Genomic DNA, 144,179 nt, shown 5'->3' on the forward strand with positions numbered 1-144,179 from the left:
ACTCACGAGGACTGCAATACCAGCACATACGTCCAGAGTGCTGCACCCATGAGAATTGTACATTACCAGCACATACTTCCAGAACTCTGCTTCCACAAAGACTGTGCATTACCAACACCTACTTCCAGGGCACTGCTTCCACAAGGACTGCATTACCAGCACCTACTTCCAGATCTCTGCTTTCAGGAGGAATTAATTACCAGTACCTCATTATAGAGCTCTGTGAATTACCAAGACCTACGTCCAGAACGCTACACCCAGGAGGACTGTGCATTAAGAACACCTACTTCCAGAACGCTGCACCCAGGAGGACTGTGCATTAAGAACACCTACTTCCAGAGCTAGGCTTCCAGTCGGACTGTGCATTAGCAGCACCTACTTCCACAGCTTTGCTCCGAAGACGACTGCATTACCAGAACCTACCTCCAGAGATCTGTTCCTATGAGGATTGTGCATTACCAGCACCTACTTCCAGAGCACTGCTTCCACGAGAACTGCATTACCAGCACTTAGATCCAGAGATCTGCTTCCACGAGTGCAGTGCCAGCACCTAATTCCAGAGTTCTGCTTCCACGAGAACTGCGCTTTATCAGCACCTACTTCCAGAGCACTGCTTCCATGAGGACTGCATTACCCACACCTCATTCCACACCTATGCTTCCACGAAGACTGCATTACCAACCCCTACTTCTAGAAGTCTGCTTCCATGAGGACTGTGCCTTACCAGCACCTACTTCCAAAGCTCTGCTCCCATGAGGATGGTGCATTGCCAACACCTACTTCCAGAGCACTGCTTCCACGAGGACTGTGCATTACGAGCACCTACTTCCAGAGCACTGCTTTCACGAGGACTTCATTACCAGCACCTCATTATAGAGCTCTGCTTCCATGAGAACTGTGCATTACCAGCACCTACTTCCAGAGCTCTGCTTCCATGAGGACTGCATTGCATTACCCACCTCTACTTCCAGAGCTCTGCTTCCATGAGGACTGCATTACCAACATCTCCTTCCAGTCCTCTGCTTCCACAAGGACTGCGTTACCAGGACCTACTTCCAGAGCTCTGTTACTGTGAGGATTGTGCATTAGCAGCACCTACTTCCACAGCACTGCTTCAACGAGGACTGCATTACCAGCACCTAGATCCAGAGATCTGCTTCCATGAGTGTAGTACCAGCACCTACTTCCAGAGCTCTGTTACTGTGAGGATTGTGCATTACCAGCACCTAGATCCAGAGCACTGCTTTCAGGAGGACTGCATTACCAGCAGCTACTTCTAGAGGACTGCTTCCATGAGGACTGTGCTTTACCCTCATCTTCTTCCAGAGCTCTGGTCCCACGAGGACTGCATTACCAGCACCTACTTCCAAAGCTCTGCTTCAATGAGGACTGTGCATTACCAACATCACCCAGCTGAACAGGCATGAGGTCTGTGCATTACCAGCAGCTACTTACAGAGCTCACCAACCATGAGGACTGTGCATTACCAACACCTTGTTCCACAGCTCTACTTCCACGAAGACTGCATTACCAGCACCTACTCCCAGAGCTCTGCTCCCATGAGAATTGTACATTACCAGCACCTACTTCCAGAACTCTGCTTCCACAAAAACTGTGCATTACCAGCACCTACTTCCTAAATTAACACATGAGCATTAAAAACCCTACTGACTGCATTACCAGCACCTACTTCCAGAGTTCTGCTTTCATGAAGACTGCATTACCAGCAGCTGTTTCCAGAGCTCTGCTTCCAGGAGGACTGCATTACCCACACCTCATTCCACAGCTATGCTTGCACAAAGACTGCATTACCAGCCCCTACTTCTAGAGGTCTGCTTCCATGAGGACTGTGCCTTACCAGCACCTACTTCCAAAGCTCTGCTCCCTTAAGGATGGTGCATTGCGAACACCTACTTCCAGAGTACTGCTTTCATGAGGACTGTGCATTACGAGCACCAACTTCCAGAGCTCTGCTTTCACAAGGACTTCATTACCAGCACCTCATTATAGAGCTCTACTTCCATGAGAACTGTACATTACCAAGACCTACTTCCAGAGCTCTGCTTCCATGAGGACTGCATTACCAGCACCTACTTCCAGAACTCTACTTTCACAAGGGCTTCATTACCAGCACCTCATTATAAAGCTCTGCTTCCATGAGAACTGTGCATTACAAGACCTACTTCCAGAGATCTGCACTCACGAGGACTGTATTACCAGCACCTACTTCCAGAGCTCTCCTTTCATGAGGACTGCATTACCAACATCTCCTTCCAGTCCTCTGCTTCCACAAGGACTGCGTTACCAGGACCTACTTCCAGAGCTCTGTTACTGTGAGGATTGTGCATTAGCAGCACCTACTTCCACAGCACTGCTTCAACGAGGACTGCATTATCAGCACCTAGATCCAGAGATCTGCTTCCATGAGTGTAGTACCAGCACCTACTTCCAGAGCTCTGTTACTGTGAGGATTGTGCATTACCAGCACCTAGATCCAGAGCACTGCTTCCATGAGGACTGCATTACCAGCACCTAATTCCAGCGCTCTGCTCCCATGAGAATTGTACATTACCAGCACATACTTCCAGAGCACTGCTTCCACAAGGACTGCATTACAAGCACCTACTTCCAGAGCTCTGCTTTCAGGAGGAATTCATTACCAGTACTTCATTATAGAGCTCTGCTTCCATGAGAGTTGTGCATTACCAAGACCTACTTCCAGAATGCTGCACCCAGAAGATCTGTGCATTAAGAACACCTACTTCCAGAGCAAGGCTTCCAGTCGGACTGTGCATTACAAGCACCTAGTTCCACAGCTCTGCTCCCAAGACGACTGCATTACCAGCACCTACTTCCAGAGCTCTACTTCCACAAAGACTGCATTACCAGCACCTACCTCCAGAGATCTGTTCCTATGAGGATTGTGCATTACCAGCACCTACTTCCAGAACACTGCTTCCACGAGGACTGCATTACCAGCACCTAGATCCAGAGATCTACTTCCACGAGTGCAGTACCAGCACCTTCTTCCAGAGTTCTGCTTCCATGAGAACTGTGCTTCATCAGCACCAACTTCCAGTGCTCTGCCCCCAAGAGGATTGTGCATTACCAGCACCTACTTCAAGAACTGTGCTTTAATGAGGATTGTGCATTACCAGCATCTACTTCCAGAGCTCTTCTCCCATTAGGATTGTGCAGTAACAGAACCGACTTCCAGTATGCTGCACCCACGAGGACCGTGCATTAACAACACCTACTTCCAGAGCTAGGCTTCCACGAGGACTGTGCATTACCAGCACCTACTTCCACAGCTGTGCTCCATAAAGGATTCTGCATTACCAGCACCTACTTCCAGAGCTCTGCTTCAACGAGGAATGTGCATTACCAACATCAGCAAGCTCTGCACCCATGAGGACTGTGCATTACCAGCATCAGCAAGCTCTGCACCCACGAGGACTGTGCATTACCAGCACCTACCTCCAGAGCTCTGCTTCCACGAGGAATGCATTACCAACACCTTCTTCCAGACCTCTGGACCCACAACAACTGTGCATTACAAGCAACTGCTTCCACAGCTCTGTTCCCAAGACGACTGCATTACTAGCACCTACTTCCAGAGCTCTACTTCCACAAAGACTGCATTACCAGCACCTACCTCCAGAGATCTGTTCCGATGAGGATTGTGCATTACCAGCACCTACTTCCAGAGCACTGCTTCCATGAGGACTGCATTACCAGCACCTAGATCCAGAGATCTGCTTCCATGAGTGCAGTACCAGCACCTACTTCCAGAGTTCTGCTTCCATGAGAACTGTGCTTTATCAGCACCTACTTCCAGAGCTCTGCTCCCACGAGGATTGTGCATTACCAGCACCTACTTACAGAGCTCTGCTTCCATTAGAACTATGCATTACCAACACCTACTTCCAGAGCACTGCTTCCATGAGGACTGCATTACCCACACCTCCTTCCACACCTATGCTTCCACGAAGACTGCATTACCAACCCCTACTTCTAGAGCTCTGCTTCCACGAGGACTGTGCATTACGAGCACCTACTTCCAGAGCTCTGCTTTCACGAGGATTTCATTACCAGCACCTCATTATAGAGCTCTGCTTCCATGAGAACTGTGCATTACCAGCACCTACTTCCAGAGCTCTGCTTCCATGAGGACTGCATTACCAACATCTACTTCCAGTCCTCTGCTTCCACAAGGACTGCACTACCAGCACCTACTTCCAGAGCTCCACTTCCACAAAGACTGCATTACCAGCACCTACTTCCAGAGCTCTGTTACTGTGAGGATTGTGCATTAGCAGCACCTGCTTCCAGAGCACTGCTTGCAGGAAGACTGTGCATTACGAGCACCTACTTCCGGAGCTCTGCTTTCACAAGGACTTCATTACCAGCAACTCATTATAGAGCTCTGCTTCCATGAGAACTGTGCATTACAAGACTTACTTCCAGAGATCTGCACTCACGAGGACTGAACTACCAGCACCGACTTCCAGAGCTCTCCTTTCATGAGGACTGCATTACCAACATCTCCTTCCAGTCCTCTGCTTCCACAAGGACTGCATTACCAGCACCTGCATCCAGAACTCTGTTCCCATGACAATTGTGCATTACCAGCACCTGCTTCCATTAGGACTATGCATAACCAACACCTATTTCTGGAGCACTGCTTCCACAAGGACTGTGCATTACCAGCATATACTTCCAGAGTTCTGCTTCCATAAGGACTGTGCATTATCAGCACCTAATTCCAGAATGCTGCACCCAAGAAGACTGTGCATTAACAACACCTACTTCCACAGCTCTGCTCCCACGAGGACTGCATTACCAGCACCTACTTCCAAAGCTATGCTTCAATGAGGACTGTGCATTACGAGCACGTACTTCCGGAGCTCTGCTTTCACAAGGGCTTCATTACCAGCACCTCATTATAAAGCTCTGCTTCCATGAGAACTGTGCATTACAAGACTTACTTCCAGAGATCTGCACTCACGAGGACTGTATTACCAGCACCTACTTCCAGAGCTCTCCTTTCATGAGGACTGCATTACCAACATCTACTTCCAGTCCTCTGCTTCCACGAGGACTGCATTACCAACACCTACTTACAAACCTCTGCTTCCACGAGGACTGCAATACCAGCACCTACTTCCAGAGCTCTACTCCCACAAAGACTGCATTACCAGCACCTACTTCCAGAGCTCTACTTCCATAAAGACTGCATTACCAGCACCTACTTCCAGAGCTCTGTTTCTATGAGGATTGTGCATTACCAGCATCTACTTCCAGAGCACTGCTTCCACGAGGACTGTGCATTACGAGCACCTACTTCCAGAGCTCTGCTTTCACGAAGACTTCATTACCAGCACCTCATTATAGAGCTCTGCTTCCATGAGAACTGTGCATTACCAGCACCTACTTCCAGAGCTCTGCTTCCATGAGGACTGCATTACCAACATCTACTTCCAGTCCTCTGCTTCCAAGAGGACTGCATTAGCAACATCTCTTTCCAGTCCTCTGCTTCCAAGAGGACTGCATTACCAACATCTCCTTCCAGTCCTCTGCTTCCACAAGGACTGCGTTACCAGGACCTACTTCCAGAGCTCTGTTACTGTGAGGATTGTGCATTAGCAGCACCTACTTCCACAGCACTGCTTCAACGAGGACTGCATTACCAGCACCTAGATCCAGAGATCTGCTTCCATGAGTGTAGTACCAGCACCTACTTCCAGAGCTCTGTTACTGTGAGGATTGTGCATTACCAGCACCTAGATCCAGAGCACTGCTTCCATGAGGACTGCATTACCAGCACCTAATTCCAGCACTCTGCTCCCATGAGAATTGTACATTACCAGCACATACTTCCAGAGCACTGCTTCCACAAGGACTGCATTACAAGCACCTACTTCCAGAGCTCTGCTTTCAGGAGGAATTCATTACCAGTACTTCATTATAGAGCTCTGCTTCCATGAGAGTTGTGCATTACCAAGACCTACTTCCAGAATGCTGCACCCAGGAGATCTGTGCATTAAGAACACCTACTTCCAGAGCAAGGCTTCCAGTCGGACTGTGCATTACAAGCACCTAGTTCCACAGCTCTGCTCCCAAGACGACTGCATTACCAGCACCTACTTCCAGAGCTCTACTTCTACAAAGACTGCATTACCAGCACCTACCTCCAGAGATCTGTTCCTATGAGGATTGTGCATTACCAGCACCTACTTCCAGAACACTGCTTCCACGAGGACTGCATTACCAGCACCTGCATCCACAGCTCTGCTTCCACGACGACTGCATTACCAGCACCTACTTCCAGAGTTCTGCTTCCATGAGAACTGTGCATCACCAGCACCTACTTCAACAGCTCTGTTCCCATGAGGATTGTGCATTACCAGCACCTACTTCCAGAGCACTGCTTCCACGAACTCCATTACCAACACCTACTTCCAGAGCTCTGCGCCCACAAGGATTGTGCATTACCAGCACCTACTTCAAGAACTGTGCTTTAATGAGGATTGTGCATTACCAGCATCTACTTCCAGAGCTCTTCTCCCATTAGGATTGTGCATTACCAGCACCTACTTCCAGAGCTCTGCACCCACGAGGACCGTGCATTACCAACACCTACTTCCAGAGCTCTGCTTCCATGAGGACTGTGCATTACCAGCACCTACTTCCACAGCTCTGCTCCACGAGGATTGTGCATTACCAGCACCTACTTCCAGAGCTCTGCTTCAACGAGGAATGTGCATTACCAACATCAGCAAGCTCTGCACCCATGAGGACTGTGCATTACCAGCATCAGCAAGCTCTGCACCCACGAGGACTGTGCATTACCAGCACCTACCTCCAGAGCTCTGCTTCCACGAGGAATGCATTACCAACACCTTCTTCCAGACCTCTGGACCCACAACAACTGTGCATTACCAGCAACTGCTTCCACAGCTCTGCTCCCAAGACCTACTTCCAGAGCTCTACTTCCACAAAGACTGCATTACCAGCACCTACCTCCAGAGATCTGTTCCGATGAGGATTGTGCATTACCAGCACCTACTTCCAGAGCACTGCTTCCACGAGGACTGCATTACCAGCACCTAGATCCAGAGATCTGCTTCCATGAGTGCAGTACCAGCACCTACTTCCAGAGTTCTGCTTCCATGAGAACTGTGCTTTATCAGCACCTACTTCCAGAGCTCTGCTCCCACGAGGATTGTGCATTACCAGCACCTACTTACAGACCCACGAGGACTGCATTACCAGCACCTACTTCCAGAGCTCTGCTTCCCATGAGGACTGCATTACCAGCACCTACTTCCAGAGCTCTGCTTCCACGAGGACTGTGCATTACCAGCACCTACTTCCAGAGCTCTGCACCCACGAGGACTGTGCATTACCAGCACCTACTTCCAGAGCTCTGCTTCCACGAGGACTGCATTACCAGCACCTACTTCCAGAGCTCTGCTTCCATTGCATTAGAGCTCTGCTTCCACGAGGACTGCATTACCAGCACCTACTTCCAGAGCTCTGCTTCCACGAGGACTGTGCATTACCAGCACCTACTTCCAGAGCTCTGCTTTCATGAGGACTGTGCATTCATTACCAGCACCTACTTATAGAGCTCTGCTTCCATGAGGACTGTGCATTACCAGCACCTACTTCCAGAGCTCTGCACCCATGAGGACTGTGCATTACCAGCACCTACTTCCAGAGCTCTGCTTCCATGAGGACTGTGCATTACCAGCACCTACTTCCACAGCTCTGCTCCCACGAGGACTGCATTACCAGCACCTACTTCCAGAGCTCTGCTTCCACAAGGACTGCATTACCAGCACCTACATTACCAGCACCTACTTCCAGACTTCCATGAGAACTGTGCATTACCAGCACCTACTTCCAGAGATCTGCACTCACGAGGACTGTATTACCAGCACCATGAGGATTGGTCATTACCAGCACTCTACAGAACCTCTGCTTCCACGAGCTCTGTCCCATTACCACTCCTGCATGATTTTGTCGTGAATGAAGGTCTCATTTCCAAATCCTTACTCCTAGACACTCTGCTTATGGAACTGTGAATTTACCAGCCTCAGACGAAGTACTTCCAGAGTAATACTTCATGTGCATTACCAGCACTCTACTTCCAGAAGGTCCTCTAGACAAGTAATTGTTGTGCATGAAGGTCTCTTGAGACGTGGCTCTCCTGACGTCTGCTTCGGGGATAAAGATTGGGCATTAGTGAGCGAAGGATGTTCCAGAGCTCTGCTTCCTATGGTGATTGATGAAGGTCCAGACGTATGTACTGCTTACACGTTAAGGTTGTGGATGCAAGGTCTAAGAACCTAATCGGTGAGATCTGACACGTAATGAGTCGTGTACCAAGGCTCTACTTCGTGGGTGCTCCTGACGTAATGGTCGGATGAAGGTCTTAAGACGAGAGTGTTCCTACGCGCAACCACGAGGACTGTGCATTACCAGCACCTACTTCCAGAGCTCTGCTTCCAGAGCTCATGAGGACTGCATTACCAGCACCTACTTCCAGAGCTCTGCTTCCACGAGGACTGCATTACCAGCACCTACTTCCAGAGCTCTGCTTTCACAAGGATTGTGCATTACCAGCACCTACTTCCAGAGCTCTGCTTCCACGAGGACTGCATTACCAGCACCTACTTCCAGAGATCTGCACCCACGAGGACTGTATTACCAGCACCTACTTCCAGAGCTCTGCTTCCATGAGGATTGTGCATTACCAGCACCTACTTCCAGAGCACTGCTTCCACGAGGACTGCATTACCAGCACCTACTTCCAGAGCTCTGCTTTACCAGCACCTACTTCCAGAGCACTGCTTCCACGAGGACTGCATTACCAGCACCTACTTCCAGAGCTCTGCTTCCATGAGGACTGCATTACCAGCACTGCATTGCATTACCAGCACCTACTTCCAGAGCTCTGCGCCCACGAGGACTGCATTACCAGCACCTACTTCCAGAGCTCTGCTTCCACGAGGACTGCATTACCAGCACCTACTTCCAGAGCTCTGCTTCCATGAGGACTGTGCATTACCAGCACCTACTTCCAGAGCTCTGCTTCCACGAGGACTGCATTACCAGCACCTACTTCCAGAGCTCTGCTTCCATGACTGCTGTGCATTACCAGCACCTACTTCCAGAGCTCTGCTTCCATGAGGACTGCATTACCAGCACCTACTTCCAGAGCTCTGCTTCCACGAGGACTGCATTACCAGCACCTACTTCCAGAGCTCTCTGCACCGACCAGTACTGCATTTCTAGCACCTACTTCAGTGTCCTCACCTACAAGAACTGTGGCATTATCAGCGACCTACGCACTGAGATAACATTACCAACCATATCTTCCTGAGAGGTCTACCACACGTTGGACGTGACCCAGGTCTCGAGACGAAGGTACTCCGTTATGGTCGCGGATGCAGGTCACTAGACGAACTGTGCCTACCACACCTCGTGGATGAAGGTCTTCAAGACTCAGACCACGCCTAGATCCAGAGCTCTGCTTCATCCGTACCAGAGTCTGCTTATGTACGTGGATCAGAGGACTGTGCTCCTACCACGTAATGGTCGTGATGAAGTATCTGCTTCTGCACGATCTGCATTGTATTCCAGAGCTCTGTTCCATTGTGGATGCATGGTGCATTACCAGCACGAAGGTACTTCCAGAGCTCTGCTTCAGCACCATGAGAATTGTGCATTACCAGCACCTACTTCCAGAGCTAAAGGTTATCAGAGATGTGTTCATTACCAGCACCTGCTTGCAGAGCTCTGTTCCCAGAAGGTTGTGCATTAAACCAGCATCTACTTAGACGTAATCTGTCATGAGATGTGCATTACCAGCAGGTACTTCCATAGCTCTGCTCCATGACGAGTCCCGAGGTTGTGAATCCACGTGACCTGGGTGCAGAGAATGCACCCAGAAGGACTGCATTAACCAGATCTACTACAGGTGCTCTGCACTCATGAGGACTGGGCATTACGAACGTACTTCCATTCTGCTCTACTTCCTGAGCTATGCTCCCACGTGAACTGTGCAATACCAGCACCTACTTCCAGAGTCTCGTGCAACCATGAAGGATTGGGCATAACCAGCACCTACTTCCAAAGCTCTGCGTTCCACGAAACTGTGCATTACTACACCTACTTCCGAAGCTCTAGCACACCATGAGGATTGTGCAAAACAAGACACCTACTTCCAGAACACTGCTTTCACGAAACTGTGCATTACTAGCAGCTACTCATCTGTGATGAACTCTGCACACGGTTTGTTCCCATGACTTGTGCAGGTGCCCCATGGGACTGCATTACCAGCACCTACTTCCAGAGCGTTTATCCCTGACACTAATTGTTCTCTCCAGAGTTCTGCTTCCATGAGAACTGCATTACCAGCATCTACTTCAACAGCTCTGTTCCCATGAGGATTGTGCATTACCAGCACCTACTTCCAGAGCACTGAGGACTGCATTACCAGCACCTACTTCCAGAGCTCTGCTTCCATGAGGATTGTGCATTACCAGCACCTACTTCCAGAGCTCTGCTCCCATGAGGATTGTGCATTACCAGCACCTACTTCCAGAGCTTCCATGAGAACTGTGCACCCAGTGCATTACCAGCACCTACTTCCAGAGCTCTGCACCCACGAGGACTGTGCATTACCAGCACCTACTTCCAGAGCTCTGCTTCCACGAGGACTGTGCATTACCAGCACCTACTTCCAGAGCTCTGCACCCACGAGGACTGCATTACCAGCACCTACTTCCAGAGCTCTGCTTCAACGAGGAATGTGCATTACCAGCATCAGCGAGCTCTGCACCCACGAGGACTGCATGATAAGCAACTACTTCCAGAATTCTGCACCGATGAGGACTGCATATCCAGCCCCTATTTTTAGAGATCAGCACCTACAAGGACTGTGCATTATCAGCACCTACTTCCACAGCTCTGCACCCACGAGGACTGCATTACCAGCATCTACTTCAAGAGCTCTGTTCCCATCAGGATTGTGCATTACCAGCACCTACTTCCAGACCACTGCTTCCACGAGCTCCATTACCAAAACTTACTTCCAGAGCTCTCCGCCGCAAGGATTGTGCATTACCAGCACCTACTTCCAGAGCTCTGCTTCCATTAGGATTGTGCAGTAACTGCACCTACTTTCAGTACGCTGCACCCACGAGAACTGTACATTAACAACACCTACTTCCACAGCTCTGCTCCCACAAGGATTGTGCATTACCAGCACCTACTTTCAAAGCTGTTTCCATGAGGACTGCATTACCAGCACCTACTTCCAGAGCTCTGCTTCAATGAGGACTGTGCATTACCAGCACCTACCTCCAGAGCTCTGCTTATATAAGGACTGTGCATTACCAGCACCTACTTCCAGAGCTCTGCACCCACGAGGACTGCATTACCAGCACCCACTTCCAAAGCACTGCTTCCACGAGGACTGTGCATTACCAGCACCTACTTCCACAGCTCTGCACCCACGAGGACTGCATTACCAGCATCTACTTCAAGAGCTCTGCTTCCCCAAGGACTGCATTACCAGCACCTACTTCTGCGCCCACAAGGATTGTGCATTACCAGCACCTACTTCCAGAACTGTGCTTTAATGAGGATTGTGCATTACCAGCACCTACTTCCAGAGATCTGCTCCCACAAAGATTGTGCATTACCAGCACCTACTTCCAGAGCTCTGCTTCAACCAGGACTGTGCATTAGGTTCTGAGAGACTGACAGTTACCTCTTCAGTTACAGTCAAGCAGAGGGAGCATTGAAGAGCAGAGTTGGGATGCACCACTAATAACTTGTCCTTATTGAAGCTCAAATAAAGTGATTCAATCCGAACCACAAGATCTCTGGAAGTAAGCCTATTAAAACAGATCCATTAACCTCAGTTAATTTTAGCCCAGCTTTCAAAATCGTTGGTGGCAGTACATTTAAACAGCACTGCAGCCCATCTGTTATGCATTCCTTAAAAAGATGGAACAAATGACATTAATAACAATTTTAATTAATACGAAAGATTATGGATTTTATTCATTCACTGACGCAGAGCACTGGTTGCTGGCTGTCTTAAAATTCAAATCCCTGGCCTCCTACACGGCCTACTGTGTCGTACATGGTTGTGTTACCATGTTTTGTATCAAGTCACAGCAGCTTTGTCCTTTACCTAAGCGGTATAGCACCCATAGCCTTACTAATTAGATTAGTGAAGCTGACAAAGTGAAGCTTGTCTGCTCAAACTGGGGCAATGAGTTCTGTTAGAAAACACACCTTACACATGATGTATTAACTAATCATAAATGAGCAAATAAAGAAAATGGTACTTATGATCTACTAGTGTATATACATCTATATGTGGAAGAGCTAATGGAACTCTGACAAACCCTTAACAGCGAATTGGTGGTTTCTCTCCTTGGGTAGCAGGTTTATTTCATTCCAGAGATTGTTTTCATTGCTGTAATATGGAAGAAATTACATTTAAATATTCGTTTAAATTCTGAGACTATTCAAACATGCAGCACTGTGTTCAACCTGCACATTATTCCTACCTATTTTTTGTTTTTAGTTCTACAAATACACACATATATGTAGTTGTGGGTCCTGCCAGGCCACACTGCTCTTCCCTTTCTGTGACAGCTTGCAGTATTTCCAGACATAAAGCTTTGTCTCACAGGCGAGAAGGTATTGAGATTGCATGGTTGATACAGCACCTGTTCCTGTTAAGAGGGTTAAAGCATTACACATTATGAAGAGGATGATCCTCATCTTTGAATTATCATTCCTCTTTTCTGATAACTCAGATCCAATTAGCAGCCTTATTCTATCTGCTGCTGTCAGTTTAGCAGTATGGGCACTAGTGATGACCTATGCTTTAATTCAGTCTTAAGCCTGGTGTATATGTTACCAGCTCTTTCAATCATAACTATTGTTGACAGTGAATTGTAAAATGTGCTTGATTATAAAAGGTCCCTTATTAAGTCTTTTCAATGCTTCACATTTTTTTGATGTGCAAGTGAGGTAGCAAAATTAAGAGAAGAGCACCTTAAAGAACAAAACCCAAAGAAGAGTTCATTCAGAAATAGAAAACTTTTTTTTTTTTTTTTTGGAAAAATGTTCTGTACTGTGTATCGTTATTTGCTTCATCGTAAATCATTTTTGTTCAGTTGTTTCTGCTGCCCGCCCCGAACCCACTGCTTTTGAACAGCCATAAAGCTATCCTAGAAAACTTGGCTGAAGCCATTCATTGGCTAAGCAGTCTGTAACAACCAGGAATGGACAGATACCTGTGGCTCCCGTTACTGGCACGTGGTGTGCAGAGTGAGGCATACAGTCAAGGAAGCACAGGTTCACGGACGTGCAAAGCTGCCAGTCTTCACTAGGGATGCCACAGGGAGGCACGGCCAGTAGAACCAGTTTCTCCTCACCACGTTACAGCACAACATGCTTGCCAGGTGCCTACAGGCTGACCTTTGTAATCCAGGCTCCTGGATTTAAAGAAGCAGTCAGCTTAGCAGTGTGGTCAGAGGAAGCCCTGACCTTCCTCCTGAGCTGTCATGGGGAGCTGCTGGGGTAAGGATTTCTATTACATGAGAGTAGATATTGAACTTCATACTGACTTGAACATGCTGATATTGAACTTCATGCTGACTCTCATCAAGATAAGCACCAACTAAGACCTAGCTTTGCAGAAAACTAATGTGATCCATCTGCATCTCCATCCATTTGCATTGTTTTCCATCTGATGATGTAGATATCCTTGTGTGGTGTTGATTGCTGAAGTGTAATGCTGGCTCCAGGGATCAACTAATTTTGCCTCCCCAGTCATCAGCACACACAACGGCTGTGATACTGGCTCCGGGGATCAACCCAGTGCGGTCTCCCCAGCGCATCAGCATGACAACCACCTGGATTGAGTCAAGTAGGGTACATCTCTGCAGTCTTCAAGTGGGCACCTTCCATCCTCTGTGTTTCGTTGACTAACCCAATCTAAACTGGGGAGAATAATGGGGGTAAGATGACTGGGCACTGTTTTTTTTTTTTTTTTTTTTTTTTTTTTTTTTTAACAAAATACCAAAAAAACTAAACTGTAAACAGAAAAGAAACAAAACTTTAATACCAATTTAATTTTTTTTAATTAAATAATTTTCAAGAGCCCTAATTTGAAAATGTACATACAAAATATAATGGCACCAACACCTTGAAATATAGTGAGCCACCAATGTTAATCATTTACTGTTACACAAAGCATGAGTTTGAAGCCAGAGCCCCATAAAGAATTTAGGGAGAGCAAGATCCATCAGCAATCATAAAACCTTTCCTATGATGTTCCTACATTCCTTAAAACTATAATCATTAATTTTTCTTTTTAGTAAAAAACATGGCAGAATGTTACATTTTAGCAGAGTTGATTGATTATTCTTGCATGAGAAACACATTACAATATTTGGAACTGATGGAGAAACAGACGCTAAAAAGTAGTTCAGAGACAGAGTTGGTGAAATGAAACAGTTGTATTACTGTGGGAATGGGTGGATACAGTTGGAAAGAGATTGTTTCTTCTAAACAGTGCAGTGCATCCAGTTCAAGCTCCCTCCTGCAGCAATGCAGGTACTTTGATTGAAATGAGTGCAAGTAAGATAAATGGAATTATTCACTTAGCTACAAGCACTTTAATGAGATACCCTTCAGCGAACACAGACAAGCTGGAATACCACAATGTGTTCCTAATCACCATATCATTCTGTTATTGCTTGCTTGAACAATCTCACTGCTTCAGTGACTTGAAATTGCTCGATGCATGGAATGCATTCTCTGTATAGCAGAAACAAAAGAATGTGCATTCCTCAAAGACAATGTTTCCTATTGCTTTTCAAAACCATGCACTTAAAAAGAAACAAACATGTTAAAGGCACAACTTCGATCATATACCTTTCCAATCACTTCAATTATACCCAGTATGTGTCTAGTGTGTCTAGATCATTATTTTCAGTGCTCTTTTCTCAAGAGAAGCATAATCGTTTAGCACAGGATTCAGTGCACAATACTTCACCAATAGGCTTCAGTGCACAGCGCAACAGTAGTGTGCTTCCCCAGAAAGGAGTAGTCTGGAGATTGTTGGAATAGTGAAGTATTGAAAACAATGATCTATGCAGAGACAACAGTATGGAATCCTACTGAGCACATCTATTAGGATAATAAACAGGAAGGAAATGGCATATTAGGAATAAGTGCCCTTCCACGCAGTTAAGGAAGGCTGAATCTGCTCTGACACTAGACTGCCAATTCGGCATCAAAGCTGTTCCACCAGGTTCTGAGAACACTACTGTATCTCTTCTAAGTGCTTCGGCACAGAAGTATCTGACTTCTGGTCTCCAGCGTAACTGCTGGAGTCAGTAGGAAGAGCTTCTGGTTTTCCATCCTTCTGCAAAGACAAAACACATTTCATTATTAGGGGTGTAGATACACTAATGTCACGATCAACCACGTGCTAGTTACTTACGATGCATACAAGTAACCATTTAAATAACATACTATTTTGTTAAAAGCTTTTTATTTTTCATTCAAGAAACACCTGGTGTTCAACTTCAATGAGCTTTTGGCTTCGTATCACAACACAAACCATACATAGCCCTCTATCACAATCTGAAATATCATGTAAAGAAAGCAACAGGATTCATCGATATGCAAATTTTTGTTTATTTATTTTCATAAAAATTTTAGGAGCCGGACGCTCCGTCTGTGACATTCTACTTTTGGGGAAAAGCAGCTGGGGATCCCTAACCAGCAAGGGGCGTGTCCCAGCGGAGCATCATGTGATAAAATGGGTCAGCTGACACACCCTGGGGCTGCTGCACAGCTAAGATCCACACTACATAGACAACAAACCTTTAAAAGCTCAAATCCTCCGCTCACCACATATGTATTTTACTATCATTCTGTTAGAACAGGGCTTAGTTTAGGGATTTTAAACCCCAGCCAGTGCAGAGTGTGTGTCAGCGAGACCTCCCTGAGTAACAGGAGTAGTACTTCACTTGTTGACGGCAACCTTTTATTTTCTGTACACTTGTTGTATAGTCGTCCGTCACATACCATTGTCAGCATAGTCACACAGTTATTGTGTGACTATTTTTTTGATTTGTAAATAATAAGTGATGCGTTACAACTGCAACCTTCTGTGTCCTCGCCGTCTGTCAGAGGATTACCCACACCCCGATTCATTATGGACTTCCATTTCACAACATGCATGTCAGTTTTTTTTTAGTTGGAGCTTATTTAAACACCCCTCACTAAGACACACCACACCCCTTCGTACAGCAGACTTACAATGAAGGCTAATAGAAAAACCTGGAATGGAACTGCAATGCAATGGGAGCAAACGATTCCCATTTCTGTGCAATAACTACATGGCGCATTGACTGTCCTTATATGATACATTTTTGTTCCTTCCTTTTTCTGTGCAACACATGCTGTACTATAAAAATATATTTACAGCCTAGCCTTTTTGTCACGGACATCACTCCACAGTCAAGCATTTTATGATCATTTTTACCATATTGTCTTTAAAGTGCTATAAAAAACATATACTGAGCATCAAAAGAAAGTTATCACTTACATTTGAGCATCAAAAGAAACGTATCACTTATTTGGATAAAATTCACTCATTCATGTGATCGAAAAATGACAAACTGTTTTACAGCAGGTGCAGTGACTTTTTTTCTAAAATAAATGTGTTCTAATAGTGATACGTTTATTTTGATCCTCGATATACATTTGAAACAGCAGAATGAAAAAAATGTAATTTTTTATTTCCAGACCTTTGCCAGAACACACTACTGTGAATGTTGGTCTGTGAGAGAGTGACAGCTGCAACGCTAATCACAGCCACTATCTTCAAAGCAAGCAGCCTGCCAATCAAGCTGTGTACATAAACAGAGGCAAGTGTGGCAGGGTCACAAGGGCTTGCCTGTCTCATTACGAAGTGTGGTGCAGTATAATGATGGAATGCTGTAGTTACATATCTATGATGCACAGTGCAAAATCAAGCATGGCTGATGGCAGCCACCCAAAGACCACTAGGGGAAACGAACATTGCCGCTGGAGGCTGCAAAGGGGTTAAAAGTGCATATAGATTATACAGAATGATGACAGAGATTCTACTTGTCATATAACCCAAGTGTCCACATACATACAGACTATGGAAGATCTGAGATTGATCCGTGACTAACTCTGGGGCGATGCCTCATGTTTTACCATCGATGCATCAATCTCCTCAAAAAAAAAAAAAAAAGTCACCAAAACATTGAGCTACTGATAATATACCAAATATCTACTAAACTACTGAAACTACTGTCTATAAAACTCAACTAAATGTCATCAGATAACACATAACTCTGCCAAAACAATGTCTTACCTTACTTTCACCTTGATGGTGCCAAGTGGTGGTAAAAGCATGAAAATAATCCACTGAGTAACTGAACAAGCAAATACAAGTAACGCATTAACATAACTTATTACAAAAAACAGCCCTGTACCTTAGTGTTAACGTCTTAGATTTTGTTTTTGTTAAGAAGCAGGATGACATCCACATTCTTTGCTTTTAAACAGGAACGCAGCTTGTTTGCACTCTGCCCAGCCTGGCTGAAAACCCGCTCGCTGGGGGCTGGCGCTGCTGGCATGCTTAACATGCTTCTGGCCAAACTGGCTGCTTCTAGAAAGAGACCTTGGTTGTTTTTCCACCATACATTTATGTGCAATGGTATAAAACTTATACAAATACAATTACCTTATGTTGTTCTGAACAGGGTGCAAATGTGTATAGAGAAAACTCAAGCAGGCAAAGGTGTCAAAAGTAACACCAAAAATGAAAATCAAATGATACAATGGATCAATGCATCACTCCAGCCTTATACAGAAGTATTACAGAAATCTTTATGTCACATAGTTTGTATAGTTATATAGTTTGTATTGTATCACATTAAAATTATCTATACTGTGTACTTATTTTTTTATAACTTATATTATAAACTTTGTCTAGGATGCTGTGTGAGATACAAGCTGGTTTTCACAACCACTCAAGGTCACAATCGTGTCCATTTGTGGGATATAAGAATCTCCTGGCCTGGCATCAGCTATCCTGTAAGTCTTACTCTGTGTTTGAGGTAGGAGAGGTAGGTGTCCCATCCCAGTGTGATCACATTCACATAGATCACACGGAGGTTGGCAGGTAGGAAATAGAAATTAATCATCTGCGCAGGAGGCCATACACACCAGTCAGCCTGCAAAGAGAAAATAAATAGTTCAAGAGAGTTATTTGTATAATATTACAAAATAAAATCATTGTTAGTGTTCCTGCATAGATCACTATTAGCCAGGCTAACTAACCACTACTCCTTTTTGAAGCAAGGTGGGACATCTTATTACTGTAATGCTGTCCACTGAAGCCTGTGCTACGCCGACATACTTCCCCACCTCACTTGAGAAAATCAGCCTTAATCTGGCTTCTGAAAAGACTCCTATAAGCTGAATGGGTTTGAAATGAACCATGTGTGCAGGCAGCAGTCATTTCTGTCCCTTCGTTAACTACATTTCCAGTTTCAGAGGTGCAGACATTACAAATGCACCACATCAAGTGGTCACGTAAAGCTCACTTCAGAATTCAAAGAGTTAGCCAGCCTACTGAATAATAATAATCCAAGCAGAGACAACAGAGAAAACAGAAACGAATTCAGATTAGAGGAAGTATCCTTAATGCTTAGCCCTAATTACAAGTACTTTGATACATGAAATTTCAGTGCTGTATAAACCACCTCTGTGATAACATGCACTGACACAATTCACTTTAACGCAATTCAATGCACTAAATTCAACAAGTACACTCGCCACTGCTTAGAGCGGGTGTGTTTGTGTTAACGTGATTCACCTGCAGTAAGCGATGGACGTTATAAACTCCCACACAATAACCTGACGATGTCCCCCAATCACCAGCACAGTAATCAAAACAAGCAAGCGTGTATGCGGTTAAATCTTTATTAAGACACTCATTACATTAATAATAAAGATGTGTTAAAACCTATAAATGTAATAAAATTTAAGTCCAAGAAAGCATTGCAAGTGCAGAAATGTACAGAACAGGTAGGCTACAATTCTGCAAATTGTTTCCAGTGAAGAACTCTTATACGTATCTGGACGTTCTATTTTTGAAAGTATGGATGGCAAATTTTGTAAGCCTTTTGTATTTAAATCTATGTGAATGGTACGTAACGAGATCCAAACAGCTGAGTTTGCCCGAAATATATGGTGTGCTTAACACTGTATAAACAATGCCTTTGTTATTGAAATCAATGGGAGAGGCAAATACCAAATGTTATTTGTCCAAAATAAAAGGCAGCCCACTATAACCCTCGACAGTGTAAGTTGTGGATACTGTAAGTAACATCTTCACCACACAGTATCAATAAATAACAATATGTGTAACAGTGTACATCCCCCCACTGTCACACTTAACACTGCAGCTGCAACTCGGTTCTTAAGCACGTCAGTCTACTACGACTGAACATTCTCTTTATTCCAGGATTCAAATGTTTTTGTTCGGAAATAATTTTAATCGTTTTCCTGTACTGTAAACAGATAACCTGGCTTGTTACAGTTAGGGCAGTTTTTTTTTTACCTTGTAAAATTCCCAAAACTTGCTCATAAATTCCTCCCAGCCTTCCTTCATAGTATGTCCTTCCAAAACTCCCATTCCTAAAAAAACAACACATGAATATATCAGCATGGCAGAACTGTGAGTTCTATTAGTGGTCCTGCAACAATAATAACAAAATGGAAAAATTGATTGAACATTTTTAGACATCAACTAGTTTGGGCTGCCAGTTGCATTTTACCCAGTTTGATGCTGAGTAGCTTAGCTTAAATTCAGTTTTTTAAAGTTAAAGTTTGTTCAGAATGTAAACTGTTTTTATTAACTATTGACTCTTGGTTCACTTTAAACCCCCAAAACAATAAATGCATAATGGACCTATTATTTACAAAAGCATCAAGTGACATGTCTTAAGAGTGGAATTAACCATTTTCTAAAAGAGTAAAGAATGGTCACATGTCCACTAAACAATACACTGCTTACCCACAAAGTACCATCCGCCCAGGGTAGGAGAGGCAACAAGCTGATCGATAAGCACCTTCTTAGTGGCTGTCTTCAGAGTCCTCCCCACATACACTCTGTCCAGCCACATGTACCAATAGTGCATGAAAGGGCCCATGGAACATCCTATAGCAAGCATACGCCCTGTTGCAAACACAAAACAGGATGGAATTAAAAGATGCAGAGTTTTCATCTGAGGAAGCTGAAAGCCAGCAAGGCGTCTAAGAGCTCTGCAGATTTCTGAAGCTTACAGATGTACTTGAGCGTACTGGATAAGCAGTTACGTCACACACAATGCAGCTAGTGTTACATTTCAAAAGGGTCATTCCACCTCAGATGGACCCCGGACTCTTATGCTATTGCATATGGAAGTACCTGTAAGGTACCTGAAAGTTATCACCTTCTCTCTAGTTACTGCAGATCATTAACTGCAGCAAACCCTATATATGCAATGTCAGTGTCACGGGGTAAATGGGTACCGAGGTACACGTTATTGCGTTATTGGACTGTGTTCTATATTTGCCCTCATCACATTAAGATGTAGTCAACTTGGTGTGGCATGTCCCAAAAGAACACAACTGTGGCAAATCAATCACAGGGATTATTCACAAAGTGACAGAAGGACATATGTGCTACTGAAAGTTCTATATTGGTCTAATAAAAAAAGAAAATAACTTTGTTCAGGCATTTTTTTTCCACTTGTTGACTTTATTGTTCTTCGTCTGCTTTCAAATGTACACTGCGGTATAATGCATACCTGGCATGTACCCGTGTTAAACATACCCGTTCTGGTCCAGTCCCACTTCGTGCCTGGATTCTTCCTCCTCTCCCGTGCCTGCTGAATCGTATCTCCCACAGCCAGCATTGTACCGCAGCTCACCGTGTTGGTGACGAGGAGAAACTTACCATTGAAAAGCGGCTTCCAATATCCAGACAAACGGACCAGGAACTCTCTACCCCGCTGGGGGAGCATGATTCACACTCGCAGTTTAAAAAAAAAAAAGTATCTATGGTACATTCACTACACATCCAGTACAAACTCGTCTCACGTATTATTGCAAATAAGTCGGAGTAAAGATTGCATTTACTCTTACTAATTTCCAAACGGGCCTACGTAGTGTAAATTTATAACATGCTAATGGTACAATCACTACTGTGTTACTAAAAAAACAAAACAAAAACACATTACAAATCAAACTACTAAGCCTAATGCAACATCCAACCAGCTGGAAAACGACACAAACGATATTCCCGTATCAACTTAACTAGTCTTAATAGAATTTAGCAGTTTCTATAACCTAGCTTACTTTCCAAGTCCTAATTAAAAATAGCTCGTTTCATAATAGAGGCATGCTATCTCTTTACGTCATTATCACAGAATACAGTTTCCATTCACCTTAGTGACTGCAATAATTTCTAACGAGCGGTAGTTTGCTTTCAGGCACCTCTCACGTGTTCTGGTGCACGGTTACTGACAGAGGAAGCATCCAATCGGCATGTGCGTCAATGACTACTTACACGGTGGGTTCTCGTAGCACAGATTTCCGCAGTTGTGCACAGAATCCCGTTCTGGGAGGGATGCTGTACGTGACGCCACGAAGCTGCACCCTCAAATACGTGCAGCTCTTAGCACAGCCCAGCGCAGCTTTGACAAGTTGCTGCGGGAGGCTGGCTGCGGCGGTGAACCGTGAGACGATGCAGAGATCACGAATGACGTGTTCTTTATTGGCATGACTATATTACAAGTACAGTACTGCCAGACAAATCTGTGATACAACAAATAAACATTACTAAACATTAAACATCTGAGCTGAACAGAACAGCCCCTTCCCCAAGAACAATACAACTGCCCCCCACCCACTGACAGTAACACAGGTCATCTGTTGTTGCAGGGTGTCTACACACCGGTTGCATTCACGGTGCTTTTCGCCGGCTGCAAAAATAAATAATAAAATAAAATAATAATAACAAAATATACATATAACTATAGCAATGTACCCTATTACATCTGCCATTGTTTTGGAAATGAATGTCTATATAGATTTTTCTCTGATCACATACAGTTCCATCATAAGAATGGAAAATAGATTATGCGAATAGTTATTTCAGTAACCTCAAGACTGTTTAAGTATGTAACAGTTTTACTAGTCCCGTTTGAAACTTTTAATGCAAAAGCATAGGATGTCATTCTCAAAACGTAGTTGTAATTTATACAAGCTCCTTTTGTGTTATTCACACCATCATCCTAGGTGGCACTACACGTTTCCTAATAACTGCATGTAGTGCTCTGCACCCCTCTTGCACTCTTAGTGCTCCTCTATTGTTTTGAAGTCCTGTAGGATGGGGACTTTAATGCAGCCCGAGAGTTTAAATTTTGTATTTAGCTCGCAAATTTATGAATATATTTCCCCCGTATTTCTATATTTTGAGCATGATAACAGGAAGTGCATCAGTTTCAACCTCCCCTCGTTCACAATGACTGTACAGCCGTTTCTTTCTGGTAACCCAGGATTTTTTATTTCTGCCCTTTTCTGTCTTGTATTTTTAATTTTTAGATAATTCCGATAATTTAATGTTTCTTTTTAGGGCCCGATAGCATTCCAGTTTATTTGTTAATTCTTCAGTTTTCCAATTTTCAGTGTATTTGTTCTTCAAGTTAAGGTCAATTTTTAAAATTATTGTTATTGGAATTTTTTTGTTAGTGGCTTTTTATCTGAGGCTCACTGGTTTGAGTGTGGCTCGGTTCTGTGAGTCTCAGAACCAGTTGGCCCAGGGGGTCCTTGTCTGGAGAGAGCTGGTTGCTCAGTAGGGCCTTGTATTTATAGGAGTCCCTGGTCTGCGTGGTTTAAGTGGAACCAGAACTTGGCTGCTGTCTTCTGAATAGGGATTAGAAGGAGGAACAGTCCCAGCTCAGCCCTGCAGGCATTAATGGGGGCATTTCTGGGAACCTGCAGGACATGTTTGCAAAATTACAATTGTAGGATTTTTGTTGGGCTTTTGTCCCAGTTTTTTTGTATTTGGAGTTTACAAGAGGTCCCCACACTTCACTGCCTATAGCAGGATTGGTTGTAGGACGGAGTTGAACATTTTGAGACATTTTTATTGGTAAGTTTTGCCAAATCGAGTCTTTATGGTATAGAAAGGCTGACATGCTTTTTTTTTTTTTTTTTTTTTTTTTTTTTTTGACAGGCTGTGCTGTGGACCCTGCTCTTTGGTTGACAGCAGAACCAGATTATCTGTGTAGAGCAGGAATTTTATCTCTGTATAGTGGAAAGTTAGGCCAGGGACTGCGGACTGCTCCAACATTGTAGCTAACTCGTTGAAATAAATATTGAACAGTGTTGGACTCAAGCTACAGCCCTGTCTCACTCCACACCCGTGAAAATAATTTTGTCCTTTTGCTGTCATAGACATGTTTATTTATTAGGGTGTGTAGGGTGTAAATATGGTTAGAAGTGGGGTGGTTTGGGAGAAATCCAATTACACTTACTCAAGCCACTGTGTTTGGTAAGGAAGACCGGTATCCAGGTATTAATGATACTGCAGAATAGCGTCCCCAGGTTACTGGTCAGTAGTTACTGAGTCCAATTTGTATCCACTTTTATAGATAGGGGTAATTAGTCCTTGATTCCAGCTCCCAGGAAAACAGCCAGCTCGCAGTACTAAATTAAAAAGTTGAAGCAGGGAGTCCTGTATTGTAGTGTTACTGTGTTTCAACATCTCATTGCTGATGTTATCTATGGCACAGGCTTTCCCAGTTTCGAGGGTCTGCATAGTTACTGGTGAGTCTAATGGGTTCTGGTTGTCTTTTATTGTTTGTTCTAGTTATTTTAAATTTTTTAGGATTGAAATTTGTTCTGAATTTAGTTTTTTATCATCTATTTTTTGGAAAAGGTTTTCAAAATAGTTTTTCCATATATTGCCATTTTGGATCGCCAAATCTTTTTTTTTTTTTTTTAGTGTTAATTTTTTTCCATAATTCCCAAAAGGAGTTTTGATCGTTTGATTGCTCAGGTTGGGTCAGTTTTGTGTTCATGCAGTCTCGTTTTTTCTTGTTCAGGTGTTTGTGCTGCTTCAGTGCAGTGCAGTCATTGAGGTGGGGCTCCCTGTGTTTTTGGTTTAACAGCCATCACAGATGTTTCTTAGCTGAGCTCCATTCACTGTCAACTCATTTCTCTTTTGGAGGGTTTTTCATTTCAGGTGTTTCCTAGCTTCGCTCCATTCACTCTCAAACCATTTCTCTTTGGGAGGGTTTTTTAATTTTTTTTTTTTGCATTGACATTTTGCAGATTTCATTTTTTTTGCCAATGTCATTTTATGTCTATGTCAGTTATGGCATAATCTACCAAACTACTACCAAGGGCTGAGGTGTAGGTGAATCTCCCCAGAGTCGTCCCCGTCCCCCCGTCCCCCCAGTCCTGCTGTTGACTATGTACAGACCCAGGCCTTTACAGAGATGCAGTAACTGTTTCCTGCTGTTATTTACCACACTATCGTGGCTGTTCCTGTGTGCTAGTATGTGCATGGTATAGATGAGTGTTTCCCTCTGTGCTGATGCAGTTGATCTCTCTTCTGCCCATCCTGGGTTTGGAAATGGGTAATTTGAGTGTGGAGATCATGGAAGCCATCCTCTTTGTAGTAGGGGGAGTCTGAGGGCAGCATGTAAACAGCACACAGGTAGATTTCCTGATCAGATTTTAAGATCTCTCCTTTGAATTCCTATTTTATCATGCTGATAAATTAGTTCATACGTAATTCATTATGAATTACAGACACTTAAAGGTGTTACTCACATAAATAAATGAATTAATCAATATAAAATAGTAAATTAAACAATGTACTAAGTAATGTATACTGTTACAATAAAGTTAATAATCAACAAATACACTAAACTCGCCAGACAACCTTTTTCAATGTACGGTGTAGCTGAACTGCAATGTCCCACGTCACATAATAAACATTTATTTCTGGGTTAGAATTAACCACATTCTTTTATGTTTTATCTTTCTCTTTACTACTTGTTTGATTTCCAGTTTTACCACTATTAGCTGAGAGAACACAACACAAAGCCATTCCAGCTTTTGGCTTGAAATCTTGTTCTCGGAGACCGGGAGGGAGACTCTCTTGGTGTGCCATACAGTGGCCTGAAACCTATATTAGTCTCAAGCCAAAGTGGCTTTGTGTTCTGTCAGGAAGTGTGTGAGTGTATGTGTGTGTGTCTGTCTGTCTCTCTCTCTCTCTGTCACACCTGTCTTTAGGGAGCTCTGAACTAAACAATGAATAAAATAATAGTGAGGCATCCAAACTTTGAATCTAGGTCAATCACTGCACAATTTTATCTAAATGGTAATAAATGTACTTGTTATAGCTTTGCCCAAGCTAAGTTTTATCGCAGATGAAAGTCCTTATGCAGTTGAAAATGTGGGTCCTATTCACAAAACAATAAAGAGTAAGTAGCTGTGAATGTCATTTAATTGTTGTTTTTTTTTACTATTTCCCTTACTTTTTATGGTGTTGGCGGTCTGCATTCTGTTGCTTCATTATTGAGCTCCAGCAGTTAAAAGGCCACATTGTCACATGATATAAATGAATGAGGAAGGCTGCTCAGTTAGGATTCTCCAGACAAGCACAAAGCAAATTCAAAGCCAGGTAAAGTGATTTAGAGAAAAGGATGAGAACTCAATATTGGAGTACCAGAACCACTCGGAATGATTGCAAACATCATACAATAGCAACACAAACAGAAGTATGTGTTTATTATGCTACAGGGGGTGGGTTCAATTAACACACTGTCTGATAGGTTGTTTTTACCCAGATGCACCATCACAATCAACAATCTTAATCAACAGATCTAAACTCTGAGCCATCACCACCTAACAGGCACTGTCTCTGGGGCAGAGTTAAACTTCATTACAGTAAAGCGTTCTGAGTAAACAGTATCAAGCAGCAGCTGTTCAGACCGGCCCTGCACTCACACACTGGAGCAGAGTGCTGATTCTCAACCTCTACATAGCACAAACACTAAAGGGATTGTCGCTAAAAAAATGAGCACCGGTACGTCAGTAGCAAACATCCTCACCACCACAGTCAATTCAAAAGATGAGCTACTGCATCAGGTGCCAATGCCATACATCAACAATATGTACAGAATAGTATAGAATAAGAACTATTTGATAAACATGAAAAATAATTCCACAAATGACAGGTCATGTCATTTACCAGCTAGCAGCTTGCCCTTTTTTCTTACTGAGTGTTTTTATTTACAGTTGCTCTGGGTGGTTCTTATTGCAATTCTTAAAGGCAGGTTTTACTTCAGGAGCTGCTCTTTAGTTCTAGTTGCTTGCTGTTCACACGTGTAATCAAGGCTTTTTCTTTACAGAAGTGAAGACTCTGCTCCATCTAATGATCTGCTACTTTGCAAAAAAGTGTTCTTTTGTTTTGCTGGCAATACTCAGTAGTGTGCTAGATGGTGCTGCCGCTCACTGATATAAAAGACACTGGATGATCTAGCCTGCCTTGCATAGGTCTATGGCAGGCAACTAGAACTGAAATGCAGCTCCAGAACTCGTAGTTACCGTATCAAAATCAGATTCGTTATAGAAGCATTTTCTCTGTTCTAAAGTGTTTTCATTGTAATGTTTTAAGTCACCTCTAGTTACTGTCATCACTTCTGTTCAGTCCCATGTGAAGTGGTATTGTTAGGATTATGAATAAGCACCGACGTAAATGGACCGTAATGAAGATGATTGACTCCCATCTTAAAATAAATTCACACTTCATCTAAATCATACAAAAAGTCACTTATTAATATATTGCAAGAGTACTACTACTACTACAAAATAAATCCACAGCCATTATGATGTTCTGAAACATACAATTCTTAATCTATTAAATAAAAGATTGCAATCTCTATTAACAGTAAACATATTAATAAATATAATACCAATGCAAAAAAAATCGTTTACATTTGAGAGAAAGGATTCAAAATGAAAACATTTACCAGAAAAATCTTCCAATATTGTCAATCAGTAATCAAAAACATGAACTGGTCAACACACTTGGCCTTTAGAGCAGCTCTCTGTGCGCAGAGCACTCTTTCTAATTTGCAATATGCATTAATGTCTTGGCATCTTCTTAAGTGGGTGGAATGATTGTACTTCCAGTATAGTCATTTCTTTGCAGCACATTAGACAAAACACGTGTGATATATCATTCTTGTTTCATTTAGATGATCCCACACTTAAGCTTCTTGTACACGCTTATCTTTGTTTTTGTTTGAAGCTTGTCCTTTCTGTTCCGCCACCTTGGCAGTGTGAACTTAATGAGTTTCTCTGATATACAGTGGCTTGCGAAAGTATTGACCCCCCCTGGCATTTTTCCTATTTTGTTGCCTTACAACCTGGAATTAAAATGGATTTTTTGGGGGTTTGTATCATTTGATTTACACAACATGCCTACCACTTTGAAGATGCAAAATATTTTTTTTTTTATTGTGAAACAAACAAGAAATAAGACAAAAAAACAGAAAACGTGAGCGTGCATAAGTTTTCACCCCCCCCCCCCCAAAGTCAATACTTTGTAGAGCCACCTTTTGCAGTAATTACAGCTGCAAGTCTCTTGGGGTATGTATCTATAAGCTTGGCACATCTAGCCACTGGGACTTTTGCCCATTCTTCAAGGCAAAACTGCTCCAGCTCCTTCAAGTTGGATGGGTTCCGCTGGTGTACAGCAATCTTTAAGTCATACCACAGATTCTCAATTGGATTGAGGCCTGGGCTTTGACTAGGCCATTCCAAGACATTTAAATGTTTCCCCTTAAACCACTTGAGTGTTTCTTTAGCAGTATGCTTAGGGTCATTGTCCTGCTGGAAGGTGAACCTCCATCCCAGTCTCACATCTCTGGAAGACCAACAGGTTTCCCTGAAGAATTTCCCTGTATTTAGCACCATTCATCATTCCTTCAATTCTGACCAGTTTTCCCAGCGTGTTTGCTTATTTTTTTCTTTAAGCAATGGCTTTTTTCTGGCCACTCTTCCATAAAGCATTATTTTTTAGAATTTTTTGAAAAGTTATTTTTTTCATTTCACTTCACCAATTTGGACTATTTTGTGTATGTCCATTACATGAAATCCAAATAAAAATCTATTTTAATTCCAGGTTGTAAGGCAACAAAATAGGAAAAATGCCAAGGAGGGGGTCAATACTTTCCCAAGCCACTGTATACAAGTGTGCGGTGGCAAGCACTGATCAAGATGAGTGTGTGATCAAGCTGAGAGAAAGAATTCTCTGAACTTGATTAGCAGTAGCCACTGTACACAAACATATTAGAAATTATTACATTTGACAAAGAGATGAAACATGATCTTAACGTAGTGAATCTGTTTTTTATTAGTGCAGCTGCTGCTGACAGGTCCCCATGCCAGGGTTTTTTTAGTTCTTACAAAGAGCGTGCTTCTGTGACACAAGCAAGATCTACCCCTGAAAAAACAAGAAGGAAAACACATCTTGCTCCCACTCAGCTTTATTTTTCAATAAACTGTATAGCCTACATTTCTGCGTTTTTGCATTCATGTTGTTTTTTTGTGGTAAATTTATGTTCTGTGAAGTTGTGAGGTCACACTTATTGACTTGACAGCACACCTGAATTATTCATAAACTAATCCTGATGTTTCCATGGATTCAACACCTATTGAACATTTAGGAATGAAATGTTTAGTAGACATATTTCAGACTATTCTATTACTTAACATTAGTAGAAATAATGGTCTATTTCAGCAGATCAGGTAAAGAATGCCCATGCCAAGTTTCATCACATATTTGAAAGCGTGCATGGAATCAGAGGGGCCTCAGCTTGCCTTGTGCTCCAGGACTCACCTTGTATGTTCTGCAGACTAGATTGAAGACAGAACTCATGGCTTTAGCCTGTATTGCATTAGTGTGCTCCTGCAAGCAACCAACACATTGCGTTAGGATATAAAGGGATGAAAGCACTTGAAGCAAACACTACCACTGCACCATTTCAACTCTTTTGACTGTTACTAGTTTTCAACATTTTGAACTGACTTTGCAGTTGAAGTCACATGCTTTACACTACCCTTCAACAATATTATACAAAAATGTATTACTCCAGTACCAAATAACTACAGACAGAATATTATCATTTTTATACTGAAAATATTTAACGAGAGACATAAGAATATGAAGTTTTAATATGAAAATGTAACAGGGCGAGGGGTGAACCAGCGACCCTGCACAACACAAAAGAGTTTCTTCACCACTATGCCAAGGAGCCGGGCTCATCTGCAATCGTGGTTTTAGAGCTTTCAACCTCATCTCATCCACAGGGGACAGAATGTGTAACGGTAGTGTAACACACAACAAATACCCATTACAGAAACAATGCTTTTGTGCAAGATAACCCCTGAAGCAAAAATCAACATTGTAGGAACTGATAAAGTGAAGAATGCAAGTGGGCTGGTCTTTAACCTGAAGGCAGGCTGACACTGTTGCCCAACACATCTGCATCATAACATTTTGTTGGCTGGTTATGTAAACAGCGTTGCCCAACCAAATCTGCTCAGGGTTTTCCTGATTATTTAGGCTGCCTTGTTAATGCTCTTACCCCATTGACAGTTTCCCAGGGCACATACTGGTGGGCTGGTTTCAGAGCGTCAGTCAGCTGTGCGTTGGCGTGCATCAGTTTGTTTCCCTGGTCTCCTTTAGCGCATGTTATAATGGATTCCCAATGCACGGTGGGTTCATACAGTTTCAGGCACTGAGAAAGTTCAACCAATAGAACAGGACGGAAATGCAGGCTTTAATACAAAATCCATATATATTATGTTTGTTAAGAAAACCAGAAACAAAAAAGTTAATTTAAAAAGGACTCAAAGTGGTTGTTTTGTTTCCTTTAACAAAACAATTGTGCATCTCACACTTTTAGAAATCTGGCCCTTGCGTCTTTCTATTCAATACATGATTTCATGATAAATTAATATACAATGGACCAATTGATCTGCATTTCTAGCTTGAACACTTGATATGCATCTACTTATAAAATGCATAATTGTTATTAAAGATGTAGCTCATAATAGAAACAATATTGCATTTACTTGTGTAGGACAGGGGTTTTCATCTTTGGATATTCTTTCAAAATTCAAACAAAGATTTGAATACTCTTTAATTTTGAATTAGCTAATTAGCTGGAAACAAAAGTATTATTTGTACCAGTAATACAGTAATAAAATATAGCTGGTACATCATTAAATAACCTTTTAAAGAAAGGAGAGAAACACTTCTGTACAGTAGAATGTGTGTGTTATTTCAGACGGCAGTTATGCAAGGATTTCCGTCTATTACATGAATGAATATGAACACAGTTTGTTGCAACCGAATCATGCCAAGCAGTGTTTGTTTAAATAGCCCAATATCTGTCCCTGCACCAATAGAAATGTAAAGAAACTATTACTTTTTAATTAGAAAGGTTTCTCAGATGCCTTGGAAAAGACTAAAAATCATTAGAGGCTATTTGATATGTTAAGCATATTTGTCTTTAAAATAAAGTTATTTGAAATTATGCAGTTAATAATCTGCATCTGGGTAAATAAGACAAATAAATCTATGTGAGGTAGGTCCATGTGGGGCAAACCTGCTCTGCAGAAATAGTCTAAAGCAAGTTAGATGGCACTTACAGCTTCTCCTGACTTGATGACATCTTGAGAGGAGTGCATGCAGATGATGATGGGGAAGTATTTATGAATATGACCCAGACTGTTCATTATGCATGCCTGAGACGGAAAAAGGCTGTTCAGTGACTACTGACAAGACAGTTGAGAACAAAGACCTTTGAGTAGCAAAGGAGAGAAGACAATGAATTAGCCTGAAACAGTCAGACTTGATGAAGCTTTGATTTCAGGGATATTGTGGAGCGCTGTGGATTGGAAAGCCTTGGCTAGTAGTGGTGATGTGAGTTACTGACCTCAATCATGTTCCCAAGACACTCCTCTTCACCGTGCTGGCATATAAACTGCCACGGCTTACCGTCAAACTTCTGGAAAGAGATGCCTTCCACATTCTCTTCAAATCATGTGACAACATTTCAAATAGGACTAGGATTGTTCAGACAGAACTAGGACTAAGAGACCAACATGCACGGTTAGCTGTTTGATTTTCATAAACTTGGCCCAACTTGAACGGATCCCAATGAGACAGAAATGGCTCTGCATCTCGTCTCATTTAAATTGAACAGAGTTAAGGGCTGGACGTGAACCACTGATCTCCACAACGACAATACTCTAGGGCACCAGTGTAACATTCATGATGTCCAGCAGCAAAGTCCATGTGGGAAACAGCTTCATGACAAGGAAGCCTTTGCAGGCAGGACACAGACTCTCGTAGTACAGGCTGACCTGCACTGCAGCCTCACTCAGCACATTGCTTCTCAACCTGATAAGACAAATACACAACGATTTAAACAAGCCGGATCATTGTAGGGTTTGATTTCAGCCCCAAGACACTGACAAATAATACAATTAACCTGCACTGCTGCTGTGCTCTTCTGCCCTGCTGTCATAGAAAATGTATCACTCAACCCTTAATCGGCATAATTTACAGACAGACGGAAGAATATATACAATTGTTAATGGCTATGTGCTTTTTTTGATAATCAGTTCCATGTTTCTTGGTTATTGTAAGAGCACTGAGACGAATCAGTGACTTTATATGTACAAAATTATTAATAGTTGCGTCAAAATATGGAATACAGGGGGGTTTCCAGTGTAACAATAACAAACATCTACAGGTTAAGAAGAAAGTAAAAGAAAATAATAATTCATGTTTAACCTGAGGATCAGATGTAATTTGATAATATAAACACTATGGTTGGATTATAGAGGTCAACTTGCACTACTAATTGGCCAAAGGCACTACATTACTACATTTTGTAAAGCAACAGCGGACTGTCCCTATACCCACCATACAAATGAATCTGTAAGTCAGAAGTTGTATTTTGCATCTTAAAAAATCCCCTCTAAAAATTATTATGTACAGCAACAAAACTCACTTCCGTTTCTAAATGTGAACCAGCAAATGGCAGGCATTCGGTTATTCAGTCCTGTGCAGGATGCAATGCCAGTAAAACTCTTACACACACAACAATATGCCTGTAGGCAGATGTAATATTGATGAAATTCAAATAGAACTGTAAAGCTTTTTCAACCCTTTTATTCTATTCTGGGACTTTATCGTCCATGTTGGTCTGCAAGTATTGGATTCCCCGATGCGCTCTGTGATGCACACAGTGTAGTCAGGTTAGAGTTCATGGAGTTCAATAATCTTTATATTTCTACATAAGAACATAAGAACATAAGAAAGTTTACAAACGAGAGGAGGCCAATCGGCCCATCTTGCTCGTTTGGTTGTTAGTAGCTTATTGATCCCAAAATCTCATCAAGCAGCTTCTTGAAGGATCCCAGGGTGTCAGCTTCAACAACATTACTGGGGAGTTGATTCCAGACCCTCACAATTCTCTGTGTAAAAAAGTGTCTCCTATTTTCTGTTCTGAATGCCCCTTTTTCTAAACTCCATTTGTGACCCCTGGTCTCTTTTTTCTTTTTTCAGGCTGAAAAAGTCCCTTGGGTCGACACTGTCAATACCTTTTAGAATTTTGAATGCTTGAATTAGGTCGCCACGTAGTCTTCTTTGTTCAAGACTGAACAGATTCAATTATTTTAGCCTGTCTGCATATGACATGCCTTTTAAGCCCGGAATAATTCTGGTCTCTCTTCTTTGCACTCTTTCTAGAGCAGCAATATCTTTTTTATAGCGAGGTGACCAGAACTGAACACAATATTCAAGATGAGGTCTTACTAGTGCATTGTACAGTTTTAACATTACTTCCCTTGATTTAAATTCAACACTTTTCACAACGTATCCGAGCATCTTGTTAGCCTTTTTTATAGCTTCCCCACATTGTCTAGATGAAGACATTTCTGAGTCAACAAAAACTCCTAGGTCTTTTTCATAGATTCCTTCTCCAATTTCAATATCTCCCATATGATATTTATAATGTACATTTTTATTTCCTGCGTGCAGTACCTTACACTTTTCTCTATTAAATGTCATTTGCCATGTGTCTGCCCAGTTCTGAATCTTGTCTAGATCATTTTGAATGACCTTTGCTGCTGCAACAGTGTTTGCCACTCCTCCTACTTTTGTGTCGTCTGCAAATTTAACAAGTTTGCTTACTATACCAGAATCTAAATCATTAATGTAGATTAGGAATAGCAGAGGACCTAATACTGATCCCTGTGGTACACCGCTGGTTACCACACTCCATTCTGAGGTTTTTCCTCTAATCAGTACTTTCTGTTTTCTACATGTTAACCACTCCCTAATCCATGTACATGTGTTTCCTTGAATCCCAACTGCGTTCAGTTTGAGAATTAATCTTTTGTGCGGGACTTTGTCAAAAGCTTTCTGGAAATCTAAATAAACCATGTCATATGCTTTGCAATTATCCATTATCGATGTTGCATCCTCAAAAAAATCAAGCAAGTTAGTTAGGCACGATCTCCCTTTCCTAAAACCATGTTGACTGTCTCCCAGTACCCTGTTACCATATAGGTAATTTTCCATTTTGGATCTTATTATAGTTTCCATAAGTTTGCATATAATAGAAGTCAGGCTTACTGGTCTGTAGTTACCTGGTTCAGTTTTGTTTCCCTTTTTGTGGATCGGTATTACGTTTGCAATTTTCCAGTCTGTCGGTACCACCCCTGTGTCAAGAGACTGCTGCATGATCTTGGTTAGCAGTTTGTAAATTACTTCTTTCATTTCTTTGAGTACTACTGGGAGGATCTCATCCGGCCCAGGGGATTTGTTTATTTTAAGAGCTCCTAGTCCCTTTAACACTTCTGCCTCAGTTATGCTAAAGTTATTTAAAACTGGATAGGAACTGGATGACATGTGGGGCATGTTGTCAGTATCTTCCTTTGTAAAAACTTGTGAAAAGTAATCATTTAACATATTTGCTATTTTTTTTTCTTCATCTACGATTTTGCCATTTGTATCTCTTAAACATTTAATCTCCTCTTTGAATGTTCTCTTGCTGTTGTAATATTGGAAAAACATTTTGGAATTGGTTTTAGCTCCCTTAGCAATGTTCATTTCTATTTCTCTCTTGGCCTTTCTAACTTCCTTTTTGACTTGCGTTTGCAGTTCCGTGTACTCTTTCTGCGTACTTTCTTTTTGGTCCTTTTTTAATGCTCTGTAAAGTGCCTTTTTTCGCTGAATATTTTTTTTAATTGATCTATTAAACCATTTTGGCAATTTAGTTTTACATTTAGATTTGTCTACTTTAGGGATGTAATTGTTTTGCGCCTCTAGTACTACATTTTTGAAGAACAACCATCCTTCTTCTGTGGGTGTTTTCTCTATTTTACTCCAATCTACTTCTGTTAGTCTCTGTTTCATACCTTCATAGTTTGCTTTTCTAAAATTGTAAACCTTAACTTTAGTCTTTACTTTTGGGGATTTAAAAAACACTTCAAATGAGACCATGTTGTGGTCTGAGTTTGCCAGTGGTTCTCTGACCTCTGTTTTAGTTATTCTATCTTCGTTATTTGAAAAGACTAAATCAAGGCATGCCTCCCCTCTAGTTGGTGCCTTGACAAATTGTGTTAGGAAGCAGTCATTTGTCATTTCCACCATTTCTATTTCATCCTTCGCGCTACCCACCGGGTTTTCCCATTTTATTTGGGGGAAGTTGAAATCCCCCATTAGTATGGCTTCTCCTTTGCTACACGCATTTCTAATGTCATTGTATAACAGATTATTGTGCTCACCGTCTGAATCTGGCGGTCTATAGCATGCTCCTATTATTATGCCTTTTGAATTTTTGTCCGTTATTCTGACCCATATTGATTCGGTTTTATTTTCTTTGTCCAGGTTTAACACCTGGGCTTCAAGACTGTTTCTTATGTATAGCGCCACCCCTCCTCCTCTTCTGTCCTGCCTGTCTTTCCTATACAGTGTATACCCACAAATATTATATTCGTCCCCATCACTCTCAGACAACCAAGTTTCTGTAACACCTATCACATCATAGTTACTTGTTAGTGCAGTAGCTTCAAGTTCTAAAATTTTGTTTCTGATACTTCTAGCATTTAGATAAATACATTTAATGGTTGTCTTACCTGAGTTGTTGTTCTTGTTTTGATGCGGTCTCCCTTCTGTTTTTTTGTTGATTTCTCCCCCCTTCCTTTCTAGTTTAAATGCTTCTGAACCTGCTCGAGGATCTTTTCTCCAAGTAGACTGGTTCCTTTGTTATTTAAGAGCAGTCCGTCCCGTCTATACAGATAGTCCTTGTTGTAGAATGTGGTCCAATGATCAAGACAGGTGAAGCCTTCCCGTTTGCATCACATCTTCAGCCATGCGTTTTGATTAATTATTTCCAGCTGTCCATATGGTCCTTTGCAAGGTGCCGGTAGTATACCAGAAAATACCACAGTTTTGTTTTTCTCTTTTAATTTCCTTCCTAGCTCTCTGAATTTGTTTTGCAGGGATTTTGGTCTGTCTCTTCCAATGTTGTTTGTACCGATGTGGACGACTACTACCGGGTCGTCTCCTGTTCGTTCTAGGAGCCTGTCCACGTTCTCAGTGATGTGCTTGACCGAGGCTCCCGGAAGGCAGCACACTGTTGTAGTAAGGGGGTCCAAACTGCGAATTGAACCTGCTGTGTTTCTCAATATGGAGTCCCCAACAATCATGACCTCCCTTCTTTTTGCTGTCTGGTCACCACTGTCAATGGGGTCCTGGATGTTGTTCCTTTCGTTCTCTTGTTGTTGGTTCTGCTCATCAAAATTCTGAAGTGACTCAAATCTGTTGGTTGTTTTGATTTCTGGTGGTTGTGTTTGACGAAGTTTCTTTTTTTCCCTGCTTCTGCCTACCTGAACCCAGCTGTTCTGACCTTCTATCTCCCTGGTGGCTTTCAGTCTGTTAGGGGTGATGCAGACTTCCATGAATTGTGGGTGTGCAAGTTCCTCAAGATCCTGTTGCTGTCTCACTTCTTCTAGCTCCATTTCTAGCATACTTACTAGTTTATGCAAATCCTGGATCGCGTGGCACTTTACGTACACTTGGTTTAGCTCCGCTGGGTTTTCTTGGATTTCCCACATGAGGCAGGTGTCACAGATTACTGGCTTGAAGACCATGTTGAGGTTTTTTTTTTTTTGAAGTTTAGTTTCTTTTGCAGCCGTCAACCTGCTTTCAAACTGCTTCTAAACTGCTCTGTACTTTTCCACGCCTGTACTTCTCCCACTCGCTGTCGCTTCCACTCGCTGTCGCTGGGAAGACTGCCTCGTTTAACTGCTTAACCACTCCCTGAGGTAGAGTGACTGTGGTCTTGAACTTTCTCCATTTGTAGTTTCTGTCTGACAGTGGTGGTGGAGCCCCAAATCCTTAAAAATGGTTTTGTAACCCTTTCTAGACTGATGAGCATCAATAACTGTTTTTCTGAGGTCCTCAGAGATTTCTTTTGATCGTGGCATGACATGTTTCCACACACCTGTATGGTGAAGACCAAACTCAAACCAAAACAAAGTTTCTGATCTTTATATAGGGTGGGGCCTCCCAAACTCACCCCTGAAGATCTACCTAATTATTTAAACACCTGATTCTAATTATCCCCTTAATTGAGCTGATAAAACCAGGGGTTCACTTACTTTTTCACATACCCTGAATCTTAATTACTCATTGTTTGTCTAATTTATACATCATTTTGTTTCAAAAGACATGGAATTGGTAAATATAAACGCTATTGGATATTTAAGAAAAGACTCTTTTGGTAAAACTGTGGAATTTCGATAATTTCCACAAACTTTCTCGGCACTGTAAGTTACTGAGTATCACATTCTGCTGATATAGGGGATATCGGTCTGCCTTGTACTGTACTGTACTGTACTGTACCTCTTGAGGTGTCATGGGCTAGTTGACGAAACACAGAGGACAGAAGGTGTCCACTTGAAGACCCCAGAGATGTGCTCTACTTAGCTCAATCCAAGCGGTTGTCATGCTTATGCGCTGGGGAGACCACACTGGGTTGATCCCCGGAGCCAGCATCGCAGCCGTTGTGTAAGGTGATGCACTGGGGAGGCAAAATAAGCTGATCCCTGGAGCCAGCATTACACTACACTACACTTCAGCCATCAACACCAGGCAGAAGGATGTCAGAATGGAAATCAGTCCTTTTAATATAATTCACCATAATGCTAGCACCTATTTTGCTTATCCAGTGATATATAGGTCTTAAATACCATTTATTCAAAACTATTCATTGCCGTATTCGTCATGGTCAGAAATGTTTTCATCGTACTGAGCACCAACATTTGTATCCTCTCTCTTCGCCCTCCCTCACCTACCTTTTCCAAATTTAGAATGTCCAATTACATTCCCTCACAACAGCCACTCCCCACACAGGTCAGGAGGATTGAAGCGGGTGGGTGTCCTCTGATCCCCAAGCAAATCACCTCTTTACACCCAGGAGCTCCACAGCGGATGTGATCTGCCGGCCCTTGGGTGGTTAAAGGCCAGCCCTGCTTTGAGCTGGCTAGGAAGTTACACAGCTGTAGCTGTGTACTGACAAAATGTCTATCAATCAACCTCTATTTGTTTTTTCATGTATTCCAAGATGTCATTTTACACTAGTCACAGTATTGTACATTTTAACAATTCCCCATACTAAGCTAAGTGTATTAAAGCATATGTAAGCATTGGTAAAGCATGATAAATACATGGCAACTGTAGTAAATCCATAGTATAACCATAGGAAAACTATAAAATTACAAATTCTTGTGTTTGTTAATGTGTTTGATACACAATTGCCTGTAAAATGTGTTAAACGTGTTCAAGTGGCAGAGCTGCAGTATCAATTTTTAACTGCTCTTTCCTTTATTATTATTATTATTATTATTATTATTATTATTATAAACTGCATTTTCCTGTGATACTCATCAAGATGTAAGCCTTATCATATCATAAATGAAAAGTGACTTAACCTATACCTCAGATTTGTATTTTATAAAACACACTAGGTAATACTAGTGTAGGGTCAGAAAGTGGTACGTGTACCAAAAGTTGCCCAACATTATGTCAGAAAATGGTACACTGCCGATGCTGTGATTGACTACTGCACATGATTTCCATTATGTGAAAGTAGATGTTAAAACTTAATTTCAAGTCGTCTCTCGCCAAAGATCAGCACCAACAAAGACATAGCTTTACAGTAAACTAATGTGATCCCTGGGCCGGATGAGATCCTCCCAGTAGTACTCAAAGAAATGAAAGAAGTAATTTACAAACCGCTAACCAAGATCATGCAGCAGTCTCTTGACACAGGGGTGGTACCGACAGACTGGAAAATTGCAAACGTAATACCGATCCACAAAAAGGGAAACAAAACTGAACCAGGTAACTACAGACCAGTAAGCCTGACTTCTATTATATGCAAACTTATGGAAACTATAATAAGATCCCAAATGGAAAATTACCTATATGGTAACAGGGTCCTGGGAGACAGTCAACATGGTTTTAGGAAAGGGAGATCGTGTCTAACTAACTTGCTTGATTTTTTTGAGGATGCAACATCGATAATGGATAATTGCAAAGCATATGACATAGTTTATTTGAACTGAACGCAGTTGGGATTCAAAGAAACGCATGTACATGGATTAGGGAGTGGTTAACATGTAGAAAACAGAAAGTACTGATTATAGGAAAAACCTCAGAATGGAGTGTGGTAACCAGTGGTGTACCACAAGGATTAATATTAGGTCCTCTGCTATTCCTAATCTAAATTAATGATTTAGATTCTGGTGTAGTAAGCAAACTTGTTAAATTTGCAGACGACACAAAAGTAGGAGGAGTGGCAAACACTCTTGCAGCAGCAAAGGTCATTCAAAATGATCTAGACAAGATTCAGAACTGGGCAGACACATGGCAAATGACATTTAATAGAGAAAAGTGTAAGGTACTGCACGCAGGAAATAAAAATGTACATTATAAATATCATATGGGAGATACTGAAATTGGAGAAGGAATCTATGAAAAAGACCTAGGAGTTTTTGTTGACTCAGAAATGTCTTCATCTAGACAATGTGGGGAAGCTATAAAAAAGGCTAACACGATGCTCGGATACATTGTGAAAAGTGTTGAATTTAAATCAAGGGAAGTAATGTTAAAACTGTACAATGCACTAGTAAGACCTCATCTTGAATATTGTGTGCAGTTCTGGTCACCTCACTATAAAAAAGATATTGCTGCTCTAGAAAGAGTGCAGAGAAGAGCTACCAGAATTATTCCGGGCTTAAAGGGCATGTCATATGCAGACAGGCTAAAAGAATTAGAACATAAGAACATAAGAACATAAGAAAGTTTACAAACGAGAGGAGGCCATTCGGCCCATCTTGCTCATTTGGTTGTTAGTTGAATACTTGAATTTGAACTTAATCCAGCGTGCATCAGAAGAAACAGTTGCTGCCTACTTCACGGGTCTAAGTTGCGAACAATCGGACAGACGAGTATACTGTACGGAAAATTAAGCGAAATATAATATATATGTTAATATAATTGAATCTGTTCAGTCTTGAACAAAGAAGACTACGTGGCGACCTAATTCAAGTATTCAAAATTCTAAAAGGTATTGACAGTGTCGACCCAAGGGACTTTTTCAGCCTGAAAAAAGAAACAAGGGTAAGGGGTCACAAATGGAGTTTAGACAAAGGGGCATTCAGAACAGAAAATAGGAGACACTTTTTTGCACAGAGAATTGTGAGGGTCTGGAATCAACTCCCCAGTAATGTTGTTGAAGCTGACACCCTGGGATCCTTCAAGAAGCTGCTCGATGAATTTTGGCATCAATAAGCTACTAACAACCAAACGAGCAAGATGGGCCGAATGGCCTCCTCTCGTTTGTAAACTTTCTTATGTTCTTATGTTCTTACCTAGGAGCAGTCATCCTACCAAAATCTCTCCAAGAACAAACATCTTCGGATCTGCAGGCCGCTCTAGCCTTGGCTAATGTGAGTGTTCATGACTTAACTATCAGAAAAAGACTGAACAATAACGGTGTTCATGGAAGGATAGCAGGAGGAAACCACTGCTCTCTAAAAAGAACATTGCTGCCCATCTGAAGTTCGCTAAAGAGCACATAGCTGATCCACAAGACTTCTGAAACAATGTTCTCTGAACAGACAAGTCAAAGATAGAACTTTTTCGCCTCAATGAGAAACGTTATATTTGGCAAAAACCAAACACTGCATTCGAACAGAAGAACCTCATCCCAACCATCATGCATGGTGATGAGAATGTGATGGTTTGTGGCTGCTTTGCTGCCTCAGGACCTGGACGGCTTGCCATCATTGACACAACCATGAATTCTGCATTGTATTAGAAATTTCTAGAGGAGAATGTCAGGTCATCCGTCAGTGAGCTGAAGCTGAACCGAAAGTGGGTCATGCAGCAAGACAATGATCCTAAACATGCAAGCAGATCTACAAAAGAACGGCTGCAGAAGAAGAAATTATGAGTTTTAGAATAGCCTAGTCAAAGTCTGGACCTAAACTCCATCGAAATGTTGTGGCAGGACCTGAAGCGAGCTGTCCATGCAAGGAAGCCCTCAAATGTCATTGAGTTTAAGCAGTTCTGTAAGGAGGAATGGGCCAAAATTCCTTAAAACCGATGTGAGAGACTGACCAACAGGTACAGGAAACGCTTAGTTGAAGTCAGTTCTGCTCTATATGTGAAATATATGAAAATCCTAAGGGGTTCACAAACTTTCTTGGCACTGTAAGCTAAATAATGTTAATAGCAAGCTTCATCACAATTAGATAGACGTTTTTCAAAATATATGAAAAAATGTAAAGTGTGATGCACCTACATTATAGTACTGTATTATCTTAAACCAGCCTTGTCATGGTTTACCATACTTATCTGTGCTTTATTACATTTTGCTACTATTCGCATGACACGTGTATCTGGGGAAATGTGTCTGTGTGGATACTGTGCAGCACTAAGTGTTACTGAAGCTGAAACTGAAATCTCTCAAACCCATTACTTCTTCTTACTGGCAGCCATTGGAACAGACGAACTCAGGCTTAATTAAAGCACTGCACAACGGAAACATTGTGGTGAAATCAAAGTGAGTCACTTATCTCCCTGCCATCCCCACCTACTTAATTTTTTTTCATGAAATAAGAAACAGAAATAAGATAAAAACAGAACCAAAACTATACAGAAAATAGAGCCATCAGTAACATGAAAAAGTATATCACTGTGGCCTTTGTGCACACTTGGTAACAATTACAAACAGAAGCCTCCACATTGCCCCAGATTCTGGAGCGTGAACTGAATAAATGATTAAGCTCCAGCCACAGGCGTACAGAAAGGGTGTTAGTTTAGAATTGCGATGGTGCAGGAACGCTGTGGTGGACTGTTTTAGGTAGTGCTGTTTTGTGTATTTGTATAAATATAAATAAATGCGTGTGAACTGCAGCTTCCTGGTCTTGAAGTCTCCTTGCCGACACTACCCGTTCACACACCCTTTCATAGTTGTGCTAGAGAATGCCTTCTTCCAGTTTCATGACAACGAGATACTCGCATGTCTAGATATACAACTAATACAAGCGTAGCATACACACAGACAGACACACACACACAGTCAGTCAGTCAGTCAGACACACAGACAGAAATACAGTCAGTAGGTCAGTCAGACACAGGCACACACACACACAGAAATACAATCAGTCAGTCAGACACACACACAGGCAGAAATACAAACAGACAGCCACCATTCCCCAGTTCATGTGTTTTGTTTTGTTTTTTTATCACTTTTATATGCAAAACTCAAAAATATCATGAGAACCGCTTAACGTTATGTAGCTGAAGTTATTGGGTATAGAAGTCTCTGTCCATACACCAATCCACCTGTAGGTCACTGTGGCAAAGTGCCCGCCCTGTGTGTATTTTTTGTTGTGTGTTAATGTTGGTGTATAGTCATTGGTGCATGGGATATAAACAGGTCTGTGTACCACAAGTGTTTAAAATGTATATTTGTATTTAGGCACAAGGATTGCACAGCACTTCACGTGCAAGTAAAACATAATAATATGTGAGCACGGCGAATTGCACTTTATTAATTCACGTGCAGTTGTTCCGCGACTCCAACTGAAAGATTGATTAGCAATCGAGTCTCGGTACAGCTGCATAAAAGCTACATGTTTTCATCCACTCGAGGTTGTGTGTTCGGTGAGAGGAGAACGGATGTGGAGAGGAGAGAATTGAGAACGGGAAAATGAAACAAAGTAATATATATATATATATAGCCGTTGTTTTCACTCACCGTGTTTGTCTGTCCACTGTTTGTTTAAGTGTTAGTCCGTTTTGTTTGTCTGTTTATTTTGGCCTCACGTGCCGTGTGCTGTTTTTGTTACAACCTTTTTATTTACTGTTCTGTTCACTCATTAAATGCTGAGCAAAACCATTCACTCAGCTCCACCAAACTCCACCCCTCTGTCGTTTTTTCCTTGTTCTTGTTTCTGGTCTGACGTCCCCCACTCCGGCCGTCTTTGTCACAGTCACACTTATATTTTTGTATATATCTAGAGAACCAATAGGAAACTTGGTATTTCAATGTTTTTTACAATTTATTGAGCATGATTCTAAGGATATAGGATATATCTGTACATGCATCTGTCTTTACGTTACACTTACATTTTTGCATATATCTAGAGAATTGCTTAATATATTCCAATTAAACTATACTCTTCTGTACATACTGTTGATATACAACATTGTCAATACCTTTTTCATCACACTGGTCTCTGACTTTGAATTTACAGTTGGGGCAGGGGTTAGACGCTACTGAGACACTTATTAAATATAAAGACTAAGGATTTTAAACAAATAGGTCTATAGTTGTGCATAAGCATCTCCTTCAATATAGACCTTATTTTGTGTAAATGTGGTATACTGCATATTACTCAATTGTTGTCCAGGAAAAAAACAAACAAACAAACAAAAAAAATAGCAAGATTTTTTTTGTATAAAACAAAAAGAGAAGCCTTACATGACCAGGGTCCAACTTTAATTCATACGGTAAGTGGAATATCTTTAGTGGCTGCATGACGAACAGGGGTTTCAAACCCCAAAAAACACTCAAAGAATCACACGGATCATTTCAAAAGAAAGCAGTTTTTAGAATCTGAACTTAACCTTTCACCACAAGCTGTCACCATTTCACTACAGACTTTGAGCTGGCCAGCATTTCTACAGAACACCAAAAACAGCTTCTATTGAAGGGGAAAGTAAAATATATTTAAATATACATTTTTGTTTCACAAGATCGCGTGTAGCGCTTACTATTAGGCCGGATATATGAAAATTTTCATTGAAATGTGTGGCTTATAAACTTGATTTAAAAACAAAAAATAATTTAAAGTAAATACATATTTTTTGACATAACAAACTTATGTTAATTCAGGATATGCAGGTATTTCAAATGCACCAGTACAGAAAAACTGATACACTCTGGTAGGTCACATGCCACTCGATCATTGGGCTCAACTACAACACAATGAAGGGATCAGGAAGCAGTAATCACTGTGTATAAAAGCATACCTTAACTTATCACACAATGGGCTTATTAAAATAGCTGGACAGGGAATCTGAGCCTTTGCTTCACCTAAACCATGCTGAGAAACCGTGACACCCAGGGAATTACTCTGTGTTTGAGACAGCACCTTTGCCCAGAAACATGAATGCAGTATATACTGTAGTACCTTGTTTTTATCCACTACCATGAATACAGCTCACCAAAAGGAACCTTTATTCACGTCCTACAGAATGATTTGGTAAGTTAATGTATATACATCAATTACAGTGCTCCAAACATGACATTAAATACATATTTAAACCTGTTGTGTAAACTGCTGTCTGCTTAAACAGTCAGACACTTTTTCAATGGATCGGTCAACTTGATACAGTATTTATATAGTCCTCTTTATATTTGACTATTTCAAATTGTACATTGTGGTTCTCATATAGTATTCAATGACAGGGTGTTATGGAGAGGCAAGGGCTAGGAGTGAACCACAAACCGCAGGGTTCAAAGAGGAGCATCCTGAGAAGAGCAAGCTCTGCAGTCGAGAGACAAGAGTCTTGTGAGGATTCTGAAAGGAGTGAAAATGCACGTTATTGGTGGAGCTCTTTTTATTAGGCGAACAAAAAGGGATCCTGAAACCTGATAGCCATGAAATGTGAAGTAATAAAATTCTGACATGAACTATTTTCAAATGGCATGAAATATGGAAAGAACAATCCTGATTTAGTAAGACTGTTTGAAAAGTTTATGTAACAAAATGACTTTGTTTATAATATGAGACTGTTAGAGCCAGTCTTACATTTTATGGTGTTGCAATAGTTCTTTGTGGTTGAAAATTGAAATTACTTTAAGTCTGTGTTGCTTTCTCCTCAGTTCAGGCGCTGCTCTTCGGTTCTACAGCTATGGTCAAAAGAATATTCAGCAGGTTTCATGCAACTTTATGAAGCAAACTGTTAATTCTACAGGGGGATGCAAAACTGTTGGCTAAAGCTGTAGTTGCCTGCCAGAGGTATGTGTATCACAAGCTACATTGAACAAAAATATAAATGCAACATGCAACAATTTCAAAGGTTTTACTGAATTACAGTTCCTATAAGGAAATCAGTCAATTGAAATAAATTAATTAGGCCCTAATCTATGGATTTCACATGACTGAGAATACAGATATGCATCTGTTGGTCAGAGATACCTTAAAAAAAAAAAAAAAAAAAAAAAAAAAAAAAAAAAAAGGTAAGGGTGTGGATCAGAAAACCAGTCAGTACCTGGTGTGACAACCATTTGCCTCATGCAGCGCGACACATCTCCTTCGCATAGAGTTAATCAGACTGTTGATTGTGGCCTGTGGAATGTTGTCCCACTCCTCTTCAATGGCTGTGTGAAGTTGCTGGATATTGGCAGGAACTGGAACACGCTGTCGTACACGTCGATCCAGAGCATCCCAAACATGCTCAATGGGTGACATGTCTGGTGAGTATGCAGGCCATGGAAGAACTGGGACATTTTCAGCTGCCAGGAATTGTGTACAGATCCTTGCGACATGGGGCCGTGCATTATCATGCTGAAACATGAGGTGATGGCAGCGGATGAATGGCATGACAATGGGCATCAGGATCTCATCACGGTATTTCTGTGCATTCAAATTGCCATCGATAAAATGCAATTGTGTTCGTTGTCCGTAGCTTATGCTTGCCCATACCATAACCCCACCGCCACCATGGGGCACTCTGTTCACAACGCTGACATCAGAAAACCGCTTGCCCACACGACGCCACACACGCTGTCTGCCATCTGCCCGGTACAGTTGAAACCGGGATTCATCCATGAAGAGCACACTTCTCCAGCGTTCCAGTGGCCATCGAAGGTGAGCATTTGCCCACTGAAGTCGGTTACGATGCCGAACTGCAGTCAGGTAAAGACCCTGGTGAGGACAACGAGCACGCAGATGAGCTTCACCGAGATGGTTTCTGACAGTTTGTGCAGAGATTCTTCGGTTGTGCAAACCCACAGTTTCATCATCTGTCCGGCTGGCTGGTCTCAGACGATCCCGCAGGTGAAGAAGCCGGATGTGGAGGTCCTGGGCTGGCGTGGTTACACGTGGTCAGCAGGTTGTGAGGCCGGTTGGATGTACTGCCAAATTCTCTAAAACAACATTGGAGGCAGCTTACGGTAATGAACATTCAATTCTCTGTCAACAGCTCTGGTGGACATTCCTGCAGTCAGCATGGCAATTGCACGCACCCTCAAAACTTGAGACATCTGTGGCATTGTGTTGTGTGACAAAACTGCACATTTTAAAGTAGCCTTTTATTGTCCCCAGCACAAGGTGCACCTGTGTAATGATCATGTTGATTAATCAGCTTCTTGATATGCCACACCTGTCAGGCGGATGGATTATTTGGCAAAGGAGAAATGCTCACTAACAGCGACGTAAACAAATTTGTGCACAAAATTTGAAAGAAATAAGCTTTTTGTGCGTATAAAAATATTCTGGGATCTTTTATTTGAGCTCATGAAACATGGGACGACATGTTGCGTTTATATTTTTGTGCAGTGTAGTTCAGGCAAAGTGTCTACAGGTAACACCGCCCTCTAGTGCCAAGTTTGTTTTTCAGCCACTACAAAGCTGTGCACCTAGGAGCCAACTATGACAGGCAACTGGAACTAGAGAGCAACTCCTGAACTCAACACAGAGAAACACTGACTTTTAAAAAAGCATTTTAGTAAAAGGAATGATTCAAGGAAAGTAAATAAAATAAAAACTGATATTTGAAACTATTTAAATCACAGAAGAACATATAGCACAAAACCAGGAGAAATAAACACACAACTCCACTGCTTGAACCTCAAGTCCAATTTATTGTCCATTGCTGTGGTGTTTTTTTTTTCTTTAAAAAGTACCATACAAAACAGAGAGTACCAGTCTGAAACAAACACTGTGTCCGATTCAGCTGTACAGACCTGTAACAGCAGAACCACTAGATCTGACAACAAACCAAAAGTTAGAAACAAAGAAATACATCTGGCTTGTGCACCTCATCAGAAGAGCTTGTGCCGAACTCACAACACTGCTCCCCCTAGAGTCCACTTTAAACACAATTCTAAAAACCTTAAATCAGCTATGGAATCTGTCATATATTGTACAACGCCAAGCAGTTTAGACATTTTCAAATTACGTATTAAGTGTTTGACTTTTCTGTTCAAACTTTGTAATCATGACCACCAGACCTTTACTGTAAAACTGTACATCTGCATATACTTCTATGCAGTTTACCCAAAATGCATTTAGAAGCAAGTGTTTATACTTCCCGCATACTGGACTATAAAAGAGGAAGAAATCCATCCATCAGGTTTTAATATGGTCTTTTATTAAACACTACTGCCTGTCACTCAGCAGTTAATATTGAGAACACCAATCCTCTCTGACATGACAAATTTAATGACACAGACACTGACTCGGTTTTCACCTGTAGTGGAGAATTGTTCCCTTGGGGTGAAAAAGTAAGCACCCAAGTCTTTATCAATCCTGTTACAGTGTGCCCATTGCCAGGATTATCCGGTATTCCTTTGGTTTCATGGAATGCTCACTTTAAAGCTGAGGAGGTTAAGATGGTTTTATATATTTTACTTTTCAGGGGCTCCCAAACACTGCAATACATCACTCACCTTACAAAGGAAAACTTATTTTTTACAAGAAGGTATTTTATTGAAACCTGTCAATTGTGCACCGGGCTGCAGGCACTTTGCTTCTAACCTGATCAAACAGAGCAGCAGCAGAGATATACAAGCTAAGGAAAATCTAACATCATACTCCACGCTTTCCTATTGACTCTAGCAGTATCTCTGCTCAGAAACAACTCAAAGTTGTAGAATGCACAGGTTTCAAGGTGTTCCAATGAAGAACCCCAGTTAAATGCAATCTAAAAGGTGATTTATTACAGTCATTTGAGTCCCTTAAAAATAAACATTGAAAAGGACAACGTCTAGTTCTAGCATTACAATAAAACAAGTTTTATAAGGCTAAAAAAACTCTTAAGTAAGCTCTTCCTTTCTTATGTCTTCACTGAACAGTCCTGTGTACAAGAACATATGTTTATGATGATGCATCAGAGAAAAGCACGTGCACATACTGAAGCGACTGTTTAGAACATGTATTTACGATCGGCCTCATCACATCACTTGAACAGTGTCATTACTGAAGGCAGCAGGTTTCCCAAAAAAAGCAGAACTTATATAAATCCTTAGATACAGGATGAGCTTCTTTGTATCTAAGGTCAAGATTAATTTGAAACATTTCTATTTTGTTAATTGAAGTACACAAAATCTTAAAAGTAGAAAATATTCAAGCTAGCTTATTTTATTAAATCCGTCAGGATAACAAAAAAAACCAAAAACAAGCAAAACATTAAAAAACAACTTAAAGTAAAACTACAAAATAAAAATGATTTAAAGAAAGCCAAACGCAGTCAGGCCCCGTTGTTTAAGATGTCAGGTGTTCCCAGATCCCAGGGGTTGGGTTAAAGTACACAGTGCTAACACAGCAATCCCAGGAAATCTTTCCTGATGTACATTGCATCATTTCACAGGTCCCATATTTTCCTATCAAGGCAAGTCTGATTTTTGTTAGTTAAGGATGTGTATGGATTGCTCCTTGCTGAAACTAGACTAACAACATGGCAGTCATAAGACAAGCAGCAATTTGTACTGAAATGCATCCAGCGTCTGGAATTCCGTGTTCCTTGAAAGAAAGTAAATGGCAAACATTTAAATGCTTTGTTTTAATTGTATAAAGGCAGGAACACAGTGATCACATCTAACGATGTCCACGGTTTGCATGGGTCTGCATTGGAACACATGGGGAGAAGAAAACACCTCTCATTAAATCTGAAACCAAGTTGCATGCAATTAAACTAATAAAATTATAGATGTGCAAAGTGTGTTCTACCGACCAAAACAGAGTAACTTCAAATGCCATTTTCTGATTTGTTATGGTTCCCTTACCCTTCTGCGTTGTTTGCAATCCTTCCCAGGCTGTGTTTCGTATTGTTTGGTGATTCTGTGTTGCTTTGATTAGGAGTTCAGAAGCTTCTCTTGTTGCAGGCTGGATCAGCCAAGTGTCTTTATATTAGGAAGACTGCTGTGTATTGCCAACTAACTGAAGAAAACTTTTTCCAAATAGTGTCAGGTCACTAGACGGCACTGGTTCTTACTTCTTAAGAATTTGGCTGACTGCGCTTCTATAGACATAGATTCTGACAGAATAGCAGCTCCTGAAGCCAACACATTTATACAAATAAAAAAAACCACCAATATTGGAGTAACTGAAACGAGAAGCGCTCAGAATGACTGCAAACACCATAAACAGGTAAAAGGACAGTAAAATAACAAAGGAGCTATTTGGAAACAGATTATTTTGCACTGAAACTATTATCTTGATGTGATCCTATTTATGAAAAAAACACAAAAGGATGTATTAGAACTTGTTATATTAAAATAGCAATGCTACAAATATACTTTGCTTCTGTAAGCCATCTCTTCAGAAACAGATATGCTGAAGTTCTGCCTTCAAGATAGAAAGAGCCGGCAGCACCATCAGGGCCAATTAGAGCACGGCAGCACCATCAGGGCCAATTAGAGCAGGGCACACCATCAGGGCCAATTAGAGCAGGGCAGCACCATCAGGGCCAATTAGAGCAGGGCACACCATCAGGGCCAATTAGAGCAGGGCAGCACCATGAGGGCCAATTAAAGAGCTGACAGCACCACCAGGGTCAATTAGAGCAAGACAGCACCATCAGGGCCAATTAGAGCAGGGCAGCACCATGAGGGCCAATTGGAGCAGGGCAGCACCATCAGGGCCAATTAAAGGATGAAGGGAACATTCTAAGCAGTTTAGAAATGTTAGCTTCTGTCTCTTTCAAATCCAATGTGTTTCCAACTGAATCCAGTTCAGTTTGCTTCAGAATATAAAGTGTTTCAAATCAAATCAAGTCCTTTAAAACAAGGAGGTAAATTAGATCATATGTAACATTTGTACTGGACTTGGTTTCTTCACGTGCTATGCAGTAGCTCAGCTGGACTGTGCTGTAGCCGACTCCAGCACCCAGAGACTTCAGCATAAACATACTGTTCCATGGAGCTTTCAATGCAGGTAAAAAATAATTAAAACTGACGTAACATATTGAAAATATAACTAGCCATCTAAATCAGTGTTGTACATCTAGCTAAACAAAGCTACTGTCCTCACTTGGAGAATGAATAAAACATGGGATATATTTGGAGTGTCTATCTGTAAAGTACTTGGTACTAAATGCCAGAAAATACAAAGTCAAATGAAAAAGCCCCTTTTTACTTCAGAATAGAAAACAAATAACAGAAATGCTACAACAAAAATTTCATACAGGAATTGATAATATACCACGGTAATTCAAACGTTATTTCAGGGCACACATTCAACATGAAACCTCTTAATCTTTAAGAGTTCATGAGCACCCATTGCTAAAATACCTTCCAAAAACCGACAGCTACTGGGGTGAAACCTGTTCTTCAACATGGGCTCATTTCTGTGCTAAAATACTTGTTTCCTCAATTCACACACAATTCGAAGAAATTGAGGTATTTTCAATTAACCTAAATCCTAGCACTGTTAAAAACAGAATGATTGAATCTAGCTACGAAACTCCAACAGTGCATGCTAGTCTCTAGATAGATTATTTTTGTAAAAAAAAATATATATATATTTGGTGTATGTATGTATGTATGTATGTATGTGTATGTAAATATGTATATATATAATATATATATATATATATATATATATATATATATATATATTACTCTATATATATACTACAGTCCCATCAACTTCAGTGTCCATTTCCCAAAAATATTCTTTCACCTATTCAAAGCTGAAAATGTACCCAAAGTTTCTGTACCCATTGTTTTATCCAGCTGTGTTAAAGTGTACACTCTTGCTATTGTAATATGCTTTTTCTTGGCTGTTGCTTATCTGAACTAACACTGACTAAAAACAACAAAACTGCCTTCAAAGTTGCAAGACAAAGTTTTGTTTATTGGGAGAAACGTGTGTGTAAAACTGGTTTAGGTATTTCACATACATGGCTACTAGTTTCTCAATGGAAATGTATCTGGATGTATGAGTGGGGTTAAAAGTTCAGAGTTTATTCATTATCCAAATATACTGGACAGTGTACTTTATATAATATTTATGTAATCTATTTTATCACACACACACCTGTTCATGTTACAGTTTTGTAACCTATGGATCCCAGTAGAGCACTGGTTACAAAACTGTACTAGTTTATAAAACTATTGATACTGAAACTTGGGGTAAATGCTTTTCTAATCTCAACACCCAAATGAAGCAGCTGCATTTGAACTTCTAGAATACAACTTTTCATTCATAAATGTTAATGCCACTAAAAAAAAAAAAAATTTCTTTAATTGCAATAGCCAACAAGACTTAAGAAAAACAAACAAAAAAACACAAACCACAAACTACTTTCAATGCTGTACACAGACTCGCCCCGCATACCTCACACACAGGGATGCAGGGCTGGCACCAGCTCAACACACATGTCACAAGCTTTCTTTGGCAATATTGAGTGCTGCCGTGTGTTGATCAGTAAAATACTTGGCAACATCAAAGCTACACTTAAATAGCCTTTTTGGATTGAAGTTCAGTGTGCCATTTAGTTAAATCTTTGAACACTTCCACAAAAGGTGTCTAGGAAAAATCTATCAAAACAACCACTCCAATCCATGAGAAATAGGTAGTTTTGTATGACATTTCCATTAAAGCCATTTAATGAAGAGTAGCTTTGCATATCATTTTAATTGCTTTTTTTCTTTTACAGTTCCCTTAGTACTACATTGTGTTTGCAATCATTACGATTGTTGCTCCTATAGTTACTTTACTCTAAAATCTGCCTTTCCCTGGCCGTGAGCTTGTCTGGAGAGTCTGACGTGCCAGCTCTGAACAGACTCCCTCATTCCATTCAAATCATGCAACAGAGTGACACTTCACCTCAGCTCCACCTGCTGTACAATTATACAGACAGAGAGAGCAGGTGGAGCTGTCACATGATGTGAATGGAATGAAGTAGGAGGCTCTATCCTGGCACTGAGGATTTTCTAGACAAGCTCAAAACAGGTAAAGAAATTTAGAATGATTGCAAACACAATAAAATAGTAAGGCAAAAAATAATAGCTTAAATGACATTTGAAGCTACAGTTCAAAGTAAGGTTATCATTTTGCAAAATTACTGAAAGTTTGTAACAAGTCAGAATTGCTATGGCTAGACATACAGTGGCCCTCAAAAGTATTCACCCACCTTGGACTTTTCCACATTTTATTGTGTTACAACATGGAATCAAAAATAATTTAATTAGGAGTTTTTGCCACTGATCAACACAACAAAAGTCCATAATGTCAAAGTGAAAAATAAAATCTACGAATTGTTCTAAATTAGTTACAAATACAAAACAGAAAATACTTGATTGCATAAGTATTCACCCCCTTGAGTGAATATTTGGTAACGGCACCTTTGGCAGCAATTACAGCCATGAGTCTATTTGGATAAGTCTCTACTAGCTCTGTACATCTGGACACTGCACTTGCCCATTCTTCTTTACAAAATTGCTCAAGCTCCGTCAAGTTGGATGGGGATCTTTGGTGAACAGCAATTTTCAACTCTTTCCACATATTCTCAATTGGATTGAGGTCTCCCAAGTCCAAGGTCTCTTGTAGACTTCAGCAGGTTTTTCTCCAGGATTTCTCTGTACTTTGCTGCATCCATTTTACCCTCTATCTTCATGGTGTTTTCAGGATGATGTCCAATGTTAGGCTAGCGCCAAACATAGCGATTAGCGTTGAGGCCAAAAAGCTCTCTTTTGGTCTCAGACAATAGAATCTTCTTCCACTTGGTCTGTCTCCCACATGCTGTCTGGCAAACTGTAGTCGAGACTTGATTTGAGCTTTTTTCAACAATGGCTTTCTTTTTGCCACTCTCCCATAAAGGCCAGTTTTGTGAAGCACCTGGGCTATTGTTGTTGTATGCCGTGTCACCCAGCTCAGCTGTGGAAGACTGTAATTCCTTTATTGCCATAGGCCTCTTGGTGGCCTCCCTGACTAGTGCCCTTCTTGCCCGGATACTCAGTTTTTGAGGATGGCCTGTTCTAGACAGATTCACAGTTGTGCATAGTCTCTCCATTTCTTAATAATGGGCTTTACTGTGCTCTGGGGGATATTCAATGCCTTGAAAATGTTCTTATATCCTACCTCTAATTAATCCTTTTGAAGAACCTTATTCCAGATTTGCTTTGAATGTTCCTTCATCTTCATGGTGTAGTTTTTGTTAGGAAATGTATTAACCAACTGTGGGACCTCCCAGAGACAGGTGTTTTTAACCTGAAATCATGTGAAACACCTTAATTGCACACAGGAATACTTATGCAATCAATTGTTTTCTGTTTTATATTTGTAATTAATTTAGAACAATTTGTAGATTTTATTTTTACATTTTTTGGGGTCGATCAGTGGCAAAAACTCCTAATTAAATCTATTTTGATTCCATGTTGTAACACAACAAAATGTGGGTCCAAGGGGGGTGAATACTTGAGAGCCACTGTACTAAGGATTACAGAATGATCTGGAATTCTTGTCCCCCCTTATGTTTCAATATTGTACAACGCAACTAGCCTGTGTGATACCTGTTGAAATCTGCAGCTCACCCAGGTAAAATGTATGCCAGTGTAAATCCATATGGCTATAAAAAAAAATAAAAATAAAACCAACACTGGTTTTTGTGGAGCGAGACTCTCACTTAACAGAAAAAAATTAAATACAAAAAAATACATAAAATAATATCTGTTTTAGGCACAGACATCATCTTTCGTGGTGCATCAATTTAAAAAGAGAAACATGGAAGGCACTTCTGATAGCATTAGTTCAGCACTATTCTGTGTAATTCAACTGGTTGTGTCCAGAAAATCGAACATTCATCTAACAAGGGGGATGCTCTTATTAAAAAACAAACAAACAAAAAAAAACAGCTTGTCCTAGCAACTAAACATCAAAGCTGGACTAAAGAGCAGCGCCAAACTGCTCTGCCCACCCCTACCCCCCCGAAATCCTGCACAGGATAGCAATGTTTCTCTGCGTTGAGATCCTGCACAGGACAGCAATATTTCTCTAAGTTGAGATGCTGCACAGGACAGCAATGCTTCACTGCCTTGAGACTCTGCACAGGACAGCAATGCTTCACTGCGTTGAGATTCTGCACAGGACAGCAATGTTTCTGTGTTGATGCTGGCTGTCTAAATTCAATACAACACTTTTCAAGTAGTTCCACTTACAAACCCAACCACATTGACTTGTGTGAGGAATGGCCACCTCTTCAAGCACTCCTCAATTTCCATATATTGAAAATATTACAAGCCTCTGTATGCATCTCAAGTACTTTTTGCATATATATATGCAAAATATATATACACTTTTTTTATTACAGTACTGTTAATACCAATTGTGTTAGTTAATGCTTTAGATAGAAATTGTTCATGCATATTTGTTTTTAAACCATTATGTTCAAGCAACTACAAAAGGATCTTTTGCTACAAATAAGTACTTCATTTGGCTTTGTGTTATGTGCATCTTGCAGCGCTTTTTCATACACCACATATTAATATATTATAGATATATATATATATATAATATATATATATATATATATATATATATATATATATATATATATATATATATATTAGGGAAGGAACGAATACAGCGGTTTTGAACAATTTTCCTTTAAGGTCTAGCTGAACCGACACATTTCAATTGAAAGACGGTTAAACTTTTAAATCACACAATTGGGTTGTGCTGTGTGTATAATCTCCAAAGTGCTTTCAATCAAAATCAAATTGTCGTCTTTTCATCTGTAAACAGGTGAGTTTTGCGTGGCCGAACCTGATAAACATTATGAACACATAAGCATAACAACAGTGTGTAACGTCTTCAGGTAGGGTTTTAAAAATCCCTCTTTTTACAATTCTTCAATCTATTGATATTGAGGTTTAAAAGTTTTAAAATGAGATGAGGCAAAACATAAATGATCATAATTGGTCAGTTAAAAGCCGCAAATTCCCTCTGAACCGGAAGCACTCTGCAGAACCTAATGATATCATTTAAGAGCATCAACATGTTCAAATTAAATGTCGGTTCCTTTATTTATTTTTTTTTAAACCCTACCCGAAGACGTTACACACTGTTGTTCTGCTTATGTGTTTATAATGTGGATCTGGTTCGGCCACGCGAAACTCACTTGTTCACAGATTAAAAGACGGCAATTTGATTTTGATTGAAAGCACTTTGGAGATTATACACACAGCACAACCTAATTGTGTGATTGAACAGTTTAACCGACTTTCAATTGAAATGTGTCAGTTTAGCGAGACCTTAAAGGGAAATTGTTCAAAACCACTGTATTCGTCCCATCCCATATATATATAGGTTTGTATCACAGGGTAAATCTATAAATGTTCATGTCTTAAGCCTAGTCATTTTTTGATTTTTTTTTTTTTTTGCATGTTTATGTTATTAATTACTCCTGTTCATTATAGATTTTTCTTTTAAAATCTGTGTTGCACATACCAATGAAATGTCTTTCAAGATGTGACTCAGCAGCCAATGGAAAAAAAACGGCATCTAAGTCACGTAAGCAGTGAATTTTAATCCAAAGATTATTTCCATTACCGATGTCTACCCATGCTTTGTACTGCCATGGAGAGCGGCAAAGTCAGTATCCTTTGATCTGCAGAACTCCTAAAGGAAGAGAGGCAGTACAACTGGGGAGTCAAACCCATTCTCCTGGGTTACAACAGCGAAATTAATTTCACAACTCCTAACTAAATTATATATATTTATATGTATGACACACACACACTGTTATATAGTACTGTCTCAAAATTCACAGATTTTTGCAAAACAAAAAAAGGTTGCCATCATCTTCAGGTGTTAAATGTCCGCAAATCTTGTTAATCTGAAGATCTCAAAATGAAGCTTCTGTATCAGGAACTGGTTTATACGAAAACGTTCATTTCTAAATTCAAAAGCAGCTTTGAAAATACTGGAGGAAGAAAGCAGGTAATATCGACCATAGGCTTTCAACCCTACACATCTCTCCTTTCCATCACCGATAGGCAGATACACAGCTATGCCACGCTCGTCACTCGTTTTGAGTCTCCCAATTCTGAATCATCTAACAGCCACATTTTGTGCAATGAGCACCTCATTTTAAATAGTACAGACTGCTGTTCTTGAATTTCTAAATATCTATTACGGGGCGTGTAGTGACTAATAAAAAAATTAAATAAAAGGGCCAGTGTTGCTTCGTTGTGAGGTTTATTTCCGGTACATCACTCCTGCTTGCTTGGGGACTGGAAAGGATATTTGTAAAGCACCCTGACTGCTATAATTGCTGGAGTCAGGTCCTCATCTGGCCTGCTGTGACAGGACGGGACAGGAGAGCGTTACATTCAGAGAATCGTTGTGCTGGACCAGCGAAGTGTGCTTGTAATGCAGGACCAGCTCTTTCAAGGAGGAGTAAAGGTTGTAGGGCTCTGCAAATCCATAGCCAGTGATTGTCTTGTTGATCATGCAGTGTTTGATATCTCCATCCACACTGCGGGGAAAACAAAGACAGAAAGAAAAATCGGCGCTCTGTTATTTCATCTTCTTGATATCAGAGTTCATATTTCCTTATTTTATTACAGTTGTTTTACAAAAGAGGTGTAATAAGCAACACAAGGGACTGGCAAACCAGCAGACCAGCCTGCTTGGGCATCAATATCACCAAGTAGTTTCTGTATTCCAGAAAGTCCAGTATCTTCAACATGTGTGTATGAATTAGTTGTGACTTTTTAAATTGTGAAAGAGGCTGTTTGTCTTTTATCAGCATTTTGTGGTATGAAGTAGAACGGCAAAAAAAGTGACAGAATTCTAAATATTTATTTGATCGACAATGCTTTCTTACTGTTCATGTGCAATTTAATCCAACATTTTGATTAAAAGTTTTTGACATTAGTTTGGATGGATATTTGGTCTTTACAAAAAAGAAAAAAAAAAAACATTTTAAAGCAGACATCTGGTAGCACACTAGATTACTGAAAGTTCAGCTTGCTTGTCTTTCCTTCAAGGAAGTCTGTTCCTGCTTTACTACTTTGGGAATTTCACCCCAGCAGAGTCTTCTGGGTGATGTTACTGGCTGAAAGCATGTCAGTCAATAGAGGAAGCAGCTGATTGGTTATCGACAGGATAAGCAGCCAGTGAAAGGGTGGAGAAAATATCACTCTCCAGGTAACTCGGGAAGTGCAAGACAGCACGGCTTGCAAACAGATTTCTTTAACCTAATGTAGTACAAGACGTTTTGAAATAAAAACCGATGTTTTTGTTTTTGTGTTTCCTTCAAAACTGTCTATTTGAGACCTATATAGTGAATGGGATGTGCTTGGCAGTGAATATGTATGGAACTATTGTTTTATCTTCAATTACTGTTTGCAGAATAATGTGGTTTATTAAAAAGAAGGGACCCCACTCACACGACGGAACAAGCATAGGAGCCCTTCTGACTGCTCTCGCGAATGAGGAAGGTCCCATCCCGCTTGCCGCTCAGCAGCTCCTCCGCGTGGATGCGGTTCATCTTCCCTACGTACCAGGTGCGCTCGTCATGGTGTGGCAGGTCCTCCTCTTCATCCATCATGGAATAGAGGCTGAGGGAGGAGCACAGGGTTACTGTGGAATATAGGCTGAGAGAAGAGAGCACAGGGTTACTGTGGAACACAGGCTGAGGGAGTAGAGCACAGGGTTACTGTGGAATACAGGCTGAGGGAGTAGAGCACAGGGTTACTGTGGAATACAGGCTGAGGGAGTAGAGCACAGGGTTACTGTGGAATACAGGCTGAGGGAATAGAGCACAGGGTTACTGTGGAATACAGGCTGAGAGAGTAGAGCACAGGGTTACTGTGGAATACAGGCTGAGGGAATAGAGCACAGGGTTACTGTGGAATACAGGCTGAGAGAGCACAGGGTTACTGTGGAATACAGGCTGAGGGAGTAGAGCACAGGGTTACTGTGGAATACAGGCTGAGGGAGTAGAGCACAGGGTTACTGTGGAATACAGGCTGAGAGAGTCGTGCACAGGGTTACTGTGGAATACAGGCTGAGAGGGGGAGGGCACAGGGTTACTGTGGAATACAGGCTGAGAGAGTAGAGCACAGGGTTACTGTGGAATACAGGCTGAGGGAGTAGAGCACAGGGTTACTGTGGAATACAGGCTGAGGGAGTAGAGCACAGGGTTACTGTGGAATACAGGCTGAGGGAGTAGAGCACAGGGTTACTGTGGAATACAGGCTGAGGGAGTAGAGCACAGGGTTACTGTGGAATACTGAGGGAGGCTGACTGTGGAGGCTGAGGGAGAGCACAGGGTTACTGTGGAATACAGGCTGAGGGAGTAGAGCACAGGGTTACTGTGGAATACAGGCTGAGGGAGTAGAGCACAGGGTTACTGTGGAATACAGGCTGAGGGAGTAGAGCACAGGGTTACTGTGGAATACAGGCTGAGGGAGTAGAGCACAGGGTTACTGTGGAATACAGGCTGAGGGAGTAGAGCACAGGGTTACTGTGGAATACAGGCTGAGGGAGTAGAGCACAGGGTTACTGTGGAATACAGGCTGAGGGAGTAGAGCACAGGGTTACTGTGGAATACATAGAGCACAGGGTTACTGTGGAATACAGGCTGAGAGAGTAGAGCACAGGGTTACTGTGGAATACAGGCTGAGGGGGAGGAGAGCACAGGGTTACTGTGGAATACAGGCTGAGAGAATAGAGCACAGGGTTACTGTGGAATACAGGCTGAGGGAGTAGAGCACAGGGTTACTGTGGAATACAGGCTGAGGGAGTAGAGCACAGGGTTACTGTGGAATACAGGCTGAGAGGGGGAGCACAGGGTTACTGTGGAATACAGGCTGAGGGAGTAGAGCACAGGGTTACTGTGGAATACAGGCTGAGGGAGTAGAGCACAGGGTTACTGTGGAATACAGGCTGAGGGAGTAGAGCACAGGGTTACTGTGGAATACAGGCTGAGGGGGAGAGCACAGGGTTACTGTGGAATACAGGCTGAGAGAGTAGAGCACAGGGTTACTGTGGAATACAGGCTGAGGGAGTAGAGCACAGGGTTACTGTGGAAAACAGGCTGAGGGAGTAGAGCACAGGGTTACTGTGGAATACAGGCTGAGGGAGTAGAGCACAGGGTTACTGTGGAATACAGGCTGAGAGAGTAGAGCACAGGGTTACTGTGGAATACAGGCTGAGAGAGTAGAGCACAGGGTTACTGTGGAATACAGGCTGAGGGAGGAGAGCACAGGGTTACTGTGGAATACAGGCTGAGGGAGTAGAGCACAGGGTTACTGTGGAATACAGGCTGAGGGAGTAGAGCACAGGGTTACTGTGGAATACAGGCTGAGGGAGTAGAGCACAGGGTTACTGTGGAATACAGGCTGAGGGAGTAGAGCACAGGGTTACTGTGGAATACAGGCTGAGGGAGTAGAGCACAGGGTTACTGTGGAATACAGGCTGAGGGAGGAGAGCACAGGGTTACTGTGGAATACAGGCTGAGGGGGAGGAGAGCACGGGGTTACTGTGGAATACAGGCTGAGGGAGTAGAGCACAGGGTTACTGTGGAATACAGGCTGAGGGAGGAGAGCACAGGGTTACTGTGGAATACAGGCTGAGAGAGTAGAGCACAGGGTTACTGTGGAATACAGGCTGAGGGGGGGAGGGCACAGGGTTACTGTGGAATACAGGCTGAGAGAGGAGAGCACAGGGTTACTGTGGAATACAGGCTGAGGGGGAGGAGAGCACAGGGTTACTGTGGAATACAGGCTGAGGGAGTAGAGCACAGGGTTACTGTGGAATACAGGCTGAGGGAGTAGAGCACAGGGTTACTGTGGAATACAGGCTGAGGGAGGAGAGCACACGGTTACTATGGAATACAGGCTGAGAGGGAGGAGAGCACAGGGCTGAGGGGGAGGACAGCATGGGGTTACTGTGGAATACACGGTGAAGAAGGAGAGCACAGGGTTACTGGAGATACCAATCAGAGCTGTACAGCACCTCCGGCCAAAATGATGTATGAATTAGACAAACAATGAGTAATTAAGATTCAGGGTATGTGAAAAAGTAAGTGAACACCTGGTTTTATCAGCTCAATTAAAGGGATAATTAGATTCAGGGGTTTAAATAATTAGGTAGATCTTCAGGGGTGAGTTTGGGAGGCCCCACCCTATATAAAGATCAGAAACTTTGTGAGTTTGGTCTTCACCATACAGGTGTCTGGAAACATGTCATGCCATGATCAAAAAAATCTCTGGAGGACCTCAGAAAAACAGTTCTTGATGCTCATCAGTCTAGAAAGGGTTACAAAGCCATTTGTAAGGATTTGGGGCTCCACCAATCCACTGTCAGACAGTTCAAGACCACAGTCACTCTACCTAGGAGCGGTCGTCCTACCAAAAATCACTCTAAGAACAAACCGGAAAATCATCAAGGAAGTCACAAAGAACCCCACAGTAACATCCAAGGATCTGTAAGCCACTCTCGCCTTGGCTAATGTGAGTGTTCATGACACAACTATCAGAAAAAATCTGAACAACAATGTCGTTCATAGAAAGATAGCCAGGAGGAAACCACTGCTCTCCAAAAAGAACATTGCTGCCCGTATGAAGTTCACTAAAGAGCACACAGATGATCCACAAGACTTCTGGAACAAAGTTCTCTGGACAGACGAGTCAAAGGTAGAACTTTTTGGCCTCAATGAGAAACGTTATGTTTCGCGAAAATCAAAACACTGTGTTCGAAAAGAAGAACCTACCGAACCGTCAAACATGGTGGTGGGAGTGTGATCGTTTAGGGCTGCTTTGCTGCCTCTGGACCTGGACGGCTTGCCATCATTGACACAACCATGAATTCTGCATTGCATCAGAAGATTCTAGAGGAGAATGTCAGGCTATCCGTCCGTGAGTTGAAGCTGAACCGAAAGTGGGTCACGCAGCAAGACAATGATCCTAAACATACAAGCACAATGGCTACAAAAGAATGGCTGCAGAAGGAATTCCACATTTTATAATGGCCTAGTCAACGTCTGGACCTAAACCCCATCAAAATGTTGTGGCAGGACCTGAAGCGAGCTGTCCATGCAAGGAAGCCCTCAAATGTCACCGAGTTGAAGCAGTTCTGTAAGGAGGAATGGGCCAAAATTCCTCAAAAAACATATGTGAGAGACTGACCAACAGTTACAGGAAACACTTAGTTGAAGTCATTGCTGCTCAAGGGGGTGCCACCAGTTACTGAATCTGAAGGTTCACATACTTTTTGACACATGGATATTGAATGTTGAATCATTTGTGGATAAATGTTGAAAAAGTATACTGTTGTTTTGTGTCATTTGTTTAATCAGGTTGTCTTTATCTATTATTAGGACTTAGACGCCTGAAGATCTTTCAGCCAGTCAGAACACACTTTGTGCCCGTTGCATTCCATGACACATCACAGGGAAACCCAGTTCATGACATTAACTAAACCATATTGAGTTTCTACCATGCTGTATTCTCATTGTCAGTATAGTTGAACTGCACAGTCAATTCAAAACAGTGGCATCACATTTGGCATCCTACCCTCCTCACTTAACAGTATTCTCTTCATCACCTTTTCACTGCTTTTCAATGAACAACAGTGAACTAACCAAAGGTTGGTCATGAACACAAACTTAAACTTCTACATTAACAATACAGAAATATATAACAGTTCTAGAACTGCGAGCGCCTGTATGTGGGTTATAGTGACAATTTCTAATCCTGACAATAGTTCCTCATAGCCAGACAATCGCCGTCCCCCAAGCCTGTAATATAACCTATACATCCTACCGCTATTATATACTGCTTTTTCTTAGTTACAGCTATATTATTAATAAAAAACTTTAAATATTAAACACAATTTATAAATAGTTTCTTTTAAAATAGTATAACCCCTTCCCTCTTTTTGGTACAGTCCATTTATCCATCTGTAGTCTTGAATAGACTTGACTAGGAAATTCCAAGAGGTTGCTAGGGTAAATAACCGTTGTAGGATTGGTCAGGCTCACAGCTGAGGTCATGCATTGTTTGTGATGTGTAGCAGCCATGTAGCATAGAAAATCTGTGTTCTGACTGGCCAAAAGGACACAGCAGTCAATTATTAATAAACCATTTTTTATACCATGTTACTAAATGAACGAATTTCCTGTTAAATTTAGAAAGTGATCAGAGATGGGTGGCAAAGCTGGCTAATTCTCTACCCAAGAAAATGTACGAATGAGGAGGCGGCCATTTCGGCCCATCAGTTCTCGCCTGGTTCCTAGTAACTGACTGATCTCAAAGAGTAAAGGATGCCAGTGATGCAGCATCAGCAACATGACTAGGTAACCCAATCCATACCCTCACCACTCTCTGTCTGAAGGGTCTCCTTCCCTCTGTCCTTAGCCTATCTTTCACTTAATTTCCAATTCAGTCATCTGGGCCTGGTTTCTGTGCCGTGCTACTGACTAGAGTGAAGTTTGTTGGTCAAGACCTCAATCAAGTCCCCCTTAATTCCTCTTCCAGGCTGAATAAATTAATTCCCTCAACCTATCTCCATAGTTCAGTCCTCCAAGCTCTGGGATAAGTCTGCTCTTGGCCGGTCTCTCCAGGGCCACAATGTCTTTTTGGTCTCCCCAGTACGTCATACAACCTCATCATAAACCCATTTGATTTATACTCTACAATTTGGACAAAATAACTGCAGGCAGTGTTTCTTTCAAGAATTAAGCTGTAAGAAAGTATTTCAGTACTTACATAAAGCAAATACAACACTTTAATAGAATATTTAACCTTAATTAACCTGTGTATTCTAGTACACTTCCAGTCTGTCAAACCTTTTGTTGTAGCTGTCTATTGTTTAATAGTAAAACTTCTTAATATCTCAAATGTCTTTGGTCTGACAGCTGGGAAATAGCCAGCATTCGTGAGCATGTTTTTTTTTCATGTGTGAACACATGGTTGTAACTCACTCCTCAGCTTCATTCTTGATCCCCAACCATTCATTGATCTTCCTCTGCCTGGTGCCTTTCTGAGTCAACCAGCTGGAAAACAGAAGAAAATTAGAAATATTATACTGAGGCAAGTTAGCAAGCCTCAAGCTTCCATTCACCCAAACACTAAAAAATGGTAGGCTTGTAGCGACACGTGCGATTAAGGCTGAGACGATGCATAGATTTATCTCTCATTTGACAGCTATCGGTACTCAAATCTGGGCATCGTTTTTGTGTAAAGGGTTTAAACAAAGGACATTATTATTTTTTATTAAATTTGGAATCTGCAATTAATGTTGTTGAAGCAGACGCCCTGGGATCCTTCAAGAAGCTGCTTGATGAGATTCTGGGATCAATAAGCTACCAAATAACAATCAAACAAGCAAGATGGGCCGAATGGCTTCCTCTCGTTTGTAAACTTTCTTCTTATGTTCTAATTATGTTTTGAATTAAAGTGTAGAGCTTCTCTGCTCCCCTCAGGTCTGACTCACTGAATCTGCATGCGATTGAGCTCACCTTCTCCCCCGTGCCCCGCCCCCTGTGAGTGTTTACTGATGGGCCTGGACCTGTGCAGTCTTCAAAGTAACAGAGCAAGTTAAGAGCGTTGTGCTAGAATTACAAATACTGTATCGACCGAGCTACAAATACAATGCCTTCCGATGTTTAGCAATTATTTTCTAAAGTAAGACGGCAAGAAAGTAAAGAAAGTAATGTTTGATCTGAACTACCCAGGAGTAAAAATGAAGAAAGATCATTGCGAAAGTTTTATCTTTGGTCAGAAGTATTAGGCATAGGTATTTAGTAATCCTGGGCAGATTGTAAGCAAGTGAGTCATCACTTAAATTTAAAGCAATATGGGGACACTATCAGGTTCCTTAACACAATTAAAATATAAGCCATGGACAACACTTGTTACTAAACTGCTGCAGACAGTGCAAACTTTTTGTAATTATTTTTTTTCTCTTGATTGGCTGTTACTCTGACTTGTTATGAATTTAAACAACTTTTTGGGGGGATTTTGCTTAGACCCCCAACTGGTACAAATCACGAATAAGGTAAAAAAATAAATAAATAATATTATATATATATATATATATACACACACACACACACACACACACACACACACACTGAATGTACAAAACATTAGGAACACTAGGAATTGAGTTGCACCCCCCTTTGCCCTCAGAACAGACTCAATTCGTCGGGGCATGGACTCTACAAGGTGTTGAAAGCATTCCACAGGGATGCTGGACTATGTTGACTCCAATGCTTCCCATAGTTGTGTCAAGTTGGCTGGTAGTGGATCTCTACTCCAAATAGGTTGTTCCATCTCATCCCACAGATGCTCAATTGGATTGAGATCTGGAGACTGGGCAGGCCACTGCAGAAAGCTGAATTCATTGTCATGTTCCTGGAACCATTCCTGGACAATCCTAGCCTTGTGGCATGGGGCATTATCCTGCTGAAAAAATCCATTAGCAGATGGATACACTGCTGCCATGAAGGAATGCACCTGATTGGCAATGATGTTCAGATATCCTGTGCCATTCAAACGTTGCTCCACTTTTATCAAGGGGCCCAATGTGTGCCATGAAAACACATCCCACACCATCACCAACGCCCTGCAATGTTGACACGCGGCATGATGGATGCAAGTACTAATGTGGTTTTCTCCATACCCTAGTCCTCCCATCAGCGTGAAAAGACAGGAACCGGGATTCATCAAACCAGGTAATATTTTTCCAATCCTCCAGTATCCAGTGTTTTCGTTCCTTAGCCCATTGTAACCAGAGTTTCTTGTGTTTTGCTGAAAGAAGTGGAACTCTGTTAGGTCGTCGGCTGCCATACCACTGGCCTGCCGTTGGCTGGATGTCCTTTGGGTGGTGGACCATCTTTGAAACACACGGGAAACTGTTGAGCGTGAAAAACTCAGCAGCGTTGCAGTTCTTGACACACTCAAATCAGGGCGCCTGGCACCTAATACCATACCCCATTCAAAGGCACTTAAATATTTTGTCTTGCCCATTTACCATCTGAATGGCACACATACACAATCCATGTCTCAATTGTGACAAGGCTTAAAAATCCTTCTTTAACAGGACAGAAGAGGAGGAGGGGTGTCTATACATAAGAAACAGTCTTGAAGCCCAGGTGTTAAACCTGGACAAAGAAAATAAAACCGAATCAATATGGGTCAGAATAACAGACAGGCATAATAATAGGAGCATGGGATAGATAGCCAGATTCAGACGGTGAGCACAATAATCTGTTATACAATGACATTAGAAATGTGTGTAGCAAAGGAGAAGCCATACTAATGGGGGATTTCAACTTCCCCCATATAAAATGGGAAAACCCGGTGGGTAGCACGAAGGATGAAATAGAAATGGTGGAAATGACAAATGACTGCTTCCTAACACAATTTGTGAAGGCACCCACTAGAGGGGAGGCATGCCTTGATTTAGTCTTTTCAAATAACGAAGATAGAATAACTAAAACAGAGGTCAGAGAACCACTGGCAAACTCAGACCACAACATGGTCTCATTTGAAGTGTTTTTTAAATCCCCAAAAGTAAAGACTAAAGCTAAGGTTTACAATTTTATAAAAGCAAACTATGAAGGTATGAAACAAGAGACTAACAGAAGTAGATTGGAGTAAAATAGAGAAAACACCCACAGAAGAAGGATGGTTGTTCTTCAAAAATGTAGTACTAGAGGCGCAAAACAATTATATCCCTAAAGTAGACAAATCTAAATGTAAAACTAAATTGCCAAAATGGTTTAATAGATCAATTAAAAAAAATATTCAGCGAAAAAAGGCACTTTACAGAGCATTAAAAAAGGACCAAAAAGAAAGTACACATAAGAGTAAAGTTTACAAATGCAAGTCAAAAAGGAAGTTAGAAAGGCCAAGAGAGAACGAGAGGCTAAAAGGCCATGTTTTCAATATTACAACAGCATCTTGCTCGTTCCTATCCAGTTTTAAATAACTTTAGCATAACTGAGGCAGCTTAGGATTAAAATAAACAAATCCCCAAAATGAGATCATCCAGCAGCTACTTGAAGGATCCCAGGGTGTCAGCTTCTAAACAAGACATTACTGGGGACACAGGGGTTCCAGACCCTCACAATTCTCTGATCCACAAAAAGGGAAACAAAACTGAACCTCCTATTTTCTGTTCTATGCAAAATGAAACTATAATAATATCCAAAATGGAAAATTACCTATATGGTAACAGGGTACTGGGAGACAGTCAACATGGTTTTCTAATCTCCATTTGAGGATGCAACATCCCTGGATAATTGCAAAGCATATGACATTGTTTCTTTTTTTTTCAAAGGCAGTTGGGATTCAAGGAAAAAGTCCCTTGGGTCGACACTGTCAATACCTTTTAGAATCAGAATGGAGTGTGGTAAATGCTTGAATTAGGTCCTCGCCCTAATCTACATTAATGATTTAGATTCTAGTCTAGTCTTGTTTGTTCAAGACAAAAGTAACAGAGTGGCAAAACACTGTTGTCAATTCTTTTAGCCTGTCTGGCATATGACATGAAAAGTTTAAGCAGGAAATAAAAATGGAATAATTCTGGTCTGAAATTGGAGAAGGCTCTAGGAGTTTTTGCACTCAGAAATGTCTTTCTAGATGTGGGCAGCAATATCAAGATACTCGGATACATTGTGAAAAGTGTTTTAAATCAAGCGAGGTGACCAGAAATGCACACAATATTCATAGATGAGGTCTTACCAAGCTATGCATTGTACAGTTTTAGACATTACTTCCCTTGATTTAAATTCAACACTTTTCACAATCTTAACCGAAGCATCTTGGCGCCTAATTTTTTATAGACAGTTCCCCACATTGCCTGAAAAAAGAAACAAGGAAGTCACAAATTTCTGAGCATTCAGAACAGAAAACTCCTAGACACTTTTTTCATAGAATGAGGGTCTGGAATTCTCCAATGTTGTTCAACCCTATCTCCTGCATATGATATTTTATAATGTACATTTTTATTTCCTGCAAGATGGGCAGTACCTTACGTTTTTTTCTATTAAATGTGTCAAGGCTTAAAAATCCTTCTTTAACCTGTCTCCCCTTCATCTACACTGACTGAAGTGGATTTAACAGGTTACATCAATAAGGGATCATAGCTTTCACCTGGATCCACCTCGTTAGCCTATTTCATGGAAAGAGCAGGTGTTCCTAATGTTTTGTATACTTAGTGTATATATACATATTTAATTACTATATGCATAAACAGATGTAATCAATGTAATATTCATAATAGTTTTTAAAGCGTTACTAGCAATTTCATTTGTGAACCATTTGGTGAACTACAATGAGCCATGTTGTGCTTTTGGTCTAGTATGACGATACAGGCGACACATACATCAATTACGATACATCATGGAAAGATGGTATTCATGGATACACATTGAATTGTTAAACCACTAGTTAGGGGGCTGACTTTACCGTGGTTATACAACAAACTGCTCTGAAAAGGGTTCTTTTTATGACTCCAGATGGAATTTGAACAAGAGAATCACAGCCAGTATCTGGAACCATTATGTTTACAGAAACTAAAGGTCACCCCAAATAGAAGCCATCCTGTGATACTTATTGAGGCTAGGACTGGGCTCATGGCTCGTGTTCTCACTGTCAGATGAGAAGACGCTGGAGATGCTTACACTAGGTACTGGTCTCTGATTTTGCGCAGCTGCATCAGGTCTGGTTTCAGGCTGTTCATTTTCTTATCGATCTCACGGTTTTCGGCCGCCTGTTTCTTCAGATCTTGCTCCAGCTTCATCTTGCTGTCGTGGATCTCAGTGACACGAGACTTCAGCTTCTCCGAGTTACTCAGGATCCTGAGGGAGGGAAACGGGTTTCAGAGGACTTTATGTTTGCTGACAAAGAAATACAGAATTTCTTTATTTTTTTTTTAAACAGTGCCCTCTGGATCTCATGGCAGGAGAGCTCTGCTTAGCCTCTCATTACCTCTGGATCTCAGGGCAGGACAGCTCTGCTCAGCCCCTAATTACCTCTGGATCTCAGGGCAGGAGAGCTCTGCTCAGCCCCTCATTACCTCTGGATCTCAGGGCAGGAGAGCTCTGCTCGGCCTCTCAATACCTCTGGATCTCAGGACAGGAGAGCTCTGCTCAGCCCCTCATTACCTCTGGATCTCAGGGCAGGAGAGCTCTGCTCAGCCCCTAATTACCTCTGGATCTCAGGGCAGGAGAGCTCTGCTCAGCCCCTCATTACCTCTGGATCTCAGGACAGGACAGCTCTGCTCAGCCCCTCATTACCTCTGGATCTCAGGACAGGAGAGTTCTGCTCAGCCCCTCATTACCTCTGGATCTCCTTGTCGTTGCCCTCACGTCTGAACTTCTCAATGTACTCCTTGCTGTACCTCTCCTGGGTCTGACACTGCTCTTCGAAGATCTTGATGGTTTCATTGAATGCTTCGATCGCTGTTCTCTTCATCTGCAGCTCCTGGAAGTAAACAGAGAAGAGAGACTGAATTTTTTTGGATTCTCCAAATCTTTTGGCTAACAATACTGAGCGGGAGTGCTTAGCCAGCACACACTGGATATTTGTGTGGTCTCTGGGTTTACACAATGTCTCTTTCTAGTCTCTGTATGGGCTGATTGTTTATCACTCCATGGCACAGTTAGATTACTAAGTCTCTGTGTTTCCATTGCTTTGAAGAGAACTGGCATAATACAACGGGGTCACAGCGTTGTATCAAAGCACAGTAACTAAGCATTTACTACAGCTGCAAGATAACAGACAGCACACTTATGCCAGCTTTTCAAACACAGATATTAAAAGCATACTTAAAGTATTCAAAATTTTCCTAGCAGTCAGCCCATTCAATAAGTAGAGTTTTCTGCTTAGATCAGTATTTGCCATGTTTACAAATTATGCCATCAACTGGGTCAGCCCCTGAAAAGACCCCTAAACGCTGAATTTCTTGACCACTTCTGTGTATAGAGATTTTCTATTTACTCAGTTTCAAGGGAGGGCAGAATGAGTCTATTCAATCCATATAGATTTTGGTAGTTCTAAAACATTTTATTTTAAAATGCTGTCATTTTAAATCACAAAAAACCCTCCTTAAATATTTTCCACATTTTCACAGACAGAAATGATAAAAACAGAGACTCGCATGCAGTGTTAGATATTTGATGATCCTAACTACTTACTGCAAGAATAACAAATGACACAAAAGCTGTGTGCAGTTCAATCTGAATTACTGGAATGCTTAAAGACCAGCCTCATCATGAATGGATTATGGATGAACAAAAATGAAGACATTGGTACTCTTGTCTTCTTTGAGTAGAACTTCGGTGGGAGCAGTCTGCAGCCTGCCCAATGTGGTGGGGTGCAGGGCAGGAGTGTACCTGGCAAGTGCGGGTGTACTCCTCATACAGAATATCATACTCCTTGCTCTTCTCCTGGTACTGCTGGTGGTACACTTTGAGCTGCTCTCCCACGGCCTCAATGCTGTCCTCCTTCACCACCTGATCCTGCAGACACAAAAACATGCATGTCACTTCAATACATCTCCTCCGCCAAGGCTAACAATGCAAAACCACACACACACACACCACAGTACTACATTAGTCTACAGGTTAGAAATGCATATATAAAAACTGATGAAACTGATTAAACCCAAATGTAACGGGTCAATTTACATTTTGAATGAGGAATCCAAATTAGAGTTGCAAGTGTCATGAAAAAGTAGACAGGTATGGAAATAAGACTCCCAATGCATAGATGTTTGATTCATCCCTGGTTTTACTCTAATAAGACGCACCTGAGGCTGTTACCTGTAAACCAACTTGTAGAAAAACCTGGAATGTGTGAAACTGCTATTGTAGAGACCTACATCCCTATGTATTTACATGTTTAACCAAGGTTGTAACCTTATTTTCTTTATTAGCAATGGCAATATCAGTGAAACTTTCTTCCATTGTACATATGTTGGTTCTTTGCTTGGATTCATTCTTCATTTCTAATAAGTGCTGTGGAAGTTTGGTAGCCTTGTGTTAGAAAGTTAATCCAGAATAAAATAACTGGATTCTCAGTAGATTAAGAGGGAAGTTCAAGTAATGTTAATAAAGCTAAGAGGTAAGAATAGGGAGAGCACAGGCTGGCAGCCCTTCTATGAAGCTGACATGCTTGTACTGGGAGTTCCGGCTCAGGTGTGCCCCCCTGGTTACCTGCTGGTACTTGGAGACGGGGCACAGCAGTCGGGTGTCCAGTTTGGCATTGTACTGTGCCAGGGACTCGTGCCGGTAGTGATTGATTAACTCCACTACAGACAAGAAGCTCAGTGGCTCTGAGAAACCATACTTGTTGTCCCGATGGAAAATCTTTATCAACTTGTTGTTGCCTCCTTTCCTAGAAATTTCAAAGAGAAAAAAAAAGAAAAAATCTGACTATCAAATGTTTTTTTGTACCATGGGAATTGGACAGTATTTATGCAGACATTCAGAAGAGTAAATGGAAAGTGATCACATCACGTGACAAAGCCTATGAAACACTAACACACTACTGTACCACCGTAGACTACGACAGCAAGGAGGATGCCTGGGTCTGACAAGTCTCCTCTGTGATGTGGTGTACTGGTACTCTGCAGGGCACCACTGAGTTACACTTGCCTGAGGGTCAGGGTGTACTCTCCCTGGATTTTACTGGACGCATCTCGCACCAGGAACGTCCCGTCTGGTGTGTCCCTCATCTTCTCGTTCACCTCCTCTCTGAGGACGGAAAGCAGGAGCGATTACACAAATAGATATAAAATACACTGCCTGGCCACTTTATTAGGACCTGTACATTACGACATTAACAGGCTGATGAAAGCACTGCTCAGGTTCATCCCAAACTTGCTCAATTGGATTGAGATTCAGTGAGATTCATGTAGTACAAACAGGGAATGGCGAATTTGCCATCAGCTCTGCCAGCTGACATTTTGCACACCCACTGGAAATGTAAGCTTGCAGGCCCACTGAAGCTGCTTACCTTGAGATCTCTCCCCAGTACCACTCAGCATCGCACAGAGACATGCTGTTTCCATTGGCCAGGCTATTCGGGGCAGCCTTGGGCTTGGGTGGTTTCGGAGGAAGAGCTACAAAACGGGAAAATAAATCACCTGACTGTTCATGCTCTGCAACTCTAGACACATTGCCAAACACAGTCTCTCCTGTGGGACTACAAAACAAGCCATTTTCTGTATGTATCATGCAATTTGACACAGTCTCGTTGAGAAACAACTGTCACATGCATCATTCATATCTACTGTCACCAACTGGCTAAATTCACTGAGCATGAATAACTCTTCCATACCTGTGGAAAAACAAGTACAATGTATGAGAGATAGCAAAGAACAGTCGACTGGTAAAGTGCAAACGACCAGCACCATGTCAGAGGATTGTGAAATAATTGTGAAGTGTGCGGTTTCAGATGGATGGTAGTGCACTTGAAATCCAGTAACTTAAAATGTTATTTTAAAATATAGAGCACAAACAGCAAAGTTTTACGCAACAGTACTAGAGCACCAGACGCTATTAAATACATGACAACAAAAATAAAAACTGACTAGGTCACCCCAACTATTCATTGTTCTACCCGTATAAAGTATGGAAATGCAGGTATTTTAACCCTGACAAATTCATACTGTGCATCTGCTTAAGACTGTGGTTACTGTTTTGTGTTGAGAAGCATCTTCTAAGTCCAGCATACCTGGAGGCGCTTGCTCAGGCTCTAGGGTACTGTTCAAAAGCAGCTTCTCCAGGACGAGCACAGGAAGATCCAGACTCACATCGCAGCTGAGAACGACAAGAGGGGAATCCATTTGTGTCAGGACAGGACTGCATCTAACTTTGATCCACGGGCCACTCGAAACCAGCAAGCTACACATCCAAGAGCAAGCAGCTTCAACTTTGAGGGGTGGGGGGGCTGCTCTTTTACCTTTTTATGATGTTTGCAATCACACAAATACTGTTTGTTTAGTAAGTCTGTGCTAAGGTGCTTCCACCCGAGTTCACAAGCTGCCTTTTAGTTTCAGATGCCTAGCAGACATTTTTTTAAGCCACCCTTATAAGAGTTACAATAGTAAAAGCACAGCAAAGCATAACAAAGCAATGTTAAAGCATAGGTAAGTTTTGTAAAAAGCAGAGGAGGTATGCTAAAGCATATTAAAAAAAAACAACATGGCAATCCACTGTAAACTATGACAAATTCATAGTATAACCAAGGCAAACCAATGGGAAAACTGCACATTTACTGTGGGGAAACTTCTCAGGGTTGTTATGGCTCTAAGGAAATTGTATGAAACACAAACACTGTGCAACACTTCACAAAGTAGACTATAGCCCTTTTTTAATACGATGAGATTCATAACTGCATTGTTGGAGCATCGCAAAAACTGCAGGGTATGTGGAGGTCGATATGCAAAGGAAATGTTTGAAAGACGCTCTATGATGCACAGATTGGCCACCAGAGGGGTGTACAATAATGTCAATATTTAAGTAGAAAACAATGCAATACGACAACATTGCATGAGTTATGAACCACACTGTTTACTGCAAACCAGTTACAAGTGCACTGAAAGATCACTAACGTTCAGACAAAAAACAAAAAACACTTTGTTTATCTATCACTTGGATCACGTTGTACTTTTATCTGTTAAGAATTCTGACTTTAATGTTATCCAAGTGTTAATTATGTTATTTAACTATGCAGACAAAACACAGATGTCAGCCTTAGCGTTTACATAGCAGTGCAGTGTGGACTAATTTCTATTGAATATTGTTTCGGTATGTTTTCTATGTCCAATGAAATGTTGTACACATATAGTCTTCTACACATACTGCAGTCATTTATGAAAAGGGATCGAGGGCTGTGTAATGGCTTTTCAGATTGGCTGCAAACATTCCCAATATGTTCAAGGAAATTGTTTAGGAAATTAAACAGGAACTCACAACACTTCCATGCACTGTATATTGCTTCAATAACTAAAGATTGCAATCGTCCAATACACAATTCAAAAGTATCCCAGACTCACCCTGCGTTTGGAAGCCTGATGAGCAGGGGTCCGAACAGCTCTCCCAGCGCTCGTGGACTCTGCTCCCAGCACTGTCCCAGTTTTGAGAAGTGCCGCAGCAGGTATTGGAGTGTGAGGGAGTTCTGGAGAGGGACCAGAGGAGACTCGAGAATGCTCAGCAGCCGTGTGTAGCTTTCCTTTGGAGACGCTTCTACTGAAACAATGGAGAGAAGAGAGCACTGTGGTCAGATTACTCGACTGTGCTTCTTGCTACAGATGTCACAGAATTTTCTGGGCAAGTTTCTGGGCAAGCCTGAGCAAGCCAGCATTGAGGCTAGTATAAAAATGACCTCTGGGGGTGAGCAACAGTTATTTATGAAATATAACCTTGTTGATATCACTTCAAAAGGGCTAGCAAATAGGATGACAGCAATAAGCAAATAAGCATAAAACACTGAAGTGCTGATAAACCAACATGCCTGTTTAGTTGTGGAACGAGTTAGTGCTAGATTACAATATTGATTACAATAGTGTTCATTAATACAATTTGTTTTCAATATACAGCAAACTGTACTGTGCATGAACATAAGGAAAGCTGCAAGTACATACATTGCAGAATTCTGTAGGCTATACTTGTACTACTGTGAATAGTTTGTAACACCTCAATTCTGTACAGCAAGAAAACCATCTAATAATATGCTTGTCCCGAGTGATATTAAGTGGGGTGGAAATTGAAATTGTTAAATGGTTAAGAACCTATACTTCTATACCATATATGCATACATGGCCAAAATAAAGGCATAAGTACTTATGAGAACTGAATCCTGTTATTTTATAATTTTTAAGAGGCAAGGAGGCAAACACACACCCAAAACCCACACATGTATTTACTAGTTAAGTTACACAGAGCTAACAAAATAGTGAATCTTATCTAATACTTATTACCCTCACTTTGTTTGTTTATCTCACATTTCCCTGAATGAAAGACGCACACATTATGTTAAAGGTGTATTTGATTTATGATGGTATTTTTTCCCATCTAATTGTATTATATTCCATGTATTCCCAGAGCTGGTAAATGTGTGCCTCTCCCCAGTGTGTAGAGGCTGTGTAGTGGGTTGGGTGCTCCTCCTCCAGCCTCTCCCCAATGTGTAGAGGCTGTGTAACGGGCTGGGTGCTCCTCCAGCCTCTCCCCAGTGTGTAGACACTGTGTAGCGGACTGAGTGCTCCTCTACTCACCGTTACTTTGCAGAGCACACTGCAGCTCAGTGTAGACCGAGCTGGGAATCACTGGGGAGGGCAGGTCCTTCAGGTAAGATCTCAGAGCCTCCGACACAGCGAGGACGTCACACTGCCCCAGGTCCAGCATGGTCAGGTCTGTCCGGGGGACAACAAGACTGTCAGAGCACTGCACAGCACAGACAGCAACATGCTAAACACATGTTTATTTTACCCTCGATTTTCTCCCCAATTTAGAAAGTCCAATTATTTTAATGTGTTTAACCCTAAAGTTTAAAAAGTTAGGAAATTAAACAGAATCTAATATGCCTAAAATGTACGCACAGTAGAACCTTTTTATTGAGCCCAATCATGGGACCAACACAATGTGGCTTTAATAACTGAAAGGACATACAGTTTCTTGTAACAATTTATTACCATAGGAATTGAATACACAAAGGGTTGATGCATTGGGACTGTAGATAGTAACCTTACTACTGAACACAGGGTTGGCTTTACAGAAACTGAAACATCAGGACTGTAAAAAAGTAGCCTGCATTGTGTAGTGGCCTTTCTATTAGTTTTACTGTACTAGTTTTTGCCATCAATTTTCACAGCAGAACCATTAAGCATACCCGCATACATAGTTTGTGTAAGCCCTAGTATACAAGACCCTTTGAGCAGGGGTTCTCAAATTTTTTTCTGGGATCCCTCACCCCACTGTGCGATATCATATGAAATTACTGTACATCGATGGTCCTCAACCTTTGCTGGCCTATGGGCAACAACATTGAACAAGTAACGCACCGCGGCAACATCATACTCGGCTCTACCTATCAGCCTGAAGAAACATGTATTTGTGTAAAGCACAATATAAAAGAGACAGCATTGTTCTCCCTCAGCCTAAGGAAACATTTATGTGTGTAAAATAAAATACAGGACCTACATCCCAGACCGTGGAGATTCTAGAGTAATGCACACAGGGGGGCACCAGAGGGGCCCAATTTAATTAGGGAGGGAACTTCAGTGGTTCTACAGTGTTTTCACATACAATAAAATGCACTACAAAAAAAATTGTGTTTATTAAAAATAAGAAATCTGCAATGGCATAATCTGAAGCAAAACTTCATTAAATAAAGTGGGGGAAAACCACACACACACAATGATGTACCTTCTTGTAATTTAGTAAATTCTGAAGTGCCCTGAAGCCCCATAACTTTAGTATTAACCTGGACACGTTTTGTCCCTAGAGGAATGCATTTCCATTAATGCTAGAGAAAGGTGGTTCATACCAAAGTTTGATATGAGCCAGCAGCTGGCCGTGCTTGTTTTCATCCGCTGTGTTGTGAAAGCATGTGTACTGTAGTTTGTGCACGTTGGAATGGAGAATGTGGCTTGTATGACTGATTCTATACCAGCAGCAGCTGAGGCATGCATGCAAGCTAGGACTTGCTTGATAGATTAGCATGTACCGAAGGCTCGCACACACACTCACATTTATATAAGAATGATTAAATTGTACAACTGTCTAGGTGGCGCGGAGGGCTTATTCACTAGCTTCTCATGGCTTTACCCTCAGTCCTGGATTAAAGTCATAACACAGCACATGGCAGCTATCTTGACAACATGAACAGTCAAATCACACTGTTCCAAATTATACTGTTAAGCAGATGCAGGGTTCTCCCCAGGCCTCCCCTTCCAGTCTTGCAGATGTTACTGTGTCTTTAACAATAACGATTGATTGCACTTTTACCACACTAGACCACTTGCACTTTGCTGGGGCAGCACATAGGAATATCCCCTAGATAGTGTCCTTAAGGCATCAGACTACTGTTAAGGGCTAGGTTTAGAGTTTGAAGTTAGGTTTTAGGGCTGGGGTTGCTTAAGGTTATGGTTGGGGTTGGGTTAGGGACAGGCTTGCTTGATTTCATACAGTTGCCGAGCTCTGGAGTGAAAGGTGGGAGGGTTTGGCAAATGCCACAGAATCATCTGACTCTCTCAGGTCACATTCTAGGGGATATTCCTTTCCGCTGTGTTGCTGGGTGAAAATAAATAAATAAATAAATAAAAAAGATTCTTGACACAACATTTAACCAATCAGAGTGTTGAAGGGGCGGGTTTTCTAAGCACTTTAAGAGGCTAAAACGTTAAAAATGACTGCTAAAAAATGAACCAATTTTCAAAGCAAAAATAGTGACAATGAATGCAGGGTTTAAAAAAAAAAAAAAAAACCAGCAATCTGCGCAATCCACCACCTAACACTATTTGCACCAGATACTTTATTAAAAAAAAATATTAAGATTATATTCGGGCATTATCATTAAGTCATTTTTTTGTCGTATTATTGTACATAAGCTATACATACACACCAAAAAAAAATAAAAAAGTGTGTTGTGATATCATAGAAATAAGTACCCAGGTGCTTATAAGAGATATTGGGGATTCATTAATAGAGGCTGTACATCTTTAAGAAGAAAGGCGTGATGGGATATCAGCTGAACACTTGTCAGTGTAAAGGTGTTGGATTACTACACTCCAGTTTCACGCAAGAGTTATGATGGTGACCAAACGTGGTGTGCGAGTACTGGTGTGTAAAAAAATTGTTAAATGAACAGTTGCATTAAAAAAATGTAGAACAGCAAAAAACAAAAATAGATGCGCATTAACAAAATGCCCTGAAAACTTAATATGAAGAAAACTATTAAATGAAGCAATAAGCTCAGTAATTAAGCTAAAATGGAACTCAATAACCCTGTTATCTTTCCCCAGTCAAATCATAGAGTTCCTAAATAATTATGGTAATTTACCACAGATTTCAATTATGTTCATATAATTATTATTATTATTAATAATTATTTATTTATTTACAAATGTCTCAACCCTCAAATTCTAGGCGATGCTAAACTTTTGGTCCTAGCTGCAAGTGTATCTGGTGCTGTCATCTTTCAAGCAGATGACTTTTGATCAGAGTCGCTCTGATTGTTAACCCTTTGCACACTTTGCAAGCGCAGCAGTTTTTCCCCCTTTCAGATCTTATACACACAAGGGGTGGAGGTGTCATCTGAATGGCTTTCTAGACACCCCTTACTACTGTATTGTGTTTGCACTCATTCTGAGTGGTTGTAGGTCACCACTTCTCTCTAAATTGCAGAGTGCGAGGACTGATTGAAAAACGGCATCGAGGGCGAGGTCCGAAGTGAGAATCGGCGTCGAGGGCGAGGTCCGAGTGGGAATCGGCGTCGAGGGCGAGGTCCGAGTGGGAATCGGCGTCGAGGGCGAGGTCCAAGTGAGAATATTCTCTGGTGCAGGGGGGTTGCTTTGTTCATTCCGAATGTTATACTTTACCTTTGAGCTACTAGAACGGAGGTTCTCAAGCCTCGTTTGGGGGAGCCTTTTAAACTATTCTGAATTGATGATGCAAGCAAACAAGAAAGAAAAGCTCTCCTGCAGTGAAGGCAGTACATTATGAATGGTGTTTTTTCAAGTCTACACTATTTCCTAGCCCGAGCCCAGTTTGAGAAGAACTGGGACTCACCCTGCCTCATTCCATTCAAAACATGTGACAATGATGCTTCTCAACTCTGCCAGCACTACCTATTCAACGTGTGAGCCGCCAGGAAGGAGACAGGGCTGTTAAACAGGTTTCATTGCCACACGGTCTCACTGGAAGGAGGAATGAAGTTTAGTGCCGGTGTCATGAAATAAGCACCTGTAAATGTATCTCTATATGAACTGTAACCCTGGTATCCTGTTTATTTACAGCACAGCCTTAATGCTACACAGACTTTGTATCAGAATAGATTCACCAGGAGGAGTTGTTATGGAAAGAGGGTGTTCAAAGCCAGGTAAAGGCAGATTTAGAGAAAAACAACGACACTTGAAGACAACTGCTTTTTCAATATCAGGAACATGTAGACATTATAAAACAGTGCTGTGTAGATACTCAGATTGTCCTAATAAATCCTTTAACATGTTTTAAATAATTATGTATTCATTGAAGTGGAATACAAATGTGTAGATGATGACAAATGAGAGAAATGCAGCTTTGTTGTGAAATTAACAAGTTTTTAACAAAATTTGCTTTCATTTAAACACATTAAAAGGGATTATATGGAGAATGTGAGTTTCTGAGGAGCCCTATTATAAATGATACTGCAAGGCACAGCTTTAACTTTTGTCACAGTGCTCAATGCTATTGCTGCATTAATCTCGGCCATCTGCTGTGACTGGGATTTCCTTTGCAAACTCGTTCTTACCGGTTCTCAGGGACTGTGTGTTTTCAGAGCCAGCGAGGGAGCCAGGTGTCCTGTACAGAGTCTCACTGTCCAAACCTGCAGCCAGTGAAACACTTATTACAGCAAATTAACTGGTTAGGAATAATACACACATTCAGACTGTGGGGTATGAACATATAAACCTGGTTATGAAGCAGTCCACATGATTTTGAGATTCTTGTTTTGTTGTGTTCATTGGAGACCAGTGCAGTAATACAGATATATTTGCAAGAGCCCTTCTCTTTCTTTTTTTTTTTTTTACTCAAAATATCCTGGGCTTTACAAAAGCTAGAAGTCAGTACTTAGCCATTTTTTTTTCTTTTTACCTAAAAAATGTATACTATTAGAAAATCCATTACTTTAGGTAGATACATTAAAACCCTTTTTATAAAATAAAGGGCACAAATGTAATGAGTGTTTTAGTATTATATGACAAACATTTTGTTTGTGTGCAATATGTTCAACACACTGAACAGAAGCACTGATGCAGGTTGACATCACCAGTGTGACAGGATCTACATTCACACAGGAGAGAAGCAGAAGCGCTTCTAGGGAAGTTTATTTTTGATATGTCCAAATGTTGTTTTTTGTTGCTGTGGATATTGTCAGTGACTCGTTCACTTAAAACTGTGGCAAACCAATCTAGCCAGAAGAATCACCCCGTCCTGCAAGGAGCAATGCTCAGTAAACCACAGCAGCATTTCCAAAGACATCAAGCACCCAGTCTACACACAGGGCGTTTCAGTACAAAACAAGCACAACACCACTTCTGGTTATGAGATTGCTATAGATTTTCCACTTGGTGTAAAAAGACACCAGAGGCGTTTTATTCTCATATATATATATATATATATATATATATATATATATATATATATATATATATATATATATATATATATCTATATTATATATATATAGAGGAGTATCAATTTTAGTGTTTTTATCAGTGTTTATAAAAAAATTTAAAACAGTGAAAATAATGAATTTCAGTTTTTCCAGGGGACAGTTGGAAAGGCAGCTCACCTGCTTCTGAATACAGACTGTGTAAAGCTGGTGAGGTTAACCTGCATCAGTGCTTCAATGTGTTAAACTGACAGACCCCTATTGCACTAAACTATCTTCCATTTAAATAAATGTATCATCTGAATGGAAAGTCATGCACTGTCATTGAGTAATCAGTATTTTCACATGCCTGATATACAGTTGTCATTTAGCTTTTATAAAAAAACAAGGACTTGTCCAGTAAAAATGAGTAAAATAAATCAGTTAGAACCACAACCCTTTTCAGGCCTTTGCTTGTTCATGTTATTTTCTTAGTTATATTTTCACTATTTTTATTTTAAAAACTGTTCCCGTGTGGTGTTTGCACACATTCTCTACTGGTCCTTGCTGTGGCTTCTTTGTTTATTGTTTGCTCAGTCTGTTCTGGTTGCAGTAACGTATGCACCAGGTCTTTATATCTGAATGCTGACTTCTTACATGACAGAATGTAAGATTTGAGTAACAGCAATAAAAACCTCACAGCTACAACAGCTCTTTGTATAAAACTACCAGTGTGCAGCATCTCATCGTCTATGGAAAATACTGAATATAAAATGAACTGGGCTATTGTCCTGCACAGAACACTGGGCTGCAGTTTAAAGTCAAACGTATTAAACATCTTCAAAATGTAGGGGCACAGTATAAAACAAGAGGGAGGCTTTTCAAAGATTTTTACTCACAAGTTTACTTCATTTTTTCAAAAGGGAAAGTTACTAAATGAAAAAACTGCCTTTAATAAATCAATACCTGTTGTATTATTTTTTGTAACAGGTGTTCTTTTTATAGTAATTCACTCTGAAGTTTTAAAAACGAGCTCTAATGTCATTTAAACAGAAGAAATGAGATGTACGAACAGGAGGCCATTGGATCCATTTAAGATCATCCTAGCAGCTGACTGGTCTCGGAACATTGTCAAATCGGGTGTTGAAGGATCCTAGTGCTGCAGCAGTGTTACAGTCCCTCAGTGTGTGAAAACGTCTCCTGCCCTCTGTCCTGAGTCTCCACTTGGTATCAAACTGTATCCTCTGGTTGAAGGGGCTCACTTTATCAATTCCCTTTGAAGCGACTCAGAGCGTAGATATCCATGTCCTTACCTTTCTTCTCAATGGCTTCGATCAGCTTGACTAGAATAGGGGGGGCGTTATCTGGGGGAGCAAACTGCTCCGTCAGGTCAAGTAGAGAGGAGACTGGAAAACAACAAACAAGGTCCAGTTATAACACAGCAAAGGAAATGCATAGCCCCAGACCCCCAATACAGACATTGCACTACCTGCACAGAGAGGACTCCCTCATTAAGAGCACCACACCACAGCACTTGACAAAGTGGATGTTCTGTAGCGAATAGAATAAAACCCTAGAATTCAAGTGAGCGAGAGCAGTGTGTAACAGAGAGGAGGCTGTTCATGTATGTGTGAGCCCCTTTCACACTGGCACTCCTACCTGGGTCCCGACCCAGGTTCTGGCTGCCCAGGGCCACAATCCCATGTAGTGTGAAACCATGTACCTGGGCTGACACGCTTTGACCCGGGTTGAGTGAGACTAAATACATGATGGCCGTTCATGAGCCAACGCAATAACAAACAGCCATGCCTGCGTGAAGGGTTCACGTCTACAAGGATCATTTCTGTTTATTCTGTTTTGCCATCTTTTTGTTCCTTGAGACACACCATAAGCCAGACTGCAGCAGGGATGAAGAATCATTTGCTCTAATCAACATTTGGGCAGACGGTTCAATCCGGAGAAGTTTGGATGGAAGCGTCTGTAACAAGCTGCTTCCGGGGCATTGATACGCGCTTTGTGCACTTGCGTCTGTCACCCAGGTCAACCCTGCTTTACCAAAAGCAGTGTGAAATCACATAGCCAACCTGCGTGGCACAACAACAAACACGGACTAGACGGCTTTCTCTGTGTCTTTTAGTCTAAATGTTTGCATTTTAGGATTTCTACATTGACCGACATTAAGTGTTTTATTTATTCATTTATTTATTGCATTTATATAGCGCTTTATACAAAAGTATTGCGAAGCATTGTACAGTACAAAGCAGAAAATAGAACACACCACAATACATTTGTATAGCATGTCACACATACAACTGCCACAATCAGACTTATATAACAGATTAAAAATAACAGTACATAATAACACTGTGTAACAATTATTTATTTTTTTTTGTTCCTGGGTAGTAAGTGTTATTTCCTAATTGCTTATGCCTCAAAAGTACAGAAAATGGCTATTATTCCCCACAAACTTTGCTTTTGTGACCAGGACAGTGATATTTCAAAATATCACTATTTCCAATGGGAAAACGGGCAAATGTGTGTCTTTTCGTTCACATAAAGTCAGAAAAAAACAACATATGAATCCAAATTAACATGTATTTATACTAAAGTAATACAAAAATGACTACAAAAGATTTAGAAGTGAGTAGTTTTTCGAGATTTACGATTATACTGTATTTACATTTGCAGGGTGCCATCTCACTGAGAAGTTGAGCTCAAATCGCATGCAGATTCAGTGTATCACACCTGAGGGGAGCAGAGAAGCTCTAATAGAAGCTTTAATAAAAAAAAATAAGACCTTTGCTTTGCTTAAACCCATTACACAAAAATGATGCACAGACTTGACTACTGACAGTTGTCAAACGATACGATGCATCGATAAATCAATCGGACACGTGTTCTATAGTATGCCATGCTACAATAGAACACGTATGCAAAACATGATATGATATGTATGACCATTTAATGGTAGACTATTTTGTTATAAAACAAACATTCTAAAGTCAAATCTTGCAACTTTACAAAATTCAGATGTTGAGAGCACCCCATGGCTTCAAAAGAACTCAGCACCATGTCTAATCTAGGAAGTACGGTTGGCACACAAGTGTGTACCTTTAACCAGCGCTCCTGAGACACTGTCACCAGTTAAAAATTAAAAACCATTTCACTAAGGCTTATTTTCACTAATCAGAATGAGTTATTTAAGACTGGAGTAAAAGTTATGAAACTATAGGCAGACAGAATAGCCTTTCTATTTAAACTACTGTGGAAACAGAGAGGGGGGGAATTAAACTACACAACTATTGCGTGAGGAGGCTGGGAGTCTTGAGAAGAGCATAATAAAGGATTGCAATAAACTCCTGAACAGGAAAAACCCGAATAGCTTTCAGGCTTTTTATTTTAGCCAAAGCCTCCTTCTGAGAGTAACCGCAAGTACAGAGCTTGGCAGAGCGAGGCTCCTGGCAGCGAAAGCATAAACCACGTCTGACTATTCATTCTGGAGTTCAGACAAACTGCCATGTCAGCACATTCCAGCTCATGAGTGCACATTAAACATGGAAACAGACTGTGGAGAGGGGGGGGGGGGGGGGGGGGGGGGGGGGAGACAGAGCGAGAGACACACACAGAGGCTCACCGACACAAAAAGAGACACACACAGAGACAGAGAATGAGTCACACACAGAGCTCACGCGTGCATGTTAAACATGGAAACTGACTGCACACACACGCAGACTCCAAGGCACAGAGAAAGTGCCAATAAAAAAAAAAAAAAACTTTAAAAAAGGCTGGCTTGAACCAAAAAAAAATTAACACAACTTCCCTCCCTACTCTGTCAGGAATGTGTTCAAACCTGCAGAAACAAACTCAAGTACATCTTGTTAAGAGGACTCCAATTCTTTCATTCCGTGCAAAACTATATGGCTTTTGGAAAGCGTCTATCCTTTGAGGTAGGGTACCGACCAACACATCTACAGCTTACAATGCAGCTCGCTGAGCAAATACAGCTGTTTAAATAAACAATCTAAGGCTGGAGCGATGCCTAGATTTTCAATATTGACATTGTTCTCCAAAAAAGCCAATGCATCGATTCATTGACGTTATGAAGGGTAAAAAAAAAAACCTCCAAAAAACACAGTAACACATGTGGAGCTGTGGATTACTGTGTAACATTGCTAGGAACGCTTTAAAAACTATTATGCATATTAAAATTATTACATCAGTTTATGAAATTGTAATTTAAAAAAATATTAAATTATTATTTTTTAACCTTACTGGAAGAAAAAAAAAAAACCTAATTTTAAAAAGGTAGTTCAGATGAATAAATGCAGATTTCTTTGAAGTTTTGCAGGGTGCCATCTTATTGAGAAGTTGAGCTCAAATCTCATGCAGATTCAGTGTATCACACCTGAGGGGAGCAGAAAAGCTCTAATAGAAGCTTTAATAAAAAAATAAGACCTTTGCTTTGCTTAAACCCATTACACAAAAATGATGCACAGACTTGACTACTGATAGTTGTCAAACGATACGATGCATCGATAAATCAATCGGACATGTGTTCTATAATATGCCATGCTACAATAGAACACGTATGCAAAACATGATATGATATGTATGACCATTTAATGGTAGACTATTTTGTTATAAAACAAACATTCTAAAGTCAAATCTTGCAACTTTACAAAATTCAGATGTTGAGAGCACCCCATGGCTTCAAAAGAACTCAGCACCATGTCTAATCTAGGAAGTACGGTTGGCACACAAGTGTGTACCTTTAACCAGCGCTCCTGAGACACTGTCACCAGAATGTGATGACAATAAGATTTGAGAAATAGCAACATCTGACTGCCCTCAGAGCTTCATTGTATGTGTTTTCCAAATATCATATGCAGTTTGCTTCGAAGAGACTGTTCCAGTCCACTACACAAAAGTATTTGTTAACAAGGTGGTTATAATTGTCAGCTAAGTCACTGACAGAGTGGGTAGCAGTGAGTGATGGCAGTCTCACTATTTTGTAAAAGCTTGTTGCAGTAGAAGAATCATTATGCAAGTTTTAATAGGATGTGCCACATGTGTAAAGACAACATAGCCTGAAAACGAATGCTGACAAATTCTGAACAGCAAACGACTAAATCTAAGGTATGAACATGACTGTCTTGTTTAGCAGAATAGACAGGAAATCTGCACATTGACAAACAAATAACAGGTTGCATTTGGTTTGGCAATAAACAATGAGAATATGAACTGGTCGTTAATAAACGCTAAAAAGACATAAATGAAGAGTACATACTTGTAATCTGCACAAGCAATAGTAGCAAGTCCCAAAATATGGGACTATTTTTTACTGCTTTCCAGAGAACGTCGGGGGTAGTTTGAGTCAATAACTTTAGTTTTTCATAAACACGCTAGTCTAGACTCGCCTCCAGCTTATTGAGGTGCAGGCAGTTTGTCAGTTTCCTTAGATTTTTGAGCTTGATGCTGAATCAACTGATTTGAAACGCAGTGTTCCAGAACACCCTGCAGTGTTTACAAGAAACTCATCATCTCCACTGTGTCCCGAGTTGTCCATATCGCTGTTTTATTTTTTGAACATACTGCTGACTCATTTAACCACACATCATGGGTCATAAATCAACTAGGCAATATTCTCAACATTTACTTGAACGCGTTCGCCAGGAGAAAAATAATTTCTTCAAGGACTGCAGTGTAAGAACATAAGAACATAAGGACTGCAGCGTATCCAGATCATGCTTTAGCCCGCAGGCACCGCTAACCTGCCCTCTAGCCCGCAGGCATCGCCATCCTGCCCACTGACTCACATGTATCTCTGTTGAACCCAGAGTTGAGCTCAATTCCATTTGTTCAATTCCATTTCCAATTCCAATTCCTATTCCCTTTTATGGCACAGTTCTTAGGACATCGAGGTTCATGCCAGCGGATTTATCAGGTTACCTGACAAGTTCATTAAGTTGTATACAGAATTTGTTTGCTCAATAAAGCCTTTATTGAATGGATTAAAAAGGAACTGACCCCACCTTTGTATGTAGCACACAAGGTTTGTAGGTCACAGATCTTACAATTTGGAAAAATCTGAGGAACAGCACAGGAAGTGACTCAGTTCCAGGAAGCAACAGGCACCTTCTAACTGCATTAAAGTAAACTACATCCATCACCATGAAAACACTTCATAGTGCAGCATTTAGAAACCCTAACAGAGCTCCGTTCAATGCAATGTTTGGACTAGAAGTCCTCAATATCTGCACACTCAAAAAAATGGTTCCAAAAAATTACATTAAAATGAGCTAAACTGCACAAGCTGGTCAACAGAATTCAATGCACATGAGAAAAATAAAGACTGTGATAAGACTGTAAAAACACACCCCATGGTAGTCCCATCAACGGTTAAACAACTTCCATAGAAAATATTTCATTTTTGGCTGCCACAAAATCCTCATCATAAAAGACCCTTGTCCTTTTTCAAACTAACTGTCATTCTGAGACCTAACACTTCTTTTAACAAACTGTCAACATTTAGTGTCTCAAGATGACAGTTCTAAGCTCCAGGTCAGCTTGGTATAATCCCAGTTAGAGTACTGAGAGTATCAGAGTGGGGATATGTGTGGTTGTTCATCCATCCATCTGTACAGCACACATTTTTGCAAACATCACAACCAACTTTGTCCAATTTTGAATTTACAGAAATGAATCGTGATCCTTTCTTTAATTATATATCATATTGTAATAGAAGTATGTATTGTTTCTATAGTAATACAAGAACCAAAAACACAACAGAGCTCTGCAGTTCACCAAGAGGCTCTTGAATGAAGTGTTTTTACAGTTGGTATGAATACATAGGCTCCCCCATCTCATTTATTTTGTAATAGTCTAACATTAACGAGCATTAGGTTTTATGATGAATTCTACAAGTAGCTCATCACGTGTATCTGTGCACATACTGAAACCCAGCCTGGATATCACCAAGTGCATTGTTACACCTCTAGGGACTAAAATACTTTTTATATATGTGTAAATAAAGTACTATACTTGTGTAGCCCTTGTTGGTGCTACGTTTGAAAATAAAGCGCCTTCTTTTAAACAGACCATCATGAACTGAAGTAGCATATGGGGATAGCAGGCTTTATTCAGGGCGGGTTCCACAGAGCCTTTATTACTTCAGACACGCACCCTCTGATCCTGCACACAAAGAGGTGACTGGGCTGATCTACCAGAGAGAACTGGACACCACACAGTCAAAGAGCTTGTCAACCTCACAGGAGTGTCTGAAACAAGGTCAAGCTAAACAAACGCTCTTTTCTTGCCTCAATGAAGAGACTGTCGCTTTTCAAAACAAGCCGCAGAGCGAGGCTAGTTTGCTAACTGTGCAACATACAGAAACATGGACCAAATATCTTTGGAGCAGAAAAACAGCAACTGTAAGCTATATAAAGCATAACTCAAAACAAAGTTGGCATTTGTGTTTTTAATCTTATTTGGTGCTGCCACAATGAATAGATTTAAAAGTAACAAGTTTGACAGTAAGAGCCATCCCCCGCTACAACTCTAAATTCTAAATGATAGCGACTGATGATGAAACGGTTGATGACTATGACAACTATATGAACAGAATAGTATTGCATAGGCAATAGCTTTATGAAAACTGGTATTTAAGACCTAGATGAGGTGTTAAAGTATATTAAAATGACTGGTGAACAGCATGTGGAAAATCTTCTTGTGTCCTCAAATGCAAAACTGTCTGCTGTATATCCGTCCATCTGTACGTCACACTAAGACCATATACCCAATAACATTTAAAACAAAGTTTCATCACAATTTATTAAGCGGTTTTACAGATATATTGAGAAATCTAAAGAGTGACATACGCAGGTCATGACACGATGACAGGATAACAATACAAATAGCAGAAGCCATTCATTTCCATTTGCAAGAAGTACAACAACAAAGGAGTTTTATGGAGACACCTTTTAATAGACTCCGCTAAATGTCAAATCCACTAGATTTCAAGACTATAAAGGTAGTTTTATGAAACAAAAGGCAGTTCTAAGATACTATCCACTCCTCTAAAAACACATCCTTAATACATTTCTGCAGCACTTTTAAGTGCAATTGCCATTTTTTCAGGAACTTTGTAGTTTGGAAAAGGAACAAGGCAGCCCCCCCTTGACTAATGTAAATGAATACAAGGCAAATACTGAAGCAGTCACGTGATCAGCCTGGAATGTGCTGTTTCAGCTAAATACCCCCCTCCTCCTCCTCCTCCTCCTCCTCCTGCTTCCTCCTGAAATACAGCTTTCTCTTCTCCCAGATCGTACTGGCAGGGAGCCAGGGTGTTTTGGAAATGAATTACTGAGAGAGATTAAGCCCAGCCATAGAAACAGGGGCAGCTTGGGGAAGTTAGAAGGGGCTTGCTGGGACTCCAGAGGGCAGCAGGCCTCTTATCTTTGCTTTAACTGCTTCCTGGCATGTAGGGAAAACTTTCAAGCAGATTACTGCCTGTTGCATAAAACAGTGCCATTAAATATGAAAGCAGATAGGATTCAGAGAGCTAAATTCTGACAGCCAACTTAAAACAAGTGTTTAAAATTCCCCTTGATGGGATGACAGAAAAAGAAAATGAAATACAAAATGTGAATATGAACTAGTCTGTTACTTCAGACATTCTGTGATTTCACATTCACACAATGCTTTTTAAGTTCTTGCAACTGGACAAGTGGTTCTCTGTAAGTGTGCCATGTGGGTACCTGCATATATCACTGGGGAGATATTAAATAAACATCAAGCTGGATTTTTACCAAGTGCTGTCAGCAGAATACAAAGGGGTCCTGTGTCTGTAAACAATGACTGAAGCCGAGACTGTACTTCATAACAATGGGAACCCTGAAACATCCACAGTACAGCTAATTACAAATACTAAAAGAAACTGCATACATTCAATGACTAATGTTTCAGCTAGATGTCTCAATGTAAGTGGCAATATACAAAACAGTGGCAATATTTGGCTTTTTATTATAATGCTGCTCTTGGAGAGTCATTTACTTCTTTTTTTACATTTCCCTTGCTATTTGATTTTGTTTGTAATCATTCTGTGTGGTTCTGTTACTCTAATATTGAGTTCTCATTTCTCTAAATCTGCCTGTAACAGTATTTGAGTTTGTCTGGAGAATCCTACACACCAGGAATAAGCCCATTAAAGGCAGTGTTAGAAATTAATTAGTCACTTAGTAGACGTTTTTATCCAAAGCGACTTGGAGACTAAGGGGTAAACTATACACCTGCAACTGCTGCACATTGACCTTCAACCAAAGGATGGAGCACAAGGAGGTGAAGTGACTTGCTCAGGGTCCCACACAGTGAGCCAGTGACTGAGCAGGGATTAGAACCAGGGTCCCCCTGGTATCAAGCCCTCTTCTCTAACCACTGGACCACCAAGTGGCATGATATCAACACCCAGTTTGTAACGTTGGGAATTTTAAACGTTTAACTGTATAAACTATAAATTAGTTAAATGTTGAATAATACGCTAGACGTATAACCAGTCACATGACAAATTTCACCAAAATGCATATTTTTTTAATTTATTCATTTTAGTAATTTCTCATCATATACAACAGCCCGTTGCGTTTCCAACTTCTTCGATGCCACAGCAAGGGTGGATAGTATAAAAAGGAAGGGGTTTGGCAATTGCTTCTAATTGGTGCAACAGAAAGATTGACAGTGGAGCGAGTTTTATTCTCGATCGATCTGGCGCTTCATTGGTACACTCTGTGTTCAAGCTGTAGTCAGAATTACTGCGGATGGAGTTAAAAACAAACAGCCATAATAAACAGAACGCTCTAGACGGCGTCTGTGAATGTGTATAACACGATTTTAAAAGGATGTTTTTATTTCAATATTAATTCAGAAAACACAAGTGTAAATTAATTGTGCACAGGCTTTAACTTAACAGTACACACTTACGCAAATCATTTGTTAAAAAAATAAATCAATAAATGGATTTCATGTTTGTGGCACTGATCCCTGAACAGTAGTTAACAATTAACATAACAATTTATTGCAATCTGTGCATTTCATATATTCTGTAACATGTGTAAGCTGTGTTTTTTTTTTATTATTATTATTTTTTTTTTTTGTTTGTTTTTTAAGTTTATTTTATTCACTTTGTACCCAAAGGGCCAGCAGAGGTACATCAATAGTGCACTACAAATACAAAGAGAAACATATACTAAGAAAAACAACAAAACAAATGCTTTTAAAAGACCAAATTCCCATTGGTATTTATTTTTTTTAAGATTTTATTGATTTTTTTGTATTACGTGCAGCTACTATAAGATCGTTACCTTTATTAAAAATGTAGATTTACTCTATAGGTTAATCAACTAATGCCCATAAATTAACTGAGAAAAATTTGAATTGACAATACTAATTTCAATACATACTTTGTTGTGTATGTGTTTTGTTTTTTTTGTTTGTTTGTATTTTCTGTAGTTCAGTCTTTGCGATTGTAACAGGGAGAGATCTGTGCTGACTCTGCTGGCGTGTTCGCAGTACTGCAGGAATGGGGCGGCACACCCTACCAGTTTGTCCTCTTACTGATATAAATAAACAGGTATGTCAGGGTGGGGGGGGTGCACTGAAAAGAGGCCATGTTTGAGCGATCAAAACTTTCACATATTCAAGATCTCTTCTTGATACTCGCTGCACACACAGAACTGTTCTTTTACTTTATTAATGTGGAAATACATCACCTGTTAGTGGCCATGGGTGCTAATGTGATAGTGATGAAATAATCCAATTAAATGCATCTAAACAGCAAATTGATAGAACAGCAACATGTGCTGGAGGGGAGGAGCCGACAGCACAGCAGAACAACGCAGTTAAACGAGGCAGTCTTCCCAGCGACAGCGAGTGGAAGAAGTATAGCGTGGAAAAGTACAGAGCAGTTTCGAAGCAGAAAGGAGAAATTGCATCTTGAATTGCTTTAATCAGAAAACAGAGGACATTGGGGAAACACAGCCGCGTGTGTTTTTCTGATAACAAACAAGCTGAAACTCGGAGCAGCTGATTCAAATTCAGCGCCGTTTTGAGACACGGACGAGGGGAGGAGCCGACAGCACAGCAGAACAACGCAGTTAAACGAGGCAGTCTTCCCAGCGACAGCGAGTGGAAGCGACAGCGAGTGGGAGAAGTACAGCGTGGAAAAGTACAGAGCAGTTTCGAAGCAAATTGAAAGCAGGCTGACAGCTGCAGAAGAAACTAAACTTCAAAAAAAAGAAAAAAACCCTCAACATGGTCTTCAAGCCAGTAATCTGTGACACCTGCTTGATGTGGGAAATCCGAGAAAACCCAGCGGAGCTAAACCAAGTGTGCGTAAAGTGCCGCGCGATCCAGGATTTGCATAAACTAGTAAGCATGCTAGAAATGGAGCTGGAAGAAGTGAGACAGCAACAGGATCTTGAGGAACTGGCACACCCACAATTCATGGAAGTCTGCATCACCCCTAACAGACTGAAAGCCACCAGGGAGATAGAAGGTCAGAACAGCTGGGTTCAGGTAGGCAGAAGCAGGGAAAAAAAGAAACTTCGTCAAACACAACCACCAGAAATCAAAACAACCAACAGATTTGAGTCACTTCAGAATTTTGATGAGCAGAACCAACAACAAGAGAATGAAAGGAACAACATCCAGGACCCTATTGACAGTGGTGACAAGACAGTAAAAAGAAGGGAGGTCATGATTGTTGGGGACTCCATATTGAGAAACACAGCAAGTTCAGTTCGCAGTTTGGACCCCCTTACTACAACAGTGTGCTGCCTTCCGGGAGCCTCGGTCAAGCACATCACTGAAAACGTGGACAGGCTCCTAGAACGAACAGGAGACGACCCGGTAGTAGTCGTCCACATCGGTACAAACAACATTGGAAGAGACAGACCAAAATCCCTGCAAAACAAATTCAGAGAGCTAGGAAGGAAATTAAAAGAGAAAACCAAAACTGTGGTATTTTCTGGTATACTACCGGCACCTTGCAAAGGACCATATGGACAGCTGGAAATAATAAATCAAAACCAATGGTTGAAGACGTGGTGCACACGGGAAGGCTTCACCTATCTTGATCATTGGACCACATTCTACAACGAGGACTATCTGTATAGACGGGATGGACTGCATTTAAATAACAAGGGAACTAGTCTACTTGGAGAAAAGATCCTCGAGCAGGTTCGGAAGCATTTAAACTAGAAAGGAAGGGGGGAGAAATCAACAAAAAAACAGAAGGGAGACCGCATCAAAACAAGAACAACAACTCAGGTAAGACAACCATTAAATGTATTTATCTAAATGCTAGAAGTATCAGAAACAAAATTCTAGAACTTGAAGCTACTGCACTAACAGGTAACTATGATGTGATAGGTGTTACAGAAACGTGGTTATCTGAGAGTGATGGGGACGAATATAATATTTGTGGGTATACACTGTATAGGAAAGACAGGCAGGACAGACGAGGAGGAGGGGTAGCGCTATACATAAGAAACAGTCTTGAAGCCCAGGTGTTAAACCTGGACAAAGAAAATAAAACCGAATCAATATGGGTCAGAATAACAGACAAAAATTCAAAAGGCATAATAATAGGAGCATGCTATAGACCGCCAGATTCAGACGGTGAGCACAATAATCTGTTATACAATGACATTAGAAATGTGTGTAGCAAAGGAGAAGCCATACTAATGGGGGATTTCAACTTCCCCCAAATAAAATGGGAAAACCCGGTGGGTAGCGCGAAGGATGAAATAGAAATGGTGGAAATGACAAATGACTGCTTCCTAACACAATTTGTGAAGGCACCCACTAGAGGGGAGGCATGCCTTGATTTAGTCTTTTCAAATAACGAAGATAGAATAACTAAAACAGAGGTCAGAGAACCACTGGCAAACTCAGACCACAACATGGTCTCATTTGAAGTGTTTTTTAAATCCCCAAAAGTAAAGACTAAAGCTAAGGTTTACAATTTTAGAAAAGCAAACTATGAAGGCATGAAACAGAGACTAACAGAAGTAGATTGGAGTAAAATAGAGAAAACACCCACAGAAGAAGGATGGTTGTTCTTCAAAAACGTAGTACTAGAGGCGCAAAACAATTATATCCCTAAAGTAGACAAATCTAAATGTAAAACTAAATTGCCAAAATGGTTTAATAGATCAATTAAAAAAAATATTCAGCGAAAAAAGGCACTTTACAGAGCATTAAAAAAGGACCAAAAAGAAAGTACGCAGAAAGAGTACACAGAACTGCAAATGCAAGTCAAAAAGGAAGTTAGAAAGGCCAAGAGAGAAATAGAAATGAACATTGCTAAGGGAGCTAAAACCAATTCCAAAATGTTTTTCCAATATTACAACAGCAAGAGAACATTCAAAGAGGAGATTAAATGTTTAAGAGATACAAATGGCAAAATCGTAGAGGAAGAAAAAAAAATAGCAAATATGTTAAATGATTACTTTTCACAAGTTTTTACAAAGGAAGATACTGACAACATGCCCCACATGTCATCCAGTTCCTATCCAGTTTTAAATAACTTTAGCATAACTGAGGCAGAAGTGTTAAAGGGACTAGGAGCTCTTAAAATAAACAAATCCCCTGGGCCGGATGAGATCCTCCCAGTAGTACTCAAAGAAATGAAAGAAGTAATTTACAAACCGCTAACCAAGATCATGCAGCAGTCTCTTGACACAGGGGTGGTACCGACAGACTGGAAAATTGCAAACGTAATACCGATCCACAAAAAGGGAAACAAAACTGAACCAGGTAACTACAGACCAGTAAGCCTGACTTCTATTATATGCAAACTTATGGAAACTATAATAAGATCCAAAATGGAAAATTACCTATATGGTAACAGGGTACTGGGAGACAGTCAACATGGTTTTAGGAAAGGGAGATCGTGCCTAACTAACTTGCTTGATTTTTTTGAGGATGCAACATCGATAATGGATAATTGCAAAGCATATGACATGGTTTATTTAGATTTCCAGAAAGCTTTTGACAAAGTCCCGCACAAAAGATTAATTCTCAAACTGAACGCAGTTGGGATTCAAGGAAACACATGTACATGGATTAGGGAGTGGTTAACATGTAGAAAACAGAAAGTACTGATTAGAGGAAAAACCTCAGAATGGAGTGTGGTAACCAGCGGTGTACCACAGGGATCAGTGTTAGGTCCTCTGCTATTCCTAATCTACATTAATGATTTAGATTCTGGTATAGTAAGCAAACTTGTTAAATTTGCAGACGACACAAAAGTAGGAGGAGTGGCAAACACTGTTGCAGCAGCAAAGGTCATTCAAAATGATCTAGACAAGATTCAGAACTGGGCAGACACATGGCAAATGACATTTAATAGAGAAAAGTGTAAGGTACTGCACGCAGGAAATAAAAATGTACATTATAAATATCATATGGGAGATATTGAAATTGGAGAAGGAATCTATGAAAAAGACCTAGGAGTTTTTGTTGACTCAGAAATGTCTTCATCTAGGCAATGTGGGGAAGCTATAAAAAAGGCTAACAAGATACTCGGATACATTGTGAAAAGTGTTGAATTTAAATCAAGGGAAGTAATGTTAAAACTGTACAATGCACTTGTAAGACCTCATCTTGAATATTGTGTGCAGTTCTGGTCACCTCGCTATAAAAAAGATATTGCTGCTCTAGAAAGAGTGCAAAGAAGAGCGACCAGAATTATTCCGGGCTTAAAAGGCATGTCATATGCAGACAGGCTAAAAGAATTGAATCTGTTCAGTCTTGAACAAAGAAGACTACGTGGCGACCTAATTCAAGCAATCAAAATTCTAAAAGGTATTGACAGTGTCGACCCAAGGGACTTTTTCAGCCTGAAAAAAGAAACAAGGACCAGGGGTCACAAATGGAGTTTAGAAAAAGGGACATTCAGAACAGAAAATAGGAGACACTTTTTTACACAGAGAATTGTGAGGGTCTGGAATCAACTCCCCAGTAATGTTGTTGAAGCTGACACCCTGGGATCCTTCAAGAAGCTGCTTGATGAGATTTTGGGATCAATAAGCTACTAACAACCAAACGAGCAAGATGGGCCGAATGGCCTCCTCTCGTTTGTAAACTTTCTTATGTTCTTATGTTCTTATGTTCTATGTAAATTATCATCATCTAAAGTATGTACTTGAGGAGGACTGGTCCCTATGGCAATACAGAAAGGTCTTTGTAGGACTGTCAGCCATTTCAGTTTTTTGAAATATAATAGAATACATCATATGCCAACAATGTGAGCATCAAGCCTTGGCTAAACATGCTGTGAGCCGGTTAAGGGCAATGACTTTCCCTTTATAGTTGCCTGGATCTCTTTCAACACGAGTCAATGAAAGACTTGCAACCCCAGGTGAGACTGATTGTGTCAATGATGAGAGAGACCTTTTCAAACTACAATCCAGCATATAAGAAGTCTGATTATTTCAGAGCAGATTTAGAAGACAGATTGCCAACACATGATTTTTTTTAAATAATAAACTAAAATGACTAACTCAAACTGTGTAGTAAAATGTATTTTGTGGCATTCTCCAAAACAAACACAGAAAGTGAACAACCCCAAATCTCCCTTTGCATAGTTTTAACAATGCAACAATGTGTGCATATTCTCATCCTGCTTTGGGCTTCCTACAGCCGTGCAGCTCAATTCCTGCTTTAGGGGAGTTTTGGCAGAATTCAACAGAAATGAAATGCATAGTGAAGGTAGACGGTGAGCAGGTGAAGATGGATGCAGTGTTTGTTCAGCAAGGTCATTCATTTTCACTTTGCTAGACAGCAGAGCCCATGTTTAGTAATGACAGGACCTGCAAATTGCTGGACTGCAATTCCATCAAAATGCATGTCCTGCTACTAGCAACCACTTCACAGCATTCTCTCAGCTGGGTCTGAGGTCACTATTCCTGGAACACAACCCTAATTAAAAAAATAAAAAAAAAGACACCCGTTTAGTCGACAGAACAGGAACTTAAGTAAAGTTTGTTTTAAGCTCTGCGAAACTCCCCACACGTACACCCTCAGTTTCAAAGTTGCTGGTTTATATTTTGCACCGGGGTTAATCTTTAAATACATGTTTAATCTCAGCTTTCTGAATTTGGGTCGCTAGGTTCTGTATAATTTTGATTATTTTGCTTTGTGGGAGTACAGACCCCTATACCCCCAAAATCCGATACTCAAAAGTTTAACTAAATGTTAATACCAAGTATCATAACAACTGGATAATAAATTCTCCAGATACATGGAAAAAAACTTGTGAAAAGTGACATTTGCAGGGGATTTCATTTCCAGCCAGAATAAATATTTGGATCGGGGTGAAAATGAAGGCCTATTAAAGGGTACATCAGTACTACATGACAAATAAACCAAACTATCCCACCTTGCTGTTCTGAATGTATTTGGACATTGTATAATAATCTGTATGCGCCCAAACATTTGCATAATGCCACATTGCTGTGTCCAAAAATCACTCTTCTTAAGCATCTCTCCCGAGCCAAAAAACATGACTTCGGCATGTACCCTCACACGTGCTCCGAAACATACCGGCACATGCCCAATGAAGCATTGTATAAGCTATATTACCTCCGTGTGGAAACACCAGTCTGTGTGACAAACATGGTCCATCTAATTTTCCATAAGGAAGGAACTTGTACCTGCTTTCACTTTGTGTAGCAGTCATCTTTCACACTGTACATGTTTCCTTCTCATGTTGTATTTTTATGTATTGTGATTAATGTTGCATTAAATAAAAAAATAAAAATTAAAATTAAAAAGTCTGTACTGTGTAAGTGGTTGCAGGAGTTCTCATTTCCAACTAATGAAGGGACCTACCCACAATTATAGCAGCACTGTGTTATTTCAATATACGTCCCCAAAGTCTAAGATATAGCTCCAGCTGATTCGGAATGCTTGCAGAATGGACACAAAATAAACTAGCTATTGAGATTCGGAAACGATGGGTTTCTTTTTGGAATGAGGTCTTTGAGGATGACCTAAAAAAATAACTAGCCTTTAAGTATTTTTTCATCCTTCGTATTTAGTTTTCATTTGCATTTCCTGACACAACACATGCACAATCATCTACACACTGAGTGGGAAAGTCAAATTTGGTCACAAATTCCCTCTCCCTATCAGTTTCTGAACAAACTGATGTTGATATATTGTCTGGCTTTTTTTTTTTTTTTTGGACGTACCCAAAATAAAAAATGTACAGCTGTGTAGAAAGAAAAGTAAACAGCGCAGAAAACATATTGTTTTTCAAGAATTCTGTGGATGATGTCCCGATTGTCACAATAGAATGTTCATTCCAAGAGGTTCAAAAGTTCCTAGTTTGAAGATAAACTTGTGTTCTCTTGGTTTCCGCAGCAGCATTTGTTCCATTGCAATGACTGATCCCACAGATGGCGATGCCTTCAGCAGCTATTTATAAATTTGGACACAAAAACGAATAGGAAGAGTCATTTATGCCAGTGAATACATTCCAAGCAGTATTTGATGGAGTTTTTGTCCCTGCACTAATATCTAAAACGTGTGCTTCATTTCCTGACTGCAGTATACACCATGCCATTCTGACAGGCCTCCTCACTCAGAGCCTCTCAGCTGGGCCTGGCTCTCAATCACGTGGCTCCCCTTTATTTCTCAGTCTCTGTGTTGCTCGTCTGCAGTAATAGGAATTAGATGAGCAATTTCTTGTAGAGGGTTTCGAAGTTGCTCATTATTTGTTGGGTTTTAATATGGAATAATCCAGCGGCTTCTTCAGGCAGCACAGAACAGCGTAGGTACACTTCTTAAAATGGAACATGCATTATATATGAGAATGTCTATGTACATCATTTACTTGTATATGGAAAAGATTACAGTAAAAATCTGCAGACCCTGTACACTACAATGTACACACTACATGGTTTTGCAGTTCCTATACCAATGTAGTGACCGCTCACAGACTGGGAACAAGACCTGCTCCACAGGGGGGTGAATGATGCAAGACAGCCTGGAGGACAGACCAACGAGTAAGAGTCAGGTACCAGCTCAGCCACCGAGACACCCAAAACTGCAACTGCACAACCTCCTCCCCCGTCTCTCCTCCCAGAACAGCGGTATGGAGTCTGGATCCTCTGCAAAGGAGATCTCAGCGTTACCTTGTGGATGCAACCTACCCACTGTTAAAACACAATGTGTTGAAAATATTCTTGGTATGTAAAAACACTACCACTGCATTGTGGGAGATGTTGTTATTTGAGCAATTCTGCAGGTTTAAAAGATGTTCCAGGAACTACAGATTACAGGGCTTTAGGTAACATCCATTACTTCAGAGAGTGCCTTCTTCAGTGTACTCATTACTGTTCACAACAGGGCAAAGCTTTGGTAGCAATGACTGCAGTGGCACCCCAAATATAATCCACTTACTATCAATGCTGATGGACTGGGTGTAACATTTTTTTTTTAAGAACGTAAGAAAGTTTACAAACGAGAGGAGGCCATTCGGCCCATCTTGCTCGTTTGGTTGTTAGTAGCTTATTGATCCCAGAATCTCATCAAGCAGCTTCTTGAAGGATCCCAGGGTGTCAGCTTCAACAACATTACTGGGGAGTTGATTCCAGACCCTCACGAGTCTCTGTGTAAAAAAGTGCCTCCTATTTTCTGTTCTGAATGCCCCTTTGTCTAATCTCCATTTGTGACCTCTGGTCCTTGTTTCTTTTTTCAGGTCGAAAAAGTCCCTTGGGTCGACATTGTCAATACCTTTTAGAATTTTGAATGCTTGAATGAGGTCGCAGCGTAGTCTTCTTTGTTCAAGACTGAACAGATTCAATTCTTTTAGCCTGTCTGCATATGATATGCCTTTTAAACCCGGAATAATTCAGGTCACTCTTTCTAGATCAGCAATATCCTTTTTGTAGCGAGGGACCAGAACTGAATACAATATTCAAGATGAAGTCTTACTAGTGCATTGTACAGTTTTAACATTACTTCCCTTGATTTAAATTCAACACTTTTCACAATGTATCCGAGCATCTTGTTAGCCTTTTTTATAGCTTCCCAACATTGTCTAGATGGAGACATTTCTGAGTCAACAAAAACTCCTAGGTCTTTTTCATAGATTCCTTCTCCAATTTCAGTATCTCCCATATGATATCTATAATGCACATTTCCTGCATGCAGTACCTTACACTTTTCTCTAAATGTCATTTGCCATGTGTCTGCCCAGTTCTGAATCTTGTCTAGATCATTTTGAATGACCTTTGCTGCTGCAACAGTGTTTGCCACTCCTCCTACTTTTGTGTCATCTGCAAATTTAACAAGTTTGCATACTATACCAGAATCTAAATCATTAATGTAGATTAGGAATAGCAGAGGACCTAATACTGATCCCTGTGGTACGCCACTGGTTACCACACTCCATTCTGAGGTTTCTCCTCTAATCAGTACTTTCCGTTTTCTACATGTTAATCACTCCCCAATCCATGTATATGTGTTTCCTTGAATCCCTACTGCATTCAGTTTGAGCTGCAATTGAATGATGACTGCTAAGACTGGCACAATGTTCAATGTAGTGCTGTCCTTGCAGTCCTTAGCCAGAAGGTAAAATGAAGAAATCTGGTGAAACCCGGTCATTCCACATTGGAGGGAAGAGTACCATTGTACTTGCAAGACTGAGTGCTCATTAACATCTTTAAATAAAGCAGAGATTATTTACTAACATACCCAGTCCTTCTGTATCATTTGTTGCCTACTGTGACAAAGTGCCCGCCCCAGTGTGTATTTTCTGTATATGTTGCCTGTGGGGTGTTAAATGTTGGTGTATAGGCATTGGTACACAGGATATAAACGGGTCTGTGTTTCAGGTGTGTTTAAAAATGTATAATTGTATTTAGGCACGGGATTGTACATCACTTCACGTGCATTTAAAATAGTTAATATGTGAGCACGAGGTTGCACATAATTCACTCACGTGCTGGGATTCAAGTGAATAATTAATTGGTAATCGAATCCCAGCACAACAATATATATAGACGTTTTACTCGCTCGGGGTTGCTGGGTGTTTGGTGAGTAGGGAACGGGAGAGAGAGGAGGAAAAACCAAGTTAGTTATATATCAATTGCTATTACGTGCTGGTGGGACCAGCAAGGTACTTGTTTATTTAAACTCACTGTGTTTGTTCGTGTGTATCTGCTCACCGTTTGTTAAGTGTTAGTCCATTTTTGTTTGTCTATTTATTTTGGCATAAAGTGTCGTGTCCTGTCTTCTGTTTGTTTAAACCTTTTATTTTTGCAATAAACCGGCACAAGCAAGCGTCTTCATCATTTCACCTTATCTGTCCTGTCTCTGTGTACTCATTTCCTGGTTCTGACGTTACCACTCAGCCGTCTTTGTGACACCTACAAACTTAGCTTACTTTGTAGTAAGTATATAATCAGCTAGGGAGGATTAGCTCCTCCCTGTATTGTAAACAGCACGATCGTTATTATTAGTCTGTAAATGGGTGATCAAGAGGGCTCGAGGTGTGGAACAGCTTTATCAAGAATACCACCAAACAGGGAATTACAACAATCCTACCTTGCAACTCGGAGGAGCAGCCTGGGTGCAGGGGGCCAGCAATCCTACCTTGCAACTCGAAGGTGGAGTCTGGGCGCAGGGGGCCAGCAATCCTACCTTGCAACTCGGAGAAGCAGCCTGGGCGCAGGGGGCCAGCAATCCTACCTTGTAACTCGGAGGAGCAGCCTGGGCGCAGGGGGCCAGCAATCCTACCTTGCAACTCGGAGGAGCAACCTGGGCGCAGGGGGCCAGCAATCCTACCTTGCAACTCGGAGGAGCAGCCTGGGCGCAGGGGGCCAGCAATCCTACCTTGCAACTCGGAGGAGCAGCCTGGGCGCAGGGGGCCAGCAATCCTACCTTGCAACTCGGAGGAGCAGCCTGGGCGCAGGGGGCCAGCAATCCTACCTTGCAACTCGGAGGAGCAGCCTGGGCGCAGGGGGCCAGCAATCCTACCTTGCAACTCGGAGGAGCAGCCTGGGCGCAGGGGGCCAGCAATCCTACCTTGCAACTCGGAGGTGCAGCCTGGGCGCAGGGGGCCAGCAATCCTACCTTGCAACTCGGAGGAGCAGCCTGGGCGCAGGGGGCCAGCAATCCTACCTTGCAACTCGGAGGAGCAGCCTGGGCGCAGGGGGCCAGCAATCCTACCTTGCAACTCGGAGGTGGAGTCTGGGTGCAGGGGTCCAGTCCCAGGGGCTGCGGGGAGGGGTCTTTGCAGCCGTGGTTTGTTGGGGGCAGGGGCCACGACGGGGGCCAGATACTCCACGTAGGTCCCTGGGAAATCTCCTTTCTGTTTGGTGCGCTCGTTGAGTCCCACAATCCACCCAATGTGCTCTGGATGCTCCTCGTCGCCCTCTGTGCAGCCCAGAGCGCGCAGGGACGCCTGGTCAACGGTCAGAATGTCTCCCGGCATTAGATCAATGTCTTCTTCACGGTCCTTGTTGTACTCATAGAGCGCACGGTACTGAAAAGCTTCAGCCATTCTGATGTGTCTGTAAATACCAGTGTTTATAGCACAGACAAGGTCAACCTAAAGTAAACATCATGCTGCTGGTGCTACCCTCGGCTGTTCAGTGGTGCCCAAGGCCCATGATCAAAAGCACTCCCCTCAGTTTAAAGCCCCGGTTCAACCAGACTATAGAACAAAGGGAAAGCTTGACCAACATAATCCGGTGTGCCTCCGAACCAGCACAGATCCGACTTGCAAGGGAACTGAAAAGGCTGCTTCCAATCTGACAGTGTGGATGAGCTGGTTTTTGTCAGTCTCCCTCGAAAATTGAAAATCCTGTCCAGGACTCCCAGTCAAAAGACAAAACCTAAAAAATAAATAATACAAAATGTGTCAGTAAGCTCCATCCCCTGCCATGGTTGTAAATCCAATATAATCAGAGCCCTCTGTATTGAAAGTGGAGAACTGTGACATGTGCATTATAAGACACTTCACCACTGGAACCTGTTAGCCACAGTTACACTTCTACTGTGCCGAGAGTGTAGATCTCACACTCTGAACGTCAATGACAAACCACAACAGGTTCTCTATAAACCACAACGCAGGCCCGACAAAGCAAACAAGTGCGAGAAACACACACTCAACTTGATGAGAGGTAGCCACCAAACACTTAGAAACATACAGAATAGTATATAAATAAGAAATGGTAATTAATCACCGTTGAAAATCAAGTTTTAAATTGGACAAACGGTTATCCAGATATACACAAATGTAAGAGTGACATGCAGACAAACAGACGCACACACACCCCCAGCATCCGAAACCCTCAAACAGACGGACACACACCCCCAGTATCTGATACCCTCAATTAGGGATACAAGTCAGTTATGGTCAGGTTTTTTTTTTGTATAAACTTTCAGCTGTTTTGATGTCCAGTTGGCTTTTGGTAAAACCGAAATGAAATGAAAGTTTAGAATGGAAAAATCAAACTCCATTTGTGCCGCCATGAGAATGGCACACACAAGTATTAGGCATGTCATTTTTTTAACTGTGATAACTAGGGGTCAACCTAATTCGTGATTTCATGGAATTCGTGATTTCGTGAAATTCAGGGATCATCGCAGAATTCACCTACTGGGGTCAATGCAAACTGGACTAGTGTGGAGAGAAAAAAAAAAATTAAAATGAACTACTGCACACCACAAGAGATTGCAAACTACATATCTTAATTCTGTAGACAGGCTTCTTTTTATTTCTTCGATGCCTTGTGTGCAAGCCCTTAGACAAATAACATTTGAAAAAAATACTTCAAACTAGTTAATGTTCTTGTTTGCTGTTCATATTGGAACAATGTATTATATCAGCCTATCAGTGTGCCTGTACTGGCTTTTCTGTGACCTGTACAGTACAGTAGGAGGTGGGACAAAGTCAGTGTTGCTTTGTTATTTTGATTTAGGCTGCTAAATAATGTTCAGCATTGGAGGTAAAACACCAAAAATGGATGACAAAGCAAAATAAAATAAATATATTTTGGCTGAGGATTGGGTCAAGAAGTGTCCCAAGAAACTTAACATGCAGATCGAAAAAAATAAAAAAATCCTGTCGGTTGTAGCCCAGGTAAATACCACAGGTTAGATCTAGCACAGCCGCCTCGCTTCAAACAACATGCTGCTTACTTTTTAAACGCAGTTTGAATTTTAGACCCGAACAGGCACGTTTTCTTTCTTTTGACTCTGTACCAATAAAATTAATTTGTGAATGGGACAAACATCAACGAAGTACTGCATATATGTCCTTTATTAAATAATGCCAGCTTTGGGCCTGTTTCCAATCGATTTCCACATCTGTATGACTTTGCAATGCAACACCTTACACTTCCAACCAATTCAGTGGATGCAGAAGGTGCAGTCTCAAATGTAAGGGCAAGTCTTCACACCAAAAAGGCAGAGAATGTCGGCAGCAGCTGCAGGGGGATGCTGCATGCTTGCCTTTAACAAATGACAGCAGTGTTTTAGTAAGGAAGCAAGTACCACTATTTCAGGCTTTACAGTGATGTGAAATATTATCTACTTCGGTTTATTTAATGTTTAAACAGGTCTGCGAAATCCAAATTTTATTCCATCACCTACCCGGGAAAATCTGTAAATTCCCTGCAATTTAAGTAGAGCCCTAGTGATAAGTAAGCTGATTACAGCGTTTTTGCATCGCTCATACTAATGTATCTATTAACTAGACACAATGTAGAAAGAATACAGTAATTATCACATTAAACTTATTTATAATTTTTCTGGTACCCCAATTAAAGCAGCTTGTAGCTATCTGCCCGCATCTTCCCACTTTTCTTCCAGCTTCACAATGGTTCAGTTTTTTTTTTTTGTTTGTTTTTAAACTGAGAAACTTCCAGCTCCACGTCTTTGGAGGCATTTTATAACAAAGGGTTGAGGTTTGGGTACGTAGGCCGAGTGTTTGCTTATGCCTGCTCGTACTAGCACAGCACCTTCAGCATTAAACTGTTTTACAAACATGAAAACAGACAGTCCTAGACATATGAACACCCAGACTACAGGCAGTATAAAACTGTGGCTATCCCCACTGTCAGAATCAAACACGCAAGTCTTGTCATAACTTTTAATGTGTCACTATATTGATACTATGGGATGTTAATATGAATCATCTATATGAAGTGTGTGAGGAGCTGCCGCCAGGTTAGTGCTGAAACTGTCAACGCAAAAAAAAAAGGGGGGGGGGGGCGGTTTTGGTTTGTTTTGGAATTTTATGCAAATGTAGGTTACGGTTTGGAAAATCATACCATTGTATCCCTAGTGTGTGAACTATAACATAGGAAACGGATATACGGACAGACAGATACACTCCTATATCCCCGGAATCGGACATTCTTAATAGAGTATGCTTAAAACTGTTAATACCAAGTTTCATGACAACTGGATAAACACGACCCAGATGAAACCCTGGAAGTAAAGCAGCAACAGACTTCCTAAAAGGCAGCTGGGAACTTTCTTTAACCTAGTGTAATACCACAGGTTTTAAAATGCTAAGACACACAAAGACTTAAGAATATTTAGTTGGTTCCATCCATCACTACTTGTACACCTCTGAAATACTCACTAAGAAACACCTTTACCAAGTTTTCCTGAGTACTTGCAGCTACGCGCCCCTCCTAATATGGTCACCTTCCGGTTTCCACCTACCACCGAGGTGGCAGCTTACCTTCCCCCTTACGCAGCGCCCTTTCTAATCGGGAGGGAGATTTACAGCATCGATCCTTTCTCTCTCTATCACAAGCACCAATAACCAGAGTTAAAGAATCAGACTTCTAGATCCTCCCTTTTCCATTTCAATAGACATGTCCCAACATATCCCTGGAAAGCACAAAAGGACCTGTTCACAGTTTTTAAAGGGGAAGTCTTGTGCAGACTGGAGATTTCTGTTCCCCTGGCTACACATGCTCTGTTTTTCTTAGTAAGCCCCTGGCATTCTCAGTTTGTGTAAATGTACGTACTGCCCAGATTGAACCCCTGCTAACCGCCATAAGTAAGAGCTGAATTAAACAAGCTGAATTTGAGAGTAATGTTAAACAAGCTCAATTTGAGGGAGTAATGTTAAACGAGCTGAATTTGAGAGAGTAATGTTAAACAAGCTAAAACAAGTCAATCTGACCTCCATTCAAAGCCATGAGCTGTAAGATGTGAACCCGATCTTTGAAAATGTGTTTCGGGCTATTTAAAAACACTCCAAATTGGTTGTTATTTTTTACAAGGACTCCAACTCCCAGAAGCAGCTCACACGTGTCGGCTGCGTTCCTTCAACGGGACATGAGCATGGAAAAGAGTGAGAGAAGTGGTCGGCAGGTTTACAAATGGTTTAAGAACATAAAAGTTTACAAATGAGAGGAGGCCATTCGGCCCATCTTGCTCGTTTGGTTGTTAGTAGCTTATTGATCCCAGAATCTCATCAAGCAGCTTCTTGAAGGATCCCAGGGTGTCAGCTTCAACAACATTACTGGGGAGTTGATTCCAGACCCTCACGAGTCTCTGTGTAAAAAAGTGCCTCCTATTTTCTGTTCTGAATGCCCCTTTGTCTAATCTCCATTTGTGACCTCTGGTCCTTGTTTCTTTTTTCAGGTCGAAAAAGTCCCTTGGGTCGACATTGTCAATACCTTTTAGAATTTTGAATGCTTGAATTAGGTCGCCGCGTAGTCTTAATTACTGATTTGAGGGGAGAAGGAAGCAGTTGCCACAAGCTCTTCTAGTTTATCCATTCAAAATGAACAGTCTGTTATGGGGCAGATTTAGAACAAATTACTTTGCATGACTCATAAGTTATAAATAAATCTTTAACAAGGCAGTTCAAACTTATTTCTCTTCAAGACTAAGAAATGATCAGGAGTGAATTTGAATGGAGAACAGCATGTATACATTGCAGTGCAGCAGAGCCGTACACTTCAATTGAATACTAGGTGGAAATCAATGTGAAAATTTGAAAAAAAGAAAGAATATGAGCTTGAATATGCTTGTTATTGTGTTGCAGCAGTGATAGACTGTCTTTGGTTTGATGATGGAGGGACTAGTGATTAGAATTGGTGTGAGAAGGTCAGGAACAGTTCAACAGGCAAATGAGCAGGACAGGAGGCGATCATGGAGTTACCCCAGCCTGCTGACAGCATGATTAGCAGGGTTTAGATACCCCAGCCTGCTGACAGCAGGATTAGCAGGGTTTAGATACCCCCATTTCCCCAGGCACAGCTACTGTGTGCTCGCTCTGTTCCTGGTACCGTTAAGGATCTCAATGATTCAGCAATATGACTAGGTAGCCCATTCCATCACCTCACCACTCACGGTGTTGAGAAGTGTCTCCTTCCCTCTGTCCTTGCTCTGTCTCCAACTTAATTCCCTCTGGTCCAGGTTACTGTACTGCGCTTAAAATACTGGTAGGGTTAACTTAGTGTGTTTACATATTAAAGACTTCAGGTCATGTTCCCCTAATTCTTATTTGATAGGCTAAACAGATTCAGTTTCAACTGACAGTTCAAACAAGATTCTTACTAATTAATAGTCAAACATTTCTGAAGTTAATTGTCAAATATTAAACTTAAATTCTTATAAACTGCTGGGACAAATATTTAAATATTCAAACAAACGCTGCTTACACTGTATTAAAAAAGAACCACCTGATACTTCTGTAGAAGAGGATTTACCATGAGAAAGATTTCAGGCAATGGAAACCAGGGCATGAAGAGGTCTGAAATACGCCACACACATTGTAATGCTGAAAAAAGACTAACATGGTATGAATCATGCTTTTGTTTTCCAGCGACTCAAAATGAAGAAATATGTACATATCCATTTTGAAAGAATATTTCATGACAAACCCATGCTCATCCCCGCACTAAAACATTCAAGGCATCATTTACATGGCTGGTCAGGTAAAGCAGTTTAAATGCAGCACAGTCTGTTTAAATCTATTCTGTTTGGAACATTTCTAGACAAGGCATACATGTTTTTGTTCTTAATTTTTAAATGTGACAGAACTACTTAAACATATTTACTCATCCAATGTTGAAATTATACCAAATGCTGTGTTCCTTCTAGTTCACCGTCGGGCTTACTCATGAATAACCAGTGAAGGGTCCTTAGATAGTAAAATATAATGCTTGTACACTGAACCAAATTATCAAATTGTGAAATCTGAGGGAACATTACACAGATGTTAGCCTTATTGTTTATAAAGAAGTACATATAAAAGTAAGTGGTTTTAGAAATTGCCGAAGGGAAAAAATCCTTTCTAACTAGAAATGGGTGCTTTTTGTGAACAAAAACAAAGCATCCCCAGGGGCATAATACAAGATCAAACAATGCAGCATTGAAGGGGTTCACTTTGACTGGACCACCCAGTTAATGGAACTGTTCTATCTATACAGGAGAAACTGACAACAAGGAGGCAGCAATACTCTGCCACAGCGCATTGACACGGTTCACACAACTAAACCAATATGAAGTCACGACCTACAATGGTTTGTGGCGGCAGAGTTTTAAAATAAATGGCACAAAGGGACTCATTTTTAACTTGTGAGAATCACAGAACACAGCTGTGAGCACCAAGCCAATTTTATGAAGCATTTGGTCTTTAGAGTCTAGAAAGTTACCTTATTGAGACAGCCATCTTGGGTCACAGGTCAAAGTGAAGGGTGCTGGTCATTTTTGCCTGAGTATTTTCCATAACACTGAAAAATGCCAGCTAGAGAGTTTGAGGTATTAGCAATCCTAGAAGTCAGGTTTTCAAGCTCATAGAAGCTCTAGTCAGTCTTCCCACCCTCACACAGCAGCCACTCTGTGGGACACAACCCCAATACAACCCTTTTATGCCAGCCTGTCTGCAGGATCAATACAGCCTGCTCCAACGAGTACAAGATCATTAACAGCTTAGAAACCAGGCTGGGTCATAGGTCACTTTACTGCCCTCACTTTAACTGCTAATGGGGCAAGCTTTCAATTTAACTAAATCCGCTATATGTTGTATTCATTCACATAACCTTGAACTTTAACAACAGCAAGATGCAGAAAAACCTTGGTTTAAAATATGTCTGCAATCTAATGCAAAGAAGAGTGTTCTCGTCTTTCATAAATCACGTCTATAATCTAATGCACAGAAGTGTTCTTATCTTTCATAAATCATGTCTAAAATCTAATACACAAGTGTTCTCATCTTTCATAAATCACGTCCATAATTCAAAGCACAGAAGAATTTTCTCATCTTTCATAAATCACGTCTATAATCCAGTGCACAGAAGTGTGTTCTTGTCTTTAACAGAACCTGGTTTATTTTACTGTGATATGCTATGGATTGCACTTTTCCAGCTAATTCCAAATGGAAGAATATTCCCGCACCGTCCCAGAACAAATGAACTCTGTCTTTCTAGTTACTATTAGTAGCCAGTAGGTCCAGGTTTAAATGTTTAATGAATGGCTAACCACACTGTACAGCAGCTGTAGCACAGCAGTGACATGTACTGAAGCACGCACTTTACAGCATGCTTTTACAGTAATGTTTACTGCAATGTTTACAGTAAATACAGGATGTTACCTTTGCTTAATCTCTTGTTTTCCATAAACAGTAGTAAATATGGGCTGTAGTGGAGGCGTATAGTAGAAAACTGGCACCCTGAGAGAAGAACTACAGTTACCAACAGTGGACTGTAATGCACCAAGCCGCAGGCCTAGACAAAATTTGTGTCGTCTGCAAATTTAACAAGTTTGCTTACTATACCAGAATCTAAATCATTAATGTAGATTAGGAATAGCAGAGGACCTAATACTGATCCCTGTGGTACTCCACTGGTTACCACACTCCATTCTGAGGTTTTTCCTCTAATCAGTACTTTCTGTTTTCTACATGTTAACCACTCCCTAATCCATGTACATGTGTTTCCTTGAATCCCAACTGCGTTCAGTTTGAGAATTAATCTTTTGTGCAGGACTTTGTCAAAAGCTTTCTGGAAATCTAAATAAACCATGTCATATGCTTTGCAATTATCCATTATCGATGTAGCATCCTCAAAAAAATCAAGCAGGTTAGTCAGACACGATCTCCCTTTCCTAAAACCATGTTAACTGTCTCCCAGGACACTTATCATATTGGTAATTTTCCATTTCGGATCTTCTTATAGTTTCCATAAGTTTACATATAATAGAAGTCAGGCTTACTGGTCTGTAGTTACCCGGTTCAGTTTTGTTTCCCTTTTTGTGGATCGGTATTACGTTTGCAATTTTCCGGTCTGTCGGTACAACCCCTGTGTCAAGAGACTGTTGCATGATCTTGGTTAGCGGTTTGTAAATAACTTCTTACACACACACACACACACACACACACACACACACACACACACACACAGACACACATACACGTCTGAAACCTGTGGAGTAAACGTTAAGACAGCAGTGCTACAGATGGGAAGAATCATTTCTTAGCAATATGAACAGAAGGATGCCAATTCCGCAATATTAGTTCTTCTGAGAGTTATTTGGTGAAGCCCAGAAAACATACTTTGCATCACCGAAACAAGTGTTTAATAAACAATGCAGCAATTGTTTAAAAAACGACCCCCAAAAAGGGGGGTTTTTTGGTGGGGGGGGGGGGGGGGGGGGCAGGGTGACGATTGTACTTGAACACGTACCATCATAAACAATGTTACATTCTTTTCGAATCTTTAATTTACATTTTTTTTTTTTTTTTTTTGCTCGAAATCCCAGAAAACTAGAAACACTAATCTTAATTTGTGGAATAAATTATCGATGCAGTAATACCTTGTGCTACTTCTAGCTGCTAGACACACGACTTAGTTTACAGGAAAATTGAGAGCTCTGATGGGCTGAATATCTTATTCCCATCAGAAAATGTCTCATCATCTTGTAGCTTTGCAGTATTTTTATTTATTTATTTTGGTACAGAAAAAGCTAGAGAATTAGGGTTGGAGGAGTATTGCATTTTGATTTTGTTAAGAGTAACATTATCAAAGTAAACTCATTTTAAAACATTCTTCTGTGGAGAGGCTAAACGATTAAACCCAAATTTCGAATGAACCACACAACGTCTGCATTTTTTCGTAAGTCCATTCACACGCAATGACCCCCCCCCCCCCCCCGGTCGTGGTCTCCAGGATATAAACCTGTTTGTGTGACAGTACAGTGTGTATTTATTTTTATACTCTTCTATATGGATTAAATTTTGATTTCACACACAGTAAAATACATGCCATGGGCCCAGATAACAAAAGCAAATTATTATTTTTTTATTTTTTTTTTAACCACAATTAAGCATTCCCACAAGCAAAGCTCTTGAGGGCATTTAACAAAAACAAATGTACAAAAATCCACAACGCGATTATCAATTAAAGACATTAAAAACCTTTCCTTAAAAAGAGGCAATTCTACAAAAGTGTATAAATAAATAAATATATAAATAAATAAAGGCTAAAATCAATCCCCTTGAAGGTGCTGACTTTCTTGCATAGCAATTCTTATCTCGTGGTGGACAATTAGTTTTACTTTTGTATTTAGTTTTTTTTTGGGTTCAAACGCAGAACTAGAGAAATACGTATGGTATTCTCAACCTAGACATCGGTGTACTATTACACATCACTAAACAGACCCGCTGCACGGAGACCCAGGACCCAGGCTCCAAATTCACAAGCACACAACGTCACCCTAGACACACGTTCAATCACATCATCATTCAAATACAGCAAGAATAGCATCACTCCAACCCCAAGAACCCTACCCTGCACACACAGTAACCCTGAGTACACTACTCACTGTACCTGCAGGCAGTGTGGCTGGCAGCACTTCCACAGGTATGCTGTACCACTGCCAGGAACCTCCTCAAGATCAGCATGTTTCACTGTTGGAAACATTCGTTTGTGCAGCCCATTTAAAAAGCATTCGGTTTTTATTTCAGTTTTTTCAGATCTGGCGATTAACAAAGAGTGATGTGAAAAGAAGCCTAGTATTGAGTGGGGGAATGCGAAATTGTTTCCTAGGCTGCTATTGGTTGGCTGGTCTTTGCTCAATCACTAGGCAGGCTGTATCAAATCAAGGAAATGTTCTAATATTAGAAATGTAACTAGGCAGTGCAGGAGTTCTGACCCCAAAACTCCAGCACTTCAACAACTTGTAACAAATGATAATGCAGTAAATGAGAGGGCAATTTAGCCAAACCCAATTCAATTAACACAAATAAACCCGATAACAGATCTGTGTTTGGTATATTGTACAGTACTGTACCACGATATGTAAATAATATTTTTATTATTACTACAATTCACTGAATATAGTTGATATGTTAGTCTACGGTCAGTAACATTTCAGCGTTTTATATATATCTAGAGAAGTTATTGAGTGTATCAGATCCTTCAGAGGTGTGCTTTTCAAAACAAAAATGATGTTGTCTAATTGTCTATGATGTACATGAGAAGAGGATAGTATATTTTGAATGGATTTATTTTGTATTTATTACTAGAAGCTAGCTATGCAGGACCTTTAAAGTAATTGTAGCTAACAAAATAATCCCATGCATTTTTGCACTTCCATTTGCTACATCGGTCTGAATGGTGCAGTTTTGAAAGAAACAAAGGTTATATCTTGTAACATTTGGCACATTTTTAAACAGCTTTTAGTTCTCAATTCCCATGCCTTACTCACAGGAAATCTATCACGCTTGCACTTCCTTGCTCATTTCACCTCAGTGCTGTCATTGGCTGGCTGGTTCGAAGCTGGGTGGTTAATGACACAGAAGCCAGTGAAGGGATGGAGACAGTTTTACTCATGGGTGACCAAGGAAGTGCAACACCATCTGAAAGTATGGCTTACAAACAGATATTTCCTTAACCAAGTATAGTACCTGATATGTTTTTTTTTTTTTTTAAATGTGTTTCTTTCAAAACTTCACACGAGACCTGAGTTGCATATAGAAATGAACAAAAAGTACTGTTTATCAAAGTATTTTGTTAGCTACAATAAATATTCAGACTTATTTTACTTGAAACTCAAGTGACCTAGCATACACACTAACTTAGGAGGGACAGTTTCAGTATCTTATACTGAGAAATTACACATAATATATTTGTTGTATACTGTCCTACAGTTTTGAGTGGAGTTTTCTTACTACACTTGTCTGCAGTTTTGAATCTGAATACTCCTGCTGGGTTGAGGAAACTAAAATAAAACGAAACTTTACAAAAGGAATGGCTTTATATCTTCAGAAAGCGTTCCTTCCACACGGAACTGAGACAAACACAGTAACGAATACACAGCCCAACATAGGTGCAGCACCAAATGAAAGCAAAGTGTTTACTCAAAAACAGAAAACTGTGCCGAGTTAGAAAAACCCCACTTTTCAATTGTGTAGAATGACAATTAACCAACCTGCATTTAATCACATTAAGTTATATCCATCATTATTTGTGTCTTTCTCTTTCAGACTTGTGCGACAATCTTGCAAACTACACAGAACAGTAACCCTATAGTCAATGTAAATCATTTGTTAAAACAAACTGATAAATATTTAGTTAAAACGTATCTGCATATAAAATAACAATAATATAAAAAAATAAATACACCGCTTTACACATGAACCACTTAAATGAATTGAAAAAACAAAACATAATGCAGCTTAACATGTAAATGTTACCGGGAGCACGTTTCTGAACTGTAAATGAATCAGACTTTGAACTGTAAATCAGTCAAACTTGTATCTGGGGAAATGTTCCGATTATGGAAATCGGCCAAATCTTTACTGTGCTCAAATTGTTCTGGATTCCGACTGAAGTTAAAATACAGATTACCACAACCGACATCAATGTCGGTACAAAAAACCTTATTCTGCAAATCATTATTTACCGATTGGGTTACTCAAATTACAGCAAAATATAACAAAAACTATACAACCAAACATTTACTGTTAAAAATACTAAAATGAAAAACTTTCAATAATATTAATTAACATCATCATCACTATCATTTAAAGTATACTGGAACTGAACTGATACCGAAATTAAAATGTAAGGCAATGTGTGTGTGTGTGTGTGTATGTGTGTGTGTGTATATATATATATATATATATATATATATATATATATATATATATATATATATATATAGACTAAACTGTATGGAGAAGTGAAATGCACGAGCCGGAGCTGAGGGAGTCCTGGCTCTGACTAGTTCTGCATGTGCGAAGCATCTGGTATGCAACATATGTGGTTAAATTCGGCACACTTGTAGCTCCACTGTTCCTTCCACCATTTTCCAGTTTAAATCCATTCCATTTTGCACGGAGAACTTTGAAAACTCACCCAAAAACACATTCGTTGACATCTCCCCGCTAAATGGCGTTTCTTCAAGGTTTTCTCTTGTGTTTTAGTGGGGATTCCCGTCCAGACTCGAAACAGTCCATCTCCTCCCGACTAATTCCCTCAGTGCCTACTCAGCCATATTCCAGCACAGCACAACAGGCCATCGTCCACAGACGAATGATGACGGGCGGAGTCGAATCTGCCGGAGAGAACCGAATATTGGCGGAAAGAAACGGAAATATTTGAGGTGGAACGGAAGGAAACAGATGTGTGAAGTCAGCATAAAGTACACTTTAGGTAAATTTAGGGTTAAGCAATACGGTTTAACTTAAATGCATGAAGGCGGATGCCTTAAAATGCTCTGTTTTCTTTATTAACAACACAGACAGTCCCCAATTTAAATTATAATTATTTTGTGGTTCTACAATTTTTTTTTTTTTTCTTTGATTCTGGATTTGCAAATGTTTCAAGCATATACAACCAAAGCATCATGGTTCCTGTGGTGTGGAATGAAGAACCTTCCTGTCAGAACTTTCTCTGTAAGCTTTCCTGAGTGTAACAGTCTAATCTAACCTGATTGGACAACATTGTTGTAGGTTAGTATCAATCGGGGGGGGGGGGGGGGGGGGGGGGGGGGGGGGGGGGAGCTTGTGTACTTAATAAAATAATTATTTAGCACCTTTCATAGTGGACCACTACCACAAAGCTCTTTACAAGCTACAAGACTAGGATGTGTGAACTATGCAGAGTCACTTACAACAATGTCTCACCTGAAAAACAGAACATAAGTGACTTGCTCAGGGTCACATACTTAGTCAGTGGCTGAGCTAGGATTTGAACTGGGTACCTCGTGGTTATAATCCTGTTTGTTTAACCACTAGACCAGACAGCCTCCTATGTGCTCCTATAAGCTAAAAACTAGTTTTGGGGAATGTCAACAAAGTACACCTGCTTTATGAAAATAAATACACTTGTTCATTTTGTATTCCAAATTAGATTTTCACTGTCTTTTCACAACACTAAGTTAATTTCCTTCTTGTGTTACAAAGAAGGTGGCCCCATCTGAACCACGGATCAGTAGAAAATGTGATTGATTTTGTGGTAGAAATGCAAGTTAAGAACAAATGTGTCCTGCTGTATTTCACTGGTCACTTTTTCAGTTTTACTAGCTTTAGTTTATAGCAGCTGTAGAGCAGCATGCACTGCAGTATTTCATTGTTAATGTTAAATGAAAAAGATTGTGGCTAATAGAGTAATTCCATACCCTTCCATTAGCAGTTTTAAAAGAAACACGTGTCTAGTATCACAAAAGAAATACGTTGACATAGTAGTGACCATGATATATCCGGTACCCACCGCCAGGGTTGGTGATTTTTTTTTTTTTTACTTAAAAAAAAAAAAAAAAAAAATTATTTGATTTAAATCAGATTTTTTTTTTTTTTTTTTTTTTTTATTTTAAGGGGTACATAAGGACCATGTTATTTTATTGTGTTACATGTTCCCATGTGTTGCTATTTTGAACATTTTTTGAAACTTTTAAATTGCATTCCCTGCCTCAAGATGGGAAATGTAGTTCTGAGTGGTCCGTGCAAAGCCATGTGAAGCCATCTTGAGGCAGGAAATGCAATTTAAAAGTTTAAAAAAATGGTCAAAATGTAAAAAAAAAAAATTAACACACACACCTTACATAAACACCTTATATATATATATATATATACACAACCTTGTACTTGGCTTGATTCATGCCAAAGCTGCCCGATTACAGCCTTGATGAAGCATCCCCAGATCATCACCGATCCTCCACCACATTTCACAGTGGGTGCAAGATACTGTGGCTTGTAGGCCTCTCCAGGTCTCCGTCTAACCATTAGACGACCAGGTATTGGGCAAAGCTGAAAATTGGACTCATCTGGAGGTGCTTCAGCAAGGCGGGAATCGGGCAGATTTGTCTTTGTGAAGGACGCATGAATCAAGCCAAGTACAAGGTTGTCCTGGAAGAAAACTTGCTTCCTTCTGCTCTGACAATGTTCCCCAACTCTGAGGATTGTGTTTTTCCAGCAGGACAATGCCCCATGCCACACAGCCAGGTCAATCAAGGTGTGGATGGAGGACCACCAGATCAAGACCCTGTCATGGCCAGCCCAATCTCCAGATCTGAACCCTATTGAAAACCTCTGGAATGTGATCAAGAGGAAGAGGCATAAAGTCACCCAACATCAATGTGAAAGACTGGTGGAGAGCATGCCAAGATGCATGAAAGCTGTGATTGAAAATCAAGGTTATTCCACCAAATATTGATTTCTGAACTCTTCCTAAGTTAAAACATTAGTATTATGTTGTTTAAAAATGAATCTGAACTTATTTTCTATACATTATTCGAGGTCTGACAACACTGCATCTTTTTTGTTATTTTGACCATTTGTCATTTTCTGCAAATAAATGCTCTAAATGACAATATTTTTTATTTGGAATTTGGGAGAAATGTTGTCAGTAGTTTATAGAATAAAACAAAAATGTTCATTTTACCCAAACACATACCTATAAATAGTAAAACCAGAGAAACTGATAATTTTGCAGTGGTCTCTTAATTGTTTCCAGAGCTGTACATATATGTGTGTGTGTGTAAATTATATATATATATATATATATATATATATATATATATATATATATATATATATATATATATATATATATATAATGGAATTTTTGTTTGTAGTACCGTAGTTGTAGCTCTACCGTACCTCCAAACTGTAAATTTAAGGATGTTGTAAATGGTATTTAATGATTGACAAAAAACCAAACTACTCAATCTTAAATGAATACGTAAATAAAGCAAATTATTTATCATTGTGGCATCCTTTAAATGTGAACTACAAGAATTTAGCGATGGAGTACGCCAGAGAAAAATACCTCTCACTCATCCCAGCCATTCTTTTCTTTCTTTGTGTGTCTGTCCAAACACACACAGTTGTTGTTTAGGACTGCTTTGCTTTTTATAGTGTGTTCAATTGTTAAAGTTCCTGATTGCACCACTAAATAAACCTGGTTTAGGTGGGTCTTAACACAGTGCTCAACTGTCTATTTGGGAACGTTCTATAATGGGGCAAGACATGTCTTCAGAATTCAATTTCAGTGCAGTATTTTCTTTTACGTCTTCGATCAGAATACAGCCCTAAGATTTTAGTTTATGGACAATAAGATTTTAAGATGTTTGCGTTAATAAAATGTTTTTAAAACATACTTTTCACGTCTTTTCCTTGAGAAACTATATAAATGAAAATTATTAAAATCAATGATTTTTCTTTTTTTTTTTAAATCTATGATTTAAATCGACTTGATTTCAATCAGCCAACCCTGCTTAAGAATAAAGAAATTCTGTTTCTTTGCCCTGGTCTTGGTTTATGTTTGTACTTGCACTTGCTAAGTCACCTCAGCAGCGTCAGCATGCATGTTATATTTTCAAACACATGGTATCTGTACCACACTCGGTTAAAAAAACCTCTGTTTGCAAGTCAAGCTTTCAGTTACTGTTGCACTTCCTTGGTCACCTGGAAGCTTCTTCCCTGTCATTAACCTGTTAACTGCCAGGTGTTCAGCCAGTAACATGACCCAGAAGACACTGCTGAGCTAACTTCCGAAGCGCAAGTGTAGCGGTAACAGATTTCTGCGAAAAAGGCACAGAAACTGAGCACTTCCTTTAACCTAAAGTAGTACCAGATATCACATGCTAAAATGAGAAAACATAAGAACATAAGAACATAAGAAAGTTTACAAACGAGAGGAGGCCATTCGGCCCATCTTGCTCGTTTGGTTGTTAGTAGCTTATTGATCCCAAAATCTCATCAAGCAGCTTCTTGAAGGATCCCAGGGTGTCAGCTTCAACAACATTACTGGGGAGTTGATTCCAGACCCTCACAATTCTCTATGTAAAAAAGTGTCTCCTATTTTCTGTTCTAAATGCCCCTTTTTCTAAACTCCATTTGTGACCGCTGGTCCTTGTTTCTTTTTTCAGGCTGAAAAAGTCCCTAGGGTCGACACTGTCAATACCTTTTAGAATTTTGAATGCTTGAATTAGGTCGCCACGTAGTCTTCTTTGTTTAAGACTGAACAGATTCAATTCTTTTAGCCTGTCTGCATATGACATGCCTTTTAAGCCCGGAATAATTCTGGTCGCTCTTCTTTGCACTCTTTCTAGAGCAGCAATATCTTTTTTATAGCGAGGTGACCAGAACTGCACACAATATTCAAGATGAGGTCTTACTAGTGCATTGTACAGTTTTAACATTACTTCCCTTGATTTAAATTCAACACTTTTCACAATGTACCCGAGCATCTTGTTAGCCTTTTTGAAGATGAAGACATTTCTGAGTCAACAAAAACTCCTAGGTCTTTTTCATAGATTCCTTCTCCAATTTCAATATCTCCCATATGATATTTATAATGTACATTTTTATTTCCTGCGTGCAGTACCTTACACTTTTCTCTATTAAATGTCATTTGCCATGTTTCTGCCCAGTTCTGAATCTTGTCTAGATCATTTTGAATGACCTTTGCTGCTGCAACAGTGTTTGCCACTACTCCTACTTTTGTGTCGTCTGCAAATTTAACAAGTTTGCTTACTATACCAGAATCTAAATCATTAATGTAGATTAGGAATAGCAGAGGACCTAATACTGATCCCTGTGGTACACCGCTGGTTACCACACTCCATTCTGAGGTTTTTCCTCTAATCAGTACTTTCTGTAACATATATGCTTTGCAATTATCCATTATCGATGTTGCATCCTCAAAAAAAATCAAGCAAGTTAGTTAGGCACGATCTCCCTTTCCTAAAACCATGTTGACTGTCTCCCAGTACCCTGTTACCATATAGGTAATTTTCCATTTTGGATCTTATTATAGTTTCCATAAGTTTGCATATAATAGAAGTCAGGCTTACTGGTCTGTAGTTACCTGGTTCAGTTTTGTTTCCCTTTTTGTGGATCGGTATTACGTTTGCAATTTTCCAGTCTGTCGGTACTACCCCTGTGTCAAGAGACTGCTGCATGATCTTGGTTAGCGGTTTGTAAATTACTTCTTTCATTTCTTTGAGTACTACTGGGAGGATCTCATCCGGCCCAGGGGATTTGTTTATTTTAAGAGCTCCTAGTCCCTTTAACACTTCTGCCTCAGTTATGCTAAAGTTATTTAAAACTGGATAGGAACTGGGTGACATGTGGGGCATGTTGTCAGTATCTTCCTTTGTAAAAACTTGTGAAAAGTAATCATTTAACATATTTGCTATTTTTTTTTCTTCCTCTACGATTTTGCCATTTGTATCTCTTAAACATTTAATCTCCTCTTTGAATGTTCTCTTGCTGTTGTAATATTGGAAAAACATTTTGGAATTGGTTTTAGTCCCCCATTAGTATGGCTTCTCCTTTGCTACACGCATTTCTAATGTCATTGTATAACAGATTATTGTGCTCACCGCCTGAATCTGGCGGTCTATAGCATGCTCCTATTATTATGCCTTTTGAATTTTTGTCCGTTATTCTGACCCATATTGATTCGGTTTTATTTTCTTTGTCCAGGTTTCCAAAACTCAGTCTGAGACATATGTAGCTAATGAAAGTGCAAAACAGATTGAAGGAATTATTTTGTTAGTTACAGTTACTTGAACAGTTACCAACAATAGTTTTACAACAACTTTAAAATAAATTAATTTGATGTTGTTTATAAATTGTTTGTGCACTACAATATTAGCCTTGATGTCTGTGTACTATATAATTCTAAAGTGAGCCTTTTCTAACATGCACCACATGAAACGGTATTGCCCAATCAAGAGTTTCATTCAGAGCGAGAGCAAGGGAAGGAAAGATCAAGTGTGGAACAAAACATTAGTCCCAGATGGTGCTTAATGGTTTATTTCCAATGGAAAAGTTTGACATATTATCCTTTTGTATGACAGGTTGTTAAGTAGTTTTGCCATAAGCTCAGTGGAAATGTTTGTTTTTGGGTGATTAAAAAGAACACATTACTGGAATTGTTATTTCTATTCAGAAAATGAATTTGTGACTTGTTTTTCTGGTCTGGAGTTAGACCCAGCAATACCACTCCTGTACTGATGGAAAAAAGGAAATTGGACCAAACGTGTTTCCCAAACCAATTACTGGTCTTTTCAGTTCAATGAGGAATTACCCTGAAAACTGTATTCACGAGAACTTCTGCTCAATAATGTTAGTACCAAGTTTCATGACAATTGAATAAGCGGTTCTCAAAATATATGCAAAAATATAAGTGTGACATACCGCTGGATAAACCCCCCCCCCCCAAGATAGTTGGATAAACAGTTCTCAGGATATATGCTGAATGTGTAAAGTGTGACAGACACAGTACATTTCAATGAACCCCTGTCAATGCTGTGTCCAATTTTGGTCACTACACTAAAAAAGACATGTGAAGACAGGTGCAAAATCCAACATCGAGTTTTTTAAATCCTAAATGGCAAAGTTAACCCATGTCACTACTTCAAAGCAGAGTAGAACCAAGAGAGAGTGTTTGTATGTACTGAATTGTGTTCAGATCACCGATTGAGAGGGACTATAGTTTAATTATTTATTTCATTTATTACTTTCAATATAGTTCAGTGGAGTGCACTATACATCTGTCACACTTGTGGAATGCAATCTTGCATATTCCCTGTCTGATTGTGTCAGTGCTACTGCGTTACTTCTTTGGTCATTTTACCCGGGTCAAAGCATATTACTGACTGCAAAGCATGTCAGTCTTTAGAGGAAGCAGCTGGTTGGATGCTGACAGTAAAGGCGGCCCGGAGATGGGGTGAGGACAATTTCACTCTCCTGGTGACCCAACAATGCAAGACAGTCTAAAAGCATGGCTTGCAAACAGATCTCTCTGACCTAGTGTATCAGACATCACATTTTCTATAATGTGTTTCTTACAAAACTGCACAATTTGAGAGCTAGTGAATGGATGTGCCTAGCAGAGGAAATGTATAGAGCCAATGTGCAGCTACACTTAAAGTGTATTTTACCCATGTGAAATAACAGAAAAAGCACAAGAATGACACCAGTGTTTCACCTCAGACTTCATATGCAAATTAATTTATTACAACATAATAACAGCAATTAGAACCCAGAAAGTAGGTGTTCTCAATATTGACCTGGATTCAGACATCACCGTAGGTAGGCAACAGCACACTGTTTTCCCTTGGCAGGCAGTACACACACTGCCCAATCCAACAGTGTACAAACTCAAATATATAGAAAGCAACCTTGTTCTCAAACACATACAAAGTTACTCATGAACTATGCTGAACTGATGGTTGTCTTTACACAACATTCAGCGGTGCTTGCAACTAACATTATCAAACCAGGGCACGATGTGGTCTCTAACACTGATCTGTCTCATGGCACAGAAGCACGTGCATAGCAGAGATCATGTGTCTGTTACCTGTGACATGCAAACATGCACAGGAAGATGAAAAAGTATTTACTATAGCTTTGCAACACATCTACTGTAATACACAAACCATTTCATACAATACTACATTGAAAAAAAAGAGGCTTTCCAAATTGGGATTTACTAAGTAAATATCTCAAAACCACACGCATTTGTCCTTTTTTTTTTTGTTTTGTTCTGAAAAGTGTAAACAACAACTTCAAAACGGTCAGAATGTTAACCTATAAGCCAAGTTTCACAGTTTCTTATAGTTTTACCTGATAATATCAAACCCAAGATTCAATCTAAATGATAAGCAGCTAATGAAACACACAACTGTGATAAAGATGACTAAAGATGTTTTTTTTGGCATTTTAGGTAGCATTAGAAATAAGAACTATGGTGCTGTTTTTAATTTGGTAAGTTAAGCAATAACAGGATAGCAACATCATAACTGAAATAAGATCCTAGCGTCAGTTGTTGGAAGGAGCTTACTTCATAGATGTGCTAATAAAATTGAATATCCTGGTAAACACTGTAGTGCAGTACCTAAGCTATTATTTTACTAGCATCTCTGGTCCCCGTTTTCTTTTTGTTTCCAGTTCTTCAATTACAGTGCAATAGATTCTTGGTGGCTAGCCACATCCTGTCAAGTACAGTATGTCACATGGTTTATTGGATTAACCAATGCTAAAAGTTCCAAGAAGCAAAACAAACTTTAAACCTTATTTTCTACATTTAATAGTGCAAATGAGAGGTACATTTTGAAACCTCTCATGTAGGGTGTTCTTGCTTTCCTTTGGGTTAAGTGGAATTTTAAAGTAGTTCTATAAGAAGTATTATAGAAAAAGGGTGCATTTTAATAAAGGGAAAAAGGACAAGGGTCTAGAAGATTGGAATTATGCCTTCAAGCAACAGCCAAAAATTAATTATTTCCTACACTGTTTCTAGTACCACATCATTGATTTTTCAGAACTTTCAGTCTATTGCAACATTCTTATCGCCACCCCCCACCCCAGGGAAAGCAGGCTCATTTTTGCAATTTTGTTCTTACTTTGCATCCATTTTTCTTATGTGCGCACCATCTTTAAAAGACTTCAATCTTGAGCATGCTAGGTAGCACTATGAGAAGGGAGTATCGGCAAAGATATATGCAAAATATATGCAAAGTAGGATAAAGTGCGACAGCATACAGCATACATCTTTTAACTAGTGGAGTTTTGATGTATTAAGGCGTCTGGACAGCAGCACAGAAAAGTATACGCTGCACCTCAACAAAACAATGTCTCTGGTGTTTCAGTGTTTAGAAGATAAACACTGACAGGATTCAATACAAATATTTCTGCACATATACCCTATACATTCCATAAGATTTCAAAGTAAATCATTTATTTCTGGATTTCAATTGTAGGCGCAATTTCCATCTTGCAGATCCTTGGAATTTGAAAATCACACTTAAATCTCGTACACAACCCTAAACATTTTATATATAAAACATGGAATCACTGTGTGAGGGCACAGTTCCCATATCAAAATAAGAACATAAGAAAGTTTACAAACGAGAGGAGGCCATTCGGCCCATCTTGCTCGTTTGGTTGTTAGTAGCTCATTGATCCCAGAATCTCATCAAGCAGCTTCTTGAAGGATCCCAGGGTGTCAGCTTCAACAACATTACTGGGGAGTTGATTCCAGACCCTCACGATTCTCTGTGTAAAAAAGTGCCTCCTATTTTCTGTTCTGAATGCCCCTTTGTCTAATCTCCATTTGTGACCCCTGGTCCTTGTTTCTTTTATCAGGTCGAAAAAGTCCCTTGGTCGACACTGTCAATACCTTTTAGAATTTTGAATGCTTGAAGTAGGTCGCCACGTAGTCTTCTTTGTTCAAGACTGAACAGATTCAATTCTTTTAGCCTGTCTGCATATGACATGCCTTTTAAGCCCGGAATAATTCTGGTCGCTCTTCTGCACTCTTTCTAGAGCAGCAATATCTTTTTTATAGCGAGGTGACCAGAACTGCACACAATATTCAAGATGAGGTCTTACTAGTGCATTGTACAGTTTTAACATTACTTCCCTTGATTTAAATTCAACACTTTTCACAATGTATCCGAGCATCTTGTTAGCCTTTTTTATAGCTTCCCCACATTGTCTAGATGAAGACATTTCTGAGTCAACAAAAACTCCTAGGTCTTTTTCATAGATTCCTTCTCCAATTTCAATATCTCCCATATGATATTTATAATGTACATTTTTATTTCCTGCGTGCAGTACCTTACACTTTTCTCTATTAAATGTCATTTGCCATGTGTCTGCCCAGTTCTAAATCTTGTCTAGATCATTTTGAATGACCTTTGCTGCTCCAACAGTGTTTGCCACTCCTCCTACTTTTGTGTCGTCTGCAAATTTAACAAGTTTGCTTACTATACCAGAATCTAAATCATTAATGTAGATTAGGAATAGAAGAGGACCTAATACTGACCCCTGTGGTACACTACTGCTTACCATACTCCATTCTGAGGTTTTTCCTCTAATCAGTACTTTCTGTTTTCTACATGTTAACCACTCCCTAATCCATGTACATGTGTTTCCTTGAATCCCAACTGCGCTCAGTTTGAGAATTAATCTTTTGTGCGGGACTTTGTCAAAAGCTTTCTGGAAATCTAAATAAACCATGTCATATGCTTTGCAATTATCCATTATCGATCTTGCATCCTCAAAAAAAATCAAGCAAGTTAGTTAAACACGATTTCCCTTTCCTAAAACCATGTTGACTGTCTCCCAGGACCCTGTTACCATATAGGTAATTTTCCATTTTGGATCTTATTATAGTTTCCATAAGTTTGCATATAATAGAAGTCAGGCTTACTGGTCTGTAGTTACCTGGTTCAGTTTTGTTTCCCTTTTTGTGGATCGGTATTACGTTTGCAATTTTCCAGTCTGTCGGTACCACCCCTGTGCCAAGAGACTGCTGCATGATCTTGGTTAGCGGTTTGTAAATAACTTCTTTCATTTCTTTGAGTACTATTGGGAGGATCTCATCTGGCCCAGGAGATTTTTTTATTTTAAGAGCTCCTAGTCCCTTTAACACTTCTGCCTCGGTTATGCTAAAGTTATTTAAAACTGGATAGGAATTGGATGACATGTGGGGCATGTTGTCAGTATCTTCCTGTGTAAAAACTTGTGAAAAGTAATCATTTAATAGATTACTTTTCACAAGTAGACCTAGGAGTTTTTGTCGACTCAGAAATGTCTTCATCTAGACAATGTGGGGAAGCTATAAAAAAGGCCAACAAGATGCTCGGATACATTGTGAAAAGTGTTGAATTTAAATCAAGGGAAGTAATGTTAAAACTGTACAATGCACTAGTAAGACCTCATCTTGAATATTGTGTGCAGTTCTGGTCACCTCGCTATAAAAAAGATATTGCTGCTCTAGAAAGAGTGCAAAGAAGAGTGACCAGAATTATTCCGGGTTTAAAAGGCATGTCATATGCAGACAGGCTAAAAGAATTGAATCTGTTCAGTCTTGAACAAAGAAGACTACGTGGTGACCTAATTCAAGCATTCAAAATTCTAAAAGGTATTGACAATTTCGACCAAGGGACTTTTTCGACCTGAAAAAAGAAACAAGGACCAGGGGTCACAAATGGAGATTAGACAAAGGGGCATTCAGAACAGAAAATAGGAGGCACTTTTTTACACAGAGAATCGTAAGGGTCTGGAATCAACTCCTCAGTAATGTTGTTGAAGCTGACACCCTGGGATCCTTCAAGAAGCTGCTTGATGAGATTCTGGGATCAATAAGCTACTAACAACCAAACGAGCAAGATGGGCCAAATGGCTTCCTCTCGTTTGAAACTTTCTTATGTTCTCATTTGCTATTTTTTTTTCTTCATCTACGATTTTGCCATTTGTATCGCTTAGACATTTAACGTCCTCTTTGAATGTTCTCTTGCTGTTGTAATATTGGAAAAACATTTTGGAATTGGTTTTAGCCCCCTTAGCAATGTTCATTTCTATTTCTCTCTTGGCCTTTCTAACTTCCTTTTTGACTTGCGTTTGCAGTTCCGTGTACTCGTTCTGTGTACTTTCTTACACAGGGATACACATTACAGTACAAACTCAGTTAAACATGTTAACACTAAGCTCCATGCGGGTAGGGAGTTTTATATTTGTAACTTTTTTGTCTTTCTTTTAGCAAAGTTTTTTTTTTTTTTTTTAAATTTAGTAGTCAATTGTTTATCATTTTCTCCCAATTTAGATTATTTTTAGGCTCAGCTCACTGCTACCACCTCCGCACTGCCTCGGGAGGGGCGAAGTTGAAAACACGCTGTCCTCCAAAGAGTGTGCCATCAGCCGACCGCTTCTTTTCACACTGCAGACCCACCATGCGGCCACCTCAGAGCTATAGTGTCGAAGAACAACGCAACTCTGAGCAGCTTACAGGCAAGCCCGCAGGCACCTGGCCAGACCACAGGGGTTGCTGGTGTGCAGTAAGCAGAGAACACCCTGGACGACCCCCCACCCCCCGGGCAGCTCTCGGCCAATTGTGCAGTCGGCAGTGGAATAGTCTGGACTCGAAGTGGCGATGTCCAGGCTATACGGCGCATCTGCTTTACAGTATGTGCCACTTGGGAGCACCTGTTTAGCAAAGTTACTTCCTACACATACTGCATGTAAGCATTAGCAAATGTAAACATCAGTCTATATCAAATACAGTAGAAAAGGGTTAGGCAGCAATAGTGAGGTCCTATTAAACAAAAATACAAAAACGCAAGGAAGGTGATCCGACCATTTTAAAAGGTTAACACAACAAACTATCATTCTAGAGTTTTAGGGATGTGCAGCACAAATGGGCAAAAAAAATTAAAAAAAAATTAAAAAAAATAGGCAAACACATAAAAAAAATTTAGCTAGTCAATTAAAAATGCAAGTTAAAATGTGTGGTGTTTATACAAAAAGTAAACCCTTGTTACACCTACGAGTACCCTTTAAAAGCATGACTTTAAAATAGCTTAAAATCAACATTTATATAAAGTTAAAATAGCTTAAAATCAACATTTACATAAAAAATCCAGTTATTTCTGGTCAAACCTAAAACATCCGGTCAGTTCAGACTTTTATCCTACACGGTCTGAAATAATTTATGTTTTTCAGTCTACATAAAAAGCCTTTCTTTTGCTACTTAACAGACGTTTACGCATGAATGAATAAGAGACAATATTCTTGCTCACTCTCACCCCCTCTGAAGGAAGGGCAGGCTGGGGTCTGCCACACTAAACAGTGACTAGGATTCTTAGTGGGAAGGGATTTGGCCAATGGCTTAAAAAACATTTATTTTTGACAAAACCAATGTTAAAACTACATCTCCCTACAGTGACCAAATTTGACAATGCATTATCAATGGCAAATATTCATGAAACCAAGTGTAGAAAAGTTACATTTAATTAATTTAGTGCGTTAAAAAAATAAAAAAATAAATAAAAAGCACCCTTATGGCCTCAAGAGCTCTCAAACCAACACACAGTGTATATATGTGAGAAACACCACATGCGCTCTCCGTTGTATTTCTCATTGATGTATCTCTTCTTACATCCACTAGGGTGTTGCAGGGGAACGTGCTAAACGTTACTCTGGTGTACCAGATGAACCTAGAGTGAAGTTTGAGAGCTCTATTGCTTTAACTCCTGTCTTAAACATAAAACGATATATAAAGTGAATCTTACCACGACCACATGGCTAATTCTGATATTACACACCTGGTCTTGAACAAAGTGAATCTAACCACAACCACGTGGGTTATTCTGATATTACACATGTATCCTGTGGTGCGTTGTTAACCACCCTGCATATGCAGCAATCAAGTACTCGAGTTCTGATGCATCCAGAGAATGACTCAAACGAACTGTGTGTGCTATACCTGAACAAAATGATTAGCCTCTGGTATTCTTTATAAACACAGATTTTCTTTTCTTTCAGGTGTTGTTTTCTGGTTAAAAATCAGAATTTCATCCAATCCTATAAAACTCAACAGGGCTACATTTTGTAATACTGAAATAAACAATAAATTTAATTTATAAATCAAACTAGCAAGACTTCAATGCAGTTTTATAATCTATCCTACCTACTAAAATGCTTATGTCTCAAGCCCTTAAAGGTATAATGCACAGCACACCCTGCTTCTTAATGTATTTTTTGGCAAGCTCTACAAACAGCTGTTGGAGAAAAGCTGACTGGAGCAGAAATGAAATGAAAAAGCCAGGGATCAACATCCAGCTACTCATGCCTTTTCAAAAAATGGATTCACAAAACGTAAAAAGATGCTAAAATCCCTACCCCTTTAAAAACAGACAATTGTGCCTGGAATATTAAGTCGACTTAGTGTCCTTCATTTAAGCGTGGGCACACATCTTTGCTTACAGAGATTTTAAAATAACACTGTTTGTATTTGATGTAATAAAATATTTTTCAAGTTAAGGATGGAATACTTTATATTTGGTTTAAAGGTGATAAATGTAGTTCTTTTTTAGTTCTGAAATGAAGATTGTATAAAAAGTCTGGTTTACACAAAAAGATTTATCTTCTAAGTTAGGGTAAGGGAAGGGACATATCACCTTGTATCTGATAGTTATCAAAACTCATCTAATTAAATTAGTGGTCTTTTAGAGCAATAGTCACTTCAGGAACACTTTGCTTCCCTGACATGAGAATTACAGCACACCTCATCAAGCTGTGAAACACCGCTCATCCCAGCACACCTCAGCAAGCTGTGAAACACCACTCATCCCAGCACACCTCAGCAAAACACCAAGCTCATCCCAGCACACCTCAGCAAGCTGTGAAACACCGCTCATCCCAGCACACCTCAGCAAGCTGTGAAACACCGCTCATCCCAGCACACCTCAGCAAGCTGTGAAACACCGCTCATCCCAGCACACCTCAGCAAGCTGTGAAACACCGCTCATCCATCACAGCACACCTCAGCAAGCTGTGAAACACCGCTCATCACAACACCTCAGCAAGCTGAAACACCGCTCCCAGCACACCTCAGCAAGCTGTGAAACACCGCTCATCCCAGCACACCTCAGCAAGCTGTGAAACACCGCTCATCCCAGCACACCTCAGCAAGCTGTGAAACACCGCTCATCACAGCACACCTCAGCAAGCTGTGAAACACCGCTCATCACAGCACACCTCAGCAAGCTGTGAAACACCGCAGCACACCTCAGCAAGCTGTGAAACACCGCTCATCACAGCACACCTCAGCAAGCTGTGAAACACCGACAGCACACCTCAGCAAGCTGTGAAACACCGCTCATCACAGCACACCTCAGCAAGCTGTGAAACACCGCTCATCCCAGCACACCTCAGCAAGCTGTGAAACACCGCTCATCACAGCACACCTCAGCAAGCTGTGCTCATCCCAGCACACCTCAGCAAGCTGTGAAACACCGCTCATCACAGCACACCTCAGCAAGCTGTGAAACACCGCTCATCACAGCACACCTCAGCAAGCTGTGAAACACCACTCATCACCGCACACCTCAGCAAGCTGTGAAACACCGCTCATCACAGCACACCTCAGCAAGCTGTGAAACACCACTCATCACCGCATACCCCTTGCTTATATGCCCTTTCTCTTTCTGTCACAAAGCTCTTAGAAACTAACAACTAACATCAAAGTACAGTGGGTACACCTATTAAACTGTCCTCCTGCAACACTCCCAGGAGATGGAAGAAACACCATATTTGTTTTTAGGACATTTCCATGAGGGACAGGGTTAATGGTTACACTTTGGTGTATCCGCTGAATTTTGGAGATTAGATGTTTGAGATGTTTGGTAAGTGGCGAATCTGGTGGTGTAAAACGGGCATTAGTTTTCTGTTTTTTTCTTTTTTAGATAAGTCAGTGATATTTTTAATAATAAATCTATTGTCAACTAGTTTAAGTAGAAAAGTGTAAATAAGGTGTCTAACTTAGTATTGAACCATGGTGTCTTATCTATAAATTTGGTTTAAAAAAGTCCTACTAAAATAGTAAAGGCCTGGTGCCCCTGGAACACACATTTAAAAAATGTCACGTTCAGTGTTTCTCTTGGCCCTTATTACAAATCCTATTACAAAAAGCCATAAATAAATGGCAAAACACTCCTTTTTAAAAAAAAATATATACACAAAATCAAAAAAGTTGGGCTGCATAAATAAGGATCCTCTCCTTTTTTGTAGAAAAGATGCTTTTGGTGACAGTTCGGTCTTAAAATTGTCATAGGTTGCATGAAGACGGGTCATTTATGAGGGTTCAAAGACTGGAACGTATTTCTTCATTAAAATTCCTTCAGATACGGGATAAAAACCCAACTGTTTATTCTTTCATCTTCCCTTTCCTTTTCCCATGTGAGAGAGACAGGTCCTCCTTTCCTGCTTTCTCATTCAAATTGTATCTTTCTGACATGGAATGTGACAGGTCAGTGGATGTGGTCCTTTGCCCTTTCCTGACTCCCAAATCATCCTCCGTTGTGAGTAGCACTGATATTGGTCTACCAGTTGCCACCCTCTCCTTCTCTCCATCTTGGCACATGGAGTACAGCTCCTGACACTCCCAGGACTTCTCTTCTGAGCCCTGCACAGCAATCTGAGGCACGCAAGTCTTCCTCCCCTCTCCCTTCTGGTCGCTCGCAATCCAAGATGCTTTGAACTGCCGTCTGCACGCGGGAGGCCCCTTTTGCTCTGGCTCTTCGCTGGATGCTCCCGCATCAGGTTCGTCGAAGCTCACCTCCTGCACTGCTTCCTGCTTCTTGAAAAAGTCCCTGCGCTCAGACAGGTTCAGTTTCCTCATCACCACCCTGTCGTCGTCTCTCAGTCTCTGGGCTCCCAAGTAGCTGAGATGACCTTGCTCGCTCACACTGGAGTCCATGTATCCGAACGCACTGCCACACTCCCCCTTGGAATCCCCTAGAGCTTCACCAGTGTCCAGGACTTCCAGCGTGTGTTTACATGGTACGTAGCCCTTCTCTCCGTGGTAAGCAGACAGTTTCTCATTAGACTGGACCCTCTTGAGGAGGGGGGATCGAGGGAGCTCGGCGCTGCGGGGTCTGACTGTGTGACGGATGATGGTTGGAGGAGAGAGAGTCTTGCCATGGTAGGAAGAGTGAAGGCTCTTGGTGAAGCCAGGCAGAGGGGAGGGGGAGCGCTGGGGAGAGGGGGGCTGAGGGGGTGGGCAGGGGTTGCAGGCCAGCGGGGAGGGGGGGATGCTGCTGGTTGATTTGCGGCGTCCCACCTTGTAGCGCTGGTTGCTCAGTTTGGGGGCCAGGCCATGCAGGGAGCTGGGGCGGATGTGTCCTGCTGGGGAGCTGGGAGTGCTGGAGCAAGGGGATGTGCTGGGGGGAGAATTGGTATCTGCAAAGGAAGAAAAATGTATATTATTTAAAGGTTACTTGAAAAATCGGTTTTGCCTTGCAGTAACACTACCCTTTGATTCTACACCAAAGCAATACACCCTGCTGTTCATCTCTGTATGCTTTCACGCTGTTCACACTCCTGTGCGCTCGCACCAACAACAAACAAGAGAGTACTTCACAAAGAGACTAAACAGTTTTTATTACTTATCATAAATCTTACATATATATGGTTTTCCTGTTTATAAATATGTTTTACAAATAATTTAATTTTGCTGTTCATTGCAAGTGTTGTTATTTACAAAAAAATTGATAAGTTTTTTAGCATGATGTTTGTGTTATTTTCAAAAATTGATATTTTTTATTGTTCATAAAAATTAAAACGTGTATATAAAATGTGTGCGTCTTACTTATTTTACTATGTTTGACTGACACACAGGGGCTTAAAAAGAGTTAATGAAAATTAGAGACACAGCTATGGCCAAACATTTTGTAATATAGAATGAACACATTTTTTCTTCATAAAGTCGAATGAAACCTGCTGAATAATGTTACGTTAACATATTGAGTTACACACCGCTTTGTAGTTGTCCATATACTTAATGAAAAAAATAACAAAAATTGAAAAATGTGACATTTTGAAATCTAACATGAAATACTGTTATTATGGCTTCCGGTACACTTTTTGCGATCATTTTGTAGTGTCTTTGATTACACAATGTTAAATAAAATATCTAAATTATGTTCATAGAGTTGTTTTTTTTTTACTGTCTCAATCCTAGAATTCTAGATGATGCAAAACTTTTGATGCTAGCTGCATACAGTACTTGATTTATGTTTTCTAAGTGATTACTGGGAAGCCTGTGTGACGGGCTCTCACCCGAGGGCAGGTCCGGGGCGGGGCTGCGGGAGGGGGTGGAGGGTCCGGGGGACAGGCTGTGCGTGGGGGACCCTGGCACACTCTCACTGGAGGACACCGAGTGTTGCAGCCCGGAGGAGAAGCTGCGGCTGGCGTGCAGGACAGTCGGCTGTTTGGAGAGCTTCTTATAGATCGACTGCCACCTGCAGAGATGACACGAGAGAGTTTAATATCATTACAGAGATTTGAATTGGTCTACAATTGCAAGAATCAGAGAAACATGACAGCTTCACTATTGACGTCCAGTATGAAACGCCCAGTTACAAACTGTATGAGATATCAACAGTACATCTTATCCTTTAGAAATACTCAAAGAAATGTAATACATTCAATGACAAACATTTCAACTATGAAGACACCGAGGGAGACTTATAGTGGAAATGTTTGTCATGGAAGTTCTGTAGTATTTCCAAATTCAGCACTGTGTTTAACAGTTATGGACGGTATGTCTTATCCTTGTGTAGACGTCATCCCGCACATAGGCATTCGGCTCAGTTTGAAAGTTAAAAATTCAGGACTTTTTCCAGTGATTTATAGTACTTCCTGAGTGCAATCTTGTGAAGCTCGGTTGGAGACATCTCTTCTGATAAGACATTGTGAGCAGCCAGAAACGGCCCATGATCTCTTTCTTATACCATAAGAGCCCCCCTACATGTGACGTTTAAACTTGGATGACAACGTGCTGGTGTACTGCTGTCTCACCTGTCCTGCCCATCCTTCTTGCGGTTCCTCTTGCTCCTCCGAGCCATCTTGCTCTTACTGCTGGTCTTGCGGGCCGGCCCGGTCTTTATCGAGGTGTTTTCCATGGCAGTCGTCTGCAGAGCTACCTTGTTACCACTCTGAATTGAGAACAAGCGACACAAGTCGATCAGGTGCCATTGCAGCACAGAAACCGAACCACTCAGCCAGCCCTGCTTGTGAACAGGGCTGGTATCACACTGGACACTAATTCAGTCCAGGCAGTCACCATTACAGAACAAAAAGATTTAATTAGTTACGACTAAATAAATAAGCCACAAATCACTGGGTTTTATGAATTCTGCAAAAAAAACATTTGAACAAAAAAAAAACAAAAAAAAAAAACAAGACAGAAACTGTATTTCAGTCAGCACTCGGGATGTCTGTTACCCAGATACACGTCAGTCGCGTTTTACCTCCCTTGTATTAAGAATAAAATCAATCCCCAATATATATATATATATATATATATATATATATATAATATATAATATATATTATATTATATATATCTAATATATGTAACAAATTAATGTTACAATTTATCTGAATATCTGTCACAGCCCCTTTCAATGTTACAAAATAAATAAATATCTGTCACAGCCCCTTTAAAAATAAATAAATAAAATTCTCTCTAATGCCAAATCAATCAGTTTTTATTGTGCAGTTACACAGCGCTTCCTCCAGTTTCACCTGACGAAAATGCAGACAAAACAAAGCGAGCGAGACAAGCTAGGGTAATGTAAAAGTTAAAAACAGTTTTAGATAATGTGACGGGTTTAATTTTTATTTTTTTTTATCTTTAGTTGTTTTTGTGCCTTTTCATTTGCAAGTGAACTGTGACGTTTGGGCCTTATCGAGCACTACATTCTGCAATTTTGAATATTGACTTTCGATGTGGTTAATTCGAGAAACTTTTTTGTTTTGTTTTTTTAAATCGTTTGACTTTGCTAAATTGCATTGACTTATGTTTTACACATGGATAACATTTTAGATTTACCTTTACTTACCACTACAATACGTACCAGATATGTATTTTTGATATTGTCCGTTTTTCAGGGAACACAAAAAATATACAGGGGTTGGAATGGGCCAAAATGAAATAATCAGATATGCGTCGCGCGCATTTAACCGTCACTGAAGTAAACATTTTATAGGGTCGGACATGTGAGTGCTGACTGTACAAACAAAAGCAAAAAAAAAAAAAAAAGCGACAAAGCACTTCATTATTTTCAGTCAATATAATAGAGTTAAGAATCATTAGGTAGCACTTAAAAGAAAGAAACAAAAATAATACAAAATTAACAAGAAAAACACAAAAGACAGAGACGGACAGCACCCTCACCTTGAGCAGCAGCTCCACCACCTCTGTGTGCACCAGGCCCTGCACGGACTCCCCGTTCACGTGTGTGATGAGGTCCCCAGCTCTCAGCCCTGCCTCGTGAGCCGGACTGTCCTCCTCCACACTCTGAAACAAGCAAAACAACTGGTTTAAAAGTTAAAAAGTAACGATATTATTTTATCAAACTTCAAGGCTTTAATTTGCACCATGAGAGGGTTATGAATCCCAATGACAGTGAATGCCAGAGAGATGCTACAGTGCGTGATAATGGCAGGGTTCAGAGAGGATAAAAAGAGGAGTCCGAGACAAGTCAAGGCTCCGGGGATCCCAGTGAATGTGTCTCACCCAGACCATGTGGTGCACAGTGTAGACGTCGCTGTCTCCCAAGAAGACACGGATGGCTCGCAGGGTGAAGCCGTACTTCTTCCCGGAGCTGTGGATAATGATGGGCGGCCGCAGGCTGCTTGTGCCCAGGGAGAGGTCTCGACTGGGGGAAGAATCTCGTGAGGAGGGGTTGGAGGAGAGAGAGTGTGGAGAGATGGGACTCGTCGTGGGCCCACTCCCCATGTCATCTGGAAACACAGGAAAGGACACAAAAGTGAGCTAATGTACACACACACACACATATTGGGTATAGAGTTACACCATATTAATGAATGAATGAATGAATGAATCAGGTTTTTCTTTTAGGGGTGGTATAGTGTTTTTTAAAAAAATCAATTACGGGGTAATTATTGGGTCTATCCCCCCCCCCCCCAATAGATATATTTTACTAGTTTTCTTTAGTGAAATATGGTAATAATGATTTGTTTCCTGCCAATTCTAAATGAAACATTGGATCATTTACATTTTTTAACAGGAAAATAACCTGGACTAACAGTGAACTGCATTATCAAATGATTACATATGGAGGAAGCTCTGTCACATGTTTTGTATTTATGGGAGTAAGGCCAGACTGATCTCATTTACACCACAGAAAGTGGAAGGCTACCAGGAAGCACCTGTTTGTATTTTCTAAACCTACACAAGGACGGGACAAGCCAAGCACAACAAGATCACCACAATGAAAGGGCAATCCTTTTGTTGAAGGAGGAAGCTGGTTTTAAAGCTTCTTGGTAGAGTCAGCTGGGCGAGGTTACCGGCAGTGATGATGAGGGACAGGGTCGACACCGAGGCTGACTTGGGGACCTTGTTCCTGGGGGGCACTCGAGGTTTCTCTAGGGTGTCCAGCTGGTATCCGAAGCGGTGGCTGCGCATGTGGTCCTGGGGAGTGGAGTGCTTGGTGCCGGTGCTGTTACTGCGCAGGCGAATCCGCTGAAGACTGGGGACCACAACATCCGCTAGGAAATACAATACAGACATGCTCAGGAAATACAAGAGAGACATATGCTTAGGAAATACAATACAGAGACATGCTGTGTGCACAGCTCTCTACTGCTACACTGCAGAGAACTCAGACACTGCTCCAGTATTAAACAGAAGTGAACTCAAAACAGCACACCATTATCTAATATAATTGCGTATTTACATTGTGGTGTTAGGCACACAGAAACCATTTAACTAGGTATCCTAGAATAGTCTTTCTATTCATGAATGACTTCCTCTACAGCTTCAAAACACTCAATGAGAAGGTAAAGCCAAGCTAACAGCGTTTTGGGCTCATGCCTTCTTCAGTGTTAAACGAACGACTACATTTCAACTGTGGTGCCAGCGCCTATTATAAAATCTTATATAACAATGAATATGATCTCATTGTACAATTACTCATGAAAACACTGTATAACATGTCAGGAGAGACCTTTAATAACAGTGATTTGAACTATTGTTATTTAGTAATTCTTAAAACCCATAATTAAAGATTCAATGCTGGGGCTAGTGTGGAAAAATGTATCCTGCTGAATTGATTGCCCCTTATTTAAAGTTTTCATTGCCTTTTTTACGTTCCCCTTGCTGTTTTATGGAGTTTGTAAGTGATTCCGGGTTCTGTTGCTCCAATATCGAGTTATAATTTTTCTGCTTTGAGCTTGTCTGGAGAATCCTAAATGCCAGGACTGAACAGCCTTCCTCATTCCATTTAAATCATGTGACAACCTTTCAGCTCTGCCAGCCCTGCCTACTCTGTCCGACTACATAAATATAGAGTTGAAAGGCTATGACATGATTTAAACGGAATGAGGAACTTTCTCCAGACAAAGCAGTTCAAAGCCCGGTAAAAGCAGATTTAGCAAACTCAATATTGGCGCAACATAAGTCACCTAAAGACTGCAAACACCATGCAGTAATAGAAATGTAAAAAACCTGGTCTCACCCTGGTCCTCGGTGCTGAAGGCCAGTCGAGGCATGGTCTCTAGGCTGTGTGTGCTGCTCATCACCAGGGGGCTGGCACTGCGCTCGGGCTGGGAGGAGCTGGAGGAGGCCCTGGGCCGAAGGCTGGGGGAGGAGGAGTGAAGGACATGCTTTACATACTGGGTCCGCAGCACAGCTCACAGGACCAACTTCACAAGTTACACCCTCTGTATTACACACTCAAATCAACTGAAGGCCAAGCCAGTAATCAGACTGAATTAAAACAAAGTGGATCAATGGTTCAGAAAGAATCATAGCATACAGCTGTGTACCAAATAGTAAGGCAATATTTTGGGTCCCCTTACATTACTGATGTTTGCAATTAGGAATGCACCGAATCCAACTTTGAGATTCGGCCGAATACTGAACCGAATACCGAATCTACAAAAACTGTCAAGAAAACTGAAGGAAACTGTTGAATGAAAAACAGACTGGCAGCTACTAACAAGGAACATGCACAATCTACAGTTTTGAGCCTTTTAGTTAATAGTATTTTTTTATTACTGGATAGATAAACCCTGAATATGGCTTCAGTTTGAAACTTACACAATTTACCGCTAGCCCCTTTCCCCCACAATACAAATGTAAAAATACAGAACTGTTTACTTTACCGTTACAAGAAAAGAGAGCATCATCATTGCCATAACCAGTGATGTACTCGAGCCGGAACACCATTCCGGTGCTTTTTTCTATAGGCAGAATCTTGACTTAAGAATTAACTAAGAACATTCACCATTTTTTTTATTTATGAAAATGTTTATATAGAGCCATACTGCTCTAATTTCGGTGGCTGGGCATCAATGAAGCGATCTATTTTTCCACTGAATAAGCGGTTGGAACAAATAAATCAGTGTCCGATTCCCTCCTTACATACCAGTTTTAATGGTATGTTCAGAATGCAAGTCTCTGAATTGCGTGCATTTTAAATGTGTGTATTCAAATCTCCAGGAACTGTCTGATTCAGTCGTCCTTGTGATGCACTGAAGAGAACATTAGTGCTTCTATTACAAACCACAGTAGTACTTTAAGGAGGATAACACTTATTTTTGTAAAAATGCTGACGACAGCTGACAGCAGAAGTGCATGCTACGATAGTGGCCATAAGGACGGGTTTAAAGCTGTTTGTACATCGGTCACAGAGACACGGGGACTGGAGTGAACGACTTCCTTTGCATTGAAGATTTAGTAGTTGCAATTAGAACGACGTAGAATGATTTCAAACATCATTCAAGTTAAGAGGACACAATTAAATCAAGAGAGTAAAAGACAACAGTGCTCAGAGATGAAAAGGTATGCTTACCTCTGCCTGGAGCTGCCTGGCGTGCATCTCTGGTCTCCACTGTTTTCCTCCTTCTCCTCACTGTGACTGCGCTCCATCGAGGAGAAGCTCAGATTGGAAGGGTTCGCCAGGTACTCTGAGCTGCTGTATACCTGAAACACAGCCATCAATCCATACCCACTCAATACAGGGAATATTACAGAACCGGGCTGATCACAGACAGGAAACTGCATTCTGATTCAATAGAGGGAATATTACAGAACTGGGCTGATTACAGAGAGGAAACTACATTCTGATTCAGTCCTAGTATAATAACATACCTAAAAACACCCTTTTCACTTTATTCCTTCAAATAGTGCACACGTTTTTCATACTTTGTACGTCGTGTTCTTGATGTTAAATGGAAGCCCAATATGAGTCCTGCAATCCCGATTTTAAGGTTCCCTCCAGCCCCCCTGCCTGTATGGGGCTCACTCGGTGTTGCTGTACCTTGCTGAATCGATGTGAGCAGGATGAAAACTGCCTGATTTCCAGAGAGGATTCCTCATCATTGGTTTCATTGTCCTCTTCCGAGTCCAGGTGGTGATATCGTTCAGACCGCGCTGTGGAGAAAGAATGCAGCTCAGCTTCAGTTCATTTCTAACCTGCAGATAGAAGGGAGCTGAAGAACCGATACCCTATAACTCACCAGGGAATCCACCTGTATTGCACCAGATAGATTGCTGCTTAATTCTTGACGATTCCCCAGTGCTATAAAATGCTCTAAAAAATCCATCTGTGGTGCATACTAGCGGGGTAGTTATGGCCAACACGTACGCTCTGGTCCTACACTAGATTACATTCTCAGGTTTGCCTTGCTGTCAAAGTATGTACTGTTTCACTTGCTAAGACATTTCACTTCAGCTGTGTCTTCTGGATCAAATCATGTCACTGGCTGCAAAGCAGGTCAGTCAACAGGGAAAGCAGCTGATTGGTTAATGAAAGGAAAGGCAGCGTTTAAGGGCTGGGGCCAAAGAAGTGTAACATTATCTAAAAACCAAAGCTTGCAAACAGATTTCCTAAACCAAGTCGGAGTACCAAATAAAAAGTTAGAAAATGAAAATACATGTTTGCCATGTGTTTCTTTCAAAACTACTCATTTGAGACCCATGAATGGAGGTGCATGACACGTTGCATTATTCTGTAAGCTACAACCTTGAAGAAACCACATTTCAGGTTGAAGAATGCCAGCATCCAGTACAGACAGCTCCTCCTGGAAGTGGTGAATGGGCCTCTCTGCACTCACTGTCAAAGTAACTGGTGTCGTCCTCAGCCTCCAGCTGTGGGATGAACTCTGCTTTGTAACGGAGAAGCCCATTCCAGTCCAGCCCATAGAAAAAGGGGTGCTGCTTCACCTCAAAGGTCCCACCTGCACAAAGAGAAGCAGTCAGTAGGTTTTGACAGTGCAGTACACGTGTCTACAATTAGAAGTGCACAGATTTTTTTTTTTGTACCTCACAGATAGACACTGAAGGCTTGCAGCCATGTCAAGAATCGTGTTCTATTCTGATTCCTTAGTTATGTATCAAATATTTAAGTTTTTGCAGGATTTGGGTATTATAAAACAAACATAGAAATATTACAGATATGGAAATTACAATCTTTATAAAAGGAAATATGAGTTGTAAAGCCGTTTAGAGAATCTATCCTGATTAGCGCGCTCTCTCTCTCTCTTACCCGTGCCAATGCGCTCCAGGGGGCTCTGTCTCAGCAGGCAGGTGATGAGATCCTGGGCATCGGGAGGCAGGGCATCATCCCCTTCAGGCCAGATGATGTCATCTGCAAGACACAAAGCATGATATGAGAGTTCAGACAGGATACAGCAAACCGCTTCGAAACACACACCATTTACCTTTTTATGATGTTTACAATCATCGAGTGGTGGTTCTGTTTTGAGAAGTCTGGCTTGCAACTATTACAATGACTAAACGTGTATTAAACTTTGATTTAAGAAATTAAGGTAAATTATTATTTTTTTTTTTTAATTACCAAAACCAACAGAAATGTGTACTTAGCAGTTGCACTAACGATAATATATCAGTTTAACATGTATGATAGTTTAACAATATATTGTTGATCAGTTAAAGTTACAAATGCCAGAAGAAACCAGACAGCGGAGAGAATGTTAAATACAGGCTTGTGGTTTTATCATCGTTGAGAACGGGGTAAAAAATAAACACCTGTACTTTTTTTAAAATTTGAATTACTAACTAGTTCTTTTAAATATATTTACATGGATTATGATATTCTCTGTAATGGTACTGCTAATACTGTTATTGTAATCAATACAAGCACCTGGATCATTGCATTGTAATTTCAATAACAAGGAAAGTAATCACATAAAAAAAAAAGAAAAACAAGAAAAAAAAACAAATACAGATGTACCGAACGGACACATTCCCTCTGATCCAGGCTGTGACAGGGTGAGGATCCCTGCACATGAAAAGGGGGGCAAAGCCCTTCCATAAATGTATTTCTTTACTTTAGTATCCCTGTGATGACTCAAAGGGGTTTCGGTCTGTGATTCAGCCTCCCGACAGTAGAAGGCATCAAACCAACTCGGGACTTCCCTTACCAAGATCTTCTGACCATGACGAAAGTCATCTTTATGAGGGGCGGCACCTTGGTGAGGGGCAGAAGTACGAGTATGTAAATTCCAGCCATTGGAGTCAAGTGAAGGATAAGGACACTTGTCAGTTGGGGATTGGTGTTCCACTGACTACAGATGCGGGACGTTGTATACTAAAGGGAACGTACTTCTGTGCTCGGGGTTGGTCCGAAGGAAAATAGGCGGAGTATAGGGCGGAGGGAGAGACAAAAATTGAGTAGCGGGTTTTTTGAAAACTTTTACTAATATTTCTTTTGTCTTTTTTTGTTTATGTCCGGGTACGCCGGGAAGACGAATAAGGATGAGTTTCACTACCTGTTTTTGGATTTTTACTCCCTCCCTCCCTCCCTCACGCAGTTTTGTTTTCTTTTGTTGTTTTTTTTTTTGTGTGTGTATAGAAAATAATAATAAATCTATTTATTTCTGTACACATAAATTACTGTCTGGACATTCCATTAATACACTCTCACCTCACACATGGTGTCAGAAGTGAAAATGGATCCAGCTACAGTTTTGGCAATGTTTAGGGAGCAGGAAGAGAAGCGAGAGGAAAGAGAGACACGGCACCAGGAACAGCTCGCCCAGTTCTTTGGACAGCTGGTGGAGAAACTATCAATATCTCCACCAACATCAGAGATAGCAGTCGCCCGGATGTTTGCAGCACAGCCAAAGCTACAGAAGATGACCTCGGAAGATGATCCCGAGGCTTTCCTGATTACTTTTGAGAGAGTGGCGGAGGTCGCAGAGTGGCCTAAGGAACATTGGGCTATGAAATTGGCACCCTGCCTGACAGGGAAGCTCAGACAGCTTACTGAGCCCTGACGGCCACGGATGCAGGGAATTACGATAAAGTAAAAGAAGCCATTCTCTCACGCCTCGGGATCACGGAGGAAACATACCGGCGCCGTTTTCGGGAATACCAGCTGTCCAAGGGGATGCGGCCCCAGGTTGTGGGACAATATCTTTTGGATTAGTGCACCCGGTGGCTGCGGCCAGAAGAACAGACACCCCAAGAACTGGTGCAGAAGATAGTTATAGAACAGTTCGCGTCTATACTACCGCCAGGGAATCGAGAATGGATTAAGAGGAATCGACCTACCACTCTCGAGGATGCCATCCTCCTGCTGGAGGCATATGAAGACGCGAACGAAGGCGCCGGCTCAGATCCCACTCCTGCCCCTAAACTAACTCGGACAAACCAGCCAATGAAGCCCAGAGGGGGTAACCAGACCTTCAGACCATGAAGGCCGAGGTTAGCCCCATCCTGGGCGAGAGAAAAAGCCCCAATCTGCCGGTCATTGACTCGCAGGACAGATCAACTCCTTTGATGCCTCCGACCCTAATGTATTACTGCTGTAATGAGCCCGGACATATTGCCAGGAATTGTCCAGTAATGGAGGTGGACCTGGCGAAAAGATCTTGGTCAGCAGTAACAGGTAAGAACACTGGGGAATGTCAGGAGGGCCCTTATCAGTTAAGAGTACAGGTTGGTGGAAAGAGTAAGGTCTCTTGGATGGGGTAGCCTGGGAGCCACAGGGTAAAGTGGCTATCTCCTGTATTCATGGAGAAACTCGGGTTTATCCCACCACTAAAGTTAGACTTACTATAGGTGATTATTCAACTTATGTTAAAGTGGCTGTAGCGCAATGTTTACCATACCCTGTTCTCCTGGGAAGAGACTGGCCGTTTTTTTATCGTATTTTAGGTCGGGAAATGGTCTTGGTTTCTACCAGGGGACAATCAAAGCAACAGAAGAAAACAATTGGTGAGATTTTTCCGTTGCAATCCAACTGTTTAACCCTAAAATCCGCCGAAGAAAAACAAGAAGAGAGCGTCGAGTGGAAAAATATGAGGGAACTCTAAGACGACAAGGGGAGGGGTCTGACGCAAAAGTAAACCAATTGCTTAAACGGCAGGGAAAGGGAGTAGGTATTCAGTGTAACCGGGGCTGCGAGGTTACTGAGGTGGAAGGTCATGCAATAAAAGACACTCCTCTTGGTGTACCTAACCATTGGGACCGAGATATTGATTTGGGATATGAACAACAAAATTATCCCACGTTACAATATGCTTGGAAACAGGTTAGATATATTGAGGGGAAGGATATGCAGGAAGGACAACCAGTGGTATTTCTGTATTTTTCTGTATCTGGGCACTTATTATATAGAATAACCCAGGCTCCCGGGACGGGACAGCTCGTAAAACAGTTATTGGTTCCTAGGCCTTTTCAGTCAGAAGTCATGAGATTGGTGCATGACATTCCATTTTCAGGTCATTTAGGAACTGAAAAGACTCAGGAACGAATTCCGGACCGGTTTTTTTGGCCTGGGGTTTATGGTCTTGTGCGGAAGTATGTATCGGAGTGTCCTGAATGTCAATTAGCTGCCCCTAAGTCAGTTCACCCACACCTCTGGTTCCACTGCCAATTATTGGGGTACCGTTTAAAAGGATTGGTGTAGATTTAGTAGGCCCTCTGGAGAGAGCAGAGTCAGGATATCGGTATATTTTGGTAGTAGCGGACTACGCAACGAGATATCCAGAAGCTGTTCCCTCACGCTCTATGAATGCAGTAGCTGTAGCAAATGAATTGGTAAAAATATTCTCTAGGGTGGGAATCCCGAAAGAAATTCTCACTGATCAGGGCACTAATTTTATGTCAGACTGTATTCAGCAACTATATAAATTATTGAAAATCCGTTCAATTAGAACCTCAGTTTTTCATCCTCAAACGGATGGGCTTGTTGATCGATTTAATCAGACTTTGAAAAATATGTTGCACCGCTTTGTAGATCAAGAAAAACGCAATTGGGCTAAACTGCTTCCCTACTTGCTCTTTGCAGTTCACGAGGTACCACAATCCTCAACGGGGTTTTCCCCGTTTGAGCTCTTCTTGTACGGTCGGCAGCCGCGGGGTATCTTGGATCTCATAAGAGAAGGCTGGGAAGAACAGTCAAAGGAGTCTAAAAATGTAGTAAAATATGTGTTGCAGTTACGCGATCGCTTAGAATTAGTCAGTCGATTGGCACATGAATCTCAGAGCGGCACAGCAGAAGCAGCAACAAAGCTACAATAAACATGCAAGAATTAGGAATTTTCGACTAGGAGACAAAGTGTTGTTATTGCTGCCCTCACCAGAATCTAAGTTGTTTGCTAAAGCAGGGTCCCTTTCATGTTATTCGAACAATTGGTAAAGTCAATTATGAGATCCGACAGCCTGGGCGTCGGAAAGAAAGTCAAATTTATCAAGTTAATCTCCTGAAAACATGGAAAGAACGGGAATCCATTTTATATTTCCTGCACAGGAGGGAGAGGACTTTGGACCCTCAATTGAGCCAGAGTTAGCAACTGAGGTCCCGATGGGGGAACAATTAACTCCTGATCAGCGTGAAGAGGTAAGCAATCTAATTAATAGTAGTGGAATATGCGGTGATGTGTTTTCTAACGTGCCTGGAAGAACGCATTTGATTGAACATGCTATTATCACTCTGCCAAGTCTAAGAGTTAGACAGAGACCGTATCGCATTCCAGAGAGTCGGAGAGATTCTGTTCGGAGGGAGGTGGAGTGTATGTTGAAACTTGGGGTAATTGAACCTTCCCGAAGCGAGTGGTGTAGCCCAATAGTACCAATAGACAAGCCAGTTGGGTCACTACGATTATGGATCGATTTTAGGAGGGTAAATGCTAACTCCAAGTTTGATGCATATCCCATGCCTCGAGTAGATGAACTCTTAGACAAGCTGGGGCGAGCTCGGTTTATTTCAACTCTGGATCTGACGAAAGGATATTGGCAAATTCCATTCATGGAGCGCCTGCTACTTTTCAGAGACTAATGGACAGGGTTTTACAACCTCATCGAGAGTATGCAGCTGCGTATATCGATGTAGTCATTTATAGTTCTTCCTGGAGAGAACATTTGACTAGATTAGAAGCCCTCTTACAGTCTCTGAGGAGGGTGGGGCAAGGTGCGCTATTGGAAAAGAAGAAACTAAATATTTAGGTTTCATAATGGGTAAGGGTAGAGTGAAACCGTTGGTTTCAAAAGTCCAGGCTTTGTTGGATTCACCGGTACCTACCACGAAAACCCAGGTGAGATCACTGTTAGGGTTGGCTGGTTATTACCGCCTCTTTATTCCACACTTTTCCACTATAGCGACCCCCTCACTGATCTCACTAAAAAGAACGCTCCAAATAAAATTAAGTGGAGTGCAGAGTGTCAGACGGCCTTTGAATCTATTAAAACTAATTCGAGTCAAGCCCCAGCATTAATAAGCCCGGATTTCAGCCGCGAGTTCGTCCTGCAGACAGATGCATCGCAGACTGGTCTGGGGGCGGTTCTGTCCCAGGAGAGAGATGGTATAGAACACCCGATACTATACATCAGTCGGAAGTTACTGTCCAGAGAACAGAGGTATTCGGTAGTGGAGAAAGAATGTCTGGCAGTAAAATGGACGGTCTTTAAAATACTATCTTCTGGGACGACCTTTTGTACTCATCACAGATCACGCTTCTTTAAAATGGTTAGACACGATGAAGGATTCAAACGCTAGGATTACGTGGTGGTACCTTTCGCTCCAACCCTTCACCTTTCAAATAAGGCATAGTGCGGGTAAGTTACATCAAAATGCTGATTTTTTTCCCGGGAGGGAGGGAAAAAGGAAGAGTTAGGGGTTTCCGAGTGTTCCTTCGGCTCCACTCTGAGGGTGGGATATGTGATGAGTCAAAGGGGTTTCGGTCTGTGATTCAGCCTCCCGACAGTAGAAGGCATCAAACCAACTCGGGACTTCCCTTACCAAGATCTCGTGACCATGACAAAAGTCATCTTTATGAGGGGCGACACCTTGATGAGGGGCGGAAGTACGAGTATATAAATTCCAGCCATTGGAGTCAAGTGAATGATAAGGACACTTGTCAGTTGGGGATTGGTGTTCCACTGACTACAGATGTGGGACGCTGCATACTAAAGGGAACGTACTTCTGTGTTCGGGGTTGGTCCGAAGGAAAATAGGCAGAGTATAGGGCGGAGGGAGAGGCAAAAATTGAGTAGCGGGTTTTTTGAAAACTTTTACTAATATTTCTTTTGTCTTTTTTTTGTTTATGTCCGGGTACGCCGGGAAGACGAATAAGGATGAGTTTCACTACCTGTTTTTGGATTTTTACTCCAGCACTCCCTCCCTCCCTCCCTCACGCAGTTTTGTTTTCTTTTGTAATTTATTTATTTTTTGAGTGTGTATAGAAAATAATAAATCAATTTATTTCTGTACACATAAATTACTGTCTGGACATTCCAT

General features: G+C 40.8%; 3 protein-coding genes and 1 pseudogene across 21 annotated transcripts in view; all 4 read right to left on the bottom strand.

Moving 5' to 3' along the window:
• Positions 1–14,163: 14,163 nt before the first annotated feature.
• Positions 14,164–21,809, bottom strand: mpv17l2 (MPV17 mitochondrial inner membrane protein like 2). 5 transcript variants are annotated; one of them, XR_005947574.1, is made up of 6 exons: positions 20,972–21,772; positions 20,171–20,332; positions 19,715–19,791; positions 18,195–18,323; positions 17,238–17,755; positions 15,382–15,469 (listed from the first exon to the last, which is right to left on the bottom strand). XR_005947574.1 is itself a non-coding variant. In XM_041229929.1 (5 exons), the coding sequence occupies exons 1-5, from the start codon at positions 21,159–21,161 to the stop codon at positions 15,368–15,370; spliced, it is 537 nt and encodes a 178-aa protein (XP_041085863.1). In that variant the 5' UTR covers positions 21,162–21,809; the 3' UTR covers positions 14,164–15,367. The 5 variants fall into 5 exon arrangements, 3 of the variants coding, with proteins under 3 accessions (XP_041085863.1, XP_041085860.1, XP_041085861.1); XR_005947575.1 differs by having other exon boundaries at positions 15,385–15,469; positions 17,580–17,755; XM_041229929.1 differs by lacking the exon at positions 17,238–17,755 and having other exon boundaries at positions 14,164–15,469; positions 21,095–21,809.
• A 6,569-nt stretch (positions 21,810–28,378) lies between these two features.
• On the bottom strand, positions 28,379–38,331 carry LOC121300461 (annotated as a pseudogene).
• A 17,430-nt stretch (positions 38,332–55,761) lies between these two features.
• Positions 55,762–112,969, bottom strand: LOC121300755 (phosphatidylinositol 3-kinase regulatory subunit gamma-like). Of its 3 annotated transcripts, none has more exons than XM_041229542.1 (16): positions 112,781–112,968; positions 100,614–101,281; positions 80,693–80,785; positions 78,537–78,611; positions 74,302–74,439; positions 73,084–73,276; positions 71,760–71,845; positions 71,040–71,145; positions 70,679–70,777; positions 70,238–70,418; positions 69,416–69,541; positions 68,362–68,504; positions 67,703–67,879; positions 62,993–63,064; positions 57,453–57,623; positions 55,762–56,536 (listed from the first exon to the last, which is right to left on the bottom strand). In XM_041229542.1, exons 2-16 carry the CDS (start codon positions 100,945–100,947, stop codon positions 56,347–56,349), a joined length of 2,184 nt encoding a protein of 727 aa, XP_041085476.1. In that variant the 5' UTR covers positions 100,948–101,281; positions 112,781–112,968; the 3' UTR covers positions 55,762–56,346. The 3 variants fall into 3 exon arrangements, with proteins under 3 accessions (XP_041085476.1, XP_041085477.1, XP_041085478.1); XM_041229543.1 differs by having other exon boundaries at positions 73,084–73,273; positions 112,781–112,967; XM_041229544.1 differs by lacking the exon at positions 100,614–101,281 and having other exon boundaries at positions 112,781–112,969.
• An 11,279-nt stretch (positions 112,970–124,248) lies between these two features.
• LOC121300728 (microtubule-associated serine/threonine-protein kinase 3-like) overlaps positions 124,249–144,179 on the bottom strand; it is a 123,228-nt gene continuing 103,297 nt past the window's right edge. For 7 of the 13 annotated variants that reach the window (XM_041229483.1, XM_041229480.1, XM_041229473.1 and 4 more), the window contains 15 exons: positions 137,961–138,062; positions 137,530–137,652; positions 136,734–136,846; positions 136,266–136,396; positions 134,928–135,049; positions 133,759–133,959; positions 132,965–133,191; positions 132,623–132,745; positions 131,242–131,378; positions 130,501–130,682; positions 127,695–129,621; positions 127,518–127,628; positions 127,272–127,419; positions 127,053–127,163; positions 124,249–127,020 (listed from right to left, as the gene is read on the bottom strand). In XM_041229483.1, coding sequence (XP_041085417.1) covers positions 128,588–129,621; positions 130,501–130,682; positions 131,242–131,378; positions 132,623–132,745; positions 132,965–133,191; positions 133,759–133,959; positions 134,928–135,049; positions 136,266–136,396; positions 136,734–136,846; positions 137,530–137,652; positions 137,961–138,062 — 2,495 coding nt within the window. In that variant the 3' untranslated portion in view covers positions 124,249–127,020; positions 127,053–127,163; positions 127,272–127,419; positions 127,518–127,628; positions 127,695–128,587. Of the gene's footprint in view, positions 127,021–127,052; positions 127,164–127,271; positions 127,420–127,460; positions 127,487–127,517; positions 127,629–127,694; positions 129,622–130,500; positions 130,683–131,241; positions 131,379–132,622; positions 132,746–132,964; positions 133,192–133,758; positions 133,960–134,927; positions 135,050–136,265; positions 136,397–136,733; positions 136,847–137,529; positions 137,653–137,960; positions 138,063–144,179 lie in introns of those variants that run through there. The other 6 variants (XM_041229474.1, XM_041229475.1, XM_041229477.1 and 3 more) reach the window with 6 other exon arrangements.

This window comes from Polyodon spathula, chromosome 26 (assembly GCF_017654505.1).
Source record: "Polyodon spathula isolate WHYD16114869_AA chromosome 26, ASM1765450v1, whole genome shotgun sequence".
Taxonomy (NCBI): Eukaryota; Metazoa; Chordata; class Actinopteri; order Acipenseriformes; family Polyodontidae; genus Polyodon; species Polyodon spathula.

Coding starts and splice junctions, on each gene's coding strand:
- LOC121300755 (XM_041229542.1), bottom strand. CDS start 100,947: ATGGCTGAAGCTTTTCAGTACCGTGCGCTCTATGAGTACAACAAGGAC. Junction 68,505..69,415: donor AGTACACCCGCACTTGCCAG/GTACACTCCTGC, acceptor GTTTACTTCCAG/GAGCTGCAGATGAAGAGAAC. Junction 63,065..67,702: donor ATCAGAGACCAGTACCTAGT/GTAAGCATCTCC, acceptor TCTGTTTTCCAG/CTGGTTGACTCAGAAAGGCA.
- mpv17l2 (XM_041229926.1), bottom strand. CDS start 21,161: ATGCTCCCCCAGCGGGGTAGAGAGTTCCTGGTCCGTTTGTCTGGATAT. Junction 19,792..20,170: donor GGGCGGATGGTACTTTGTGG/GTAAGCAGTGTA, acceptor TTGTTTTTTTAG/GAATGGGAGTTTTGGAAGGA. Junction 15,470..18,194: donor TCTCCTACCTCAAACACAGA/GTAAGACTTACA, acceptor TTGTCTTTGCAG/AAGGATGGAAAACCAGAAGC.